Source organism: Delphinapterus leucas, chromosome 7 (genome assembly GCF_059928025.1).
Source record: "Delphinapterus leucas isolate spDelLeu-1000000601 "Yukka" chromosome 7, BTC_Dleu_Yukka2, whole genome shotgun sequence".
NCBI classification, from domain to species: Eukaryota; Metazoa; Chordata; class Mammalia; order Artiodactyla; family Monodontidae; genus Delphinapterus; species Delphinapterus leucas.
Window position 1 is genome coordinate 90,756,573 of NC_143135.1, and position 107,052 is coordinate 90,863,624.

The following is a 107,052-nucleotide window of genomic DNA, read 5'->3' on the forward strand; positions in this document are numbered from 1 at the left end:
TAGCACAGGGAACTATATTCAATATCTTGTAATAAACTATAATGGAAAAGAATTAATATATATATTTATATATATATATATATATAGGTAGATATAAACCTGAATCACTTTGCTGTACACCAGAAACTAACACAACATTGTAAATCAAGTATACTTCAATAAAAAATAAATTAAAATTTTAAAAAAGAAATTAACAAATGAATGCGTTCTGTTTTCCCTCACTAATCTGACCTCCTTCATATTTCATGCTTATCGTGGTTTGTATCTCTCCTGACTCACCGATTTTCATAAATTACCAAGAAAGGGCTCTGAAGAAAAGCCAAAGAAATAAGGAACAATGTCTGAAAGGATTCCTCCTGACCAATCATGTCTCACACACATGTGGCATGCCTGGATTCAGGAAGCTAAGTAACAGACACAAATCTGGATGGATATAGTGCAAGCAGACACTTTCCAGAGATGCATAGTATTTTGCCATCGTTTTGATTAGAACATGCGCTTGTTATAAAGGCAGCAGAAGGAGCCTACAATTTAAAAGAGGATCCCATTTGCTTCAAGATAGGATTAAGGGAGGGAGGGGGAGTGGTGGATGCAGGTATGGGTGAAAACAGATTGGTATGAGTGGATAATTTCTGAAACTGGGTGATAGTACATCAGATTTCTTTATACCATTTGCTCTACTTTCGTATGTGTTTGAAAATTTCTATAATAAAACATGAAAGAAAAAAGGCATTCCAGAAGTTTCTGCTCACCTCCTTCCACCCCTACAAGACTGATAAGCTAATCCGGCTGCTTAGGTGTTGAGACGTCATTCGGGTAAAGTCAAGATACTGCTTTTTCAGACGCTTCCTCCTTGCTGACTATCCCATGTCCCTTTTTCACATCGTAGCGTACCACAGGGCAATCAGTAGGTTAGAATATGTACAGGAGAATACATCGGTCAACATCTATGTCTTCAATATAATAAATCCCAATTTTCTTCCATATTTTGCCATAAAGAGGAGCCCATGCCTGCATGCTGTGTCACCAGTGGGCAGGTGCAGCGCAGGAGGCATCTCTGTTCTGGAGCTGGAGACAAGAATAGGAAATGTCACAGTCCGAGCCTCCTGGCTCAGGAGTTGGATCTGTTGCTTGCCAGCTGGTGCACCTTGGCAAGTTACCTAACATGTATCTCACAGCGGTGGTGTGAAAATTAAATAAGGATAAAGAATCTAGCCAATTTACATTCCCACCAACAGTGCAAGAGTGTTCCCTTTTCTCCACACCCTCTCCAGCATTTATTGTTTCTATATTTTTTGATGATGGCCATTCTGACCGGTGTGAGATGATATCTCATTGTAGTTCTGGTTTGCATTTCTCTAATGATTAGTGATGTTGAGCATTCTTTCATGTGTTTGTTGGCATTCTGTATATCTTCTTTGGAGAAATGTCTATTTAGGTCTTCTGCCCATTTTTGGATTGGGTTGTTTGTTTTTTTGCTATTGAGCTGCATGAGCTGCTTATAAATGGAGAACAGTATGGAGGTTCCTTAAAAAACTATAAATAGAATTACCATACGACCCAGCAATCCCACTACTGGGCATATACCCTGAGAAAACCATAATTCAAAAAGAGTCATTACCACAATGTTCATTGCAGCTCTATTTACAATAGCCAGGACATGGAAGCAACCTAAGTGTCCATCAACAGATGAATGGATAAAGAAGATGTGGCACATATATACAATGGAATATTACTCAGCCATAAAAAGAAACGAAATTGAGTTATTTGTAGTGAGGTGGACGGACCTAGAGTCTGTCATACAGAGTGAAGTAAGTCAGAAAGAGAAAAACAAATACGGTATGCTAACACATATATATGGAATCTAAGAAAAAAAAAAAAGGTCATGAAGAACCTAGGGGTAAGATGGAAATAAAGACATAGACCTACTAGAGAATGGACTTGAGGATATGGGAAGGGGGAAGGATAAGCTCTGACAAAGTGAGAGAGTGGCATGGACATATATACACTACCAAATGTAAAACAGATAGCTAGTGGGAAGCAGCCGCATATCACAGGGAGATCAGCACAGTGCTTTGTGACCACCTAGAGGGGTGGGATAGGGAGGGTGGGAGGGAGAGAGACACAAGAGGGAAGAGATATGGGAACATATGTATATGTATAACTGATTCACTTTGTTATAAAGCAGAAACTAACACACCATTGTAAAGCAATTATACTCCAATAAAGATGTTAAAAAAAAAAAAAGAATCTAGCCAAAAGTCTGGTATTTAGCCTCACTCAGTAAATGCAAATTATTGCCTTTCCTGTCGGAACCTGCCTCTTGGCAGCAGCAACAAATAGGAATGGAAGCTGGTGTGACTACCATCTATTTATAGCTGTTGTCCCAGCAGCAGCAGGGGACTGGGGAGGAAGGGCTTTCCCTCCTGGTATATTCTGGGTCTGGATAGGTTCCTTGGATTCGGGAATTTTTTTCTTCTGTTTACAAAAATACTAAATGATAAATCTGTAAAAATGTATAAAATGCATAGACAAGCACAAGACAAAAACAAAAGAAAATAAGAACTATCCATAATCCTTCCAGTAACATAACCATGGTTAACATTTTGTGGTATATGATACATACATACATACACACACATAGATACAGATATATGCGCTTTTTTGTGAAAGTGAAACTGCATTCTATATACTCTATATACTGTTTGGTCACTGCTTTTCTCACTTAACAACGTATCAAAAGCATTTTTTTTTTTTCTTTTTTTGCCATACGTGGGCCTCTCACTGCCGTGGCCTCTCCCGTTGCGGAGCACAGGCTCCGGACCCGCAGGCTCAGCGGCCATGGCTCACGGGCCCAGCCGCTCCGCGGCATGTGGGATCTTCCCGGACCGGGGCACGAACCCGTGTCCCCTGCATCGGCAGGCGGACTCTCAACCACTGGGCCACCGGGGAAGCCCCAAAAGCATTTTTCATGTCATTAAAATTTCTTCTACATCAATTTAAAACAGCTGCCTAAATTGTACATAATAATATACAATTATTAACACTAGTTCAGTGGATATTTTCATAAATATTGGTAAATAGTCACAGTAAATTAAGGTAAGTTCTTGGACGTAGGGTGCTGGGTCAAAGTATGCAGATATTCAAAAGTGTAAAACATGAAGTCATGTTACCCTCCAGAAAGAGTACATCAATGTATATTCCCAGAACATCATTCTCGTCTTCTCGGAACTGGGGAGTGATTTAAGTGTATGAATTCACTCGTCAAATATGTATTGATGGCTTACTGTCTGGCTTTTTTGCCTCTCATGGGACCCTCCCCCAGGATCCACACCCACATCCAATCTTGGGCACACCCCCTACACCCAAAGTTTGCCAAGTTCCTGGCGCCTGCCTCAGCTGCTGAGTGGACTCCACTCAGCTCCCCAAGAGCCCTGCCTGCTCATCAGCCACCAAGCCGCCTGTCCTCCTTTTCTTTCTGCCTTTCCTCTGTGGTGGGAGCAACCATGGCCTGGAGTTTCCGTGGGAAAGCCCAGCTTGGGGGACTGCTCCTCTCTCTGCTTGGCTGGGTCTGTTCATGTGTCACCACCATCCTGCCCCAATGGAAAACTCTCAGTCTGGAGCTGAATGAAATGGAGACCTGGATCATAGGACTTTGGGAGGTCTGCCTAGATCAGGAGGAAGTTGCCACTGTGTGTAAGGCCTTTGAGTCCTTCTCGTCTCTGCCCCTGGAGCTCCAGGCATCCCGCATCCTCATGGTAGCCTCCCATGGGCTGGGACTACTGCGGCTTCTGCTCTCTGGTTTTGGGGCCCAATGCTTCCAGTTTCAAGGATCAGATGGGTATTCCAGAGGTGGCTTTGCCTCCTGGGAGGGACTTTGGAGGCATCAGCTTTGGCCACTCCCCTCTTTCCAGTCTCCTGGGTGGCCTGCGCCACAATCCAAGACTTCTGGGATGACAGCGTCCCTGAGATTGTGCCTTGGTGGGAGTTTGGAGATGCCCTCTAGCTGGGCTGGGCTGCTGATGTTTTCCTGGCCCTTGGTGGGTTACTCCTTATCTCCTCGGCCTGCCTGGGAAAAGAAGATGTGCCCTCTGTCCAGATGGCTGTCCCTACAGCAGCCCCACCATCCTGTGCTCGAGCGGAGGAGTCCGATCACTCGGTCCACCTAATGCCAAGACCTAGGACCCTGTTCATCTAGGACAAGCTTTGCCAAGAAATCTATGGAACAGAGGAATGTCAGGAGAATCCTCTCTCTTCCTTATCCTCCATCACTCTATATTTGCTTGCCTCATTTTAGAGGTGGTAGTCACTGTCTCATTTGTTCAAGAATTTGACTATCTTGGTGATATGGTGATCCTAATTTCAGAATGAAAAATCAAGGCACAGTTTCTAAAGACATGTTTATCTGATTTAGATTTTATTTACATAAAATACTTTTAAACTCATAACATTAATTATATACTTGATTCTTTTATTACTAGGGAAAACATATTACAAAATAGCGTTCAACCTAGAAAACCTAGTCTTACTGGATATGAAGACAGAAAAGCTAAAGATATGCCTTTGCAAATGAAAATGAATTACTGGTGATATTATATCACCTCAGGACAGGGACCCTCCTTGGGTTCATTTTCAGTCTCGGGTGCACGATTTGAAAGGGAGCTTCACAATATATCAGTCCTTGTGGCTGTACCCAAGGACTGCCCAATGTGGGCATACATGTGGAGAGAATTATCAGCTACTCGGAAATGTCTTTTACCATATGCAAAATCACATTATAAATCCCTTAAATTTTAACCTAAATGTCAGCAGAACTACCTAGGCTGTGGCAACCAGTAAAGTCCCTTTCACAACAGTGACCCAAGTTCCTTTGCTTCCTGACCGCCTGGGCCAGGTCTTCCTCAGGCATTTCTGCAAGTCCTCAAGGAGGAGCCTCCCGCTTGCTCATAAACCTGCCCATCAGCTGAAACTACCCTGCGTGTCCACCCTGGTCCTCTGGCTACCATCTGCCTCCCGCTGCCTTAATCAGTTGAGAGTCACCACTGACCCCGTCAACAATTCCCACAGGAGAACAACTAAGGGTGATGGTTCCCAGTGTCCCCAGATATGCCCCTTTTCCGAGTTCAGAGGCACCTTTTGCTCGCAGGACTGAGGAGCTCCCTCCCTCCACACGCTGGTACTGTGCTTTGCCTTGAGGCTGTACTGCTTGTGTTCAGATGCCTCTCCTTCTCAATTAAATAACATCGGCATAGCCCTGGCATCTTGAGGTAGCCACCACAGAATACGCACGCACCAACACGAGAATAAACAAGTTTGCCGGCATAGCCCAGGCCAGTTCCTTTCTTTTTTTTTCCTGAGGAAATGAGTCTGCTCAGGTGCAACTTCGTCTTCAGCACCTGACTCAGTTACCTTCTCACCCAGAATAGCATCCTCTAGGAGTCACAGTTTCTCCAGAAAGCTCCTTTCCCAGTATGTCCTTTTGTATATGTCCACTTGACATACACAAATCCAAATGACTCTTAGGTAAATAAATTTTTGAGTATAAAAGAGCAGTTTGCATCAAATTTGTATTCCGGCCTTCTCTGGTTCCAATGCCCATTTTATCAACTACCCCTTCTTGATTATGTTTCAAGGATCTTTAGGCCAAGTTTCATTCAGGGGTGAAGCTCAAATATCCAAGAGTGATCCTTGGATCCCATAGGATCTACAAGAAGGACTCATTTTGTTATTCCTCCATCTGGCCGTTTATTCACTCTTTGAACAAATACTTATTGAGCACCTACCACGTGCTAGGCATTGTGCTAGCAACCAGAAATAAAACGGTAGGACAAAATGTATCCCTGCCCCTCATATAGGCAATTAGGGGAGACAGATATTAATGGGAAATCACATCAATGCAAATTGTAGTTGTGACAAACTTTACAAATCCTGAAAGGTACATGGTTCTATAAGATCATGCAATAGGAACAATTTAACCTAGTCAGGTTAAATGAGCGGGTACCCTAAGGAAATGATAACTGCCTACAAGCTAAAGGATGGATAGCAATTCTAGATAGAGAGAGAAAAAAGTAAAAGACAAGGCTGGTGAAGTAGGAAGGAGCATGTTGTCTCTGTTCTCAGAACCAAGGGAAGCCAAGCATGAGGCCAGGAACAGGAGGTCAGCTGACCGAAACAGTAGCCTGCTCCACCTTTCCTAACACCTTGTCCCTGGGCCGTATCCCTACCACACAGTTGTGTAGGGTTTAAGAGATGACAACGTACTTTCACATATCTTGTGTTTTATTTACTGTTATATTGAGGTTTTTTTTTTTTTTTTGAGATTGGGAGAACAGATGTTATTTGTTTTGCTAATGAGAAAATGAAGAATTTAGGCAACATGCCCACGGTGAGTAATTAGCTGGATGAGACTTGAATCCAAGGCTTGGATGCCATGGCAGGCTTTTGTCACCCACCCCATCCTGTTGCTTCATGGGGATGGGTGACTGAGACAATCCACCAGACCAAAGGAAAAACTAGCACCCAAGCAGAAGAAAAAAACAAAGACCTAAAAGAAAAATCTTGTGCTCTGTGCGTTTGTTGAGGTCTAAACAGGATCTGTTTTGCCAGGTGGCTCACCTGGTCCTGCTGGTGACCTGCAGCCCTCATCCTAATCCCACGTGTGCAGGCGCTGATGGTATTTTTCATCAGCATGTGATTATGGCTTCCTCTGCAAAGAAACTGGACACAAACTAAAGATTTATTAAGAAAAAAAATAGCCTGTTTTCCTAACTCTCCTTTATAAAGGACACAAAGGCATTGAAAAAATTTTTTTAAAGGTCTGCTTTTTTTTTTTTTTTTTTTTTGCGTTACGCGGGCCTCTCACTGCTGCGGCCTCTCCCGTTGTGGAGCACAGGCTCCGGACGCGCAGACTCACCGGCCATGGCTCACGGGCCCAGCCGCTCCGCGGCATGTGGGATCTTCCCGGACCGGGGCACGAACCAGCTTCCCCTGCATCGGCAGGCGGACTCTCAACCACTGCGCCACCAGGGAAGCCCCCCAAGGTCTGCATTTTTTAAATATTTACTTATTATTTTGGCTGCGGTAGGTCTTACTTGCGGCACGCAGGATCTTTTAGTTGCAGCATGTGGACTACTTAGTTTCAGCATGCATGTGGGATCTAGTTCCTGGACCAGGGATCGAACCCGGGCCCCCTGCATTGGGAGCTCGGAGTCTTACCCACAGGACCGCCAAGGAAGTCCCCAAAGGCATTTCTTAACACGACAGGAGTGGGGCAGGGACTGTTGACTGATTCCCAAGCAGTCAATAGCATGTCATCCCCTGAAGGAAAGGTGATCTGCATTCTGGCCAGAATCTACCCCTGAAGGAAAAGTGATCTGCATTCTGGCCAGAATCTACTTTTATAGAAAGAGTCTGAGGAATAAGATGCTTTTCACCAAAAACCGCCACTGTTTTTATCTACCTGCGTTGTAGGGAAAAGAATGAGAAATAAAAATAGAACGAATTAAATCTTAGCTTCAGTTCAGCCTTTTCTCATGCATTTGTGGCAAATTAACATCAAAAACATTTCTTTATTGTGGTTACACATGGAGAGGTGTGTTGTCATATGTATTAGGAACAGAAAGGGACATCAATCAATCGACGTTCCAAGGCAAAAGCTTTTATTATGTGCAAAGCATCGTAAGAAAATAACCCGGGGACTCGCCAAACGTGATGCAGTTAGAATTTGGTATGTTCGGTGCTGTCTTCTCCTCCGGCCTTCCTTTGGGTCTGAACATTTCATCATTAGCAGAGAAGGCATTCCAGAAGGTCCCTATCAAAACATTCATCTGTTACCCTTCTGAGCCTCTGAGACTAGCTCTAAGGGAAAAGCCCCAAGGGTTAGACACATTTTGGGATGGGAGGAAAGTAAGAAATAGTTTTATGGGCTTCTGGACAGGAGACGTGTCTTAGCAGCCAGGGAGGGTTAGGATAATACAAAACTCAGAGTTAGGGAAATGTTTGCAGTCACTGGCCTCTGATATGGAACTGAAAGAAGCTGGGATCACATTCTACTCTACTAACTGATGGATTTATTTTTTTAAGCCAGTTGTTCTTGCTACCTTGCCACATTTATAGTATGTGTACAGACTGTTTTGTTGTTGCCCAGAATTTTGAATAGTGCCTCAAAGCCAAATCCCATGGGTGATACATGCCCTGGGTTCTAAAGACAGGGGCTCACCACACTGCTGCTAAGAAGTAACCAAACTGGTGGTCAGCCTTCACACCCAACACCTACATAAGAGAAACACCCAGACTCATTAGGGAGGCTTCCCGGAAGGGAATTCGTAACAGTTGGGAGGACTGTGGTGTCTCTACCCTTCCCTGTGAGGAGTGGGGTGGAGATGGACCTCAGAAGAGCCAATCACAGATGGAGCTGTTCCCAGCAGGGAAGATGGGTATCTGAAACACACCCATCACACCTGTGCTGAGCTGCGGAAACTCCTGGGCTATGGAGGCACAGAGGAGGGTGCCTGACCACCACCGGAGCAGCCTGCAGCAGGGGGCTGGCTCGAGTGGGGCAGCACCCGCCCTTCTGCCTTTTACTGGGGCAAGGATGGTAAGCTTTCTGTAGCCCAGATGGGTGCTGGGGCAGGCAGTCTGGGTGACACTGTCCTAGAGCACTGCTGGACGGTGTGAATGACTAGAGCAGGAGCTGAGAGGGACTGAAAGAGGCCAGCCAGGAAGTCCAAAAGCCATATCAGGGAATGATCTGGAAGTTTTCTACAGAGCTCTCTGAAGAACCCATAAAATACCCCACCCAAGAGCTAGTAATTGGATTCTTGCCATAACAAAGAACAAGAGTGTATTAGAAACAAAACTATTTCTTTAAAAAGTAAACACTGGGGCTTCCCTGGTGGCGCAGTGGTTGAGAGTCCACCTGCCGATGTAGGGGGAGCTGGTTCGTGCCCCGGTCCGGGAAGATCCCACATGCCGCGGAGCAGCTGGGCCCGTGAGCCATGGCCGGTGAGCCTGCGCGTCCGGAGCCTGTGCTCCGCAACGGGAGAGGCCACAGCAGTGAGAGGCCCGCGTACCGCAAAAAAAACACAACAAAAAAACCCAACCAACCAACCAACCAAACAAAAAAGTAAACACTGCCCTTTGCCTTCTTCTGCTATAAACTCTCCTCCCCCAGGCTCTAGGGCTGCCAGAGCTGGGGGTTAGGAGGGGAACGGAGCAGGGGAGTAGAAAAACATCCCACGGCTCCTTCCTTACTGCTAGCCCCCGAACTTCAGGCTGAGGCCTGGACTAAGATGAGGGGAGAAGCACTGAAGCAAATGGATGAGAGTGAACTTTTGATCTAGACTGGACCAGACGCTGTAATACATGAAAATTATTCTTTCCATAATCAAACGGGACAATAAAGTTCTCAGGGAAAGGACAGCCAAAGGATCATACTGGAAGGTAGCCATGGAAACAAAAAGAAAGCTATTGACTCACTGTTCCCTATCAAGTTTAGGCCATTCAATAAAATGATTAAAGAAAAAATATACCCAAAGCAAGAAAAGAACCCGACAGGAGATAACTGTAATTTTTCTATCCAGCATAGGCCCGGATCCCTTCAGCACCTCTCTTCCAGTCAGACTGGCTAAAATATGATCACATCCGCTTGCCAGAGACCTACAGCACCCTGGATGTCTACATTACGTCCCAGTTATTTAGCATCCACCTGTGAGCCCTACATAGGCCAAGGAGAAGCCTTAAAGACCTTGCCCCACAAGACATTTCCACACGAGACCTGCAGCTAACAATACTTTACACCAAGTCATTGCTGCATCTATTGTTTCTTTTAACCCTTAGAACATAACGGCAAGGTTAAGGATTTTTTGGTTTTATAGACCAGGAAAGTAGGTTTAGCCAGTATTGGAACTCAGTTGTTAGCTAACGATGCCAATATTCTTTCCATGAACTACAACTTCATGAGACACACTGATTCAGCAGTGGTTTATAAATCAGGAAAGCTGTAAAACTGTTCACCTCATGAATGAGGTCTGGTTATTCCCTAAGTAGAGACGGTCAAGATGACTTAGTGAATGATGATGCTACTCCTGGGTCATCATTGGGGGTTCCATCCTTACTGTTAAAATCTAAATGCTCATTTGGGAAGACCATCTTTGACATGAGTGATACCTCTAGCCCACCGTTAGGGCTCTAGATAGAAAACTGATCGTACCTCCATGAACATGATTAATACAAGGACCAGCACACACTCTTGGCAATCCCTCAGTACTTATGTAGCAGCTTATCAATTCAAGTGACCTAAATTCTTCTTTTAAAAATTTATTTTGTCTTTGTCTGCACTGGGTCTTCGCTGCTGTGTGCGGGCTTTCTCTAGTTGTGTCGAGCGGGGGCTACTCTTCGTTGCCCAAGTCACCTAAATTCTTTAGAAGGTTTCTGTCCCCTCCTCCTACTCAAAGTTAATATTCCTGCTTCATTGCTTAATATCACAATTTCTTGTCTTCCTCATAGCAGGAACAATCCAGGCTTATCTTATCTGAGAAGGGAGGAGACCAGGTCTCTACCTTATAAGACCCATTCACTTGTCTGTAAATGGCCAATCAGTTACACACAACAAGGAGGTTGCGGAATCAGGTAACTAGCCAACAGCCTATTGGGCAATGCAGCAAACAAGAGGGCTGAAAGGAGGAGGACATGAAAGTGCCCTGTAAATCTCTCAAGGCAGTTCCACTCTGATTTGTAGTAGATTACTATGTCAATTTAGTGTTTAATAGCCTAAGAGAATGTGGATAATTGTTTTAAAGGTTCAGGGAAAAGCAGTGTAATGACTGAATAGCTGAGAAGCTGAGCCTGTGAGCGAACTTTTAAGGAACTGATGTGTTTACGGTAATTAAAAGAAAGGTTAATTACACAGAAAAAAATGTATTTTTCTGTATCTCCATCAGAGTTGAGCTTCACAACACGAGGAATACACCAAAGTTATAATACATTAACTCAGAAAGCGTAAAAGCCTGTAAACTATCATTGCAGAAGATTCTACAGACTTTATGAAACCACAGAACTCAGTGTGTTGAGGACAATGTAAAAGCCACCTTACTAGTAGGCATGGAAGTTCTATGAAGAAGTAGTTCTCAGCTGTGACTGTATGTTTATCAGAATCACCTGTGATGCTTCCCAAGCATAAAAGCACCTGGGGTCCAGGGAAGTCTAATTAGTCCATATCTGCAGGGTTGAGGCCTTGGCAACCGGGGTTTTTAAAGTGACAGCTGATTCTGGATTGGTGACCAGGGTTAGGAATCACTGCCGAAGAGCTCTGAATTAAAAAGGTAGGAAAGGGACTTCCCTGGAGGTCCAGTGGTTACACTCTGTGCTTCCACTGCCGGGGGCACGGGTTCGATCCCTGGTCGGGGAACTAAGATCCCACAAGCCTCATGGCATGGCCAAAAATAAATAAAAAAAAAGACAGGAAAAAACTTACACAAGAGAAAAATAAATAAAAACAAAATAAAGCTGTTTGAAAAGACCAATAAACCTCTGGAAATACTAACCAAAAAGAAAAGAAGATACGTGTCACCCAGTATCAGTAATGAAAAGGGGGCCATTACGAAGATCCTGGAGCCATTAAACACACACACACACACACACACACACACACACACACGAGGCGTTATTATAAACTTTTTGCCAAGTAAATTTTAAATTTTAGACATAATGGACATATTTCTCTTTTTTTTGGACGAATTTCTAATAATTTTCCAAAACTGACACAAGGAGTAACCAAAAAAAGTCTGAAAACCCTAAATGTATAAAAGAAGCTGAATCTATAATTAAAAGCATCTTTTCAAAACACACAAAAAAAACAACTCTGGGATCAGATGGCTTCAACAATGAATTCTGCCAGAAATTAAGGAAGAAACAATCCTATCTTATACAAACTCTTTCAGAGCATAGAAAATGAGAGAACATCCCAACTCATGCAATAAGGCCAGAATAATCTACACCAAAACTTTGATAAGAACATTACAAGAAAAGAAAATTAAAGGCCAATCTCTTTCATGAATATACATGCAAAAGTCCTAAATATGAAAAAATTCCATATGCATATCAAAAATATATCACGATCAAATTCAGTTTCTTCTGGCAACATGGTTGGTTTAAAATTACTAAATGTAATTCACATATGAACAGAGTAAAGGAAAAGACCCATGTAATCATTTCAATAGATAAAGCAAAAGCATTTGATAAATTTCAACACCCATTCATAATTTAAAAAAAAACTCAAACTCGGAATAAAAGAAATCTTTCTTTACCTAATAAACGGAATTTATAAAAAGCCTACAGTATGGTGAAATACTGAAAACTTTCTCCCTGATATGGGGGGGGGGCGGATAATGACACCCACTATCACCACTTCTATTCAGCATTATATCAGAGGTCCTAGTGTGACCAGTCAAGAAAAAGAAACGTTGTAAGGACTTGAAATAAAAGTCATCATTCACAGATAACATAGTGTATACAGAAGATCTAAAAAAAACCTGATAAACTATTGGAATTAATAAGTAATTCTTACAGGCTTGATATAAAAACATCCATTTGTTTCCAGATGTCAGCAACAAACAATTAAAAATGGAATTTAAAAAAAATCACAGCATTTACAATAGGTTGAAAAACATCAAAGATCCAGGAATAAATCTTATGAAAGAGGTGGAAGACCTTTATACAGAAACTGAGGAAAACCTAAATAAAAAGTATACACAATGTTCATAGATCAGATGTCAATTCTCTTCAAATTATCTATAGTCACTATAAACCACATCAAAATCCCTGGAGATTTGTGTATGCATGTGTGAAATTGACAAACTGATTCTAAAGTTTATATGGAAATATAAAAAAATCAAGAATAGCCAAGATGATATTGAAGATGTCCCAAACTGGACAATTTATTGTACCAGATATCAAGACTTATAAAGCTACACAAATTAGGACAATGTGATATTGGTACAAGCAGACCAACAGGCCAATAGAACAGACAAAAGAGCCCAGAAGCAGAACCCTACATAGACACCTTATGACAAAGGCATAGCACTGGGAAACACAAAACGTTTTCAATAAATGGTGAGGGTCAGTCCACTAAATGTGAAGGGTAAAACAGTGAAACTTCTGGAAGATAACACAGAATATCTTTATGACCTTGGAAATAATTTCCTCAAGAGGGCACAGTAGCACTAACCATGAAGGAAAAGACTGATAAACTGGACAACCTTAACATTAAAAACTTGTTTTGACCCAAAGACATCAAATGAAAGGCCAGAGTGGGAGAAGATATAGGCAATGCATATAACCAAAAAAGCTTCCATAACTGGACTATATTTTCAAAAAACTCCTATAAATCACTAAGGAAAAGAAAAAAGAAAAAAGTGGGCAAAAGACTTAAATACGTATTTCAAAAAACAGAATAGCCAAAGGCCAATAAGTATATTAAGAGATGCTGGACATCCCTAGGACACAGATGTGGACAAAAGAATGTTGCCTGCCATCCCAGGAAAAAAAGGAATGTTGCCCACCATCAGGCCATCAGCCACTGCAGCCAGCCCTGATGGTGCACCCTGAGGGGAATTCAGGACAGAGAAAAACAGGATACTGGCCCTAGATAGTTAAGGTGCATACCTAAGGAAAAATTTCAATGAGGCTCGCATCTTCTCATAGGTAGAAAAGCACTAAAATCATTAACTTGAAATGTCTGGTGTTTTTGAGATTAGTAGTAGTCTTTTAATGTTCAGCTACATGTTTTCCCCTCCCTTACCTCTTTGGAACAGTTCCTCAGAGCTATCTGAGAGGATGCCTCCAGGGCCACAGTCCTCAGTAAGGTCCCTAAATAAAACATAACTTGCAACTTGTAGGTTGTGCATTTTTCTTCAGCTGACACAGGGGAGTGCAAATCAAAATGATATCATCACATGTCTACCAGAATGGCTATATTAAAAATACTGACAAAATCAAATCTTGACAAGGATATGGGGCAACTGGAACTCTTATAAACTGCTGGTAGGAGTTTAAATTGGTATAACTGCTTCGGAAAACTGTTTGGTAGAACCTAATAAAGCTACATCTACCTATTCCTATGACCCCTATATTCTAATGATCCAGTAATTCCACTCAGAATTACATACCAACAGAAACGCATTCTTGGGCGCATCAAAAGACATGTACATGAACGTTCCTGGTAGCATTATGGGTAGCAGCCAAAAACTGGAGACACTCAAGTGACAATTAGCATAAAAAATTGTAAGGTATATTCATCCAATGAAATATAATAAACCGAGCAAGGAAAATGAGGAAACTACAGCTGCAGTTAATTCTCCCTTCTATCTTATCCCTGCTACATCCCAGCCCTTCATTCAACCCTTGCCTCTTCTTCATTCATTATTTAAATTGTTCTATGTATCCACTTCACACCTCTTTCTTGAAGTGGGTAGGATAACAATGAGTTTATATGCTCCATAGTTCTTGACAGAGCCAATTAACAAATCCAAATGGAAAAGGATTGCAATTCCAGTTAACCAGGGAAAGGCTAAACCCAGTCTCCAGGGAATTTATGCTGAGGTCAAGTACCCTGCCCAAACTCTTGAAATCATTTCTGGTTAAGGGTCACACTGGTTCTTTCTCCCACCCCACCCCCAACATCCCTTCCCCTCATCCTTCTTTTTCACAACCCTTTAAATAAGTAAAGCCATTCTTAGCTTGAGACAGTTTGCTGACCCTGAAAGAAACTAAGCTGTACCTAAGGCAGCACCAGTACCCGCCATGGTGGTCTGAGTGGATCCAACACTACAGATGTACAGCTAGCTGTTCCTTTCTTCACCAACTGCAGGTTCTCAAAAGCTCATCAGGAAATAACTAGTGTGGAAAGGTACAAAGCAAAAGATTTTACAAGACTTCCAAGGGCAGTCAAGCAGTTGTTAATATAGCACAGGCTATGAAGTGAGACACACCAAGGGTTAGTGTCCTGGCTCCACTACTTAGGACACCTATGACCTTGGGCAAACCACAGTCCCCGTTTTCATCCCAGGGTTGTTATATAACTGTGCACAGTAATCAGTAATGACAGGTATTTAAAAGCAGAAGGCAAATGGTGCTACTGCCTAGAATTTTATATAGTAAAAGGTAATCAATGGGTAAGAAAAGTGATTAATTTCCCATGAAACAGATCTTTGCAGTGAGCTTTAAAACACAAATCACCTCTGAATATCTGTAAAAGATGGCCTAACCATTAATTTAACCAAAATATAAGAATTTGGTTTCAAGAAAATAATTTTTTTGCCTTCTAAATCAGAAAAATTACAAAGTGGATACACTTACATGCAATGCAACTAGCGAATGAGATGAAAAGAGATCAGTCAGCACTAGGTGCTGCTCAAGAAGTGACCACTGCCCTTCATCCCCCTCAAGCTTCTCAACGCTCTAATCTGCCTTTTTCTTTTCAAGAAGAAAAGGTGAAACGTGAGAAACGCTTACTGAGTCCATCCATTTCCGAAACAGAAAATATATATTTAAATAAAGGCCATACTGCATACCAAAGGTAAAACAAATACTTTTATTGCACATTTATAAAATCTGCATTGTTGTAGTAAGTGTTTTTCCCTCCCACGATTCCCTCATTAATCTTAAAATTTGGATACCCAATTTGGAGCCTTTTAAAAATTATCAAGAGGGGATATTTCTCTCTCTACATATACATATATATATAGATTTTTTTTTTCTTTTTACAAACCCACATCCCTTATTTTTTAAAAGCAAAAAAGGGGAGGGGCATCAAAATGTTCTTCTGGGCCAGCAGCAGCCTTAGACATGGGTTTTGACACTTTTCAGACACTAGAAATTTTTACCTAAATGGTTGACTATGAAAACGTGATCTTTAGTCAAGTTTCACAATGTTGTTACTCCATCTGAAGTCCTTAATGCCTTCCTTTCTTTCACTCAGGACTGAGTATGAGGTTTTCTGGTTTATTTAAAAACATAAAGTAAAAGAGAGAGAAGAAAGAAAGGAGAGGCAGCTTTCTTTTGACTTTTGAACATCTTACTGCCACATGCATGACCTTATGTTCTACCCACGTGTGAAAGGGCAGTGGTTCATCAACAACGTATCTTGTCATCTCCTGTCAAGAGCCAGGCGAGGTGTATGCTTCTCCTCTCTTGCGGTTAAGAATTTTTTAATGTCATCTGTATTTGATAAAATAACTAGTAGCTGTTCATATGGTTCAGGTTCTGATGAATCACCCTTCTACTCTGCTGTCAAAAACACTTATGCCTGAAGGATAATTTTAAAAGTGTCAAGAGGCTTAGAAAAGCCCAAGCACGCCGGTAGGTACAAGAGGCATTTCAGGTCTTCTGCCATAAATCAATACCTTAATACACTGGTTCCTGCCTTTTTTAGTGAAATCGCTTTTATGATTCTGTACCTAAAAAGTGCAATTTTATTTTCAATCCTTCTTTACATACACAGTATGGTTGGGGTCTGGATCTGAATCTTACTTTTCCACCTAATCCCCTTCCCAAGGTAAACACTGTGACAACAGACTTCTGTGCAACAGGCAGTCAACCAAAGACCAGGATGGGACTTGAACACGTGGGGGCTTATTTCACTGTCACAGTTGACACTCCTTGAATTGACTCCATGACAGCTGCAAACCTGCTACAAAGGTCATAGGGCGAATTGGGTCGAATAGTCGGAGGCTCCTTTAAGACAATGATTTCTGCAGAAGGATCTAGAAGTCTGGGTAGAAACTCCCCTAAGCACAGCTGCAGATTTTCTGTGGAGGAAAAATGGATGGTTACTGTACAGCTAAATAAATCTCTGAGTAAAAACTAAGTCTGCAATGATAGGAGAAGGTCTTTCATATAGCCATCACCCAACCTGAAAGGTTAAAGCATTGTTCTGGTCAGCTAATGACAAATGATGATTCCTTCAGGCCAAACCAGTAGCAAAGACCTATTTGCCAAATATACCAAAGTTTTAGGTCACTGTTTTAAGCCATGTGACGTGTGGCAGAATAACACTATATATTCACTTCATCATGGACACGTCTTCCAATCAATCATCCTTTAAAATCTGAGGAAGTACCATAAATATAACGTACCGTAAATATACTATTGCCATAAATAAAATGCTGCTCTTTTCCTTCAAGTAATTAAAATATACCAGTGTGTACACGGCATTATGTAAAGCTATATATCACACATGGTCTAAATAAAAACTGAAGACATTAAAACAAAATTCATAGCTACTAATTATTATAGAATTTTTCAATAAATATTATAAACTTGAACACTTTAACAAGTCAATAGAATATCTCCACATCAGTGAGAAACTAACAAAGAGGATTCGTATTAGGATACGTAGCAACTTTCTAAATCTATCAAACTCACCTAAAAATACCTAGTTTTAGGCTCCCTCTCCAAAATGCTTTGGACATGCACAGACGTTCCATTTACTAATTTGTTAACCTTGAAGGCGTCACAGTTAATAATATGTTTACGTCTTGCAACTTCAAGTCACAGGAAAATTTAATTACAGCACCAACAGGTAATCAAGCTGCATAAATAGATTTTTATTTTTAAACTATAAAATTAAAGTTCAGATTTCGGCAGATGAAAAAGTAACAGCAGTCTGACATTCCTGGAGAGCAGTGATTTATTTCAAACAGAGCTGGCTGGCTGGCTGGCTGTGGAGGTGATTCAGCAGCCACAGAGGAGGTAAGGGGAGGCTAAGAAGGACAGGGGTGCAGGCTCCCATTCCTTGTTTCAATAGAGTAGATGTACTTTTGACTCTTGTATATTCTAGGGGATTCCAGTGCCTTAAAGTGGTTTGACAACCGGTACTACAAACTGAGTCCACTGCAATTTCTAGAATTCTCAAGGGCCTTAGAAATTATTGGAAGTGGCAACAACAGCACACCTGCAATATCTTGCCCAAGGTAAGAGCACCAGTGGTTTCTCATGATCTCAATGGCATCCAAGTCATCCTTGGAGATGTCGTTATTAATGATAAGGTGAATGCAGGGAATGATCAACTCATTCATCACATTAATACCCTCTGTTACAGAGTGCTCATCATTTGTCTCAAAGAGAGAAGCCGCTTTGGCATTCAGCTCCTATAGATAAAAAACAGAGTGAACAAAAATAAAAGTCTGAAAGAGAAGATAAGTATCTATTTTAGAAGAGCCTAAACAAGTACTTCCCAAACTTCACTGTACACTGGAAATGCCTGGGGATCTTTAAGAACTACCGATGCCCCAACCCAAGCAAGCTGACTGACTGGTATTTGGGTGACCTGGGCGCTGGGATTTTTTTTTTTTTAATGCTCCCAAGGTGATCCGAATGCAGCAAAGTCTCTGACCCAGTGGCCTAAACTTACAAGTCAAGGTCATATTTAACACCCGCTTCTGTCAAAAGGCCTATTCAATGGTTCTCAATCTTCACTGAACACCAGAATCACCTGCAGAAGGCCAGCTGGTGCCCAGGCGCCTCCCCAGGAGACTGGTTTAACTGTCTGGGGAGACGCCTGGGTCCCAACCATCTGAAAGCTCCTTAGGCGATTCTGACGCACACTGGAGGTTGAGAGCCAGAGGTGGAAAGACTCTAAATCCCTAGTACTGTCTCCCTGTGGCGGCTGAGCGGGATATTCAGAATGTAATCTGTATTTGGTGATTTAAAAAATAAACTCATGTCTTTGCTAAAATTGAGGCCCATCAAGTCTACAAGGCCCTGTTTTCAGCTTCGAAGTGCCCGCCATACGTGTAACTGATGCAGGAGCCCAAGTGCAATCAGAAAATGGCGCTTCTGAGAGAATACATGTCATGACTTAACCTCCTCCACTTGGTATTAACGGAGGCAGTGGGAGAAACGCTGGCCTGACTCCTCCCGTGAAGGGGGATCCTGCCGGGTGTCAGAGAGGCTAAAGGCAAGCACGTGGGTCTGGGAAAGCCGCCTCTGTAGTTTCTGAAGGACAAGCGCCTGCAGGAACCCCTGGGGAGGCAGAGGGGACATGGGTCTCCTTCCCACGTGGCGGCCAAATGCAAAATAGGTCAGGATAGATCTCCAGCGGTGTGTGACGAGGGTATTAACAGAATGGCAGGGCCGATCCTGACGGTTCATACCTTTAAAAAACTGGAATCTCTTTGGAAGTCACTAAAACGCTCATCTACTAGCTGAGCAGGGAACCCAGGAAAAACACACATTTCTTACATGTTTACTCTGGGCCAGGCACCAAGAAAACAGCTGAATAAGAAGAGGATCTGTGCTCAGGAACTCACAGTCTAGTAGACAGGCCATGTGATAAAAGCTATAATGCAGTACATAGAAAGGGCACCGAAATGGGGATAAGTGATTCTCACCTAACTTCTATCAGGGGTGGAAGAAGAATGACATTCACTGAAGTAACTTAAAATAATTTGTTTCCATGTAAAACTACTCTTCAGAGTTTGGAAAAATCTAAAACCTGTTGGAGATTTTTTTAAGTTGTTATTTCTTCACGGCTTCAAGGAGCAGAGGTAAACACAATAGATAATTAAAAAGTCGTACGGCTTTACAATCAGTACAAACCAGAAGGCATTTTCTTCGGTATAAAGCGATCACCGACTCTTTCACGCCCCGCCGGGGCCCCTTCATCAGCAGAGCGGCATTGCTCTGGTAGGCGTACACCAGGTAGGAAAGCGCCTCTTGGTACCTTAGAAAGTGGCAGATAAAAAACAGCTCAGTGCTCCTTCCCCGAATCCAGGGCTTAGTCCCCACTGTTCCCTAATACAAGAATGCAACTGGCTGAGACGATGGAAAAGTCTTAATGATGGAGGCAGCATGGAGCACTGGGAAAAGCCTGAGGGCCAAAGACCACAGCCAGTCTCAGCTCCTCTGCAAACTGGCCGAGAAACCCAAGGCAAATCATGGAACCTCCCCGGGCTTCTGTTTCTCCCAACTCTAAAACAAAGAAGTGGACGAGAGGCTCACTAAGGTCCACACCAACTCTTAAAATTCACTTTCTGAGTTCATTTTCGTTTATCACAAAGAAAACCTGGCCATTATATCTCTCAACTAAGAAATCTATCATTATGTAAAGGATGAAAAAACATGTGTGATGTTCAGAGCAAAAGTGAAGTGAAACACTGGAAAAAGGTAGAGGCACAGGGTACATGTGAGAAGGGGGGTGAAGGTGCTGTGGTCCTCTGAATTCCTGATAGGCATCGATAAATAAGTGTCCTGACCAGTAATCTCAGTGACATAAGAGGCCAACTTACTTTCCTTTCTGATAGAGTTCCAGGCCTGTCAGGAGATACACAGACACCTTTCGAAACAAACTGTAATCTTCATGCCACTTCTGAAAAGGAATGACAGCCATTCATGATTATGACCACCACTGCTTCTACCCTTTCCGCCACAGTAAACTTCAAACTCAGTACAAATACTCATTGAGCACACATGGCCAGGCACAAAAACAGGAGACACAAAGGCTTTCAGATAATAAAGTATTCGACATTTAGAATTAACGTCTACCGCCGACCTTAATTTTCCATGTCTTGCTCCTTCCCCCGAGGAACAGAAATACTCATCTCACATGAGCTTTAGAATTTAGGATCTTAATTTCCAACACCCACGTCAAAGTCATTCAGTTCTGGTATAAATGAACGGCCTCCCGAGTTCTGACAAAACCATCCAGATGACGGAAGACGGAGGGACACGGCCATTCCAACCTCACAGAACAACACTAAGCTCAGTGGGGGTGGTGACATACTTTAGGTGGCACAGGACAGCGTCTTTCCTACAACACGAAGCCTTTTTTGAAAATCTGTAGTCATGCATGCATTTTAATGTGCAAAAATCTAATTTCAGATATAGAAATGTTAGAGAACTAAATTATTTAAAGCAAAGCAAAGCCATGAATTCAAGAATTTTATTGCCCAGAACAGGGCTAAAGTGGGTATTTAAGAGGAATGAAGTGCTGATTCAGTCTAACAGAACAATGGAATAAAGAAACTGGCCATTCTAAGGGTAAGAAAAGATCATTCATTCATTCTCACCCAGCTTTCTCTGGGGGGTAGGCGGCGGGTGGTCAGTCTGTGATAATATAAAATTGTTGGCTTGGCCTTAACGTGTTTGCTTTGTAGATGTAAAGAGAAGATCTCACCTTGTACTCCTCCATATTCATGTCATCTGGACCAATCTCCTTCAATTTCGCTTGAGCCACCTTCATAATACTGATTGACCTGTGAACGAAGTTCAGAAAGCAATGAAAGCTCCCCCTTCAGAGGAGTTAGTCAAGCCAGACCCAGAAGGAAGGGTGGTTCACCGAAGTAGCCCCTCCTCACCTTTCATCATAGCTAAGATTTTTGTCCGCAAATTGTTCCAGAAGGGTCCGCTCTACTACCCTTTTCGGCGCTTCATTCTGGAAGAAGTAGACAAGCACGTGCTGAAGTCGAGGATCACTGTGAGAGGTGGGGGTCTCTTTGGCGAGCTGATAGAGCCTGGAGTACTCTTCATGGAATGCCTGTTGAAGACAGAACTGGTGGTTAGAAAAGCGCACACTGTGACCTTCTACACACAGAAACTGACGCCTTAAGCGCTACAGAGGTTTTCATCACTCCAAGAAGACTTCTGAGAAGTCCTTCTTACTGAGACATGACAGAGGCAACTATGGAATCTGAAAGTTTTTTTCATTTCGTAAGGATAAAACTCCTCTGGCACCAAAGACATACTCACAAGAAACTCCTCCTCCTCATAAAGTTCTCAGAAAAACAAGTATTTAGTTTTAATTGTTTCAGGCATATCCTTGAGTACCAAGGGCCTGACATTTAAAAACCGACATGAATGCAATTTCTTCAAGTACCTTAAATTTTATTCAAGTACCTTAAAAAGCATGGCCTTCATTCTTATATTATGGCCCCCAAATTACAAAGGCAAGGTCCCATTCACAGCTTTATGAACAGATGGCTCCTAAGAACAACAACAAGCCCTCCAGGCCGGGTGTAACACAGAACACCAAAGCCGCGTCGGTGCCAAGAGAGGAGAAGCCATCAGTGCTGTGAGGTGGCTGGGTCGTTAGCTGGGCAGGAAAGGAAGTTCTATGTTTTACTTCGATGAAAACCTTTTAATCCCATTTTTTAGCATCTAAGGAAAGTACTGCCCCGTGTTATGATACCTGTGGTATAAGGATGAGAATTCAAAAAACAGAGATACCTTAATAAGCCCTGCTTCAGACCCATCTCGGTCAAAGGTCTGACGGGCTTTAGCTATGGCCAGGATGACCCCTTGCATGGCAGGGCTCAGCATCACCTACCACAAGAGGGCACAAAACAGAGAGAAAAGGGAGAGAAGAAAGGTTCAAAAGAAGACTGTATGAAAGAAAGGTGAACAGACAGCTGCAGGGAAGCATGGCAGCGTGCTCCGTGGCTGGAACCCACTGCGAGGCAACGCTCACACACCGGGTCCTACACACATTCACAGCCCTGGCCCTCTGCACAATGTCAAGACTTTGCCCAAGACAAGCTATTCCTACATATTCTCTCTAATTTAGCCAATGAATAAAGATGTATGTCTAAAAATACCTGCGATGTGGCGCTGCTACAGAATCGAGTTAAATTACAACTCTCAGAGGGGAAGTGTCTGAGGCGAGAGTTCCAACTGAGTTCTATAATTTGGGTGTATATCCTAAATACACCAGTATTTTGGAGTTTTACTAGGATGAAGAGCACATTTTAAACAGTCTGGAAACTAGGGGATACACAAATAACACTTTACAAAGTGAAACTCTTACAATGATTAAAAAAATGCCCCACAGGAAAAAACAGAAACCTGAGGACAGGATTCCCGACAGTTAGTGTGTGGTGACAACTGTACAGGCGGCAGACAATGAACAACCCGGGATTCTACAGCTTCTCCCTAAAGCTTCAGAATTAAAAACACCTTCAAGTCACATCTGTTTTTTTGCTCACTAGACAACTGAAAACTTTATATTTGGAGGAGACACAATGGACTAATATGACCAAAGACAAAGACTCCTAAAGGCAATTTCTTTGCTCATAATACCAAACAAAAAACTAAATTCTGCCTTTCTGAGCCATCTGGCTCTGCAGCGGCCCTCATAAGGACAGGTCTGGGTAGGTATATACTGGCAGCAGTGTGCAGTGGTAACTGAGATAGGCCCTCTCGCCCATTATTTGCGTCAATGGGAAAACAGTAACTGTTGCCAAACACCTCACACAACTATATTGAGTCACGTGAGAAGGAAATACAAGACTGACGACAGACAGCTAAACCCTGACTCATCTCTGTACCTCCTCATCATATCCATCTGCATCAGATCTAACCAGAATCCTTCCCACACTGGGAATCTCGACTTCAGAGACCTCAGCATTAGGCTGGGCAGCAGACTCTGCGTCATGAGCCTGTGCGGGCTGCTCGGGCTGCTCTGCAAGGTCTGTTTCCGGGGACATGGGCTTCTGGGGTTCAGCTTCCTTAAGCTGTGGCAGCAGAACGGAGAGAAAGAGTAAGCAAAAAACAGAAGAAATAAAGAGGGATTGGTTAAATGCAGCAGGCACAGGAAAACAGAAATGCGAGAAACTGTGGCCGTTATTGCCAAGAGCCCACCCCTCCTGCACTTGGGCTTCTAAGCCATTCGCACCTCACTCAACGCTGCTCCCACACCACTCTTCTCGTAGGCGCGTGCCGTGTTTGCAATAGCCTGGGCGGTCTGCTCCTTCACGATCACGGCATGCTCGGAGGACAAGCAGCGAGCCCCGTGGGAAGAGGCGACTGAAGACTCTGATAAAGAACCGCACCAAGGAATGAGCATCTGATGAGAAGCAACCTCTAGAGCACTCTGTGAACGGCAAGCAGGACTGATACAAAGTTTCATGTGCAAACCTTCTAACAAACCTTCTAACAAGCCTTTTTAAAAAAACCCAGAATTTCCCCTAGAAACTAGTGACTAAAAGAAATGGCTATTTTAGCAAGAAGCCACTGACGATGCTGTAAAGTTTAATGTGCTCCTGATGCTGTCATATTTCTTTATGCCAAGAAGCCTTCCTACAACCAACCATCTGTTAGGAAGATCACCTTTGGAGAATAGTTTTCATAAAATCTACCTATTAATCCTACGTAGTTTCTCCTGCAACCTGGGAAATAAGCAAAAAACGAAACAGAGTGAAAGTACGGGCAGCTACTCTTTCTGCTCTTACTTCTGCTCAGCAGAAATGACAGTCTAGAGCCACAGGCTAGGCCGTCAGGTTGTGCAACACCAACTCTATCTGAACTCCAGTGTGCAGACCGTGGCACGGCTCACTCAGATGAAGTGCACGGGACTGGCTACTGGAGTGCAGCATGAATCCCACCAGATCACCGGCACAGATGCCCTTCTCAGGTACCTTGTGATGGAGAGAAATCCTGTGATGCTGAGCTGGTGGAAGACTCCATTTGAGGGATTTTGCAAGACTGCTCTTCTTCCCACTCCTCTACTTCCTGCTCAAACCTCCAGTTATCTTCCTGAATGTAATGCTTCAGTTCAACAGAGAGGGCTTCCACTTCTCCTGACATCTGATCTAATTCATCCGGGGCCGCCTCTGAGGAAGAACAAGGACAGAGTTTAAACGAAGTTCCACCAAGCAAAAGGTCTCAAGGAATCCAAAGGTCCTTTCTAGAAAGAAAGAAAATAAGACACTTTGTCTTTTTTTCTTACTCCTAATGAAAAATACATACACACGTACATAATCCATCTGAAGTACTGACAATATCAGGCCAACAGTCACAGCACCCCAGTAACAGTGCCTGGCATATTAGTAGGTAGGCACATTGAATATTTGTTAAACGAATCAATCGACGACAATGACTAAGGATTTGGAGTAGAGGCCAATCAGTGACAAAGTAGCAAGGACAAACCAAACATTTCTTGGAAATTGAGAAAATCATTAGATCCAATGGATACTTCAAGGTAGACAGTTTTATCAGTGTAACCAATGCTCCTATTACTGATAAGAATATCCATCTCAAGACGGTTAGAGATGAATTCCAAGACATTTATACCGCCTTAAGTTTCACACAATCAAGTGCTATAAGAAAGCAAACTGATACAAAGGTTAGATGGTCAGTAATTCCTGGTTCATCAAAGGCTATGATGAAAAATGGCAAGGATAGCGAGGACATATTAAATCTCATCTCTAACCCTGTGACCAAAACAAAACATAAAAACCTACAGCAGAATAGCACATCCATGTACTCGTTGCTATTAACTAGTCTTTTCACTAAGCAAATGACAGTTTCCACTTTTTGTCTGTTTCTGTAATATAAAAATGAGCCATACGTGTAACAACAAGGCTCCTAGATACCACCAACAGCCTGCACAATTATTTGCACAGTAACTCCCACGAGCAGCTGTTCCTGCTTTCACACTGCAAACATGCAATTATGAAGATCAGTTACCGTTAAGTGATCATTCTCTCCATTGCTTATCCCTCAAGCACACGCTAACAAATCAGAAAGATCATTTGCTGCCCGGACAAAATGCCTTATGTGTTTCCTTACTTATGCAACACAGTGAAGTTTGAACACTAAAAGAAGATGCCTTCCATGATCTCAGATGTGAAAGGAAGAAAGAAAGAGAGAGTAATATAAATGGAAAACAGCACAGAACCTGGAATCAGAATATTTACTGGCTATAAGACTCCAGACAAGTGCAGAACCTCAGCTGGAAAATGTGGGTGATAAGAATTCCTGCCCTGCCTACCTCCCTTTTAGAGTTATAAGTTATTAGAGAAATAAAGTTTGAAAGTGTGCAATAAGGAGTAAAGTACCAACATAAATGATAATTATAATTGCTCTTAGCATTAGCAGTAGTATTATGAGAAGTATGAAACTGTTCAGGCAAATCCACTTGTAACATCTAGCTATTCTCCAAAGGGTGTAAAAATATGTGTGCGAGAATGTCACTAAAAGAGAAAAAAAACTAGAGGCAACTTAAAAGTCTGTCAATGGGAGGCTGGTTTAACAGATTATATACGTATTCCATGCAATGGAATTATTATGCAGCTGTTAAAAAGAATAAGTTGGTTCTATTTATAAAAATATGCAGATCACTACGAAAAACAATTAATGAAAAAGACGCAGAACAGAATGGAAAAATGTCCCCTTTGGGGGGAGAAATCGGGCGGGAGAGAGATCGATAAATAAAATCTAGCCTCCGCATAGAACACTTCTTGAAAACCACACGTGAGACCTACGAATGGATACTCGTTGGGCTCAAGGACGGGAGTAGGAAAGCTAATTTATTTTTCCTTTTTAGTCTCCTTTATACTATTTGTATTTTTTAAATACATGATTACTTTGTAATAAATCTGAGTTAAAATTTTTATTTTAAACTACAAGATTGTTCCCTTCCCTGAGCAGTACAGATTTCCCCCACCCCTGGCTTCTGTTAAGGTGTTTTTACCTGCACTGAAGTGGGGTAGCTTGTCGTTAATGTACATCAGGCAGTAAGCACTAACATTTCTCAGGCCCCCATAGGAATCTCTTTCAAGTTCTTCCCAGGAAGACTCGGTAACAGAGATGTCGTTGTACTTGAGCCAGACTTGTCGGGGCTGATTATAGATATAGGCCCAGTAGTGTCCTGCATTTGCTTGTCCTTCATGAACAAGAACTGCATGCAAACGATAAGGCACCTGCAAATCACAAAGCAATTCCTGTATCAGGTTAATAAGCAAAATAATCCGACAAGACTTAGGTTACTAAAATTCAAAAGTATACCCAACTGTCAGACATCAGAAAACTGCCTGTTTATACATGTGTTTGATGTTAGGTTCACATCAAAACATCTTGCTGATTCAAGATGAACTAACAAAAACACAGCCTTGGAATCTCCTAATTACGTCCTGGTTCCTGAATCTTTAAAATCGGACAATTGAACTAGATGACCTCGCTGAGGCCCCTTTCAACTCTAAACTCCTATGATTATACATCTAAAACGAAAGATAACTGAGACCTATTTATTCCACGAGTTCCAAACTCAGTTTATCTAAAAACAGAATCACCATGACTACTCATGTTGAGAAGATGTTTACCACACTTGGTACCTACAACAAGTTTAGCAGCTATCTTGTTCTATGCCTATTTTATTTGTTAACAAAATCTAAGTTAGCATATTTCATTATTAGTCGGTCTCGTGGTCTCTATATTTCTTCTTGCAAGTTATCATCCACTTATCTGGGGGTGAAGACCCTTTTAACGACATACTTGTTTGTTTCAACATGTGAAAAGCCTTTTTTTCCCCCAATATGGGGAAAATAGAGCAATGCTTAAGTGCCAAGTAAGTACTGGTGAAAGAAAGTCAGCCATCGAACCAAAGTAAACTTACATTTAATCAGTACCTTGACATGTTTTTACTGGTGGTGAAATTTTTTAAATAATAGAAAAGAGAAAATGGGGAACAGCCAAGATTTACATGATGCATTCCTGCTGTGCAACACAACTGTGCCTCCATGCGACCCTAGAAACAGAGCTCTCCTCCCGCGGCCTATCGTTCACACAGAAGCCAGTGGAGGGCATGCCCCTAACTGGAGCCTCTTTCCCCTCTATGCCCAGAATGTTACTCTAAACAAAAACATATGTGGAAACTAAAATTTCTGCCCTGCCTACCTCCCTTTTGGAATTACTAGAGATATAAAGCTTGAAAGCACGCTGCTAAACAAAGGATCACGAAGGATCATGGTACTTTGGAAAGGATGGGGAACCAGTCCCTGGTCAGGTTTCCCCCACTGCACTACTTAAATTAACCATTTTATGAGAAATTTTTATTAATATTTAATGACAAACTTTTCAAATACATGAAAAAAATACCATGTGGCAGAATCAAAACAAATATATTTTAGGTTCTGTTGGTGACAAGATACATTGCTTTTTTTTAGCCTAAAATATAGAATAATAGCTATTTCTTTCCTAAAGTTATTTTTATATCTCAGGGAAGTTTCCATTCAGTTTCCAAGAAAACCATCAACTTTTCTTTTTGTATCTACCATTAGCACCATTAGAACATGCCTTGACTACCTTCCCATCAATTTTCATTCTACCTGACGGAGGAGAGGATCACAGTACATCTGCTCAATAGTCTGGGTAGTGCTTGCAATACAGTTCTTTAAATCTGTTAAAAAAAAAAGAATACTTAGTTAAAATGATTTCATTACACGTCACCCAGGCAGCTTTAGCTCTGCGAAGAGTACTGCTTCTCTGCACCTGGGGTTCTGACCAGTTCAACTTCACTCTATGAACCACGAAGAAGGACGCAGTTTTAAAGTAGGTGGAGCTTTAGGTTACAAAGGCTTTTAGTTTAATATAACTACATTAAGATTTTTAAAAAATCACCTCTTATAATTCACACCAGAATTTCTTAGAGAGAAAACAGTTTCTAGAAAAAGACCTTAATGGGGCACTTGGGTGTAAAATATATGTCCCAGGGACAGGACCTGAAAGGAGAAGGCACAACAAAAGGCAGGGCCAGATTTCTATGAATAAGAACCTGGGAGGAATCTAGATTTGTATTATTTCTTTATTTACTGCTCCCTAGATAAAAGGAGAAGGAAGGGGAGGAGGGGAAGTCTGAGCAACAAGACAACGAGGCCAAAGGATTTTCGGAACAGAATCTGAATAATACGATTTTACACTGCGTGCATTACTCACATATTCTTTGCTTCATTAACCTTCAATAAAGCATACTTCATGTAGAAAAGACTTTAAAAGTGGTAATTCAGGAAAACAAAATTCTAAGTTTGGGTCAACTGAAGCCAGAGTTCAGATAAACTATGGGAAAAGAAAATCAGCAGATGCAGAAAATTCTCAGCCAAAGCTAAGTGTCATGAGTGTCCAAGCTACCCAGGATTTCCCAGAAATTTTGAGGAGGGAATCCAGGGGGGGAATCTTTTCATGGTTGTAAAACAGACGTGTGTGACCCAATCTCACAGGGAACAAAAAGTACCAAAGAGGTCACAATCCCCAAAATTCAACAGTATACATGGCAATGGCAGGACATGTACCCAAGGTACCTAACTTCCACATATTCAAACAAACAGAAAAGGCAAAGAGTAACTGGGAAGTATTGAAAGAGCCAACCTTGTATATCTTGTTCAATCTCGCTCCTCCACCTCTGAAGGCAGGTCTTAACAAAGTTTATCTCCTCCTCTGTGACCGTTCGAGGAGCTGGGTGTGAGGGCATTTCCATGGAAGATCGGGAAGGTGTAAGTGGCTGATTCGCCACCTTAGACTTGTGTAGAGAACCTTCAGAAGAAAAGGTGCTTTCAGCATCTTGACACGTGCTCTCTTTACTTGTACTGAAGGAAGATAAAAAACATGCTCAGATGCTGATTTCCAAAATACGCCTTGGCCTAAATTAATGCGCTTTCTAAAGCAAGCTGCTACGTGGAGAAGTACAGCTATAACTCAGTGAGTGTTTACTCTGCAGTTACTGAGCCAAACCTTTCCTTTACATGCATCATCTCATTTAACACAACTTGCTCATGAGGCAGGTACTATGACCATCCCTATTTTACCAACTACAGACCTAAGATTTAGAGAAATAAAGCAACGTATCCAAGTTCACCCAGCTAGTAAATGACAGAGAGGGATTTACACCCAGATCCGCCTGGGTTTAAGAGTCTATGCCTCCTGCTCTCTAACCACTTGCCTTTTCATGAAGAAAGGATGAGAAGGAACATGGAGAAGAGAAGACTGGGACTGGAATAATCAAGGAATCAACTATAGTGTTTCCAAGATGCAACTGACTAAAGTGAGATGGAGAGACGGATGCAGGAACAAAATACACAGAAGAAAAATAGTATCAGCTCAACATCCAACTCACAGGAATGCAAATAGGTGGCCCCCTGGGAGAGTACAGGGTGCAGGACTTAAAGGCAGACAATCTCAGCTCTACCAGGCCTTAGCCAAATACCCAAGGAAAAGTTAGTAGCCTCAGGCAAGTAATCTATCTGATACCTCAGCTATGAAATGTGGGATGTTAACTTCTTTACATCCTTGTTGTAAACCAAGAATAAAGTATGTAAAGTAAATGTTAATTTACCTACTAATTACCTAATGCCAAACAAACCGCACAGAGACAAACCAGCAGGAAGATACACTAATCCTGTGACTGTGCTTAGGTTTCTGTTTCACACCAAAACTGAAGCATATAAACGTCCTACCTCTGACTTAAAAGCAACCCTCTCTCCCTTTCCCACCTGCCTTTCTCCCGTACACAGAGTAATGGAGAAAACCTCTTTTCCCTAAGGACCCATACACATGGAAAAATAAGCCCAACATAAGCAAACGAGCAGACATCTCAATCTCAGAAAAGATCACACACACACAGAGCACTTTAACATCTAATATAGGCAGTACTATTTTATGTTATTAAACCACTTTTTAAAAATTAAAACCATTTATATTTTACAAACGACATAAAAACATTCTACAAAAGCCCAAAGAAATACGCATAGGTAGAGTATAAAAGTAAAAGAACCCCCCGCCCCTTGCCTCATGCCATGCCCTAGAGATAATCACTCCTACCATTTGGTATGTTCTATCCACATATGCACTTCTGCACAAACATCAATGAATGAGTATTAATACGTGTGTGCGCGGCGGGGGGAGCTGGAAGAATGGTTGTTTTGTTTTGTTTTTTTAACATCAGAGTCTAACCTTTTCTACAGGTTCTAGTGTTTTTGTTAGCCAGGACACACACATCAAATTTGATCCGCGCTGGCCCCAGCGGCTCCTCCAGGCCACAGAGGGTGCTGTACACGGCTGAGCCGCAAGAGAAGCAAGGGCTCACGTGACGTGGCCTCCCTGTCTCTTTACTGGATAAACCCCTCTAGGCTGTCCTCTTCCATTTCGAGCCAGTTCTTTTCCATATCTTAATTTTCTATTTGTGAGTAAGTTCCCCTTCCCTTGATGTTTACTTAGTCATGCACACTTCTTCAGCAAACGAGAAAATGAGATGTTTTAGAAGTTCAGGGGCTGAGGTTTCCTCTGAGGAAGGCCTTTTGTGGCACCTAGCTTATAGCAAGCTCAAAGCAAGCTGGGCCTGCTGGAGAATGAACACTATTCCAAACAGCTCAAAACGCCTCTGAAATAATCCCAACTATCGTGTGGGCAAGACGAAGGCACCGGTGGGAATTATGAAAAATTCACCCAAGTGACAGTTGGCAAAATCCTTCCCTTTAAGACAAAGAGCTCACGGCCTTTGAGCTCTTACGGGGTGAGTGTTAATCAGGTGGAAAGATGGTGCACAGTTCAAATTAAACCAAAAAACCCATTACATACTATTTTTAAAACTTGTTTGCATTACCTTTCCTTGGATATCAGGTCAGAAGCCGGGCAGTGCTCAGAAGAAAGTGGTAACGTCATGCGTGCGTCACTTTGAGATGCAGAGTTTTCTGAGGCAGGTTTTGTACTAGCAAATTCAATAACATATTTCAACATGTCCGGGAGTGGGAACCGAGCCGGGCCCGAGCCGTACTTCACATACCTAGGAGGCAGAGACAATGGTACTCTACTGCCAAGGCTGCCTTGTATTTTCAGGCTCGCTGACAAAAGATCTGTTATTTTCTGAAGAGTCAATGGAAAGGCTTATTCCTAAATGCCATACAATATTTAATACGTTAATCTATAGAGCAAAAAGTTCTCTAACTACAAAAGTGAAAACTGACAATAACCTAAATTTTTACACCTGGCAAAAAGCATTTAAAATGGGCTCCTAGTCAAAGCCACGCCAGTGATGCTTCCTCTTGATTCATATCACATTTAGGCTCTTGTCATAAAAGTAAATTCTGTTTCTTAAAGCAAAAGGGATATATTATCATGACTCAAATCTGAAAATAATGCTGGTGAACTAGTATCCAACGGTTTCTTCTCTGCTGCCCTTTAGATCAAGTACTCTGCAGTTAGGAAAAATGAGAGAGAGAAATCTGGAAATGGGAAGCAGGTATTGACAAAGGTCAGAGATAAGAAAACGCAAATCTTTCTTCTGCCGAGTCCTACGTACCCTATTATTCACGTACTCATTCAACAGGCCAGGCCAGGAATAAATTATTGAAGATTTCTTTGGGATTAGTAAACGATAAATGTCTTCAATATGTAACCAAAACAACTGATTAATTATTTTAATAATACCCAATGTTCTGCCATTACTAGCACATGCTACACTCAGTAAAGCGATTTACTTTAGTGAATTCTACAGCTCACTGCAGAAGACAGTCTAAATGGTACATAATTAAGCTGACTCATTGGTACAGGTAAACTATAATCCTGGGATTCCATTTACAAAAGGATAGAGTCACTTCACATTTCTCTAAAGAAAGTGAAAAAAGAAACAGGCATAAAACTAGGAAGAAGGAAAATTGTCTGTTTCTATATCAAAAAGGACATTATGAAACAAACAAAAAAAATAATGCGACTCAAAATCAACCACGTTAGAGGGTATGCAGCAAAGACACTTCAGCTACTCTAACTGAAAGGAGAATTAGAATGACTTCTCCTGTGGATCTGCCTGCCACAGAGAGTTACAGCTTTCACTGAAAAGGATATTAAATATGTAAAACTAGAAGAACTTTGAAGAACTGTTCCATTCCTTACATTCCTATTTCCTTGGCTTAATTGCAGCTATCAGTTTACCTAAACTCAACTGGTCTTTCAAGATCTACTTTCTCCATGAAGTCTCCCCTCCATATGCCATGCCCCCAAATGCCAAAGGAAGATCTCCCCTCCCTGAACTCCTACAGTACATGAACTAAACCTCTTGTCTATCCCACAGACATGGTTAACATGTCTTCTTAAGCTTTCAGTGTTTGTTGAAAGAAGTTATTAATACAGCACTGGCTTGGACCAAAGGAAACGTCTTCTTACTGGCACGGCAGCACTGATAATCGCATAAGATTCTAAGCCGTTCTTTAACATCTCTAACTCTTCTCAGGCTCGCTGCATTTTAACGTGATACTTCTACAAAATTTCAGGAAAAAATTTTCTCTAAGAAACTTATCTTCAATTTTATGACAATCATTTTTCTGTTCTTCTACTGAATTCCTTTAGACCAACTACTTCATCCAATGCAGCACTTGTATTAATTTAGTAGAATCAGAGCAAAAGTAGTTTCAAAAAAGATGTCTACACTGTACACAAGAAATCTTACTTTTAATATTAGAGTACCTTATAGAAGAAATGGTGAACATTTTTATTTTTTTGAATAATAAAAGTAATGCATGCACCTGGTAAGAAAACAATTACAAAAATGTGTAAAACAAACCACAAAAGCCATCCACCCCCATCTCACTTCTACCACCTAATGGTATCCATTAACAGTGTCTTGTATAGATTCCCAGGATTATGTCACACACAGACAAGCAATTTTTAAAAAAAGTTACCCAAGTAAAATTATCTGAAATTTTAAAAGTCACTTTATTTTAAAAAGAAAGTAGTATCATACTATAGAAAATGCTCCTGTACACTATTTTAAAATCTAAATAAGCCAGAATGCCTTGCTGGTTACTGGAAAATTGAGCATTTTTGAGCTATAATGCATCACGTATAACTGGTTGTATAAACACAGAACTTTCCAATCTTACAAAGTATCACTAAAATCTTAAAAGTAAAATATTGCCACAGGTATAAAGTCCCATAAGTCACTTCCAGGAGTATGTGAGGAATCAATCCCCAGCTTAAGTCTATATTTAGACAACTAGATGATGGATCATAATACCTCTTGGATAAGTTCTTCCTAAGTGAGAGAGAGGGAGCTGGAGAGGGGCACCTACAGGTACAGGGTCTTTCTCGGGCTGGTATGGAAGGTTCTTCCCGTCAGGGAAATTACTGAGCTAGCAATGAAGTGGGTAGAGGTGGGGTGGTAGCAGCAAAAATGCTAAGTAGATAAAGGGGGAAAAGCCACTGACAGTGTACTTATGATTTCTTTCCTGCACATTAAATCAGTGGGCTCTCTTCTACTAGAGAGAAATGACAATGACTCCTCCTTAAGAAGTCACGTGGCGAGTCCACAGAAACATTCCTTGCAGAACAGATGAACAAAAAGGGAAAGATCCCTCCACAGGAGAAAGGGCTTGGTATGTGTCACAAATACAAGCCTTCAGTTTGAGTCAGCACCACTCTAGAGAGAACACCATTGTTTTACCTTCCCCAGGCACCTCAAAACTGCTTTCCCAAGACAAAGCGACTAGAGTTTTGTGGCAGTCACCTCTCCTGTGTTTGTGAAAAAGACGGCAAGGAGAGCAGAAAAAGTAAAGAGCTGTGAAATCAGAACTTGGGTGCCCTTCAGTACACTGCCAATTGTGTGACTTGGGACACTAATGTTCCCTGGGACTACTATTGCACATCTTAAAGACAGTTTCACACTTAGAAACACATTTTTCTTATCTATTTTATAAAATAACACTAGTTAATACTTAAAACTCTGAATTTTTAGATAAAAGCAAATTATCCGATTTGAATATCCTACTCTATCTTTCACATTTCTAAGTACAAAGCTGTCTATGACTTACCTTTCCAGTTTTTGCTGCAGAACTTTTATTTCCTCTTTCAACTTTCGAATACACTCTCTTTTACTTCGAACAAGCTCTTTGCTCCTGTACATGTACCTGAGCAAATAATAATCCCACAAACACAATTTATATTTAAAAACATTAATGACACAAAGTTTCAGCAAACTTGGGATACAAGGAAACTGCCTTAATCAGACAAAGGATATCTATGAAAACACAGAGCTAACATCATATTTAATGGTGAAAGACTGAAAGCCTTCCCCTAGTATCAGGAACAATCCAAGAATGCCCACTCTTGCCTCTTCTATTCAATGTTTTACTGGAGGCATAGCCAGTGCAGTAAGGTAAAAAAAAGAAGTAAAAGTCATACAGATAGAAAAGGAAGAAGTAAAGCTGCCTTTAGTTGCAGATAACATGATCATCTACATAGGAAAAGTCAAGGAATCTACGAAAATGCATCAGAACTAATAAGTGAATTTCTTAGTAAGGTCAAAAGATGCAAAGTCAATTTAAAAAGAAAGAGGAAAAAAAATCTATTGCATTTCTGTATACTTGTAAAGAACAAACAAAAAGTAAAGTTTTTTAAAAAGCCTTTTAATAACATCAAAAGCAATAATTATTTAGGGATAAACAATCGGATATGTTCAAGAACTGTACACAAAAAATTATAAATCACTGTTGAGAGAAATTAGCAAAGACTCAAGTAAATGGAGCTATACCATATTCATAGATTGAAGGACTAAAAACTGTTAAGATGTCAATTTCCCGAAATTGATCTATAGGTTCAACACAGTCCCAGTCAAAATCCTAATAGCTATTAGGGGTTTTGACAAGCTGCTTCTAATATTTAGATAGAAATGGATCAGAATAGCCCAAACAATTTTTGAAAAAGAATAGCAAAGTGGGAGGTTTACACTATCTGATGTCAAGATTTACAATAAAATCACAGTAGTCAGGTGGTTTGTGACCACCTAGAAGGGTGGGATAGGGAGGGTGGGAGAGAGGGAGACGCAAGAGGGAAGAGATATGGGAACATATGTATAACTGATTCACTTTGTTATAAAGCAGAAACTAACACACCATTGTAAAGCAATTATATTCCAATAAAGATGTTAAAAAAAAAATCACAGTAGTCAAGACAATGTAGCACTGGCATAAGATTATACAACAGACAGAATAAAACCTCCAGAAAAAGGCCTACAAATACAAGTTCAACTAATTTTTGAAAAAAGTACCAAGGTAATTCAATGGGGGAAAAGAGAGTCTTTTCAGCAAATGATGCTGGAATAACTGGACATCCGCATGCCGCCTTACGCAGCCTGCAAAAAAAATCCCCTTACCTCATACCATATATGAAAATGAACTCTAAATGGGTCATAGACATAAACATAAGAGTTAAAATTACAAAATTTCTGGGAAAATATCGAAGAAAACCTTTGTGACCTTGGGTTGGCAGATTTCTTAATTAGAACACAAAAAAACACAAACTATAAAAGGGCACTTGATACATTAGACTTCATCAAAACCAAAAACCCCTACTCTTCTAAAAATACCAGTAAAGAAATGGAAGAGACAAGTAGAGTTAGAAAATATTTGGATTTGTATCTAAAATATATAAAGAACTCTTACAACTCAGTATGAACACAACCAACCAAATTAAAAAGTGGACAAAAGATATGAACAGACACTTCACCTAAGAAAATATACAAATGACCATTAATTAAGCACATGAAAATACGGTCAACATTGTTAGTTATCAGGGAACTATAAATCAAAAGAAAAATAAAATACTACAAACCCAAGAGAATGGCTAAAACTTAAAAGACCGATAATTCCAAGTATCGTTGAGGATTTGGAGCAAATGTAACTCTCATACACTGCTGATAGGAACGCAAAACTGTACAGCCACTTTAGAAAACAGTTTGGAAATTTCTTATAAAGTTAAAAATATACTTTTCATACAACAGCAATCTCACTCCCAGGTATTTTACCCAGAAGCACTAAAAACCACACCAAGACTTCTTTGTGAAAGTTCACAGCAGCTTTATTCATAACAGCCTAAAACTGGATACATCTGAAATGTCCATCAACTAGTTGATGGAAAAAATACTGTGGTACCTCCATACAATGTAATACTACTCAATAACATTAAGAAAGAAATCACTGATATATGCAACAACATGGATGAATTCCAAATACATTATTCTAAGTGAAAGATGACGGCCACAAGAGGGCTCATACTGAATATTAATGTCCCTAATTATGACATTCTAAAAATGACAAAAGTACTGGGCCAGAAAACAAGTGGTTGCCTGAAGGTGGAGGGAAGGGACTGACTGCAAAGGGGCACGAGGGAACCTTCTGGGTGATGGAAATGTTCTATATCTATATCACCTTCCGGGCGATGGTGGTATTACTTGGCTGTATACATTCGTTGAAATTCATCAGCTGTACACCTAAGAACGGTAACATTTCTTTGTATGTAAACTATATGTCAATAAAACAGACGTTAAGAAGATTAAAATTCTATAATGTAAGTCTGTCTAGGATTTTTTTCTTTTTTCAGGAATACAAATAGTATTAAATGAGCAAGAAATACACAGCAGCTACTCCAGATACTGTTCACCAGACAGCAGGGCTTTCACCTGAAGCCTAGCTACTCAAATTGTGGTCCAGAGATCAGAAGCATCAAACAGCATTGCCCTGAGAGCTTCTTAGAAATGCAAACTCTTAGGTCGCAACCTAGATCCACTGAATCTAAATATGTATATTATCAAGAGCTCCAGGTGAGTCCTATGTACAATACACTTAGTATATGCTCACTTCTACTGCTACAACACATTAAGAAGACAATCAACCACAGAACTCACCTGTCCATATAAATGATCTGAGGAAATTCCAGTTTATTGTGAATTTTCTCTGGCTGACCGAGGGACTGATTGAACTCAAATCTTGAGAGTTCAAAGGTCAACACTGGAGGTAGTTTTGTAAACCAACGCTATGTCAGGCGTAGAAATGCGGGAGAGAAAAGTTAATTTTAGGAACTAGCAATAGCCAGATTTAAACTGTCCCTCATCAGACTTTCTTCCTTTGGTAATGAAACTCATACTAGAGTTCTTTTTTTTTTTTTACTCCAAACAGTAAAATGACCACTTAGAATCATGCCTTCTTAGAGAATATGGTTAAACACTTCTCAAGACTCCAAATTTACAAGCCAGTGAACAACATTTTAACTCAACTATCATCCTCAGACATGACGACCCTTAAATATGTGAACTTCACCAAGAATCTCCACATCATTCACTGCACCATCAGTATTCAAGAGGTTTAAAACCTGGAGAAAACGGCTAGCCTAACCAAAGAATTAGAAATTGTCCAGAAAGATTAATGTGTGTACATATACTATATACTATTTACAGTCTATTAACCATAATTTGAATCCCCTTTATTTCTAAAAAGGAAACTTGAAATAGCTTCATGATTATGAGTTCTGAAGTTTCTGAGAAAATCTCTGGATTCCAAGAATTTACAGATCTCACAAAGGACTAGTCAAATCAACCTATAATGTTGCCTTGAGTTTCAAGAACAGAAAGCACTGAAATATAAAGAAGATCTCAACTGTCACTGATAGTGGATGAGGAAAAAGCTAAACCCGGAAAGGCATTTCTGTTCAATTCACCTGTATGCCAGAGGTCTGTATGAACAGCTTTAAAATGTTCCCTTTACCAAAGGTGCAAATAGCTATATTCCCTCCCCATACCCTTGTCAGCATGAGGTGAATCCAGACAGCCTGTCTGGCCACCTCAGAGCTATACCTAAATAGGCACAATTTTCTTCTTTTTTTTTTAAATAGAGAGGTCCCATTCTTGAATAGAGGTCTCCAGAGGTCTAAGTCGCTAATGAACACTCCTTGCCTTTTGTAAGAGCAAGCATCAGCTCTGCACAGATGGCACAGATGATATGCCTCCCAATCAGGAATTCATACTTTCCTTGGAAAGCTAGGGAGGCAGTAGCTCTCTCCCAGTTCCAACACTGCTCTACAGCTAATACACTTTTAACAAGGCTCAAGTCAGGCTCCCTATTTAATTCAAGAAAGATTTTCTTTCCCTTATAAGTAATTACTGAGTTGGACTCATATAAGGCACAATTCTGTTCAAAATGTATGATGAAAGGAGAATAATCCAAGCTGTGTGGTGTTGGCAATTATGCTACAATGTAACTAATTCTTAACGGGAACTTTGAGATATTAATTACCCTTGCTTGCCCTGTAATTCCCCCTTTCTTTCCAACCCACAAAAATAAATAAATGAATCTTACATATAAAAAATTTTAAAGCAAAGGCAGAATTTACAACTGAGAAAAGTAAACACTATAATAGGGAAAATATTCTAAATGGCATACCATAGGAGTTAATCACTGTACTTTTACCCTCCGAAAATATGGAGGCAGTGGTTCTCCCTACTCAGGTACAGGTAGGCTTCAACAGAAAGAGAGAAACTTGATCATACTTAAAACGTCAGAAGCAGCATACAACCTTTATACGATTAACTCAAATTCATACAAGAATTTATTCATCAAACACTAAGACTCACTAACTCTTATCAACTCATGACAGACTTCAGACTAGTTCAAGTCCTGTTAGTGTAAAGTTATTTAATATGTGATGTGAAAACAGTTTGCCCAAAAGCTCAGTCCTATTTAACTGGCTTTGTCTTGGCAAAGCAAATAAAAATATCCAACTCACCTCTTGTCCATATTTCACTGAATGATCGGAAGGAAGCAGCTCAATGTCACCCTCCACCATGGCCCCTTCCAAACATTCGTCTAAGTTGCGATAACCATTTACCTGAAGGGGATACTGGCCGAAGGTCTCATTGTTACAAAAGGGCTTCCCTAGGCAAAGAAACAGATTGCTTTTTAAAAGACATCACTACTGCTATCAAAAGCTTTTTTCCTGGCACCACACAGACAGTATCTTCTTAATTCAGCAACTTGCTGAGAACTGGTTACAAGTATCCTTAGCCGGGATGGCCACCTCTAATGAACCAGCGGATCCAGGCATAGATCATTAACAACTGCTAACATCACAAAAAGAAAGACAACCAACTATGCCTCCTGGTCAAAGACTGTCCCACCACCTGTGAGTTAGTCTTGACTAATTAAAAAGCCTTACCTGAATCTGGTCAAACTCTAGATCCAACTATCAAGTTACAAAAAGAGGAGCAAAGAGGAACATGTTAAACTATATCACAGATACGCAAGCAGCAAAATTTTAGACTGTAGAGAATATAAGAGAACAAACAACCTAATTTCTTAAAAAATGTATTTCAAGGAAGAAAGAATGGAGGGAAGGGACGGTCTGCAGATTCTGAAAAGAACTTAAAAGACCAATCATAAATGAACCACATTTGCATCCTGATTAAAACAAACTGTAAAAAAGTATACATATGGGGAAGTGTATTTATTTTTACATATGTAAAATTATATATTTATATACACATGAAATTGTAAAACAAATTGGGCGTTCGAACACTTGACTAGTTATATGATATCAAGAAATGCTGTTTTTTGGGAGTGACGGTGGATTGGATATTTTTTTTTTTTTTTGGCCACACGGCATGGCATGCAGAATCTTAGTTCCCTGACCAGGGATTGAACCGATGCCCCCTGCAGTGGAAGCACAGAGTCTTAACCTCTGGACCACCAGGGAAGTCCCTGGATTAGACTGTTTTACAAAGGCTATCAGAGGGGTAAAAGAAGACAGGTGTTAGATGGAGAATGATTGGCCATGTGTCCAACACGCAGCTTAGATAAGCCCCTAGAGTAGACACACTTTTGGCAGCCTGACTCAATGAAACCTTGAGATTAGATAAAACAACAGAGAAAACTGATTAACGTCAGTGTGTGTCTGACATTAATACCAGATTTAGGCTGTGCAAATATTACACAATTCAATATAGCAACTCTGAGACGAACACTGTGCCCGTTCTACAGATGAAGAGACTGAGGATCCAGGATCTCATGTAATTTGTCCACGATCACACACATACTAAGAGGCAGAACCAGTATCCAGGCCTGCATTTGTCTGACTCTCAAGCCATTTCACAGTAATACAGATGTGGTCACAAGTCTAGAATTAACATTTAGAGCAGAGAATTTACCTTCATGAATCCCTTCAGTGAGGAAAGTACCGTAGAATAGCTGCACCATTGGATTTTCAGATTTGTTCCTGGGATTGCTGCTTTTAAAACAAGGAAACAATTCTGTATCATTTGGATCAGATAAGCAATACATTAAGCCAAACCAGCATTCAAAAGCAAAAATAATACATTTTCATCAACCCTCAAAGATCTAAGTATGCTCTAAAATAAGTAACGGATTAGTTCAGTTCAAAAACTCATTGAATAGCCAGGGCATGGAAGCAACCTAAGTGTCCATCGACAGATGAATGGATAAAGAAGATGTGACACATATATACAATGGAATATTACTCACCCATAAAAAGAAACGAAATTGAGTTATTTGTAGTGAGGTGGATGGACCTAGAGTCTGTCATACACTGAAGCAAGTCAGAAAGAGAAAAACAAATACCATATGGTAACATATTATATATGGAATCTAAAGAAAAAAAAAAAATGGTTCTGAAGAACCTAGGGGCAGGACAGGAATAAAGATGCAGATGTAGAGAATGGACTTGAGGACACGGGGAGGGGGAAGGGTAAGCTGGGACGAAGTGAGAGAGTGGCATGGACTTATATATACTACCAAAATAGATAGCTAGTGGGAAGCCGCCGCACAGCACAGGGAGATCAGCTCGGTGCTTTGTGACCACCTAGAGGGGTGGGATAGGGAGGGTGGGAGGGAGACGCAAGAGGGAGGCGATATGGGGATATATGTATATGCACAGCTGATTCACTTTGTTATAAAGCAGAAACTAACACACCATTGTAAAGCCATTATACTCCAATAAAGATGCTAAAGAAAATTAAAAAACAAAAAAAACCCTCATTAAACAAGTATATACCCAGCACTGTACCAAATTCTGGAGACACAAAGGCAATACAGGCATGATCCCTGGCCTTACAGAACTGCAAGTCTAATAGGGGAGTCATACATGCAAATACATGTGTGTGTGTACATTCAATATATACATCTATATCCAGTGACAGAAATATATAAGGTATAGAAGTCATATAAAGGTAAGAATGAACCCTCTTGTTCAGTTTTCCAAATGAATATGAAAATGCTTTCCTGGTGGCACAATAGAGATGGAATGAAAACAGCTTATTTCTATAAGCCTATCTTAAATTAACTATGTAAGATGCTATTTGGAAAGCTGTTTTATGAGTTTAAAAAAAACTTAGGAAGCAAGTATCTCTGCATCTGTATTTGGCAAGGGCTATTTATATTCTTTGCTTTGAATTTTACTTCTGTCAGTGACTGAAATAATTAAATTCAATGTATTCATATTATACCTCCATTCTCACATCAAGGATTGATTTGTATCTTTCAATACTTTTACAGCACAGGTGATGACTTTTAAAAAGTTAATAGTTATGACCCTTTTAGAAAAAAAGTTACAGATTAATATGATTATCTACAGGGGGAAAAACCAAAGGCAAGGGGGATAAACAATGACAAATATGAGTGGTTACCCCACAGGGTTTGGTAAAAATCAGCAATTTCTACTTGAGAAGAATAATTTCCCCCCAAATCATAATTCTCACTGGCCCGCTGTGAGTAGGAAGGATGTACAAACAAATCCTCAACACTCACTTAACATTAACAGCTAGCTGGAATGCGTCCTCTAGCCAATCCAGGAGCTTGTGTGTGAATTCACTCACATCTTGCTGTAACAGACGCACAAATTGCATGAGTTAGACCCAACAGTATACTTAGGGAAATGAAAATATGCCCTTATCCCACCAATGCTTAAGATTCTATTACTACAAAGGATTTCTTTTTCAGGTCCAAATATCGTGAAGATACAAGGAACATTGGAACCCAGCTGCTGCAGACAACACACAAGACCCACTGGGCGATTTCTGATTAGAAGGAAATGGGAACACTACCCCTTCCAGCCACATCTATTTGTAACAAACTAACAAACAAAATCTTCCAGTTAGGCCTTGAAAAAAAGGTCCAAAGAACAGACTGAAGTTCTCTAGAACAATATGAGATCTGAATGGAGAAAGGAAACCTTTATGAAATGTTTTGAGAATTTTGTAGAACTGCAGGACCTTTAGACAAATAGATAAAAAAAGTACTTTTATGAAGAAGCAGCTGCTCTAATAGTGATAGCTTTGATCTGAATAAGAGGTAGGGAAAGGAACGTACTAGAGTCTAGAAGAGAAAGACTGCTCAGAAAAGCTACTGAACTCAGGTTTAGATCGTTTTAAAAATAGGATTTCTATTTGGGCCATCCCAAGACAAAGGTGCAGACAAAGGACAGACTTTGCTTTTCTCGGTGACCCTCTGCCATGATTTACTGAGATATTTTCCAATCTCCTCCTTTCTACTTCAACAGCCCCTGGGAAATTCTATTCTTTCTACTAATTTTTCTTCTTTCCTTTAAAACAGCCAGCCTCCCCCACACAACACGTACATGCACACACTTTGTTTTACTTGTTCCTTAGGCACTACAAAGGGCAAAAGCAGGCACCCGGAGTCCTGCATAGTCACATTCGTAGCTTATTACACAGCTGAAACAAGGCAACATCACAGTAGTAGTAACAAGGCATCACTGCAAACTCCAGAGTCGAGGGAAAGAATGAGGACTATGGGCTTCCTGTACCTGCTGCTCCTCAGGCGATCGGAATGCTCCCTTTAAGAGGTCCAGGGCTGCTGAAGGGTCTACAAACTTGCGATTTGATCCCATCATCAGAGCAAACAAATACTGAAGCTCCTGCATAAACACGATATTTCTCTTTTCCTGCAGGAAAGATAGCGATGTGTACTCTTATAACCTCATATTTGGAAAATTTGAACACATAAAGAAAAAAGTGGTCAACAATCTCTAATTTATATTTACGAAGTTCTAGATTGGAATCAGGTCTCAAACTGTTATAGGTACTCTGATAAAGTCTGTGTAGGGGACTGCCCTAAACTCGAAAATATCTATGTAGAAGCCAGAGAGAGAATAATGTCAGAAAGCAAAAGTGTTTATTTTCTAAAACCGTTGCCATCCCTCCTTTTGGGAAAGGCATCACCAAGGGAAATCCTGGGAAGGGTTAGATCTCAGCAGGAGGCTATATCCTTTGGCAAGAATGGACTAAAGACTCTTCTAAGAAGGCCCAGGCCTCCCGGCATCATGTCATCCACTCTGCATCCCTCAGGGCAAGCGACTAAAGGAGCCTGAAGAAGGCGCAAACAGACAGGGATTTCTAAATCTCCCACCCAGAGGCAGAAAAGCTGAGGCCATCAGGGTGACCTGCCACTTTCTTAGAACTGTTTTCCTAATTTTATTCCTGCTTAACTTTACATTATTTCTTGTCACAAAGAAAGAACAAGAGCCATTTGGAAATGAAAACAAATGTTGCACAAGCCAAAGAGCATCACAGTAACCAGCTTTAACCAAAATTAAAAGGCCTTTGGGAAGAATGGGACTAAACAACAGTGAAGATTCCTTGACGCCAATTTACCGTGTGACTTGGACAATTTTCAAGTACGTTCTGTGGTAGGCTATAGCTGAGGACAAGTCTTCGGAATTCAGGCAATTGAAACAGAGACTGAAATAAAGAAATGGATTAATAGCCTTTCTTTCAAAATAACTGCAGCAAAAAAATATTTTTTACCTTAAAAGTATGTATAACTGTCAACCTAGTAATTCTACTATGTCTAAGGAAATAATAATGGCTACACATAAAAATTTCGCCAAAAGAATGTTAATCCTTTTTAGGAAAAAACTAGAAAAAACCTAATGGCTAGCAGGAAAAGATTAAATCAACTATAGTACATCTGTATAACAGATTATTACATAGTCATTAAAATAATACTGTAGAAACAATGTTTTCATAAAAGGACAACTACACAGTAAAAATGAGTGATCAAGAGCTACATGTATCAACATAGATGTATCTCAGAAATATTCTGTGTGAGAAAAAGGTGTAGAAGGATAGAGTATTATATTGCTCATAAGAAGTTTAATCATATAAAACAACATGATACACTGTTTAGGGTTACATACACCTGTGGTTGTATCTGTGTGAAGGGGGTGGTATGACGGGCGATGGGTACAATGGGGACTTAATAGCACAGGGATTTGAAACATTTCTTTCTAAAGCTTTACTATTCGCCACTCTTTGCCTTAAATACTGTATTTTAAGAAATTTTAACAGATATCTCTGGCTGGCAGAATTAGGGAAAGGAATTCCTTTTTACTGTTTGTAAATCATACATTTTTCCAACTACGAATATCTTTTGAAAGTTAATGTTTTAAAAAATCTCTTGTATGGGCTTCCCTGGTGGCGCAGTGGTTGGGAGTCCCCCTGCCGATGCAGGGAACACGGGTTTGTGCCCCGGTCCGGGAGGATCCCACATGACGCGGAGCGGCTGGGTCCATAAGCCATGGCCGCTGAGTCTGCGCATCCGGAGCCTATGCTCCACAACGGGAGAGGCCACAACAGTGAGAGGCCCGCGTACAGCAAAAAAAAAAAAAAAAAAAAAAACCTCTTGTATGAATATAACTCCTCATCCCAACATAATCCTCAGATGAAAAGCCCTCCAGCCCACAGACTGGAACTCTTGAAGCAGCATCCTGGGTGGACTATAAGCCTCCGACTTCCCCCACTCCACGACAAGCTCTACCGGGATTCAGCCAATAGGAGGAATGTACACCTGGACTGGGAACTTAAGTCGGGTTAGGATGTGATACCAAAGTTCTATCTGGAGCCGGGGCTGGGATGCTCAGCTCTACAAGTAGCCCCATCTCTTCTCTTCCCACCTCCCATGTCTACCTAGCGCATCTCCATTCCTCCTGGTTTCACCCCTACTCGGCTGACTATCCCGTAACATGTTCCACCACTTCTGTTCTACCTTGAGAAAAATGGCCTTACGTTCTCAAGTCCCTTCACTCCACTTCCTCACCTTCACCAAAATCTGGCTTTTCCCAAAGATGCTATTATTCTTAAAAATTACAACAGTGTGAGCTGATGTTACTCATTTCCCAAACCAATATCAACTTGATCCTCCAACATCTGCTTCTTCTCCTGTAGTCTCTGTATCACTAATTACATCCTCCTCCTCCAGGCATCAAAGTTTAGAACTTCAGAATAATCGTTGTCTCCTTTCCCTTTATCAACCATTTACATCCAGTAAGAAGTCCCTTGCACTCTGCCTCTGGGGCGCTATTTTATTCATAACCACCTCCTCTCTACCAGTCCCTATCACCTGCTCTAATCAAACTCCCATCACTGCCCACCTGGATCACGGCACATCGTCTCCCTGCCTCTAGAACTTCCTCTGTACCAGCCCACTCTCCACACAGCTCCTTCTAACTATCTTTCTAATGTAACCAAAATAAAGCACCTGATTCACCGAAGACTGTCATATGGTGAGAGCTCTGCCATCCCAAGTCTGCCATCCTTACTAGGTGACTTTGGTCAGTACCCAATCCACAGGACATCCTGTCAGCTCCGCCTTGGGAATAAATCAAGATTCCAACCTCTTCTCTATTTCCACGGCTACCAGCCTGGTCCAGGGCAGCACGGCCTCTCAGTGATGACTGCAGCGGCCCCCTTCATAGGTCTCTCCACTTGTATCCGCGCCCCCTCCATTCTGCTCTCCTCACAGTGGCCCGAGGGAGCCTTTTAAAACTCGAGTCAGAGTCCATTACTCCTCTGCTCAGAACCCTCAAGACTCCCCATCTCACTCAGAGCAAAAGACAAGTTACCTCTCCAACCCCACCTCCAGTGATCCTTGCCTCCGCTCCTAGCATTCCAGCCACTCGGGACTCTGATGTCCTGTGAACACGCCAAGCTCACTCCCACCTTGTGGCCATTGTTTGGTGCTTCCCCTTCTACATGGAACGCTCTCCCCCGACAGTTGCCTGGCTCACTCCCTCGCCTGCTGCGTCCAGGGCAACTGCTCCAATCTCATCCCCTCACACAGCCTAACCTAACATCGTAGTTTATGTTGGAACCTGCTCCCGTCCCTCCTGCAGCAATTCCAATCTCCCATACCCTGCTGCTCTCTTTTCTATCACACTGACCAGAGTTTAACATACTATATAAACATCTATGTAGTTAACTAGTTAGTTTTTCAACTATTTATTGATTCCTATTTCAACTATTTATTGTTCCTTGTCTGTCTTGCCTCACAAGAATCTAAATCCCTAAGGGCAAGTCTCTGTCTTGGTTTGGTTCACTCCTATATCTCAAGGGCTTAGAACAGTGCTAGGCACACAGCAGGAGTCCAATTCACATTTTCTGAGGGAACACAGGTACTTTTGTTCAGCCGAGGGACCCCCCAGCTCCCATGAGCATCTTATGTCTCATGACCTATTCCTCCACTCCATCTCTACATACCCAGGATATGTCAATACCGGAAACACTGCCGCTTCTCAGGTCACAAATTCAGAAAAACCTCCTCTTGAACCATAACCTGTCTTCTGGCTCATTTGTTCAATGACCCACAGGACACCTGTGCTTTGACGTCATCAGGAACCCAAGCAAACAGACCTCTTTCCTGTCCTCCCTTCCTGTCTTCATTTCTCCCTCTCCCCAGCTTTGATTCCGTGGTCTCTACCCATCTTTCATTAAATTCTCAAATTGCTCTTTTTTTTTGAAACAATCTCTTAGTTTTTATTTATTTATGTATTTATTTATTTGGTTGCACCAGGTCTTAGTTGCAGCATGCAGGCTCCTTAGTTATGGTATGCGAACTCCTAGTTGCAGCATGCATGTGCGATCTAGTTCCCAGACCAGGGACTGAACCCGGACCCCCTGCTTTGGGAGCGTGGAGTCTCATCCACTGCGCTGTACCACCAGGGAAGTCCCTCAAACTGCTCTTTTGTCCTTTCATCATACCCAGCAAATCCTCCAACTTAAATGAATTTAATTTTCCACTTAAGCGTTTTGGAGAACTGCTAAGAGAAGAAGTCCCGAGCAAACAGGACATGTGGATACCACTATACATTTAAGGTCTACAACCTCAAGTAGACCTTCACATTTTCAGAAATCCTACCACTGTATTCTGGCGCCAACTGGTTTCCCGCTGTTTACAACAACCATTTAAACTTTCACTCCCTTTAAAACCTCATTCTGTCACTCTTCCACTCTGCCTCAAAAAATGGCTGCTTATTTCAGAGGAAAAAACGACTACTAGGAACTATTTCCACTTTAACTGGCAGTCATCATTTCCTCCTTGTCCTCTCCCCTGTTACCCTATTGCCCTCTTGCTGTCGGAGGCCAAGCCCTCCCCACACGCCCTGCTCTCTGTCCTGTCCTCCCATGCTTTCTCAGAAGCCTTTCTCAGTCATCCCCTCCATAGGCTCGCTCCTTTCACCATCTCTCACAGGAGGGAAGTGAATGCAGGGAAGGGTCTCGGTCTGATTCTCAATCTCTCCCTCTCTCTCAAAAGGAAAGAACTGACTCGTGTCCCTCATTCCCCAAGACCTTCCTACATCCTACTCTCAATGCAGAGGCCAGTGAGCCTCTTAAAATGGAAGTAGGATCGCAGCACTTGTCTGCTCCAAACCTTCCAATACTTTCCCACCTCACGTGATTCCTGAACCCTCATCACGACCCCAAGCTCCCCCTCCCCCGCCCCGCCTCCACCACCTCCCTGCACTCACAGCCGTCTGTTCCCCCTCCTCGGTCGCTCAATTCCAGCCTTCTCCCTATTTCTCAGCTCCTGACCTGAGTCTCTGAACTTGGTGTTCCCTGTCTGCAGTGTCCTCTATATAATTATATGAAACATTCTTCATGGAACTACATGGCTCATTCCCTCGCCTAAGTCAGGCCTCTACTCAGATGCCCACCTTAGCAGAAAGGCCATACGTAACCCCCCTATATAAACAGCACCCCTTCCCTCTCTAGCTGAACCCTTTCTAGCCCCTCTTGCCCCCGTTCATTCATCTTTATAGCACTTACCGCCATCTGATATATATTTTGTTTCCTGTCGGTCCCACTCTTTTCCAAGTAAACTCCATGGGAGTGAGGGCTTTGTTTTATCCACTGCTGTTTCCCCAGTGCTAAAACAGTCCAGGCACAGAGTAAGCTGACGGAACCCATGGATTTTATGTGTGTAAACGGAGGATTCCATTTTTGGCTAAGCAGCTGGGTCGGTGTCAAGTACTGTGAAGGAGAAGCTGGCAGGGCGGGATCAAGTGCTGCACGGCAGCCACGTTAAGTTTAAGAGGCAACACGCTCCCCAGGCGAATTCATCCTCTAGCTTGGCTTTATCACCATCTACATGCTACTGATTCCCAGAACTATATCTGCAGCCCAGATTTTTTTACTGAACAACAGATTCACATAGATAACTGCCTACACGGTATCTCCACGTGGACCCTCAAACTCAGCATGTATGAAGCGAACTGAAATCCCCCGTTTAACACTCACGCAAATTATTCTTCCTCCAGTGTTAAATGGCACTATCGTCCACCTGGTACCTCAAGCTAGAAACCTTGCAGTCTTTCTCAGCCCCTCCTGCACATATCCCTACCCAGTTGCTTATCAAATCCTATAGATCTGATCTCCTAAATACCTCGTGAATGCTTTGACTCCTCCCTTCCATGGCTTATGCCACTTCTCTATTCCAGGCCATCATCATTTCCTTCCTGCCTGGTCATTTATGATAGCCTCCCAAAGACTGATTTCTCCTTATTAGCTCTTGCTCTGCTGTAATACAGCATTCACCAAAACACCTCCTCAACCTATTTATAACCACAGAAGATTCTGTTTTCAGTACTGACCAAGCTAGACCCAAGAGCATCTAGGTCCAAAACACAAGAAAGCAACCAAAACACAATAATGCCATGGGGAAAACCCTCCAGTTTTATTTATCTGTTTCCTTTTTTTTAAAGCTATGTTTCTTACATTTCAGTTTAATAAATTACAAAATCGTTTCCAGAAGACACAGTTGTCTCTTAATACCATACCTGAATAACAGCACTAAACCAACATGTATTGCCAACATTTTTCAGCCCAACGGGCCAACCATCAACTCGCCTCCAGTCATTGGGATTGGGATTTTCTCCCCAGACTTCACAGCGTTTTCTCTTTGAGCGTTTAGTTTCTGCAGAGGTTGCTTCGTGCATCCTATATTGTGCCAACATATCACACATCAAAAAAGAAAAGAGTTAAACAACAATATACTATATGGAGGATGTAGGTAAGCTTTCACAGGTAACTCAAAATGCCAGATAAACTATTTACTGGGTAACCGCTGGCTATATAATAACTATAAGGTTGCAACATAAGTGAAAAGGTTTAAACATCGAGTTGTTAATCCTGCCAAAGCAGAGATTATTACTAACAAGGGCCCTGATGGAACTGAGTTGAGACTCAAGACTATTTATGGCTACCATATTAAAAGTTTTACATTTCAACAATAGTGCCTTATCTCAGACCTTGCCATTGAAAGAGGCAGGAGAGACACTCTGCTAAAGATAAGAGCCTCCTCGAAATTGCTTAGCACACAAACCATGGCCCTATGTTTCCCTGAAAGAAACAACTTGGCAGTATGAGGGGATAAACATGTCTGGAAACTGACTGGGCACCACTGGAACTGGGTATCTGTGAACAATACCAGACAATCACCAAATCAGTACCAATTCAAAACATATATCCTCCTAGTCCTAGGGCAGCTGAGTGATAACTTTCATTTTCAATAGCCAACAACAAAACATTCAAAGTTTACAAAGGCTCAAAGTTAATAAAGAGAATACATATTTATCAGATATTTGCCCTAGACAGTTTTTTCCCCACTAGCAAATATGAACTACAAAACCTTGCAGGCTTCTACTCAAAGACCACAGGCTGCAATAAGACCCTTATCATATTTAGCTTTTTCAAAAGTGAACCAAGGAGTAAGTAAGCGAATGTGAATTTAAATTTTCTCATGAAAGAAATTTCATTTAGGTGCAATTAAAGAAGCTTGGCAGAACTGTTTCAGAGATACTGCCTTTGACCTACACACTGATGTGCAGAGCAAAGACTATAAATTAAATCAATAACCTGTTAAGATCTCTTCCATCAGCTTGAATTTTGGGGGACTCCAGCAGACTCAAAGCAATGGCGGCCTGAAGATCATCTTTGCTATCATGAGTAAGGTCTATTACTTCTGTAAGATAAATAGAAATTTAATTAGTCTACATGCAGGAAACATTGCCTTTCTGTTTGTATTGTAGGAAAAAAGGTAAAAGCATTCACAAAATTAGATACACTCCCTAACTCTCAATACAATGGCTCTTCTGTGTAAAAACAACTTTATTACTCTATGCTAGAATCAAATGAATAACTTACAGCTACACTGTAACCTTATGATTAGCTAACAGTACAGTAATAACAAGCTGCTAAAATGCAATGAGTCAAATACCCCCTTTTGCAGCCTTACTTCACAGAGTCAGAAATATATCCCATACCTGTAGGTTAAGTAGTCTCTTTACTTACCATTGTAAACTATCAGCTAAAAGTTGAACATTCAAAGAATGGATATTTTCAATCTCACAGGAACTATTCTAGAGAACAGAGGATATACTCCTCAACTCATTTTATGAAGTCAGCATAACACCTTGGTATATCACAAACCAATCAAGAACAGTAAGAGAGAGGAAAAATGACAAACTCACGCATGATCACAGATGCAAAGAGCCTGAACAAAAGCAAATAGAATCCTGCTAACACACCAAAAAAGATTATATATTAAGACCAAGCTGAATTCACTGTAGGAATGAAATACTGAGTTAATGTTAGAAAACAGACCAGTAAAATCCACTATCTTAACAGTTAAAGGAAAAAATGATCATCTCAATAGATACAGAAAAAGTATTTTAAAACATTCAACCTCCATTAAGGAATAAAAACTCCAAGCCAAGCAGGAAGAGAAAAGAATATTTTTAGACTGAGAAAGAATATCCATGGAAAGCCCACAGCAAACTTTACACTTAATCGTGAAATGTTACATGCATTTCCTTTAAAACCAAGACTAAGACAAAGACGTCTGTTGTTGAGGGCTTTTATTCACCATGGTTCTGAAAGTTCCAGGCAGTGTGACAACAAAATAAAATAAATTTTAAAAAAATAATAAAGATTGCAAAATAAGAAACAAACCTGTCATAATTCACAGATAATGATCACCTACAAGGGAAACCCAAAATAATCTATGGAAAATAGTTATAATTAATAAGAGATGGTTAACACTATTGTAAAGCAATTATACTCCAATAAAGATGTAAAAAAAATAAGAGATGGTTAGATAAAAGATCAATGAACAAAAGTTGAATGAATGTCTATATATGAGCAATGAAATACTTAATTTATAAAGAAAAAAACCACAAAGAACACGAAACAAAAAATCAAGACCTTGTGCTACTGGCATAAGAACTAACATATGGATCGATGGAACAGAATGAGTGGGACTGAACTGACAGTCCAGGAATAAACCTCACAGTTATAGTCAACTGATTTTCAACACAGGTACCAAGACAATTCAATAGGGAAAGAGTGGCTTTTAACCCCTCCTTCACATCATTTACAAAAATGAACTCAAAAGTGGATCAAGCCCTCAAGATAAGAGCTAAAACTACAAAACTCTTAGAAGTAAACAGGTATAACTTCATGACCTTGGATTAGACAATGGCATCTTCGAGATGACAATCAAAGCACAAGCAGTGAAAGAAAAGATTGGTAAATCTGACATCATCAAATAAAAATCTTTGGGCTTCAAAGGACACCATCAGGATAGTGAAAAGACAGCCCACAGAACGAAAGAAAAGTTTTGCAAATCATGTATCTAGTAAGAAACCTATATACAGAATACATAAACTCCTGCAACTGAATAATAAAAAGACAAACAGCCCAACTTTAAAAATAGGAAAAGAATTTCATTAGACATTTCTCCAAAGAAGATACACAAATGGCCAATAAGCACATGAAAAGATGCTCCACATCATTAGCCATTAAGGAAATGCAAATCAAAACCACAATGAGATTATCATTTCACACCCACTTGGATGGCTAAATAACAAATGTTGGTGAAGATGTAGAGAAGTTAGAACCCTGTGTAGTGCTGGTGGGAATGTAAAATGGTGCAGCTGTTGTGGAAGTTAGAAGAATGGAGGCTGGCAGTTCTTCAAAAAGTTAAACATAAAAAGTTTCATGACATTGATTTCTTGGATATGACACCAAAAGCACCGACAAACAAAGACAAAAATCAACAAATGGGACTAAATCAAACTTAAAAACTTTAAAGCATGAACGGACACAATCAACAGAGTCAAAAGGCAACCTACGGAATGGGAGAAAATAATTGCCAATCATGTATCTGATAAAGGGTTAATATCCAGAGTATATAAAGAACTGCTACAACCCAACAACAACAAAAAATCAACCAATCTGATTTTAAAATGGGCACAAGGCTTGAAGAGACATTTCTCCAAAGATGATATAATATGGATAACAGACATATGAAAACATGCTCAATGTCACTAATCATTGAGAAATGCAAATTAAAACCACTATGTGATAATGCCTCACATCCATTAGAATGGCTATCAAAAAAACAAAAACCAGAAAATAACAAGTATTGGCGAGGATGTGGAGAAATTGGAACCCTTGTGCACTGTTGGCAGGATTATAAAATAGTGCAAATGCTATGGGAAACTGTGTGGAGGTTCCCACACTTTTTAAAAAATTAAAAGTAGAACTACCATATCATCGAGCAATCTCACTTCAGGGAATATATCCAAAATGAAAAACCAGGGTCTCAAAGAGCTGTTTGCACATCCATGTTCAAATGGCACTATTCACAAAAGCCAAGAGGTGGAAGCAACCCAAATATCCATTGATGGATAAATGGATAAACAAAATTTGGTATATACATACAATGGAGTATTATTCAACCTTAAATAGGAAGGAAATTCTAACGTGCTACAATCTGAATGAACTTTGAAGACATTATGCTAAGTGAAATAAGCCAGCTACTAAAGAACAAAATACTGTATGATTCCACTTATATAAGGTACTGAGAGTAGTCAAAATCATAGAAAACAGAAAGTAGAATGGTGGTTGCTAGGAGCTGGGGGATGGGGTAATGGGGAGTTACTGTTTAATGGGTAGAGAGTTTCAGTCCTGCAAGACAAAAAAAGAGTTCTGGAGATGAATGGTGGTGATGGTTGCACAATGACATGAATGTACATAATACCACTGAACTTAAAGGTGGTTATGATAGTAACTTTTATGTGATGTGTATTTTACCATAATTAAAAAAATTGAAAAGAAAAAAAAAAGGAAATCCTGTCACATGCCATTGCATGGATGAACATTGAGGACATTATGTTAGATGAAATAAGCTAGTCACAAAAAAATAAATCCTGTATGATTCCACTTATATGAGGTACCTAAGGTAGTCAAATTCACAGAAACAGAAAGTAGAAGGCTGTTACTGGGGGCGGGGAGGGAGAAAAGGGTTGTTTAATGGGAATAAAGTTTCAGATTTATAAGATGAAAAAGTTCTAGAGATCTTTTATACAATAATGTGAATATACTTAACACTACTGAACTGTACACTTAAAAATGGTTAAACTGTACATTTAAAAATGTGGGACTTCCCTAGCGGTCCAGTGGTTAAGACTCTGCTTCCACTGAAGCGGGCAGGGTTCAATCCCTGCTCAGGGAACTAAGACCCAGCATGCCACGTGGTGTGGCCAATACATAAATAAATTAATTAATTAAAATTGATGTCCCCCCAAAAAATATCCATGATGAAAAAAAATTTTTTAAAGATTAAAATGTAAATTTTATTTACATTTTAACTACAATTAAACTTAATTTAACTACAATTAAAAAAAAAGAATTCCAACTAATAAATTATTAAGCAATGATAGATTAAATATTACCATTTTGAAATCTCCAATAAAATAAAGAATCTAAGCAATAATCACCAATGGTGGCTGGAAATACTAGGTGGGGAATTTTATGATAAATTAATCAAACTAACAATCTGAACACACTAACAATTTTAACAACACAAAAAGATGGACCAGACATTATTTACTTCTTGATACGACAAAATAGAAGAAATACACACACCACTACCTATGACTTTGTCATGCCAGATAAGCATCTAAATTAATAGGAAAGACAGAGAACATAAAAACCCACTAAAGGATACCACAGGAATGCAATCATGTGGTATCATGCAAATCCTGTCAAATAAAATCCTGAAACAAAGGACTTTATTTCTTCAAACATTAAACTGCAAGAAAAAAAGAGAGGGGGACTATATAGATAAAAGGGATCTTAAAAAACATTTCAAACATACTTTAATGTTTTCATTTTATGTGGATCATTATTCTCACAAACCAATTACACACATATTGTTAGTGAGACAAGCAGGGAAATTTCTACACTGGTATTTGATGAGATTAAGAAATTGTTATTAATTTTTAAGTGTGATAATATTGTTGCAGTTATGAAAAAAGAGTCCTGTTTTTTTTTTTAAGTTAAACACAGAATTGTTATATGACCTAGCAATTCCACTCCTAGGTATATATCCCAAAGAATTAAAAACAGATACTCAATGAAATAGAATGGAAACCATGAAAATCTGACAGTGGGTAAGTATAGCCTTTTCAATAAAAGGTCCTGAACCAACTGAATAGCTGGAGGAAGTGAGGGGGTGGATCGAACTATGTTTTTATCTTATGCCTTACCAAGATAATCCATTTCAGATGAATTAAAGGTTTAAATGTGAAAAGCAAAACATTACAATTTTAGAAGAAAATATAACAGAATATCCTATAACTTCACAGTATAGGAGTTCTTAAACAAAAAACACAAACCATAGCAGAAGATTAATAAGTGAAAGCTATTTGTTAGTTCATCACCATAGTGTAAAAACACAAGTCATCAACAAGGAGAAGATATCTGCAACACCCAAGTCCAGAAAAATGGGTTAATATCAAGAATATAAGGTCACTATCAATAAGAATATCAGGAATCAATAAAAAGAGGCAAACAAACAGAAAAACCAGCAGAAGACACGAAAAGAAACTTCACATGAGGAAACATGAATGGTCAAAAGGGAAAAGATGTTCAATCTCATTATTTAATTTTTAAAAATTCTAATTAAAAACAAGATTATCATTTCATATCAAAAAGACAGGCAACAATTTTACAATCTAACAAATTTGAGAGCAAGAGTTACTCTCAAACCCTGTTAGTGGGAGTATAAATATGTGAAAAAAACACTTTGGGGACCTCCCTGGTGGCACAGTGGCTAAGACTCCGCACTCCCAATGCAGGGGGCCCAGGTTCGATCCCTGGCCAGGGAAACAAATCCCACATGCATGCCGCAACTAAGAGGTCGCATGCCACAACTAAGGAGCCCACCTGCCGCAACTAAAGGAGCCCATGGGCTGCAACTAAGGAGCCTACATGCCGCGACTAAGACACGGCACAACCAAATAAATAAATAAATATTTTTTTAAAAAATCACTTTGGAAAATGTCACTAATAATAACTACTAAGTTGAAGATGAGCACATCTTAATACTCACCAATTACACTGCTAGGCATATACACTAAAGAAACTCTTGCATACATGCACAAGAAACATAAATCAAAAAAGCTCACAGCAGCCTTGTTTACAACAGCAAAAAAAATTCAAAACAACCCCAAAGTCAATCAACAAATATATCAATTCTGTTGTATATTCAGACCAAGAAATACTACACATCAGTCAAAAGAAATAACTACAGGTACAACCAACATGGATGCGTCTCGAAAAGAAAAATGTGGATTGAAAAAGTCACTACGTGCACCGAAAGACATATACAAGAATATTCACAGCAGCATTATTCAGAATAGTTCAAAATTGCCAAAAGCTCAAATATCCATTAACACCACCTTGCGCAGCTGATAGATCCCTCCTCCTGGAAGCCTCTTTGGCCTCCATAGCACCACTCTCCTGGTCTTCCTCCTACTCCCCTGCCCCCCGCCCAGACATCTCAACACTGGAAGATCTACTGCTGAGTCACTGAACCTTTCCTGTTTTCTATACCCACTCCCTTGGAGAGCTCATCCCGTCTCATAACTTTAAGTACCATTTACAGGTTTATGATTCCAGGTTTTATCCACCTCCAGTCCAGATCTCTCCCTTGAACTGCACACTTGGACCTCCACTGCCTTTTTCATACTCCACCTGGATGTCTAACAGGCATCTCAAACTTAATATTGCCAAAACCGATCTCCTCATTTTCCACCCCAAATCTGCTCCATCTGCAATTATTCCCATGTCAGTTAAGTGCAACTCCATCCTTTCAGCTCCTTAGGAAACAAACCTGGAGTCATCTTTAACCCCTCTCTCTTTCACAACCCTCAGATCCTTTGTAAGCAAATCCTGTAGAGCAAGCACTTGTCACCCTTCCACTACTGCATCCTGGCCCACACCACCTTCATCTGCAATAGCTTCCTGAGTCGTCCTGGGCTCCCTGCTCTGCCCCATGCTCGCTACTCCCTCCCACACATTCTGTTCTCAACAGAGCAGCCAGAATGATCTTTAGCCAAAGGAAACCCGTTTACAGCATTCCTCTGCACCAAACTCTCCAATGGCTAGTCCTCTTAAGTCAGAGTAAATGCCAAGCAGCTATGAAGGCTCCGCAAGATCTGCCTCCCATTTGTTCCCTCAATGGCCTCATCTCTCACAGGGCAGCAATTCCTGTTTCTTTTGTTCATCTCCAGTGCCTAAAAGAGGGCTTGGCACATAATAGGGGTTCATTAAATAAGTGCCGAATGAATGGAACCATTTAAGCGCTGAGAATCGTGCCTGGCGCCTAGTAATGGCTCAGTAATTAGCCATTATTACTACTATTTCCGAAGGGTTGATGTGATGGAAAGGACACTCACGTAAACTCATCTCTTACTCTCCGCTAGTTCAGAGCGGGACCAAGCCAGGATATACCTACTTGCTAATTCTTCTTTGTTGGCAGCACTGCCCGCTACTTCAGATGGTTCTGTAGCAGCAGTCTCCTGGCTGGGCTCTTTAACTCTTTCATCAGTGAGAAGGCTGACTGCCTGGGTGATGTCACCATTACTGGCCTGAGGGGAGGAAAAAAATAGAAATTTCAAAAGTAAAGCATCACAGCATTTAAAATAAGCAGCAAGTTAGTCTGGGAGTTATAACTCTTACTACCCTGGTGACATACGGAATAAGTCTAGGCATAATTCTAGGGTATAAAGGAGGAAACAGAGTACAGTGGAGGAGAGTAGGTCTATTACGCTTAAAGCACTGCCATTAAACTCCTAGTTACAGGAAGGGAGTTGCCATGCTCTGATTTCCCACAACATGCAAACGAGAATGAAATCTCACTGCTTTGGATACTATGCCGGCTGATTTCACAGAACAGCTACGGCATGATGTATCAAGAAGGGGGCCGGCGATTAACACAGAGATTCTAAGTGAAGTCAGCCCCTACGGTAAAGGTGCCAAACAGTTACCATATTCTATAGTGATGAAGTGATGACCACACTTCTATTTCATTTTAACTTTTTAAACTTTTCTTAGGAAAAAATTCTAACATACACAACAGGAGAGGGAATGTATAATTGAACCCCATGTGCCCATCACTCGGCTTCGATAATTACCGAGCCCTGGTCAGTCTTATTTTACCTATTCTGCCTCTCCTCCCCCAGATACTCTGAAGCAAACTCTAAGTGTCTTATCATCTCATCAGTCAACATTTCAGAATGTATCTTTTTAAAAAAATATAACCCATAATGCTATCCTCACACAAATAACCAGTTCAAATTTCCCTGACTCAAATACTTTTTAGTTCGAATCAGGATCCACAAAAGGTCCGTACGGTGCAGTTAGTTGATAGGTACCTTAAATCTCTGTAGGTTTCCCCCCGCACTATGAGTCTCTCCCCTCCTCAACTTTTTCCTGCTCTTATAATTTACATGTTGAAGATACTGGGTCATTTGACCTTTAGAACTTCCGTCCTATACGTATGCACATTCATCTTGGCATAAATATAGCTTGAACTGACATAACTATGATATGAACAACAGTTTTAAAACCTGTTGAATAGAGGCCTTGAGACTAACCTTCAGAGCTTCATGAAGAAAAGAAGGGTCCTGAATGCCTGTGATCTCCCTCAGTTGATTTAACAGCATTTGGCAGCTCTGTATTTGAGAAACAGAAAGAACACACACACGTGTCAATCGGAAAGTAAACCTGGACACATTTAAAGAATAGACACCAGCATCTTGGGTAAACAGGCTTGAGACTTGCATTGTTTACTTTAAAAAACCAACAAGCTCCAAGGAACAAGGTACTTGACTGTCAGACACATTCTGAAATGCCAAATGTATTGCTCTTTCTAAAGCTTAATCATGGAAAATGCTTTTGGCATTTGTGGACGAAACATGAGTAAATAGCAAAACTACAAATACATAAAACATTTGAATGTAATATTCCAGCTTTAATGGACGCTTCAAGTGCCTCAGGTTTCTCTCTGTGAGCAGTATGTAAGTAGGCCATTATAAGGAGTCCAGGGAATTTGCATGGATGTGAAGATGTGCTATTTTAAGCTTCACTGCACATGCCATTTGTGTGTGTCATTTTTCACTGACATTAAGTTTCCAATCATGTAATTAACAAATGATACCACCAATGTCATATTTGAAACTTTAGGTTTGATTGCTTAAAAAAATGTATAGATAAAGCTAGAATTTTCTGAATTATAAATACAATTGCAGAGGGAATAAAGTATGGAATGTTTTCTCTTCATTAATCTGAATCATGGAAAAACCTTTCTTATTAACTTCCAGCTACAAGATCAGTTTATAACCCTTTTCAGCCTTAAAGTCTTCAACTGACAAGTTAACACAAAACACCTATTTACAAGTAAGCTTTTCAACAATTTAAACAATTGGCTGGCCCAAGTGAAGACACAGTGATCTTACAGATGAATGCTGAAAACGAAATAGCTCAAATTTAATCCAGCGAGAAGAAATCTAATTTATTCTTAACATTGTACTAGAATGAAGCCCCAATTCAATACTTGATGCTTGACCATTAACTGTCTTTCAGTTAGTACTATGTCTCCAAGAGGCATTAGGCAGTCTAGTTCACTGCCAGCTGTAACAGAAACAGTATCCTCTGTTCTTCAACAGCTGAGGGCCCAATGCAACACTCAAGCAGCACACCACTAGAAATAACGAACTGAAACACCCCTGTACAGTCCTTGGAAAAGCATCAACAGTCTTTCTGTTCTAGTCACAGGTCATCGTCATAGGCTAGAAATGGAACCCTACCCTGCTGAGCCCAGCAGCCCTGGAGGCTGTGAGTCTGTCAAAGGCAGTCACCACCTGGGCACTGCTAGAGTGGCTCTCACACTAAGAGGTATCCAGATTTAACCTTGGAAAACACTGAAAACACAGCATATGATTTTTAGAAAAATAAAGTATTAAAAAGTTTGTTTCCAAACAAATTCTAATTCCACTGATCGTATTGTGTAAGTGTGTGAATCTATATAGGTCAATCATAACCAATTTTCTAAAAAATCCAAATCAATGTACCCAAAAAAGGGTGGAATAAAAGGATGAGGAAATGCGTAGCATATCAGCCCTGAACTGGAACCAAGAAGGTAAGAGTGGATAGACAATCACATCTTCACCTCAAATTACTCTGTGTACCAACTGATGCAGGAGTCACAGAAGACAATCCCAGTTAAAATAATGGCTCACACCCACTGCTTACTTTTAGCCAGGTGCTGTTCCAAACACTTCATATGTATTAACTCATTTAACCCTCATAACAAACCTGTGAGATAGACACTGCGCCCATTTGACAGAAAACTGAGGCATAGAGATGTTAAGTAACTTACACAAAGTTATTGCTAGTAAGGGGTGGAGCTGGGATTTGACCCCAGGCTGCCTGACTCCAGAGTCTGCACTCTAACCTCTATGCCATGCTGTATCTGAGAAAACAAAGAAAACAGGCAAGAATACCTATTTAATGCAAAACAATGCAAACATTTTATTCTTATATTTTGACCTTGATCTCTGCATCTTAACAAGTTTCCTATTTTAGCTGCCCTTATATAATCACCATTTTGATTACTTAGTACAATCAGTTCCAAATAAGCTATCATCAGGAAGTAGAGAGGTAAACACTATAATGGACGGAATCTAAAGTGCCATCGGTTATAAAAAGCACCATTATTATGCACCACCAAAGACAAAAACGGCTGCCACTTAAATGCCTTCATGACAGTGAAGTGTGACGAAGTCCTTCGTGACAGTCCTAGGAGACACATGAATTGGTCACATCAGCTTCTTGTAGCTCCAAAATGTCTCATTTATGTTGAGAAATAGAGCAATTAACCCTACTTCCAGGTGCACTGCCTGGCATGCAATAGATAATTCTTTGGCATATTTCTCAGCAAAAACGAAAAAAAGCTTAAAACACCTATAGTATGTTCCTTTCTGAGGTCCCATAATGCACTTGATTGTAGCTTTGCAAGAAAATTTGAAACTGCAATCATTCCTCCAATGACAAATATTTTACTTCACATGAAATCAAATCTGTACCCTGCTGTTCTATTTCTATGCCTTTCTTCATAGCTTTTTCGATCTTTTTAAAGCCCTTTTAAATGGCAAGTAAACTAACCGTGCGGTACCAAGAGTGCATATAACCCGACTGCCATGGCGGCAGGAACAGCTATGACTAAGCCCACACATGTGCAGACTATGGTAACTACACCGCATGTGCTGCTTGGGTGATAGTAAACGTAAGGACCATCTCAATTTCAGAGATCTCAGAATGCCAAATAAATGCTAATCAATGAAATACGGTATGGAAATGATAAATAATTTACTAACCATTACATTTGGCTGTGGGTTAAAGTCCCACTCCTCTGTCTCCACTTTGTAACAGGTAGCAGTGGACATTAACACATCTAGAATAATACACTCAGGAAAGGAAAATAAACTCTTTGTTTCCCTTTTTTAAAAGCTATTGGGCAGAGATGACAGCTACATAAAATCATTTTGTACAGTGTCAAGAATGACATTATATTCATCTTACCTCCTTCAAGAACTCTGGTCCCTCACTATCCTCTCCCTTTCCCATGTTGAGGGAACGAATGAGCCTGCAAAGGAATAGGACTTACTGGCTTTACCTGGTATTTCTCACCATGTGGTTTCCTAACCGTTCTAAGTGAAATTCCTGCCTCTGTAAAGGCAAGGATCACACAACACACTAGCTGAATTGAATTAGCCATAGGACAGTGCTATTCACAACTGTAACTAACACTTACTGAACGCCTTTCTGTCAGGAACCTTAGATGCCTCACACGCACACGAAATCCTTGGAACAACCCTAAAAAAGTTAAGAATCATTATCTTCATTGTGCAAATTAGAAAACTAAGGTTTACAAAACCTATTTTGTCATCAAGTGTCTTGAATTAAAAGATTAATCAAAAATAACTATTAAGAGTCTGAATAACAAGTTTCACAAGGATTAAGCTATGCTAGTGATACACATGAACAACTGCTATGACATGACTCAGTCTTATAAATATTTAGGTAAACCTAAATTCTCACACAGACAACGCAATCAGTACTATATATGACATGTTAATTTTACCACAACAGACAAGCTAAGCTCATTAGGATCCTACGGTATTGCTGACTCACAGTTTCTTCTGGAACTTCACAGGAAGCTGATTTAAATATTAACTTCACCCTAACTATGATGACACATATAAAGTACACACCCAACATGAGACAAGAGAAAGCCTGTGCTCCAGTCATAATGAGGTCAAATAACTGGCAAGAGCCAACATGTTTGCACTTCCCTATAGCTAAATACACATTATTTTCATAAAACAAAGAGTACTCTCTTTTCTTGCCCAGAGGCAGTGAAAAAAGACAGGCACACAGAAATCTCTAGAAAGAAGGAACTCAAGCTTTCCGACCTCAACTACTCTGTGGTTTTGGTGCAAAACTTCTCAGGACTGAGGTTTTCTTAAAGCAAAGACAATAACTCACCTTATAGTAAGCAATAAACAGGATTAGTCACCCAGTAAAACATTAAACTATGAAGTTTTTTAGTCCTAATCCCACTGCAACTAAATTAAAATCTTTGATCAGCAAATTAGTGAGATGACTAATCTCACAATCTTCAAATACCCAGTTTAGCACTGTGATGCTAGATTTCTTTTTTACAGTTATTTCTTATTATAATTTCTAGATTATTCCATTCCTTCAAACAGGGATGCTATTTTCATCATTCTCATGCACACATTTCCTGATCTCAACTGTCTCTTTTTACAAAGCCATTTCTAAATTTAAAACTAAGTACATAATTGATAAATGTTACTTTACTCCAAAGAACTACCAAGGTGTGCCTAATAAAATTCCCTCCAAAGTTAAAGATCTCGTTTTCTAATTTTAAAATAAAACTTAAATACCCAAGGAAAGCAAAGGAATAACTTTAGGAGTCAAAGAAAATATACAGCAGCAGCTCCAGAAACCCAACCTATACAACAGGGTCTTAACAACACAGTCTGAGACTGCCACTAACCTTTCCAACTTCCACGAAACAAGGAACAAGTCCACAAAAGCCCTGGTATTTTTTCAGTTTTTCTCCCAGCAACAACTCCATGTTGGTCCAATTTACTCATAACGTAGAAATCTAAAGTGCCTTATGACTCTACAATTGACAAATAGCATTTCTTTAGTGGATGAAACTAAATCCCCCGAAATGGGCTACTTGATAACTTATTTTAATGGTGCAAAAATTACGTATGTGATGAAAATCACTGTTTCAGTTCATCAACTGGCTTAAACTTTTTAAAAAGCATTAAAAGTTTTTAAAAGTTAGCTAATTCTAAATGGTATAGTGGGGTTTAAACTAAAATTAAAAGCAAGAAAAAAAACCTAATCATTATTCACTCAAATTTTTTCATCTCTTTTTTTTTTTTTCACATTCACTGAGTAGGAAATTCTAACAGCACAAAAAGATATAAAATGAAAGGGAAATTTCCCTCTTCCTCCCATCCAGTCCCATTTCCCAGGAGTAATCACTATTAATAGTTTCTGACATATCTTTCCAGAAATGGTCTATGCACACAAATATATTCTTTCATACTATACATCATGTCTTGCACCTTGTTTTTTTCTTACTTTTGAATACATTAAGACAATATTTTTTTCACTTCTTTAAATACATATGTGCCCCAACTAAATACAAGAAACAAGGCCAGGAAACTGTTACAATAAGGTCTTATGAAATGTATCTTCAAAAATTAAAGAAAATGCCATTCAGCAATCTACTGCTAAGGTTTATTGAGAAACTAAGAAAATATGGGAAAAGATATAAGAAATCAAGTTTACACGGTTATAGTTTTAGAAATCTAACAGTAAAATTTTAAGTTATTATTAGATGGGCCTCAGTGTGTAGTTTCCATTTTTGGTAAATAATAGGGACCAGAGAGGTGATGTGGGATTGGATTATGAAGGGTTCTAAATGTCAGGATGAGTTTAGACTCGATCTAATGAACAATAAAAAATTATTACAGGTTCCTCAGCAGGGAAGAAATATGAGGGGTAAAAAAGGTACTTTAAGGGGATTCATCTAGCACATGTCAACAACTAGTTTAAAGTGGGATGAGACTAGGGAAAGAAAGCTTAACCATGAGTTATAGGGGTACTGAATAAACCAAGTGTGATGACAGAGATAGGAAGCTGGCAGGAGAAATGGAAAGGTAGAGTATACTCTGCACATCTCAAAGAATGAAGAGATAAAGCTTAGCCAAATATTTGAAAATGGATGCCTAAGAAAACGTGATTGATGAAGACATGAAAGGAAACCAGTAAAAACCAACCAATGTAATATGCCACACTAACAGAATGAAGGGGATAAAAACACAGTTATCTTGGTCGATGCAGAAAAAATCCAACACCCTTTGATGATAAAAACAATCAGGAAACTAGGAAGAGGAGGTCATTTCCTCAACATGATAAAGAGCCTTTATTTAAAAAAACTCGCAGTTAACATCATTCACAATGGTGAAAGACCGAAAGAGTTCCCCCTAAAATCAGTATGAATACAAAGAAGCCCACTTTCACCAATGTTATTCAACATTATACTAGAGGTTCTAGCCAGAGCAATTAGGCAAGAAAAATAAATAAAAGACACCCATACTGGAAAGGAGAAAGTAAAACTATCTCTATTCACAGATGACATGATATGTAAAATCCCAGAGAATCCACAAAAAAGTCACTAGAGCTAATAAATAAATTCAGCAAAGCTGTAGAGTACAGGATCAACGGGCAAAAATCAGTTGTGTTTCTACACAGCAGCAATGAACAATCTGAAAAGGAAATTTAGAAAACAATTACACTTACAATAATATCCAAAAGCATAAAACACCTAGGAATAAATTTAACCAAGAAGGTGAAAGACTTGTACACTAAAAACTACATAACACTGAGAAAGAACTTAAAGGAAACCTTGATAAATGGAAAAACATCCAAGTTCATGGATTGGAAGACTGTATCAGTCAGAGTTCTCCAGAAAAACAGAACCAACAGGGCACATGTGTGTGCGAGCACATGAAGAGACCCTGTATTCCTAGTTTCCTGTGCGTGTGAATTAAGAAATTTATTATTAGAAATTGGCTCTTGGGATTATGGAGGCTGAGAAGTCCCAAGATCTGCAGTTGGCAAGCTGGAGAACCAGCCAAGGGTGTCATTCCAGTCAGATCTGGAAAGCCTGAAAACCAGGAGAGCTGATGATATAAGTTCCAGTCTGAGGGCAGGAGAAGACCTGCACCCAGTCAGGTGGGTAAAGTTTCCTCTTACTCAGGCTTTTTGTTCTATTCAGGTTTTCAACTGAAGGGGTAAGGCCCACAGACACTAGGGAGGGCAATCAGCTTTACTCAGCCTACCAATTCAAACGCTGATGTCATCCAGAAGCACCCTCGAAGACATACCCAGAATAATGTTTGACTAAATGTCTGGGCACCTTCTGGTCTAGTCAAGCTGACACATAAAACTAATCATTACAAAGATTTAATATTGTTAAGATATCAATACTACCCAAAGTGATCTACAAATTCAGTGTAACCCCTATCAAAATTCCAATGACCTTTTTTGCAGAAATGGAAAAGCTGATCCTCAAATTCATATGGAATTTCAATGGACCCTGAAGAGCCAAAACAATACCGAAAAAGAACAAAGTTAGAGGACTCACACTTTAAGATTTCAAAACCTACTACAGAACTACAATAATCGTGACAGTGTAGTACTGGCATAAGGACAGGCATATGGACAAATGAAAAAGAAGTGGGAGTCCAGAAAAAAACTATACATCTATGGTCAACTGATTCTTGACAAGGGTGTCAAAACCATTTGATGGGGAAAAAATATTCTCTTCAAAACATGGTACTGGGGGTGCTGTAGGGATAAGATTGATGGTGTTTAAGAGTACAAACTTGTAACAAGTACTAAAATAGTCACAGAGATTTAATGTACAGTTTATTGAATGTAGACAATAATATTGCACTATAAGTATGTCATATGATAAGTATCATTACAGGAGCAAACATCTGATAATATACAAATTTTCCAAAGTAACATGATGTACACCTTAAATTTACACACACCACAAACAAAAATGGTGCTAGGACAACTAGATATCCATTTCCAAAAGAGTAAAGTTTGACCCCTACTTCATACAATATTCAAAAACTTACTCAAAATGGATTAACAACCTAAATATAAGAGCTAAAACTATAAAACTCTTAGAAGAAAGTTAAAGGTAAATCTTCATTATCTTGAATTTGGCAATGGATTCTTTTTATATTATACCAAAAGCACAAGCAACAGAAGAAAAAACAGGTAAGTGGCACTTCATCAAAATTAAAAACTTTTGTGCATCCAAGGACGTTATCAAGAGAGTGAAATGACAACCTACAGGATGGGAGAAAATATTTTCAAATCATAAATCTGATGAGGGTCCAGCATCCAGATTATATTAAAATTCTTACAATTCAAACCACCAAAGACAAACAAACCCAATTCAAAAATGAGCAGAGGACCTGAACAGCCATTTCTCCAAAGAAGAGATGCAAATGGCCAATAAGCATAAGAAAAGATGCTTAACAACATTAGCCATTAGGAAAATGCAAATCAAAACTAAATGAGGAAGTGAGAGAGTGGCATGGACTTATATATACTACCAAATGTAAAATAGATAGCTAGTGGGAAGCAGCCACATAGCACAGGGAGATCAGCTCAGTGCTTTGTGACCACCTAGAGGGGTGGGGGTAGGGAGGGTGGGAGGGAGACACAAGAGGGAGGAGATATCGGGATATATGTATATGTACAGAGCTGATTCACTTTGTTATAAAGCAGAAGCTAACACACCACTGGAAAGCAATTATACTCCAATAAAGATGTTAAAAAAAAAAAAGCAAAAATGGACAATAACAAGTGTTTGGGGAGGATGTGGAGAAACTGGAACCCTTGTGCGTTGCTGGTGGGAATGTAAAACGGTACAGCTGCTGTGGAAAAGTTTGGCAGTTCCTCAAAACATTAAACATAGAATTACCCTATGATCCAGCAATTCTACTTTTAGGTATATATCCAAAATAATTGGAAGCAGGTACTCAAAATATTCGTACGTGAATGTTCACAGAAGGACTATTCATAAAAAACAAAAGGTGGGAACAACTCAAATGTCCACCAATGGAAAAACAGACAAGATGTAATAGATACATAGAGTTGAATATTAGCCATTATTGAAAGGAAGGAAGTACTGATACATGCTATAACTTGGATGAACCTCGAAAACATTAAACTAAGCGAAAGAAGCCAGACACAAAAGGTCACGTACTATACAATTCCATTTACATGAAACATCCAGAACAGGTAAATGCAGAGACAGAAAGCAGACTGGTGTTGCCAGGGGGAGGGGGAGTAGGGAGTGACAGCTTAGCGGGTTTTCTTTTGGGGTGTTAAAAATATTTTGGAACTAGACAGAAGTGGTGGTTGTGCAATACTGTGAATATACTAAATGTACACTTTAAAATAGTTAATTTTATATTATATGAATTTATTCAACTGAATAAAAAGGGAAAGCTTTGCACAATCGCGCGCACGCACGTACACACACACACACACGAAGAAAAAAGACACCAGGAAAGTACTAACTTGGGCTGGAATATTGAAAAAGGACATATTTGTTTAGGGCATCTCAAGTTTAACCTAACTACCAACCATCACGCTGCAGCTGCCAGCACCTATTCACGCAGATCTTTAATCTGGCTTTGAATGTCTGGTATTTTGACCTCCCTTTTTATTATAAAGCCTTGATGGTGGAAATAGCACTAAGTAGCCCAGATTCTTAGCACACATTAGCCTCTAGGCAAATTTCAACTTTCTTGAGCATCAATTTCCACACCTGGAAAATAAAGTATACCATAAGCCTTGACAGCACTGGTGTGACTATGAAGTGAAGTAATGCATACAGGAATTGTTACTAAAATGAAAACATGATTTTTAAATGTAAAACATTGTGACCTGCCCATCTAACAAAACTCATCTAGAGGTCGTAGTAAAAATACTGATATCCTAGGAGAAAACTGCCTGTGCCAGGGTTCTGGTTTTAGCACTTACTAGCTGTGTCACTTTGCAAATTCTACTTCCTAGTCGCACTAAGTTTTACTTCATAGGGTTGCTACATGGATTCAATGAGAATAAATGTTAAAGTGCTTCATAAACTGTCAAAAAAGTCTGGAAGCAGGACAAGTACAAGCTGGCTACAACACACCCAAAATTTCTACATTTCTAACAAACTCCTAGGTGATGTGGATGCTGCTGGTCCATGGACCACATTCTGAGTCGCAAGGGAGCAGAAGTCAGTGCAGGTGCCTGGGGGTTAGGTTCGGATAAGGAAGATGTAAGAAAACTTAGGCATGTGAGGAGAGACATCTAAATCAGGGTTTCTTAAGCTCAAAATTATTGACATTTTGGGCCAGACAGCTTTTTGTTTAGGGGGGACTATCCTGTACACTGTAGGATGTTTAGCAGCATCCCTGGCTTCTACTGGAGCATTCTCCCCCAGTAGTCACAATCAAAACGGTCTCTAGACACCAATGATTTAGATTCATCTCTAAGAAATGAAGGGAGAAGGGAAGGGTACCTCTTCCACTGAGAGAAAAAGGGATGCTAAAGAGGAGGGAAAAAAACCCAAATATGAGACAGAGAGCTCTTAACGTATCAGCAAGCTCAGTTAAGTAGAAAGGAAGGTTATCTATTTAGAAAGAGTGCAGGGAGGACTGAAAGTTTAAAACATCAGGAAGAGAGTTCTAGAGAGTAATAGAAAGGATCTGACCCAAAACAATGGGTCCACTGACTAAGAAGTAGGATCAGGGATTTCCTGGGCTCCTTGGAGTCAGAAGCGCCTGGGTTCAATCCTGGCTGTACCACTGACTAGCTTGGTGACCTTCGGCAAATTATTTAACAAGAAAATTTCCTGGAGCTGTCACAAGTACTGAGATAATATATGTTAAAGCCGTAGCACAGAGTGTGGCATACAGTACATGATCAATTAATGTTATCTACTACTATTATCAGCGTCATTATTTTCCTTGAAAAATGTTTCACTTGGCTATTGCTTTAAATTTCTTGGATGAAACAAAATACATGGAAAGATCTTGCCTGGTGAGGTGTTACTTGTCAATGTGTTTTATAAATTTACTAAAAGTACTGTGTGAATAGGAACTGTTTGTAGCTGGAGGCATGAGAGTTGTGGAAGCCAACCAAGCACTGACTTACTGACGTTCCAAAAATCACAATTAATGAGACAAGGTAAAAGAGGGTGTAAAGGGCTTCCCTGGTGGCGCAGTGGTTAAGAGTCCGCCTGCCGACGCAGGGGACACGGGTTCGTGCCCCGGTCCGGGTGGATCCCACACGCCGCGGAGCGACTGGGCCCGTGAGCCATGGCCGTTAAGCCTGTGCGTCCGGAGCCTGTGCTCCGCAACGGGAGAGGCCACAAGAGTGAGAGGCCCGCGTACCGCAAAAAAAAAAAAAAAAAAAAGAGGGTGTAAAGCCAAAAAATCAAAAGAAAGCATTAAATTTTCACGGAAACTGACAGGTTTTCACAGGGCTTCAGTTAGCAGAACGTGTGATGAGCCCTGGTTTAGCTGCCAAGGACCACAGGTTTCTAAGAGCCAACCTGACTTCAAGTTGTAAACTACAATAACAGTAAACATTGCTGCTGGTTTTCATCTAAGTCAAGAATTGATTGAAATAGTACCCTCTTTTAGACTCGAGTACATACTGAGAACATATTTCAAGAGTACTACGTTTTTCTTGCACTCGAATCTTGGACGGCTATCATGGGTTCTGCCTGTTCCATGTACAAATGACCAATAATGGAAGGGAAGCATTCTAGGTTTTAAATAGATTGAGTGTCAGGGGAGGAGAGCTCCCCTCAATTACAGCAATTAAAGATCCTTTAAGGGCAATGTAGAATGCTTCAGAGAATTCAAAATAGAGTCCATTCTAACATGAAACTTACGACGATTAGGAAGAAGATATTAAAATCTTTCCTCTGAGATGTGAAAGGTAATTTCCTCATATAAGACTCCTTCAGCCTAGCCTGCTAACTTCAAGCATTTTACATTAGCAAAAACAAAAAGGGCAAACATTATCAAGCATTCCAAGCTTATCAACTGTCTGTATGGGGCGAATCACTGAGAAGAGCAGTAAATGTCATCACTCTGCAGGTTGCCAGGAATCAGGGTCCTCCAGCTAGCCACAGCCACTGGAGTTCCAAATCTTTCCAAAAACAGCTATGACTTATATACAAGTGTTCATCAAACACCTCACATACGAACTCTTAAACAGAGAGTGCTGAGACAATGGTCACCTATCAAACTGCAGCAGAGGTAAATGCAGTTGCTGCTGACCAAAAGGCACATGGTGTCAACCAACCAATTTAAATGACTTGCTCTCCCTTAAAAGAGTCTCTTCTCCAAATCAACATGACTGTCTCAAAGCTAAGATTTTCCCACCTGTTTTTAACTCACTGTCCTAAAAACAAACAGAACTGATCTCTGAAACCAAAGAAAATCCTGACTCAGGTTCCAACAGGCATTGGTAAACACCTAACAATTTTTCTATTACAAATCAGCACATGAAACACCATCTGCCTACTTTCATTTTTGAGTCCACGACCCAGAGGTATCTTTTACTACAGGAGTTTAAAAAGTAAGTGCGGTCACTTTACACACTATTGGTCTCCCGAGTGCCTGAAGAGGAAAAACAAAAAGGCATAAAAGGTTTCTCACGTGGAAGTATCTGACAGCTCTGTACTGTAAATATTTTATGAAATTCCTCACTTCCAAACTCGCATTTAAATACTTGGTACAGGATTCCAATTCTGTCTTGAAACAGCTTAGCACTTGACGGGTGACGGGTAGTCTTAAGTTATAACATTCCAAAGTAACATTAGAAGACTTTCTCAAATTGCCCACTTCCCAAGTTTTTTTTCGCACAGACATCAGCCGTTTGATTTTCTCTCAAACCAGTATTCTTTTACTCTCACCACCTTAGCCCAGAAATCCTCGTATTGATTTCAATCTTCTTAGATAATAGAAAAGGGAAAGCATTATCAGCATACCTTGTATTCATCGCGCTGTTCTGTTCCTCCCCCTTCCTTAAAAATCTAGTGATGAATGCAGTAATTGGGAAGGCTGCTTTCTGCTTAAAAAAATAGGGGTGTGTGTGGAAGGCATGAAGTGGTAACAAGGACCCCTGGTCTTTCACACGGTGTAGATAAATCCTGGCTTTAACTTAGGTAACTTCGGTCTGCTTTAGACTCTTAGAACAGCACTGCCCTAAAACGGATTCGAAAACAAAAACCAAAACCACCAAAGCTGCCCCTTTCGGAAGTTTCTCACCCTTGGTCGGGGGCCAGGAGCGCTCTTCTTAGAGATCCCTGATGCAGACAGCCCACGTCCAGCCCTTTATATTTGATTTTCCAAATTAGCTAATCTCCCTCGAACTTCAGCCCGTCCCCGAACCCGAAGAGAGTCCTCAATCTCTGCGACCGAGCCTTGCAGAGACTTCACCCTCCTCCTCGAGCCCCGGGGCTCACCCCGGCCGGCGCGCCGCCCTCTCCCCAGCCGGGCCCGGGAGCCCTCCGCAGCCCCCTCCCGCCTGGCCCCCCGCCGGAGCCCCGCAGGCCCGCCCGCCCGCCCGCGCCCCGCGCCGCTCCCGCCCCGGCCCCGCACCCCCTACTCCCGCGGGACCCGGAGCCAGCCCCCCCGGCTCCCGCCCGCCGCCGCGGGGCCCACCGAGCCGTGGCGGTCGGCTGCTCCGGCCGCGTCGTCCTGCTGCAGCTCCGCAGTCATGGCCGAGACGCCGCTCCGCTGGTCACCCACCTCCCGCCGCCGCGGCCAGCCCAGCCTCGCTGGAGGAGGAGGAGTAGGAGGAGGAAGAGAAGAAGGACGAGGAGGTGGAGGAGGTGGTCCTGCCCCCGCCCTCCACCCCGCTAGGGCCCCGCCTCCGCCCCGCCGCGCGCCGGCGGCTCAGCCCACACGCTCCGCCCCCGGTCTGCGCGCGCACGCCAAGCGCGCGGCCGAGGGCCGAGCCGCTCTTTACGTGCTCCCGCATACGCTGGGATATGACCCGGCGCCGGTCACGTGACCGAGGCCCCGCCCGCGCCTAACGGTCAGCGTCTGCCCCCGAGCGGTGTGTTCTGGGCGGTTGACGCCCAGGAAATGGTGGTGTGGGTTGTGGACCCTGGTTTCCCAAGTCTCTTTCTCTGCCGTCGTCCCTCAAACCTGCTCATTTCTAGGACTCACCACCGGCTCAAGACTCCTCACAGACGAGTTCAGGCTGCTCCCCATTTGGGGAACCTGTTTAGGGACCGCGTAATAGAGGGTTTTCCACCTGGCGGTGGAGCCATTTCCAAGTCCAGTGACACGAAAAATTTATCATCCTGGAGAAAAGGAAAGGCAGAGGCTGAATGGAGTGGTCTGACGGGTAAAGCTAACCAAACGGACCAGTGCCTGGATTCACTGGTGCTCAGGGAAGTGCCCTAACACCGACCTGGGCATGGGGAGCAAGAATTGCCCAGTTTTCCCATTTTAGATTTTATAGCGTTCAAACTGAAATTTTATAGGGTTTTAAGTTTGAGCCAGATGCTTATGATGGCACATTAAGAGCTAAGGTGTCCTCAGTTGGGTCGTGTTTTCAACAATTTGATGGAAATTGTAACTGCTAAACCCTGTCTCACGTTTATTCACATGTATCGCAATGACAATCCACTTGGCACACTTTGGTCCAAATCTGTGTGGAGGCTGGGTAGGGAAGGGCCTCTTTTAGAGGGTAGTGCTTATCTGGTTGCCCTGGTCTAGCCCTTGGGCAGCACCTTCAGTGTGAATTTTATGTGGATGGTGGCCTTTCCTGTGCTCATGTGATTGTGATGTTTCACCTGCAGGCGTTTCTAGTCTCCATGGAAGCACAGCTTGAGGCATAAGGAGACAGGTACAGAGCAGGTGCAGCTCCCATGGGAGACCTGATTATTCTCAGGAGCCCAGACCACGACTGCTGCTACTTCCTTCACCTGGAGATTCAGGGGGTCTCTTTTCCCTGGCAGGTAAACTGGCAGCGTGATCATAATCTTCCACGTTCAGCAGGCTATGTGTTTATGTCTGATGGTTGTAGGACTCTTTATGCTTGTGGCTTTGACTTTTTTTTTTTTTTTCTCCTGGGTAATCAAAACGTGTGTTCCTGGCCTCAACCTGGGGGTCATAGCAAAATAAGTTGATTTCTCAGTCCACTTTCTTTGCAGCATTGCATACTTCTACATTGTCAGAAAGCTCTGTTTCCGTGTGTCTTTACCATGTCTCTGGAGCAACTCGTTTGCCTTTGCACATTGATTTTAGGAAATTGCTTATTTAATGTGTTTAAATGCGGTGGAAACCTATAACTCTTGTTTATGAAAATTGCCTTAAAAGACCCCCAGAGACCTTCTACACCTATATATCTGAAAGAGGTATGCATAGCCATTTTGTAAATACAGGCCCCTGAGTTTTGATTAAGTGTCTTTCTGCTATATGGTTCTAAACAGGGCTCCAGATCTAATAAATTTGTTATAATCTGAGAGCCGTAGATCTGGTAAATCCTCTTAGCCCCCTTGGGTTTAACTACCACTTGGTCCTGGATGTAGTAATCAGCTAGAGACCCCCTGTCCAACCAGAGTATTTAAGGAATACTCTATGTCATTGCTTGGCCATCAGTTGGCAATCTTCATGGTGATCAAATATAAAAAGTAGCTATCATGGAATGTCACTACAGAAAACCCCTTCTCATTTGTCCTTAAAACCATACTTGAAGGCTCCAGAATAATTGCGTTGTTAGTTGATAATCATTTGAAGACTATTCAGGAAAAAAAGAAATAATAACAAGCAGTAGCAAATAATTGACTTGTTTAAAAAAAGAATCATTTCCAGAGTATTTTCCCAAAGAGAAAATTTCCTCTCCTGGAAATCTTCTTGTCCCAATGCTAAATTATTTTCTGAGTCAATGAATTTATATTTCTACCTCTGATTTACCTCAATTCCAAAGTATAGTTTGTTTTAATGAAATGATCCCATTTCAGTGTTATTGAATACTGGTGTGGAGCTTGTGTGGGCTAAATGACAATGAAGGGGAAATGTTAGGAAAGGAAAAAAGGGAAAAGAAAGCAATGTGTACTTATATTTCTTCTCTGCTTCACTCCGTAAATAGTTTTGCAACTGGATTTGAAAGCTGATGGCTGAGGCTGACTAACAGGTGTGACTGTTGTTTGAGCTATGGATTCCTTTCCAGGAATGATCTAGGCAGGAATGTCCTTAGAGCCAGCTTCTCAGCAGTTAGGAAAATGGCCTTTCTTACTATGGAGGAAAGAATATGGGTATTTCTGTTATAACCCCTAGATGAAAAAGTTAGATGATGTGTAAGGTTAAATATAGGTGTTAAAAAGTTTTCAGAAAAGGCTCTCTTTTGCTGGTTGAAAAACAAATGTGTTTCCAGCCTTTCTGAAATGTGTACTATAGGCAATGTATTTTGTGGAGAATTGAAACAACTTTCAGTAAAGTTAATGAGTTCATTTTAATTTGAGAAGTATTGGGCACTGGTATTCAAAATAACAACATCAGGTTTCCTTCCTTTTGTTTCTCTAGAAAATATAGAGAAACACTAAAAAAACAAAAAAACCTACTGAAATCTGTTTTCATAAAATACATGAAAACCTTAAACTCTTGGGATTCAATTTTCCTTTTATAAAAAAGTGAAAAACAACCTTAGCCTCCAGATGGAAAGGTAAAAATAGACAATTAGAAATAAGTCCATTTTTGCAAACTTGATTTTTGACAACATTGTAACCCAGTGGGGATAAGATGGACTTTTAATAAACGGTCCTCAGTTCTTCATATAAGAATTAGTTTTGGACTCTTACATTATAAACAAACATAATGAAAGGCTTAAATGTAAAAAAGCAAGATTTAAAACTTTTGAGACACTTCATTGGGGCGTCTCCTTAGGGCAGAGGGGAGCTTTCTTAAATCAGAGACAAAAGCACAGTCCATAAAAGAAAAGGTTGATAACTTAAATTACATTAAAATTAAGAATTTCTCTTCATCAAAAGGTACTACAGGAAAAATGAAAATATTAACAGAGAGAAAATATTTACAATACATATAACTGGTAACATATTAGTATCTAGGACAAACCTCCGGTTTCATTTGGCATGATTAACATATTGGGCCCAATAATTCTTTGTTGTGGAGGCTCAACTTATTAGATGCCAGTAGCTCTCCCCTGCCAAGTTGTAGGACCATTAAAAATGTCTCCAGGGCTTCCCTGGTGGCACAGTGGTTGAGGATCTGCCTGCCAATGCAGGGAACACGGGTTCGAGCCCTGGTCTGGGAAGATCCCACGTGCCGCGGAGCAACTAGGCCCGTGAGCCACAACTACTGAGCCTGAGCATCTGGAGCTTGTGCTCCGCAACAAGAGAGGCCACGACAGTGAGAGGCCTGCGCACTGCGATGAAGAGTGGCCCCCACTCGCCGCAACTAGAGAAAGCCCTCGCACAGAAACGAAGACCCAAAACAGTCAAAAAAATAAATTAATAAATTTAAAAAAAAAAAAATGTCTCCAGACATTGTCAAATGTTTCCTAAGGAGAAAATTATCCTCCAGCTGAGAATCACATATCTAAACTAAGTGAAAAATGAAATGTCAGACAAAGACAGATACTGTACGTCAGGGGTCCCCAGCCAGTCACGGCCTGTTAGGAACCCGGCTACAGCAGGAGGTGAGTGGCGGGCAAGCGAGCGAAGCTTCATCTGCCGCTCCCCATCGCGCCCCATCGCTCGCATTACCGCCTGAACCATCCCCACCCCCATCTGTGGAAAAATTGTCTTCCATGAAACTGGTCCCCGGTGCCAAAAAGTTTGGGGACCAGTGCTCTACATTATCACTTATATGTGGAATCTAAAAAATAAAACAAATGAATATAACAAAACAGAAACAGATTCAGATATAGAGAACAAACTAGTGGTTACTAGTGGGGAGAGTGAAGAGAAGAGGGGCAAAAAAGGGGATTAAGAGATACAAACTACTATGTATAAAATAAATAAGCAACAAGGATATATTGTACAGCACAGGGAAACATAGCCATTATTTAGTAATAACTTTAAATGGAGTACAATCCATTGAATCACTATGTTGTAAACCTGAAACTAACACAGTATTGTAAATCAACTCTACTTTAGTTAAAAATAAAGACATCTCAAGATGATTTTAGTCCTTTTCTAGGTATGGAAAGATGCAAGTCTGGGCTCACTGAATTTATTCCTCTGATACGCATCTTACCTATCTAGGGCCAGTACCCTGTTTTCCTCCATCCTGAATTCCCCTCAGGGCACACCAGCGGGGGCTACCGTGGCTGATGGCTTTATGGCTGCAACATCCTTTGTTTACTGAAATGGCAGGTGGGACCTTCTTTTCCACATGCGTCAAAGCTGGGGCCTTGCTACAGAAACCAAAAACATGACTTAGGATAAAAACCAGAAAGCCACCCAGGAAAAGTAAATAGAAACTTGTATAATGCAGCAAGTACTGGGACATAAATTGGGACTCCAGGTGACTTAATTTTTTTTCACTCAGGACCACCACTGAAGGAAAATATCCTCCTCAAAATATCAGGATTTGAAAGAATAGATGAGGCAAAAGTAACTTATACAATTTTGCCTTTAGAAACGCAAATTTTTTAGTGATCTGATACTTGACTCTGGTAGGAAAAAAAAATATTTTTAGAGGAAGTGATAGCTAACAGTACTGAGCACTTACAACCTAGTGCTGAGTGCTTTGCATATATGAACTCATTTTATCCTCACAAGTAAGTACTATTATTATTTACTACCTGTTAAACAGATAAGAAAACCACCACAGAAAGGTTAATTTGCCCAAAGTCTATCCACTAATAAAGGTAGAGCCAGGATTCTAAGCGAGAGCAATCTAGCTCTCTTTCTGTAGCCTGGGTAAAAGTTAAGAAGATTCTGGCTTAGAGAAACCCAGTCTGGGAAAGATGAATAATTAGAGAAGAAACAGCCTCTAAAGACTTCTCTGAGGAGGTGCTATTTGAATTGAGAAAGACAGGGAAGGCTGAGAGAAAGACAATGGGAGTTCAGGCACTCAGAAGACCAGTTATAGTTGGGGTAAGCACAGGTCCCAGTTTGCCTGGTGCAATTCTGATTTACCCCTATTTTCCCCACATGATTATTAGTAGCTCCACCCTCCTCAAACTTCCAGGTTTGGATGATAAATTACGTGTTCACCCTCCTTATGGAGCATTTTATCCTGAACTTAATTTAAGCAGTGATCCTAGAGAATTTTACCATAGTATTTCCCAAAGTGTTTCAGACTAGCTAAGTCTGATAAGCATGCATCATTCACAAGAATTTGTTTCATTTCTAAAGAACACAGCCAGAGGGAATAGAGGGTACCCTACTGTGAGTGAATTCCCGGCCTTGAGTCCCATGCCCTTAAGGGACTGTAGCTTTTTCACTTTTGTAAGCCAACCTCTACTGGCACTTAAGGCCTAGGTGCCTCAAGGCCATCCCTGAAGAGATGGAGCTTTGTGGAGTTGCGGGGAGTGGGGGGGGGGCAGGTAATAATTGATGGTCTCTGCCTGAGGGGTAAAGGCTAAGGGCAGAAATTGAATGGGGCTTTACTTCTGTCCGGTTGGAGGAAGAGTTTAGAATTTCAGACCTGAGGAGACAAAGGTAGGAACTCTGAAGCTCTGAAACAATTGTATTTATTGTCTCTTACACTTCTCCAGAGTAATCCATAGCAAGCAACTTAAAACCAAAGGAATGGGGTGCTGAATAGACTGTCTGGAATCCAACCATTTTTTGTGAGGAGCTGCAGCCCTGTAGAATGGGTGACAGTGTCTTTAGGGAGTACAGGTTAAGTATTGCATTACTGGGGCCAGCAGATTAGAGAGCTGGTTTCTGCAAATCAAGGAGCTCTAGTACCAAGGAGTTAAAAAGCTTTAGGAAAGTATTTCAGCTTAAAATTGTTAGTCATGTTATTTGAAGTAGAGGATTCTCAAGTTTTGTTCCTTCAGCTTTATGAAAAGATGAGCAGTGATCCCAATGACTGTTATTTTATGCTAAATCTCATTATTTCATTGGCAAGACAAAGAGAATGGGCTGAGGGCAAACCAACACTCCGACTTGTATCTGAATGAGCTGGTTCTGAGCTCATCTGATGAACATGAAAATATTGTGACATTATGAACAGACACTTGAATGTTTTGATTTTTACAAATGCTAAATATGCATTGCTCAAACTGGATAGGGTAGTTAAAGAGCCCCTATTCCATCAGCCTGTGGACATTACCAAGTAAGCCTACACCTTCATAGCAAATTCTAGAGATTGCTTGAGAGATATTTCTTGAAGCAAAAGTTTGTTAAAGTGACATTTTTGTTTCCTTTCTTGGTTAGCAGTATTTAGCCATACTAGAGGGGGAGGGATAAATTGGGAGTTTGGGATTGACATATACGCACTAATATGTATAAAATAGATAACTAATAAGAACCTGCTGTGTAGCACAGGGAACTCTACTCAATACTCTGTAATGGCCTATATGGGAAAAGAATCTGAAAAAAAATAGAGCGGATATATATATATGCATAACCGATTCACTTTGCTGTACACCTGAAACTAAAACAACATTGTAAATCAACTATACTCCAATAAAAATTGAAAAAATAAAGTGTCTATGATAACTATGCTTAATGAAGTAAAGGAAAACATACATGTAATAAATGAAAAACTGGAAAACCTCAACAGATAATTAGAAAATACAAACAAGAACCAAATGAAAGGGGCTTCCCTGGTGGCACAGTGGTTGAGAGTCCACCTGCTGATACAGGGGACACGGGTTCGTGCCCCGGTCTGGGAAGATCCCAGATGCCGCAGAGCAGCTGGGCCCGTGAGCCACGGCCACTGAGACTGCGCATCCGGAGCCTGTGCTCCGCAACGGGAGAGGCCACAACAGTGAGAGGCCCACGTACCACAAAAAAAAAAAAAGAACCGAATAAAAAATTTAGAACTTAAAACATTCAGTATTTGAAATAAAGTAATTGAACTGGCTTTATAACAGGCTACATATTTTTATGTAAAGGAAAAACTATAATATTTTCACATGGAGTATATAAAACAGAATACATATGACAATAGCAGGGGCTAGTAAATTGAACTAAGTGATTGCAAGATTACTACATTTCATGGGAAGGTACAGTTCTAATGCTAAAAGTAGACTGTGAAAAGTTAAGAATGAATATTTTAATCCCTAGTGTAACCACTAAGAAAATTATGTAAAAGACATAGCTAAAAAGTCAATAGGTAATCTTAAATGGGAGTTAAAAAAAAATCGAAAAGGAGGAACAGAAAAACCAGAAAAATATAGAAAGCAAATCATAAAATGGGAGACCTAAATCCAACCATATCAATAATTACTTTAAATGGATCAAACATTCCAATGAAGAGGCACAAATTAACAAAATAAAATTAAAAGCAAGACCCAACTATGCTATACACAAGAGATGCACTTTAAATATAAAAACACATGTAAATGGATTGGAAAAAAGGGGTGGAAAATGAACTGAATGTTTCTGTCCCCCTAAAATTCATATGTTGAAATCTTAACCCCCAATGTGATGGTATTAGGAAATGGGGCCTCTGGGAAAGTAATTAAGTCATGAGGGTAGAGCTCTCATGAATGAAATTAGTGTCCTTATAAAAGAGGCCCTAGAGAGATTTCTAGTCCTCTTTCTACCATATAAGGATACCAGAGAAGTTGGTATTCTGCCACCCAGAGAGGGCCTTCACCAGAACTTGACCATGCTGGCACCCTGATCTTGGACATCGATCCTCTAGAACTGTGAGAAATAAGTTTCTGTTATTTATAAGCCACCTAGTCTTTGGTATTCTGTTTTAGCAGCCCAAAATGATAAAGACATAGTGCAAAATAACCATAGGAAGGCTGGAGTGGCTATTAATATCAGACAAAATAGATCTCATTACACAGAGGGTCATTTTATACTGATGAAAGCATCAACTCATCAGGAAGCCATAATAATCATAAATGTGTATGCACCTAGTAACAGAGCTTCAAAAATACATGAAGCAAAAATTGAAAGAATAAAATGGAGAAACAGGCAATTCTACAAGAGTGGCAGGAGATTTTAACATCTTGCCGGAAGGGGTAAAACAAGAGACCACCCCCCCCCAAAAAAATCAGTAAAAATATAATCTAAACATACAGTCAACCACCCTGATCTAAGTGATATTCACAGAATGCTACATCCAACAATGACAGAATATACAGTCCTTTCAAGTGTACGTGGTGCTTTCACAATAGTAAGTCATAGGCTATGCCATAAAACAACTCTCAATCAGAATGAAATTATTGAAATCATATGTATGTATGTTCTTTGACAAAATTAACAAAATTAAACTGGAAATCAAAAGCAATATAAATTTAGAAAACATCCAAAATTTAAAACAAACAACTCATTTCTAAATAATACATGGCTCAGGAAAGAAATCACAAGAGAAATTAGAAAATATTTAAAACTGAAAAATAGTAAATATACAACATATCAAAATTTGCGCAATGTCACTTATGCAGTGCCTAGAGGAAATGTATGGTTTTAAATGCTTATGTTAGACAAAGAAGAAAGGTCTTAAATCAATGACCTACTGTTCCACTGTAAGACAATAAACAAAGAAGAGCAAAGGAAAAAAGTAAGCGTAAGGAAGGAAATAATAAAGATAAGAGGATAAGACAATGAAAGAGAAAACAGACAAAAGAAAGAAAATAACAAAGCCAAAATCTGGCTCATTGAAACATACTTTAGAAAACTGATAACCTCCTATGTTATCAACTGAATTGTGTTCCCCCAAAATTTACACACTGAGGCTCTAATCCCTAATGTGACTATATTTGAAGATAGGACATTGAAGGAGATAATTAAGGTAAATGAGGTCATAAGAGTGGAGCCCTAATCCTATAGGACCGGTATCCTTATAGGAAGAGGAAGAGACACCAATGATGTATGTGTACAAATTCACATATGTCATGTGAAGACATAGCAAGAAGGAAGCAATCTATAAGCCAAGGAGTGAGGCCTCAGGAGAAACAAACTAGGCATACCTTGATCTTGCACTTCCAGATTACAGAAATATGAGAAAATAAATTTCTGTTGTTTAAGCCACCCAGTCTATAGTATTTTGTTATGGCAGCCCTACAAGTGCTATATAGGGACAGTGAGAAACTGGCCATCTGCAATCCAGGAAGTGAGCACCAGGAATCAATCACTTTGATCTTGGATTTCCCAGCCTCCAGAATTGTGGGAAATAAATTTCTACTGTTTAAGCCACCAAGTCCCTGCTATTTTTATTACAAGAAATAATAAAAATAGCCAGCCTAAGCTAAGACAGATGGGAAGATTCAATAATTGTTATGTTGTTAATTCTTTCCAAATCGATCTACAGATTCAACATAATTTCATCAAAATCTCAGCAGGTTTTTTTGTAGAAATTGATAAGCTGATTCTAAAGCTTGTACAGGCATACCTCATTTTATTGCACTTCGTTTTATTGTGCTTTGCAGATACTGTGTTTTAATACAAACTGAGTTTGTGGCAACCCTGCATCCAGAAAATCTATTGACACCATTTTTCCAACAGCCTTTGCTCACTTCATGTCTCTGTATCACATTTTGGTAATTCTCACAATATTGCAAATTTTTCATTGTTATTATATTTGTTATGGTGATCTCTGATCAGTGATCTTTGATGTTACCATTGTGAAAAGATTACAACTCACGAAAGGTTCAAATGATGGTTAGCAAATTTTTTAGCAATTAAGAATTTTAAAATTAAAGTGTATAAATTGTTTTTTTAGACATAATGCTACTGCACACTTAAGAGACTACAGTAGAGTGTAAACATAACTTGCATATGCACTAGGAAACCAAAAAATTCATGTGATTTTCTTTATTGTGATAGCCACTTTGTTGTGTTGTCTGGAACCAAACCCAGATATCTCTGAGGTATGCCTGTATAGGAAAATGGAGGAGCTAGAATAACTAATATAATCTTGAAAAAGAACAACAAATTGGAGACCTTATACTATATAATTTCAAGTCGTGGCAAAAGGATATGCAGTGGCTCTCCCAGGGACAATTTTGTCCCCTAGGAGACATTTGGCAATGTGTGGAGGCATTTTTGGTTGTCACAATTAGGGGATGGGTACTACAGGCATCTTATGAGTAGAGGTCAGGGACACTGCTAAATATCCTATAATGCACAGGACAAACTTCCCCACAACAAAGAATTATTTGGCTCAAGATGTCAGTAGTGCTGAAATTGAGAAACCTTATGGTAGACAAATATATCAACACAACAGCATAAGAGAGTCCAGAAACAAATTCACAGAGTCAATTGATGTTCAGAAAACTGCTGATGCAATTCACTGGGAAAAGAAAAGTCTTTTCAATAAATGGTGATAAACAATGGATATTTGTATAGAAAAAATGAACCTTGACCTTAATCTTATATACAACAACTAATTCCACATCAGCCGAAGATCTAAATGTAATACTAAAATTTTAATGCTTCTAGAGAAAAGACAACATAAGGGAATATCTTTTCTACCTAGATATAGGCAAAAATTTGTTTGACAGAACATGCAGTACATTAAACATAAAAGAAGGAACTGATAAATTGGCTTCATCAAAATGAAAAATTTCTGCTCCTCAAAAAACTGTTAAGAAAATGAAAAGGTAAGCCACAGACTGGGAGAACATATTTGCAATGCATAAATCTTACAAGATTATTCATAACCTGATGTATAAAGAATGCCTACAAATCATTAAGAAAAAGCTCATTTTTAAAAGGGCAAAAACACTTGAACAGATACTTTACAATAAGATATATGAATGTCCAATATATAATTAGTCACCAGGGAAATGCAAATTAAAACTACAATGTGATACTACTACACACCCACTAGAACAACTAAAATTTAAAGGACTTTATAAAGTGTTGGAAAAGATTTGAAGCAACCCAAACTCACATATAGATACAATGTGGGAGTATAAAATGGCAAAACCACTTTGGAAAACTGAGAGTTCCTTATATGTTAAACATACACATATCTTAATACCCAGCAATCCATTCCCAGGTTTTTACCCAGGAGAAATGAAAAGTGTGCATCCATAAACAGACTTGTACAAGAATGTCCATAGTATCTTTATTCATAATAGTACCAAACTGGAAGTGACTGAAATGTTCATAAACAGGAGATTGGATAAACAAGTTGTGTAATATCCATATGATAAAATATCATTCAGCAATAAAAATCAAAGATTTATTGTTATACATAACAACATATTTGAATTTCAAAAACACTTAATTGTGAAAAAGAAGCCTGGCACAAAAGAGTACATACTGTATATGATTCCAATTATATGAAATTCTAAAGGCAAAGATGTGTTAAACAGAACATGAAAAGAACATGAAGGAAATTTTTGGAAATGTACTGTATCTTAATTGGGATGTTGGTTACATGAATGTATACATTTTTCAAAATGCATCAGCCTGTACACTTAAGATCTGTGCATTTTAGCCTATGTAAATTATTATCTCATTTTACAGTAACAACAAAGCACAAAAAAGAAGAATTTAAAAGTAAAAGAATTAAAAAGTGAGCTGGACAAACTGAGGGTGAAAACTAGAATAAAAGCCTTTTAAAAAACCATTTCCATAGGAATTCCCTGGTGGTCAAGTGGTTAGAACTCCATGCTTCCATTGCAGGAGGCACAGATTCAATCCCTGGTCAGAGAACTAAGATTCCTGCATGCCATGCAGCGTGGCCAAAAAAACCAAAAGCCAAACAAACAAAAAACCTGGTTCCAAAAATCACATGATCATATCAATAGATGCAGAAAAGGCATTTGACAAAATCCAACATTCATTAATGATAAAAACTGTCAGTAAACTAGGAATAGAGGAAAACTTCCTCAACTTGATAAAGATTATCTACAAAATACTTACAGTTAACAACATACCAAGTGGTGAGAAACTCTAAACTTTCCCACCAAAATCATGTAGAAGGCAAGGATGTTCTCTCTTACCATTCCTTTCAAAAACATACTGGAAGATCTAGCTAATGCAATAAGACAAGAAAAATAAATAAATGTATATAGATTGGGAAGGAAGAAATAAGTCTGACATGATCATCGATGTAGAAAATCCAAATAATTGTCAAAGATACCTCCTGGAACTAATGTGTGATTATAGCAAGGTTTCAGGACACTTTGTTAATATATAAAAGTTAATTACATTCCTATATACCAGCAATGAACAATTGGAATTAGAAGTTATAAGCACCATACTATCTATATTAGCACTCCCTCCCTCCCAAATTAAATACTTAGGTATAAATCTAACAAAATATGTACTAGATTTACATGAGGAAAAATTACAAAACTCTGATGAATTAAATCAAAGAAGATCTAAATAAATTTTGAGATAGTCCATGCTTGTAGATAGGAATGGTAAATATTGTCAAGATGTCAGTTATCTCCAATTTGATCTATAGATTCAATGGAATCCCAATCAAAATCCCAGCAAGTTATTTTGTGAATATCAACAAACTGATTATAAAGTATATATGGAGAGGCAAAAATTCCCAAAATAGCCAATACAATATTGAAAAAGAAAAAGTTGGAAAACTGACACTACCCAACATTAAGACTTAATATAAAGCTACAGTAATGAAGACAGTGTAGACTCAGAAAAAGAACAGACAAATAGATCAATGGAATAAAATAGAGAGTGTAGAAAAAAACCCACCTAAATATAGTCAACTGATCTTTGACAAAGGAGCAAAGGCCATACAATGGAGCAAAGGTATTCTTTTCAATAAATAGTGCTGGAACAACTGGACATCCACATGCAAAGAAAAAAATATCCTAACACATGCCATACACTCTTCACAAAAAAGTACCAAAAATGGGTCACAGACCTAAATGTAGAACATAAAACTATAAAACTCCTGTACAATAACATAGGAGAAAACACAGATGACCTCGGGTACTTTTTAGATACAACATCAAAGTCACAGTTCATGAAATAAATAATTGATAAACTGGACTTCATTAAAATTAAAACCGTTCTGTGAAAGACAATGTGAAGAAAATGAGAAGATAAGCCACAAACGTGGAGAAAATATTTGCAGAATACACATTTAATAAAGGACTGTTATCCAAAATATGCAAAGAACTATTAAAACCCAACAATAAGAAAACAACCTGACTAAAAATGGGCCAAAGACCTTAACAGAAACCTCATCAAAGATATACAGATGACAAACAGGCATATGAAAAACTGCTCCACTACATATGTCATCTGGGAAATGCAAATTAAAACGAAAATGAGGTACCAGTACCTACCTATTAGAATGGTCAAAATCCAGAATACTGGATCAAGATGGCGGAGTAGGAGGATGTGAAGCTCATCTCTCCCACAAACATATCAAAATATATCTATATGTGGAGCATCTCTCACTGCAAATAACATGAAGACTGGCAGAAAAGCTCTTCTACAACCAAGACTATAAAAAAGATCCACATGTAGTCAGGTAGAAAGGGAGGAGAAGTAATTGGGTCAGGAACCACACTCCTAGCATGGGGACACAGAGGAGGCGGGGAATATGTTGGGCTTGGCGATCCTCCTTGGGGAGTGAGGGGTTCAAGTCACAGTTTGGGCAACTCAGCCCTGGGGTCCAACAGCAGGAAGACAAGTCCCCTTAGCTGGTTTGGAAACCAGTGGAACTTACAGGAGGGTTGTAAGAAACCAAGACTCTGCTGTTTGGGAGTGGACACACACACACTTGCTTACCCCCAGGGAGAGCATGGAGGCAGCAGGTTGAAAACTGCCTGGGCTCTGACCAGCTTGCTGGGACCACCCCAGCATGCAACCCAGTCCATATCAGGCACCTTCTCTGGCCCCTCTTGCTCTGGCTCTGCTAGTGTGGAGGTGCTGTTGCTAAGGAGAGTGTGCACAATTAAAGGGAATGGAGCTGGCTCAGACCCAACCCTCAGGACTTCCACTCCAGTCCCTTGAACTCCACTCCCATCCCTGAGAAGGCAGTGACTGCCATTGAGCAGAGGAGAAGCCCTGGCTTACACATGTCTCTGGCCCTAGCCCTTCCATCTCCAGCCCTACCTCCTACCAAGGTGGTAGTTGCCAGCATACCCTGGGGGAAGATTTAGCCCATGATTGCTTCAGATTCAGCTCTTCCACTAAAGCCACTGAGCACAAGCAGATTGTATAAGGATACTCCCACACAAGGACACCCCTTCAAGACTGGGATAGGTAACCATTTCACCTAATTTCATAGAGACAGAGAAAGATAAGCAAAATGAGAAGACAATGGAATATGTTTCAATTGAAAGAACAAGAACACTCGCCCCCCAAAAGAACCCTAATGAAATAGAGATAAATATTGAATAATTTACCAAATAAAGAGCTCAAAGTAATAGTAATAAGAATGCTAACTGAACTTGGAAAGAGAATATATGAACACAGTGAGAACTTTAACAAGGAACTAAAAAATATAAAAAAGAAACAGAGCTGAAGAATACAATAACTAAAATGAAAAATACAGTAGACGGAATTAACAGCAAACTAGGTGATACAGAAGGATAAATAAGCAATCTGAAAGAATAATGGAAATCATCCAATCGGAATAGCAAAAAAAAAATTAAAAATGAGGACTTTTAAGGGACCTATGGGACCATATCAAGCATACTAGAATTTGGATGGAGAAGAGAGAAAAGGATAGAAAATATATTTGATGAAATCATTGCTGAAAACTTCTTGAAGATGATGAAGGAAACAGATTTCCAGGTACAGGAAGCACAGTGAGTCCCAAACAAGATGAACCCAAACAAACTGACACCAAGATGTACCATAATCAAAATTACAAAAAGTTAATGATAAAGAGAGAATTTTAAATTCAGCAAGAGAAAAACCAAGAACTACATACAAGGAACCCTCATAAAGTTATCAGCAGATTTTTCTGCAGAAACTTTGCAGGCCAGAAGGGTGTGGCATGATATATTTAGAGTGCTGGAAGGTAAAAACCTAAGCCCAGGATACTCTACCCAGCAAGGTTATCATTCAGAATTGAAGGAGAGATAAAGAACTTCTCAGACAAGTAAAAAGTAAAAGATTTCATCAATACTAAACTGATCTTATAAGACATGTGAAAAGGTCTCCTTTAAGTGGAAAAAGGCTACAACAAGAAGTAAGAATTTATAGGAAAGAAAAAATCCCACTAGTAAAGGCAAATATATGGTAAAGGTTGTGGATCAACCACTTAAATAAGCTAGTATGAAGAATGAAAGACAAAAATTGTAAAATCAACTAGAACTACAATAAACAGTTAAGGGAAAGACACAAATATGTAAACTATGACATCAAAAACACAAAACATGGGGGAGAGGAGTAAAAAATGTAGATCTTTAGAAAGTGTTTGAACTTAAATGACTGCCAGTTTAAAACAAGTGGATAAAGTTATCAGTCAACATACATGAACCTTATGGTAACCACAAATAAAAAACCTTCAATAGATACACCAAAACTAGAGAAAAAGGAACACAAGCATAGTGCTAATGAAAATTGTCACACCACAAGGAAAAAGACTAAAAGAAGAAAATAACAGAAGAGCTACAAACACAACCAGAAAACAAGTAATAAAGTGGCAAAAAGCACATACCTGTCAGTAATCACTTTGAATGTCAATGGACTAAATGCTCCAATCAAAAGACAAAGGGTGAGAGACATTAGCAACCAAGATGGCATAGTAGACAAACTGCTCTCACTCCCTCTTGCAAGAACACCGGAATCACAACTAGCTGCTGGACAATCGTCAACAGGAAGACACTGGAACTCACCAAAAAAGACACCCTACATCCAAAGACAAAGGAGAAGACACAATGAGACGGTAGGAGGGGCACAATCACAGTAAAAGCAAATCCCATAACTGCGGGTGGGTGACTCACAGACTGGAGAACACTTATACCACAGAAGTCCACCCACAGGAGTGAAGGTTCTGAGCCCCACATCAGGTTCCCAACCTGGGGGTCCAGCAATGGGAGGAGGAATTCCTAGAGAATCATACTTTGAAGGCTAGTGGGATTTGATTGCAGCACTTCAACAGGACTGGGGGAATCAGAGACTCCACTCTTGGAGGCCACACACAAGTATTGCACAAGTATTGTGCGCATCAGGACCCAGGGGAAGGAGCAGTGACCCCAGGGGAGACTGAACCAGACCTACCTTCTACTGTAGGAGGGTCTCCTGCAGAGGAGGTCAGTTGCTGTGGCTCACCATGGGGACAAGGACACTGGCAGCAGAAGTTCTGGGAGGTACTCTTTGGTGTGAGCCCTCCCAGAGTCTACCATTAGCCCCAACAAAGAGCCCAAGTAAGGTCCAGTGTTGGGTTGTCTCAGGCCAAACAACCAACAGGGAGGGAACCCAGCCCCACCCATCAGCAGTCAAACGGATTAAAGTTTCACTGAGTTCTGCAACTCAGTAGAGCAACAGTCAGCTCTACCCATCACCAGTCCCTCCCATCAGGAAACTTGCACAAGCCTCTTAGATAACCTCATCCACCAGAGGGCAGACAGCAGAAGCAAGAAGAAATACAGTCCTGCAGCCTGTGGGAAAAAAAACCCAACACATTCACAGAAAGATAGACAAGATGAAAAGGCAGAGGGCTATGTACCACATGACAGAACAAGATAAAACCCCAGAAAAACAACTAAATGAAGTGGAGATAGGCAACGTTCCAGAAAAATAATTCAGAATAATGATAGTGAAGATGATCCAGGACCTCGGAAAAAGAATGGAGGCAAAGATCGAGAAAATGCAAGAAATGTTTAACAAACACCTAAAAGAATTAAAGAGCAAACAAACAGAGATGAACAATACAATAACTGAAATGAAAACTACACTAGAAGTAATCAATAGCAGAATAACTGAGGCAGAAGAATGGATAAGTGACCTGGAAGACAGAATGGTGGAGAAGAAGGAATTTTATAGCTATACAAGCCTACCAGAAGAAACAAGAAAAATCTCAAATAAACAATCCAATCTTACACCTAAAGGAACTAGAGAAAGAAGAACAAACAAAACCCAAAGTTAGTAGAAGGAAAGAAATCATAAAGATCAGAGCAGAAATAAATGAAATAGAAACAAAGAAAACAATAGCAAAGATCAATAAAACTAAAAGCTGGTTCTTTGAGAAGATAAACAAAATTGATAAACCATTAGCCAGACTCATCAAGAAAAAGAGGGAAAGGACTCAAATCAATGAAATTAGAAATGAAAAAGGAGAAGTTACAACAGACACTGTAGAAATACAAAGTATCCTAAGAGACTACTACAAGAAACTCTATGCCAATAAAATGGACAACCTGAAAGAAATGGACAACTACTTAGAAAGGTATAACCTTCCAAGACTGAACTAGGAAGAATAGAAAATATGAACAGACCAGTCACAAGTAATGAAATTGAAACTGTGATTAAAAATCTTCCAACAAACAAAAGTCCAGGACCAGATGGCTTCACAGGTGAATTCTATCAAACATTTAGAGAAGAGCTAACACCCATCCTTCTCAAACTCTTCCAAAAAATTGTGGAGGAAGGAACACTCCCAAACTCATTCTATGAGGCTACCATCACCCTGATGCCAAAACCAGACAAAGATACTACAAAAAAAGAAAATTGCAGACCAATATCACTGATGAATATAAATGCAAAAATCCTCAACAAAATACTAGCAAACAGAATCCAACAACACATTAAAAGGATCATACACCATGATCAAGTGGGATTTATCACAGGGATGCAAGAATTCTTCAATATACGTAAATCAATCAATGAGATAAACCACATTAACAAATTAAAGAATAAAAACCATATGATCATCTCAATACATGCAGAAAAAGCTTTTGACAAAATTCAACACCCATTTATGATAAAAACTCTCCAGAAAGTGGGCATAGAAGGAACCTACCTCAACATAATGAAGGCCATATACAACAAACCCACAGCAAACATCACTGTCAATGGTGAAAAACTGAAAGCACTTCCTCTAAGATCAGGAACAAGACAAGGACGTCTACTCTCACCACTATTATTCAACATAGTTTTGGAAGTCCTAGCCATAGCAATCAGAGAAGAAAAAGAAATATAAGGAATATAAATTGGAAAAGAAGAAGTAAAACTGTCACTGTTTGCAGATGACATGATACTCTATGTAGAGAATCCTAAAGATGCCACCAGAAAACTACTAGAGCTAATCAATGAATGTGGTAAAGTTGCAGGATACAAAATTAATGCACAGAAATCTCTTGCATTACTATACACTAATGATGAAAAATCTGAAAGAGAAATTAAGGAAACAATCCCATTCGCCATTGCAACAAAAAGAATAAAATACCTAGGAATAAACCTACCTAAGGAGGTAAAAGACCTGTAGTCAGAAAAGTATAAGACACTGATGAAAGAAATCAAACATGACAAAAACAGATGGAGAGATATACCATGTTCTTGGATTAGAAGAATCAATATTGTGAAAATGACTATACTACCCAAAGCAATCTACAGATTCAATGCAATCTCTATCAAATTACCAATGGTATTTTCTATGGAACTAGAACAAAAAATCTTAAACTTTGTATGGAGACACAAAAGACCCAGAATAGCCAAAGCAGCCTTGAGGGAAAAAAACGGAGCTGGAGGAATCAGACTCCCTGACTTCAGACTATACTACAAAGCTACAGTAATCAAGACAATATGGTACTGGCACAAAAACAGAAACAAAGATCAATGGAACAAGATAGAAATCCCAGAGATAAACCCACGCACCTATCGTCAACTAATCTATGACAAAGGAAGCAAAGATATACAATGGAGAAAATACAGTCTCTTCAATAAGTGGTGCTGGGAAAACTGGACAGCTACATGTAAAAGAATGAAATTAGAACACTCCCTAACACCGTACACAAAAATAAACTCAAAGTGGATTAGAGACCTAAATGTAAGACCGGACACTATAAAACTCTTAGAGGAAAACATAGGAAGAACACTCTGTGATATAAATCACAGCAAGATCTTTTTTGATCCACCTCCTAGAGTTATGGAAATAAAAACAAAAATAAATAAATGGGACCTAATAAAACTTCAAAGCTTTTGCACAGCAAGGGAAACCATAAACAAGATGAAAAGACAACCCTCAGAATGAGAGAAAATATTTGCAAATGAATCAATGGACAAAGAATTAATTTCCAAAATATATAAACAACTCATGCAGCTCAATATTAAAAAAAAAAGAACCCAGTCCAAAAATGGGCAGAATACCTAAATAGACATTTCTCCAAAGAAGACATACAGATGGCCAAGGAGCACATGAAAAGCTGCTCAACATCACTAATTATTAGAGAAATGCAAATCAAAACTACAATGAGGTATCACCTCACACCAGTTAGAATGGGCATCATCAGAAAATCTACAAACAACAAATGCTGGAGAGGGTGTGGAGAAAAGGGAACCCTCTTGCACTGTTGGTGGGAATGTAAATTGATATAGGCACTATGGAGAACAGTATGGAGGTTCCTTAAAAAACTAAAAGTAGAATTACCATATGTTCCAGCAATCCCACTACTGGGCATATATCCAGAGAAAACCGTAATTCAAAACGACACATGCACCCCAATGTTCATTGCAGCACTATTTACAATAGCCAGGTCATGGAAGCAACCTAAATGTCCATCGACAGACGAATGGATAAAGAAGATGTGGTACATATATACAATGGAATATTACTCAGCCATAAATAGGAATGAAATTGGGTCATTTGTAGAGACGTGGGTGGATCTATATACTGTCATACAGTGTGAAGTAAGGGAGAAAGAGAAAAACAAATATCATAAACTAACACATATATGTGGAACCTAGAAAAATGGTACAGATGAACTGGTTTGCAGGGCAGAAATTGAGACACCAAGGGGGTAAAGTGGGAGGGAGGTGGTGGTGGTGGTGTGATGAATTGGGCAATTGGGATTGACATGTATACACTGATGTGTATAAAATTGATGACTAATAAGGACCTGCTGTATAAAACAATAAGTAAGATAACATTCAAAACAACAAAAAAAAGACAAAGGGTGGCTGATTGAATAATAATAATAAAAGATGAATCTCTACACTTCCTACAAGAGACTCACTTCAGAGCTAAAGGTACACACAGACTGAAAGTGAGGTGATAGAAAAAGTTATTCCATGCAAATGGAAATGCAAAGAAAGCTGAGGTAGCAATACTCATATTAGACTAAGTAGACTTTGAAACAAGTCTATAACAAAGGACAAAGAAGAACATTACATAATGATAGAGGGATCAATACAAGAAGATAACATAACTTTTGTTAACGTATGTGAACCTAAGGTAGGAGCACCTAAACTTATAAAGCAAGTGCTAATAGACATAAAGGGAAAAATAGACAATACAATTCAATTTGATTCAATACAATACAATAATAGTAGGGAATTTTAACACACCACTTACATCAATGGACAGATCATGCAGACAAAAAATCAATAAGGAAACAGTGGCCTTAATTGAGACATTAGACCAGTTGGATTTAATAGATATCTACAGGACATTCCATCCAAAAACAGCAGAATACACATTCTTTTCAAGTGCACGATATGTTCTCTAAGATAGAACACATGCTAAGCTACAAAGAAAAAGTCTCAACAAACTTAACGTGATAGAAATTATACTAAGTATCTTTTCTGAGCATAACTATATGAAACTAGAAATCAATTACAGGAAGAAAAAATGGGGAAAATGCAACCAGGTGGAGACTAAACAACATGCTACTAAAAAACTAATGGGTAAATAAAGAAATTAAAAGGAAATCAGAAAATACCTCAAGACAAATGATAATAAACAACTTTCCAATATCTATGGGACACAGCAAAAGCAGTTCTAAGAGGGAAGTTTACAGTGTTACAGGCCTTCCTCAAGAAACAAGAAAAATCTCAAAGAAACAACCTAACCTACCATCTAAAGGAATTAGAAGAAGAAGAACAAAGCCCAATGTTAGCAGAAGGAAGGAAATAATGAAGATCAGAGCAGAAAATCACATGATAGTATATATAGAAAACCCTAAAATCTCCACCCCAAAACTATTAGAACTAGTAAATGAATTCAGCAAGGTTGATGGATACAAGGTTAATATACAGAAATCTGTTGTTTTTCTATACAATAATAACCAACTATTAGAGAAAGCAAGAAAATAATCCCATTTAAAATTGCATCCAAAAGTATAAAACACTTAGGAATAAATTTAACCAAAGAGGCAAAAGACCTATACTCTGAAAACCATAAAATGTTAATGAAGGAGATTGAAGATGATACAAAGAATTGGAAAGATATCCCATGTTCATGGATTGTAAGAATTACTATTGTTAAAATATCCATACTAGGGGACTTCCCTGGTGGTCCAGTGGTTAAGACTTTGCCTTCCAATGCAGGGGGGTGCGGGTTTGGTCTGTGGTCTGGGAGGTAAGATCCCACATGCCTCTTGGCCATAAAAACCCAAAACATAAAACAGAAGCAATAATTGTAACAAATTCAATTTTAAAAAAACTTTAAAAAAAGTCCATACTACTCAAGGCAATGTACAGATTTAATGCAGTCCCTATCAAAATACCCATGACATTATCCAAAAAACTAGAACAGATAATCCTAAAATTTATATGGAAGTACAAAAGACTCTGAATAGCCAAAGCAATATTTGGAAAAAAGAACAGAGCTGAAGTTGTCATGCTCCCTCAATTCAGACTATACTACAAAGTTTCAGTAATAAAAACAGCATGGAACTGGCACGAAACAGATATATTGATCAATGGAATTGAATAGAGAGCCCAGAAATAAACCCATGCATATATGGTCAATTAATCCACGACAAAGGTGGTAAAATATACAGTGGGGAAAAGACAGTCTCTTCAACAAGTGGTGTTGGGAAAATTGGAGAGCTACATGTAAAAGAATGCAATTAGAACACTTTCTCACAACACATACAAAAATAAACTCAAAATGGATTAATTAAAGACCTAAATGTAAGGCTAGAAACCATAAAACTCCTAGAAGAAAACATAGGCAGAACACTTTTTATATAAGTCATAGCAATATTTTATTTTTTTTGGATCTGACTCCTCAGGCAAAGGAAACAAAAGTAAAAATAAGCAAATGGGACTTAATTAAACTTAAAGCTTTTGCACAGCAAAGAATACCATCAACAAAATGAAAATACAACCTACTGTATGGGAGAAAATATTTTCACATGATATGTCTGATAAGGGGTTAATATCCAAAATATATAAACAGCTCATACAACTCAATATCAGAAAACAAAGAACCTGATCAGAAAATAGGCAGAAGACCTGAACAGATATTTTTCCAAAGAAGTCATACAGATGGCCAACGAGCAGAAGAAAAAATGCTCAGTGTCACCAGTTACCAGGGAAGTGTAAATCAAAATCACAATGAGATATCACCTCACACCTGTCAGAATGGCTGTTATCAAAAAGACCACAAATAACAAATGTTGGTGAGGATGTGGAGAAAAGAGAACCCTCATAGACTGTTGGTGGGAATATAAATTGGTACAACCACTATGGAAAACAGTATGGTGGTTCCTCAAAAAACTAAAAATAGAAATACTATATGATCCAGCAGTTCCACTCCTGGGTATATATCCGAAAAAGAAAGAAAACACTAATTCGAAAGATACATGCTTCCCTATGTTCGTAGCAGCATTATTTACAACAGCTGAGATATGGAAGCAATTTGTGTCCATCAACATATGACTGGATAAAGAAGACATGGTGTATATATACAACAGAATGCTTCTCAGCCATAAAAAAGAATGAAAATTTGCCATTTGCAACAACATGGATGGACCTGTAGGGTATTATGCTTAGCGAAATAAGTCAGACAGAGAAAGACAAGTACTCTATGTTATCACTTATATGTGAAATCTAAAACATAGAACAAACAAATAAATACAACAAAAGAGAAACAGACTCACAGAACAAACTAGTGGTGGCCAGTGTGGAAAGGAATGAGGGGAGGGGCAAGATAGGGGTGAGGGATTAAGAGGTAGAAACTGTTATGTATAAGACAAATAAGATACAAAGATATGTTGCACAGCACAGAGAATATAGCCAATATCTTATACTAACATTAAATGGAGTATAATCTATAAAATATTGAATCACTTTGTTTTTCACCTGAAACTAATATTGTAAATCAACGATAAAAAAATATCCAGAATACTGACAGCACCAAATGCTGGTGAGGATGTAGAGCAACAGCAGTTCTCCTTCATTGCTGGTGGGAATGCAAAGTAGCACAGCACTTTGGAAGACAGTGTGGTAGTTTCTTATAAAGCTAAACATACTCTTATCATGCGATCCAGAAATTGTGTTCCTTGGTATTTATCAAGAGGAGCTGAAAATTATATCCATACTAAAACCTGTACACAATTGTTTATAGTAGTAATTATTCATAATTGCCAAAACTTGGAAGCAATTGGACTGTTTTTCAGTAGGTGAATGGATAAATAAACTGTGGTACATCCAGACAACGGAAAATTATTCAGCACTAAAAAGCAATGAACTCTCAAGGCGTGAAAAGACATGAAGGAACCTTAAATGCATATTCGTATGTGAAAAAAAGCCAATCTTGAGTGGCTACATACTGTATGATTCAAACAATATGACATTCTGGAATAAAACTATGGAGACAGTAAAAAGATCAGTGGTTGCCAAGGAGTTGGGGGAGGGGGCATAGGGGATAGCAAAGTACAGAGGAGTTTTAGGGCAATGTAAATACTCTGTATGGTACCATAATGATTAATACATGTCACTCATTATGCATTTCTCCAAACTCATAGAATGTATAACATCAAGAGTGAAATGTAGTGTTAACTACGGACTTTGGGAAATTATGACATGTCAGTGTAGGTCTATCAGTTGCAGTAAATGCTGCACTTTGGTGGGGGATGTTGATAATATGGGAGGCTATGCGTGTGTTGGGTGGGGCAGGGTGTGTATGAGAAATCTTTGTACCTTCCCCTTAATTTTGTTGGGAACCTAAATCTACTTTAAAAAATAAAGTCTTAATTTAAAAAAATAATGAAGCAAAAATTTAAAAACTCTATCCATACTGGTTTTAATAATAAGATTATGTGCTGGGAACTTACCTATTTTTCTGAAGTGTGTAGCCTTAGATTTCCTCTGAGGGCTAATCATATAATTTGGAGTTAATTCAATCTCTAAGATTCTCTGAGAGTTATAAACTAAGAATATGAAGGAGTTGGCATATTTAGCAATGACGGAGCACCCTAGAGTCTTTAGTTTGAAGGATCACACTCGACCTATTTCATCACAATCAATAAAAGTGAGTTGAATAAATAAATCAGCACACATTGTGATGGGCTGAATTGTGCTCCCGCCAAATGTGTATGTTGAAGCCATTACTTCTAGTACCTCAGAATGTTACTATGTGGTCAAGTCCTTCAAAGAGGTAATTAAATTAAAATGCGATCATTAGGGTGGCTCTTAGTTCAATACGACTGGGATCCTTATAAGAAAAGATTAGGACACAGAAACTTACACAGACCAAGGGGCAACCAGATGAAGACACAGTGAGAAAGTAGCCACCTGCAAGCCAAGGAGAGAGGCCTCAGAAGAAACCACCCCTGTTGACGTCTTGATCTTAGACGTCCAGCTCCAGAAGTGTAAGAAAATAAATTACTTAAGCCCCACAGTCTGTGGTATTGTGTTATGATAGCCCTAGCAGACTAATATATACATATTCTATTTGACAAGCCTCATAGTTGAATTCAACAATCATGTACTGAACCTTCACTGTACCATTTTACTGTGCTTGATGCCAGCTGGATGAGTAAGGCAGAGCCTCTCTTCCTTAAGGGCCCTCTAGTTCAGTGAGGCAGACAAACATGGTGATGAAGAATGATTCCACACAGACTCAGAAATGTATACGCACTATGAGCTCATATACTTTACCTAACGGAAAGTTATTCTGGGGCACAAACTTAGCACCTGGCCAAACTACCATTGTTTTAACAAAGGCTTTTTAGTTGTAAGTAAGAGAAACCAGCACAAAGAAGCTCTAAGTAAAAAGGGGCGAGGAGGGCTTTTTTGGAAGCCACAGGGCAACTTCTTGGTAACACAGCTGGGCCACACGAGCACTGAAACCAACTCTTGGAGAGTCATCAGGAATCAGTTACTCTTCTCTTTGCTGCCACGTGATTTCTCATCCTTGATCTCTCTACAGGTCTGTTTTCTTCTCATTCTCTGTCGTCCAGTTGCTTCTCTGTGGAAATTGACATTTCCCCAACCCCAGGTCCATGACACTTTCCCAGCCCCAGCACCACTAACCAACTGGCCAGTGACTTATCCCCCAAGATCTGGGAGAGAGTCTAGTGGTCCACTTGGACCAGAAGGCCACCCCTTGTCCTATTGGCTTTGGTCAGAGTGGCTGGGAAAACAATACACACATGGCCATGGGAACTGGAGAAGGAGGCAATTATCAAAGAAGGGAAGTGTACACAAGGCAAATATCCTGACAGTTTCTTTTTACAAGCGGCAAAGTAGAATTCAATGATAATTGAAGGGAAATTCATTCCATCCATCTACAAGTGCATCTATTTGCACTGATTTAAACTTGTGATTTTCAGACCTGGTTGCACATCAGAGTCACCTGTGGAGTTTCAAAAACATGCCAGTGCCTTGTTCCCACTTTTTACCTTAACATCAGAATCTGTGAAGTTGGGGCCCACGTAATCACTGTTGTGGCCTCTCCCGTTGCGGAGCACAGGCTCCGGACGTGCAGGCTCAGCGGCCATGGCTCACGGGCCCAGCCGCTCCGCGGCATGTGGGATCCTCCCAGACCGGGGCATGAACCCATGTCCCCTGCATCGGCAGGCAGACTCTCAACCACTGCGCCACCAGGGAAGCCCCCCACATAATATTTTTAAAGTTTTTAAGCACTGCAATGATCCCAGTGTGCTGCCAAGGTTGCAAGCTTCTTGTTTAGACTTCATGCCACTATAATTTAGACTTACGATTTTATGGTTTCATATCTTATTCTTTAATACTTAAAAATATTTATTTATTTGGCTGCGCCAGGTCTTAGTTGCAGGACACAAGATCTTCGTTGCGGCCTGCAGGATCTTTCTTTTTTGTTGTTGTTGCTGCATGCAGGCTGTTAGTTGCAGCATGCAGGATCTAGTTCCCTGACCAGGGATCGAACCTGGGTCCCCTGCATTGGGAGCACAGAGTCTTAACCGCTGGATCACCAGGGAAGTCCCTTCGTATATTATTCTTAAAAGATGTGATTAAGTTAGGAATCATGTGCCTCTGCTAAAAGTTATGGAAAAATCATCATTGTATTTTGGGGAGAGAAGAGCTTCCTTCAGGGTGGGGTAGTATTAATTTGAAGGTACCTTTTTGTTTTATTTTTAAAAATTTTTTATTGGAGTGTAGTTGATTTACAGTGTGTTAATTTCAGGTGTGAAATGTAGCTTTTTACATTTCTGTATGATTAGGCTCTGAAACAAAGTTGATCATCAGGTTCCTTAGAATGTAACAGTCTTCTGGAAAAATAAGAAACGTAGTATCTCCAACAAATCTTTGCTGACTCTTCAGTGGAAACCTTCAGTGATCTTCCCAGCTCTTCTCAGATCCCTTTTTACTGTTTCTGTGCTCCCTTATCTCAACTTCTATGTGCTATTGCTTCCAAATGCCAATACCTAGAACTTTCGTAGAACTTTCCTTGGGCTACTAAAGTTTTGTCTGCCCAAGAAAAGAGCAGAAAATGCCTGGGAGTTCACTCCATCACCCCTGCCCCCAGGCCCAAAGCCAATGACAGACAGGTGTGAGTATGCCGCCACCAGGCTCCCTTACTAACGAACAAATTCTTAGTGTAGGTTTCTGTCAGTTTCCCTGCAGTGTGAGGCTATAACGATTGTTTTTCCTTAGCTATTTCTGTTGTGAGTACTTCTACAATAAACACGTGTTCACAAATCCTTATCTCAGGTATGTTTCAGGAAAACCCAATCTAAGACATTCAGCTTTATGGAATTTTATACTTTCTGTCTAATATTAAAATTCTACATGAATTTTAATAATACTGTTTATAACTTTTCAGACAAGGAGCATCAAGGTTTTACTTATTCCTGCTCTTAGGAACAGAGTAGGGAAGTCACTGAGTCACTGGGAAACTCCCAGAAACAAAGAGTTTGGAGGAACAAACATAAGTGAGCAGGGAGGAATTGGTTGACATTTGTAAGCAGAGTGGAAATAGATTAGACAGGTTGGTGTGAGTTGATGTTGGGGAATCTAAAGAGGGATAGTCAGAACAAAGAAAAAAGAGTGGTGACACGAATAGAGGCGGGACGTGACTTTCAAGTCACGTAAAAGTGCACTGTGTAATAAAATAGAAAACAGCTTGGCGTTTCCTGGGGCTGCAGGTATGACAGCTGCCACAAGGCAGCGCTCTGATTACACTCACTTTGACTTCCAAGTAGCTTTCCCTTTTCCCACTCTGCGGTTTTTAAGGGCTCTGACTAGAGGTCTGTCACACTCCAGCCATAGTCAGCCAGCCTATTATTAGTGCCAAGCCCTCCTCCTGGAGCAATGACAGTGTAAATGTCAGCAATGGCAGAAAGGGGACAAATACAGCTGTTGTGCATTTTAGAATAATTGCTACAGGCCATTTGGAGACAGCTTTATAACAACAGCCCTTATACAGACTTATACAGTATTTCACTTTTCCGTTTTATTCTCTCCTCAACGCTTTTTAGCACGAATTTATTAATCCACTCAACTCATGTGAATCTGGGATTATCTGCCTCCCAATTTTACGCAGTGAGGCTTGCAGCTCCCTGGAAGGTACCATGCTCTTTCTTTTCTTTTAGTTTTTATTGGAGTATAATTGATTTACAATGTTGTGTTTGTTTCTGCTATGCAGTAAAGTGAATCGGTTATACATATACATATACCTACTCTTTTTGTAGATTCTTTTCCCATATAGGTCATTACAGTGTATTGAGTTCCCTGTGCTATACAGTAGGTCCTTATTGGTTATCTATTTTATATATAGTAGTGTGTACATGTCAATCCCAAACTCCCAGTTTATCCCTCCCCCCTGACCTTTCCCCTTTGGTTAACCATAAGTTTGATTTCTATGTCTGTGACTCTATTTCTGTTTTGTAAATAAGTTCATTTGTATCTTTTTTTAGATTCCACATGTAAGTGATGTCATATGGTATTTGTCTTTCTCTGTCTGACTTACTTCACTTAGTATGATAATCTCTAGGTCCATCCATGTTGCTGAAATGGCATCATTTCATTCTATCATGCTCTTTCATCTCACCGTCCAGCCTTTTCACAGGCTATTCCTTCCGCTCTCCTAGTTCTCTCCTCACCTACCTATCTTTACCCAGCACAAATGTCACTTGTGAAAAGCGTGTCCTCACCTCACCCCAAATCTGGGCTCCATTTTTTTTTTTACTTCTATTTTCCCCCACTTCACTCATCTGCTGACATTTATCTCATTGTATTCTAGGTGTTTCTTACCTATTACCTCCATCCCAATTTCCTTGAACTCCCTTATCTTTATATCCCCAGTGTCTACCACAATTCTCCACAGAGTGAATGAATGAATGAATAAAGCAAGCTCTAAAAGATCAAAGCCCTTGCCCATCTTGAGTGCACAGCAGAGATAGAAATATCCAGAAATTTAGACCAAACCAGAATCTCTTACTGGTTTCTGAGAAATATCCAGAAATTTAGACCAAACCAGAATATCTTACTGGTTTCTGTGATTGACCATATCCAGGCCTCTCCACAGAAGACTCCTAAATGAACCTAAATGGAAAAGTCCTGGGCTCTGCGGTGAGCCACAGGTCACGAGAGATTCCCCAGTGCTGGCACAGCAAGACTTGAAGGCTCATGATCTGTGCAGAAGGCCTGACCAGCATGGCATCGTGAGTCAGACTCTTCGCTTTACACTGCAGTCTAAGCAGCTTCCTGGAACTGCTGTCACTGAAGAAATACACAGAAGCAACAAGCCCCCAGGTCTACATTCCTCTGGCTTCTGGGGGGACATCTCACTCCTGGTGATCACAAGACCCCCAAATTTTAGGTACCCTCTGAGAGACTCAAAGAGAGGCATGAACTTCCTGCATTTGTGTCCCATGTTTATCCTTTTCACGGCTTGCTGGCCAGTTCTGGAGCAAACTAAATAAAAGCAATCTTGATCTGAACCCAAGTCATTATTCTCACCATCCTTTGTGAGATGGGTAGTGAAAGGTTAGCATATTATATGTGGTTGTGAAAAAGCTAGGCCCTTCCTGGTGCCATCTTTCCTGCATAAACCAAAATTCTTTTCTGCCTATTTGTTAATTCCTTCCTTCCTCTCCTCTTTTCATCCTTCTCAAACATTTAATGAGCACTCACTAGGTACCAAGCTCCGTGCTGGAGATAGAAGGATGAATAAGATACAGTGCTCTGCCTTCAAGGAATCCACAGAATTCTGGAAGAGATAGGAAAGTAAACAAATAGTCATAATACACTTGAATTAAGTGCCATAATGGAGGTGTCTATGAAACCCTGTAAGTTCAAGGGAGTGGGCCCTGGGGTGCTAGTGGGTGTTTAGTAACCAGCTGGTCGGAGGAGACCTGATTTTTAGTGTTTGCTGGTTCCTGTGTGGCAGATACTTCCATCATGGCTGATTTCAAGCTACTAACCTGAACACAGAGTTGGGAAGGGACGTACACAGTTGCCCCCCCCACCCCCCTTTTTTTTTGGCTGTGCAGGGCTGCCTTTGGGATCTTAGTTCCCTGACCAGGGATCGAACCTGTGCCCCCTGCAGTGGAAGCACAGAGTCCTAACCACTGTACCACCAGGGAAGTTCCCACAGTTGGCCTTTCTGATGCAGTAAGAGCCAGCTCCAGCATACCACCATGATTTCTGCCTTGTAAGATCCTGAGCAGAGATTTTATCCCTGCTGTGCCTGGGCTTCTGACCTACAGAACTTTGAGCTCACAAATGAGCTTTGTTTTAAGCTGCTAAGTGTGTGGTAGTTTGTTATGCAACTATAGAAAACTAAACAGAGCCTACTGTACCCTTTTTACAGTTGTGAAAACTGAGGCTTAGAAACAGTAAGCAATTTGACCAAGGCCATGAGCAGCTAGCAAGTGATGGAGCCGGGAGGCAAAATGAGGTGTGTCTGACTCCAAAGCCTGGAACCTTAGCTCCTATGTTCTCATGGAAAACAATGTCACATAACCACGAAAGGCCAGGGTCATGGCAGACCATATTTCTTTGTTTATTTTTAGGGACCAGAAAATGTGCATTATTACTAAAAAATGAAATCCTGTGCCAGGAAAAAAAAGCAAATGTTCAATGTAGCTTTGGACTTGAAGTGGTACCCAAGTGGTTACCTTGATATTTATTTCAGAAGGCAATGCTATGGAATAAAAGAAATTTCATATGGCACTCTACTCATTAAATATTTGAGTTTGGCTAGAGTGTCCATTTCTGCTTTTCTCCTCCAGCCTGACCAGATGTGCTCAGAAAATTTGGTTCTCCCTGAATATGTACATCTGTCAAAATTCCTGTCAATTTTAGCACTACTGCCAAGGGAGTGAACAAAGAGAGTTAGCGATTAACTTCAAACAACTTTGTTGGAGAGGAATAAAGATATTTAAGGCCTATTTTGTCAACTAATTGCATTTGCATATTTATGGGATTTACTGACATAGCAGCAATTAAAAACTGTTTAGTAGTCCTAAAGGACACATAACTCAGTCGCTGTTTGCATAATAAACACTTCCTTATTATGTTTGCATAATAAACACTCTCCCCCTGCTTCTTCCAAAAAACCGGTCCAAGAGGTGTCACATCTTACTCGGAAATAATGGAAAATCAAAGTGCAAGGGCTCATGGGAATGTGGAGAGGGGACTTCTGAAATAAATATATTTCTAGGTACTCTCTTAATGTTAGGCCTGGCCTGAACTGCTCTCAGAGAACGGCAGATTCAAACTTCAGATTAATAAGTCTTTTTTTTCCCAGGTGATATTTAAGAAGCCTGAATGCTTATCCCCTGACAATTCCATTTTCTTTACTTTAATACCCTGACCTGTTTCAAGGGTCTGAACAGGGTTCACCCTGCATTCATCCTTCCTAAAGAGATGTCTAAGGGGGATGAAATCTTTGACTAATGGATTGCAAAAAATAATGTGAGTAAACAGTATTGAATTTAAGGAGTTGAGAAGAGATGGTTTTCATGGAAAATTAAAGGTTGAGCAAGGGACAGACACCAAATGTAAAGGCATTGAGTATATAAACTAAACCTAGACAGGACAGTAAGGTTGGGAAAAGAAAGCTCTGAGCCATCTGGTGGTGCAGAGCAGGGCAATCAAGGGAAGATCAGGAAATATCTGTATATAAACTACTTTGAAGACAAGTCACTCACACAAACCTTTCTTGTCTTTGCAAAATTCATCAGCCAATAAAGAGCTGTAATGGGCAGGATCACCAGACTGTTGTTAAATTAGCTAATGAAGGTCGTATCGTACCTGTATTACACGTCATTAGCAGTGGCCTTCCAGTAACAGATGGGTATATGAGAAAGTGAGCCAGAAGGGAGGGCAAGCGTGTCCCAGGAGGTTTGACTTAGAGTCATGGCTTACTAACATGTGTGGCAAGAAGATAATGTTGATTACCATCTCAATTAAAGCTTTGCATAAAGGCAAGCTTCTGTGCTCCCTGCCCATAAAGAAAAAAGGTCTGCTGCCTGCAGCTTGCCTTTCTCCTGTCCTAATTCATCTCATAGGTAGAAGCCAACAATTCAAAGCATTGATGGGAAGTGATGGGATTTTGACGGCCGGATCAGTCCTTCATGATCTTACCTCTTGATGAAGCCCCATTTATTTTTCTACCCTATCTCAAGGGTATTTCTCAAACTTTCCATAACTTTGTATCCAATTTCCTCTACCAGGTTATATTTCTTTTTTTACTTTTTCTTCTGAAAAAGTAAAAGTATTTTCAAATGCCCAGCAAAGCTGGAAGCACAGGAAGTAGAAAGAACTCTCCACCCCCACCAGCCATGTGAGAGTTTGTTGCCAACATGATGACCCTTCACCTGTGATTACTTAGAGCATTACTCTTACACACAAGGACATTATTTTACATAATCTCAATACAATCAAAATAAGGAATTCAACATTGCTATATCACTACCATCTGATCCACAGAACGCATTTGAGTTTCACCAGTTCTCTCCAAAATATTCTTATGACAAAAGGATCCACTGCAGAATCACACATTGCACTGAGTTGTCATGCCTCTTTAATCTCCTTTTGTTTGATACAGTTTCTCAGTCTTTCTTTAACTTTCATATCCTTGACACTTTGGAAGATTACATGCCTGCTGTTTTGTAGAATGTCCCACAATACGGGGTTTCCTACTGGATAGATTCAAGTTATGAGTTTTTGGCAGGATGATAACAGAAGGGCTGCTGCATCTTCTCAAATCTCGTGGTGCACAACTCCCATAACTGGTGATGCTAATTTTCATCATTTGATAAAGGTGTTGTCTGCCAGGCTTCTCCACCGAAAGATTATTAAAAATTAATTAATTAATTAATTTTTGGCTGCGTTGGGTCTTCTCTAGTTGCAGCTAGCGGGGGCTACTCTTTGTTGCGGTGAGTGGGCTTCTCATTGCGGCGGCTTCTCTTGTTGCAAAGCATAGGCTCTAGGCGCACGGGCTTTAGTGATTGTGGCGTGCGGGCTCAGTAGTTGTGGCACACGAGCTTAGTTGCTCCGCGGCATGTGGGATCTTCCTGGACCAGGGTTTGAACCTGTGTCCTCTGCCTTGGCAGGCAGATTCTTAACCACTGCGCCACCAGGGAAGTCCTGAAAGATTTTTTTAAATCTTTGTATTTAATAAGTATTTTGTGTTAATGTCCTGCTCCTCATCAAACTTTTGCCAACTAGTTTTTATCACCCATTGATGTTTCTTTTGTGAATTAATTATCACTATAAAGATTCCATTATTTCTTCTACATTTATTAGTTGGCAATTCTAATTTAAGGGAAAAGTTTTCTCTTCTTCCCATTCATCTCTTTATTTAAATCAGGATGGCCTCATGGATTGTTATTCTACTTCATGAGTTATAATTCTTTGCCATCATTATTGATTTTCATGCTTGAATCATCACAGATTTGGCCAGTGGGAGCCCCTTCAAGCTGACTCTGTCCTTTTATCCTGTCCGCATGATTCTTTTAGCACTTCTTTACTTTGTGATACAAGGAGGCATTCTAGGCTCTTTTTCTACTTTCCTGCCCTGGCCCTGGCATCACGCATTTCTCCATTTCTTCCTTGTAGGTATGTATGCTATTTAGAGACCAAGATCTGGGTGTTAGGTGTACTTATTTTTTTGGGCTGTTCCTGCTCTCAGGCACTCTAGTGGACAGAGCTAGGAACATATGCATGTATGAACACATGTACACACACGCTTACATTTGTATGTATTTCTATATTTAGCTACATGTATCGAAAACCAAGAGTTCACTCTGATACTTCCAAAACCAACTCAACACTACAGGGTTCATCCTAGTTTTCTCCCTTTCCATATTTGTAACTGCTTTCACCAACATCTATATTTTACTGGTAGATGAAAATTAAAAACAGAGCTTCATGGATTCTAAACAAAGGGACCAAATGATTAGGAGAACAGGGATCAGGTATATACTTCCCCTCCCTCAGTCTGTTGTGCGAAAACTTATCTCAAACCTGTTCCTCTACATTCCATCTATAGTAAAAAGCGGGCAGATGTTGGAAATGGTATGAAATTTAATTTTTGTTTCTAGAGCATCTAGGGGTCTACCAATGCAAGATAGAGTTATGTGGAATGATGCATCTTTTTCCTTAATAATGAAAAGTGAATGGGGCTCAATCAAAAAGTGAAAAAAAAAACCCCAGTTTTTATTGAGTGATGTTAAACTTTAGTAGTTTTCATCTTCAGTAAGCCTAGACGCATTCTCTCTTATGTAGTTACTTTCTGAATTGTGGGCAGTGAGAATTTAAGAAGCATTTCTATTTATCAAAAATCGATGTTTCTTTTAATGAAAGGGGCTTAGGAGAAACAAAAGACACTCTTCCCACTGTACTGTTAGCAGTTGCTCTTCATTTGACGATACCAGGTTTCCATTAGCTTAGTGTAATTCAAGAGTCCAATAATCATAGTCAAATGTTGACGATGTTACTGCATAAGTCTGATTTAGATCAGCTATTTGGATCTCAATTATTAATGAAATTAGTGTCCTATATGCCAGCAAGGGCACTGCCTTAGGTAAAGGCTGTAAAGGAAATCACATTAGTGTGGAATTTCCCCTGCTTAGGGGCTCCTCTTAGATTACATTATTCACTTAGCTATCTCCTGTCAGGGAAATTGAAATGTTGGCCAAGATCTGATCCTGGGGCAGAACCAAATGGAGAAGTT

The 107,052-nt window shown here is 39.9% G+C and overlaps 2 protein-coding genes across 10 annotated transcripts; one reads left to right on the forward strand and one right to left on the reverse strand.

The window, feature by feature from the left end:
- Nucleotides 1-3,492: 3,492 nt before the first annotated feature.
- On the forward strand, nucleotides 3,493-4,435 carry CLDN25 (claudin 25). The gene is given in 2 exon segments (XM_022559124.2): nucleotides 3,493-3,831; nucleotides 3,834-4,435. Coding segments are annotated over 2 exon segments (690 nt in total). The 5' UTR covers nucleotides 3,493-3,506; the 3' UTR covers nucleotides 4,199-4,435.
- An 11,134-nt stretch (nucleotides 4,436-15,569) lies between these two features.
- USP28 (ubiquitin specific peptidase 28) lies at nucleotides 15,570-72,254 on the reverse strand. Of its 9 annotated transcripts, XM_089915546.1 has the most exons (27): nucleotides 72,103-72,229; nucleotides 62,049-62,110; nucleotides 61,817-61,880; nucleotides 60,615-60,707; nucleotides 58,831-58,908; nucleotides 57,690-57,822; nucleotides 50,741-50,846; nucleotides 49,663-49,822; nucleotides 44,204-44,290; nucleotides 43,357-43,494; nucleotides 42,339-42,412; nucleotides 40,724-40,803; nucleotides 39,307-39,455; nucleotides 37,433-37,560; nucleotides 34,563-34,658; nucleotides 31,364-31,543; nucleotides 29,134-29,351; nucleotides 28,098-28,168; nucleotides 26,465-26,693; nucleotides 24,408-24,602; nucleotides 23,666-23,805; nucleotides 21,354-21,532; nucleotides 21,173-21,251; nucleotides 20,286-20,365; nucleotides 19,597-19,720; nucleotides 17,951-18,146; nucleotides 15,570-16,805 (listed from the first exon to the last, which is right to left on the reverse strand). In XM_089915546.1, exons 5-27 carry the CDS (start codon nucleotides 58,897-58,899, stop codon nucleotides 16,630-16,632), a joined length of 3,087 nt encoding a protein of 1,028 aa, XP_089771672.1. In that variant the 5' UTR covers nucleotides 58,900-58,908; nucleotides 60,615-60,707; nucleotides 61,817-61,880; nucleotides 62,049-62,110; nucleotides 72,103-72,229; the 3' UTR covers nucleotides 15,570-16,629. The 9 variants fall into 9 exon arrangements, with proteins under 9 accessions (XP_089771672.1, XP_022414806.2, XP_089771673.1 ...); XM_022559098.2 differs by lacking the exons at nucleotides 60,615-60,707; nucleotides 61,817-61,880; nucleotides 62,049-62,110 and adding exons at nucleotides 22,222-22,317; nucleotides 23,319-23,504 and having other exon boundaries at nucleotides 72,103-72,254; XM_089915547.1 differs by having other exon boundaries at nucleotides 61,817-62,110.
- Nucleotides 72,255-107,052: the final 34,798 nt, after the last annotated feature.

Excerpts from the sequence above, each read along its gene's own strand:
- USP28 (XM_022559098.2), bottom strand. The coding sequence starts at position 72,159 with ATGACTGCGGAGCTGCAGCAGGACGACGCGGCCGGAGCAGCCGACCGC. Across the intron at positions 21,533-22,221 it reads CTGAAGCAGGGCTTATTAAG|GCATTCCATGAAGAGTACTC; the intron begins GTATCTCTGTTT and ends TGTCTTCAACAG. Across the intron at positions 16,806-17,950 it reads CCTTGGGCAAGATATTGCAG|AAAATCTGCAGCTGTGCTTA; the intron begins GTGTGCTGTTGT and ends TTTCCTCCACAG.